This window comes from Mercenaria mercenaria, chromosome 8 (assembly GCF_021730395.1).
Source record: "Mercenaria mercenaria strain notata chromosome 8, MADL_Memer_1, whole genome shotgun sequence".
NCBI classification, from domain to species: Eukaryota; Metazoa; Mollusca; class Bivalvia; order Venerida; family Veneridae; genus Mercenaria; species Mercenaria mercenaria.
In genome coordinates this window covers 49,267,760-49,391,066 of record NC_069368.1, presented here as the reverse complement: position 1 = coordinate 49,391,066, position 123,307 = coordinate 49,267,760, and the positions used below count along the sequence as shown (strand labels likewise).

Genomic DNA, 123,307 nt, shown 5'->3' with positions numbered 1-123,307 from the left:
TAGACAGGAAAATCATCCGCGTAGTTTTCTGCATATTTGGTTGGAAAAAACAGCCTTGATTTTGTATACGCGTGTTATGTGTATAGTAGTCGCAATTTGACCGCGATGGTTGACCTTTGGCTGATTATTCACATCGATTATTTCATTGTAGAAATAAGGGAGTGCTTACGGTAGCCGTATATGTTTATATAAATTAGTTTGTATACAATGCAGTATCAAAGTACATGTATGTATACTTACATTTGATAAGTTGAAATTTTCCAATACACTAATTTATATTTACACAAATTCATAATTCTATTTTTTTCTCGTGCACCTCATGTTTTTTTTATGCAAAGAGATTAATCGTCTTAGGTACATTCCTTTTCAATAATAGGTTGTGCCTCATTTTGTATTATAATACAAAGGTCAACCATCGGGGTCAAGTTGCATCCACTATACGTCGCTTGCAAAGCACGAGCGCAGGTTTGTATTCAAATACTAACCTAGTAGTCAGGTTAGTATTTGGTTACCAACCTTTTCAGGTCGATACGCTCAATACTAACCCAAACAAAATCTTTTCTTAGTTGCCGTAAACAAATAAGGTATAAACAGAAAATGTTTGTTTCGTGTGACACCTTTCCAGATGATAAACACCGGCTAAAGTTTCTTAGCTGTTATACGAAAGAACTTTATTTACATGCAACATGGGTGAAAAGGTAATGATATGCACATTATGTACATGGCAAAAAATGCGAAACTTTCTGCCGTTTTCTTTACAGAAAGGAGTTGTATGACTGAAGTGTGAAAGCTTTACTTGAAAATTCGAACATAATAAATGTTACATTTATCACCCACTCTCGAAAACAGTCTTTTAAAGACTTGTCAAAGCAGAGTCATTGAGCATACACTATAACCACACATTTTTGGTGAAAAAATAATTTCTGTCAAACATCCGTAAAAAGTGAGTACTCTAAAAATTACTAGTGGTACAAACTTATTGCAAAAGTCTTTTGCAAAATAGTCTCGCTGACGGTTTCTCTAATTGCAACAGGCTTTGAAAGCGAAAAGCGGATGCGCAGGCTGGTCTGGATCCATGCTGGTCGCAAACGCACTATGTTGGTTTTCTCATGTCGCGGCTCATATAATCAAACCTATAGAATTATCCACGGTACTCTCCTCTACCTTCAACTTGCAAATAATAAAAGCCATGTTCCTTTCTAATTTGGCGCCTGAAAACGTCAATTTGTACTGTTAATGCTTCCTTCATTTTGATTTCGTTTGCTTAATATAGACTTCAGAGATAAGAATAGTGTCAGGAGACATCCATTAACCAAGCGGCATGTGAAATCTACAGACAGGCAGTCTCTGAGGTGCATGTGTATTATTTTCTTATTTCGTAGTGCAGTTGGTTTATAAGATATAGTTTATTTATTTATATATAGTACAAGTTAATTTGTTACGGTCAAACGATTGTACATGTATAGATTAACGTTAATGTAAATTTATATATAGAATATTAGGTTACTGTCTTCACAACTCAATTTGAAAAATTTAAGAAGAGGTTTCCTAGAGCCACCATGCTGCTGCGCCCGTCCATCTATCTGTCCTTCCACATGTGAAACTCATGAAAGGAAGAGTGGACCATAAGAGTCAATAGTGATTTAAGGTACAGTCCAGCAATAATTATTAGTATTCCTTTTTACTGAAAATTTAGAAGAATGGCGATGACCGGTTGATAACCCTTGATAGGATCGATGATTGAATTCATTTTTGAGACAGCTACATGATTTTTTTTTTCATTTTTGTTTTTGTTTTTGGGTTTAACGCCGTTTTTCAACATTATTTCAGTCATGTTACGACGGGCAGTTAATCTAACCAGTGTTCCTGGATTCTGTACCAGTACAAACCTGTTCTCCGCAAGTAACTACCAATTTCCCCACATGAGTCAGAGGTGGAGGACTAATGATTTCAGACACAATGTCGTTTATCAAATAGTCACGGAGAACATACGACCCCGCGATCCTTATACCGACGCTCTAGCTACTGAGCTAAGCGGGTGGTATACATGATTTTGAACACGGTTTTTGGTTACAATGCCCAATTCTTACTAGATTTTCGCTCCTTTTTTACTTAAGATTTGGTCGCCAGTTCGATAACTGCAAATTCAATTTTATTTCAGTTCTAGTGGACACAAGGTCCATTTTCCACTTACAATTCAGCAAAAGATGAATGTCCGTTCAGTAACTGTTTGAAGGATGAATCGTTTTAGCTCAGTTTACTGTAAGTCTACTCAGATGGCAGGTAAGTGCATGATGCACTGTCTGATAAAATTAAAATTGATAGATTTTACATATCATAACACCCATTAAATTGTCATAACATAAGTAATCATTTTCCTTTCGTGATAAATGTTTGAGAATATCTGAAGAGAAGGCTCGATCATGTTGCGTCTGATTACAATTTGCTTGTCTGTACTTGCTTCCAAAATATCAAATATCAAAGTAAATATCAAAAACGATTATCATTTCTTTAGATTTCAAACTATTTTCTAGTTTTACTTGTCTAGTTGATAAAAAGAATCGGGAAATGTTAACAATCAAACGAAATGCATGATTCAATGGGTACGTAGCTTTGGAATTTATTTGCAATATGATTGAGCCGCTCCATGAGAAAACCAAAATAGTGCATTTGCAACCAGCATGCATCCAGATCAGCCTGCGCAGGCTGGTCTGGATCTATGCTGGTCGCAAATGCACCATGTTGGTTTCTCACGGTGCGGCTCATATCTTGGTTGCAAAGACAGTTTAAAAACTTGCATTTGTAATATATATTGGCTAAACGTATGATTGCTAATAAAAAAACTTTTCACAAATGTATTGTACTTAAGATATATTCATAACATTCCTTTGACGAAGTATTTATCACATTTATGCTAAATATCTCTATATCTACTTAGACAACGAAATTGCAGTAATAATTTAGCATGCATTATGCGCTTATTGATTTAACGCAACATTAATTGATAATAAGACGTTAAATCCATTACTTGATCGAAATTAGAATCTCTACTTTTATGTTTCTTAGACAAATAAGAGCAAAAAAGGCACAGGTCACTACACTTGTTTTTATTTTATAGGGCATTTTCTTCGCCCACTGTTTAAGCAATTCTAAAATTAAGTAAAATTGAAAAAATGGAGCTACATGTACTTTATGAATCATATCATGAGTATCCTGTTTAATGATATAGGGATTTAAGGCCTTACAGGCCACTATGAATACATGGTGATATCAGTTTAACATAAGCATAAATGCCACTAACAAATCATGTTGACATTATTAATCTACCCACATTTTTTTCAAAGGTAGAAAACGTCTTTAAATCTGCAAAAGATCTGTTAAGATTTTGAAAATGTTTTGCTGTTTTAGTGACACACAAGAGTACTTAAAAATTGAATGGACACGTTGGTCCGACAGGGGAGACGGACCAACTACATTGATCCTTTATGATGGACACAAGTCGCATCTGGCATTAACACTGACACAGTTGGCCAAGGATCATAGAGTTATACTTTTTGTCCTACCACCACACCCCAGTCATTTGACCCAGCCTTTGGATGTTGGGGTCTTTGGAGCCATGAAGAAATTCTTCTATCAGGAGTGTAAGCTGTACATGCACACCAACCCAGGAGTTTTCGTTACCAGATACGAAGTTGCCAAGCTCACAAACAAGTCATTTTCAAAAGCCTTCTCTCCTATCAACATCATATCAAAAAGTCAGGAATTTATCCTTTTGATTCGGATAAAATGTCAGAGAAACAAACAGCTTCTGCTACTATCTACGATACTGACCCAGGCCATAATGTAGAACAAGATCAAGATGTCATCACATCTCCTCTTGCAGATACGTCTATAGACACAAGTACAACTGAGCAACAGTCAGGTTTACAAAGCAAAACCATTACCAAGGTCGTCCAGAGGCCAAAATAGAAATTCACCCCACCTGTAAAAGTAACTGTAAATCTCAGAAACCAATATTCAGGTACTACAGGGTCAGAGTGACAAAAAAACGACAAATGTGTGAGCAATTATTAATCAAATCAGTAAAGAAGCAAAGTAACAAAACAAACGAACATCAGCCTTCAACATGTGTTATTTCAAAGCGGGGTGCTCCACTGTCTTTAGAGGACACTAGTTCTGAGGATGACAGCAATGATGTCGAGGACCTTTGCTGTGTACGTGAAAGCCGTTTCTCTCCTACGCGGATATTTATCCTTGGCTTTCATTAAATGGAGCAAGTGTGACATATGTTAGCACTTGGTTCACCTTACTTACTGTTCAAAAGTCAGGGTTCCGAGAACGGACAGCTCTTTCAGTTGTATACACTGTCAAAATGAGTAAATTGTCAAGTACTGGGTGTGGAACGTTCCACATAATTTTACCAATATTGTTTTAATTAAACTGTTTTTTTACAAACAGACGCAGTATTCCGAAACAAAAAAAAATATAGTGGTATGTAACCTTACAATAATTCTACAACTACAGCAACAACATCTTAAAGTAGGGTTTTATTCACGATTAAACACGGCCAAAGACTTAATAGATTGATTCGAGTGTTCGCCTTAACCCTGTATATTTTTACCACAATTACAAAATCTGCTCAGTCTAAGACTCAGACCCTATTGTATTAGAAAATGTTAGTGTCCTCTTGTATTCTGAGCCCAAAAGTATTGGCTAAAGCATTTAAATATGTAATTGGATTTTTATATGCTACATGCCATTTTTACTGTCAATTATTTTTCTGCATGGAATTATTATTTTACTTGGGGTAAGTACATGCATTCTTTTTATCCCTTTCTCTAACATTACAGTACTAACTTTGTGTAAGAAGAACTAAAATGCTTTTTGATTTGTTGGTTAAAATTATCTTGGAATTTTTTTCATAAATTCACATTGTTGTGAAATGTGAACGCTTGTGAGGGACGAATCATTACTTTGGTCTTTCAAAGTCTAATTGGTCTTTCCTGCTGCAGTCTGTCGTGTTGCGACTAATTTTGTAATGGTTAAGGCAAACAGGTAACAATAAGGACATCTACAAACTATTTAGCGTAAATAATGTAACATATTACAGTGACAATATGTTTTTATTAATTAGCATGATCTATATACTTTGCAACTTTAAAAAACTGACATATACACATTATTACAAATAATCCAAATACCGGTAATGTATTTAAAGGAAACGGAATTTTTATTACACGACGGACAAGAATTGTTACATTTAGGACATTACTCACCCTTTTGTCTTAAACTTTTAACTAATATTTGTATGAGCAATGTCAGTATCAAAAGGTGTTTCTTAATATTATCATACCAAATGAAAATGTTGCTTTTTGTCAGTCCGAATATTGGTTAAAGGGATTGTTTAGAATATTGTTACAGTCAAGACGTTATTTGTTTTAAAGTAAGACCAAGCCTTAACTCCTAATACCTCATTGTCCCATTTGGTGTAGATCTAATGCCTTAAGATTGTTATAGAGAAAGTAATCAAATGCTACAGCTAGAAATCTTAATTACAGCATTCCTCATATATAGCTCTATCTTCTCAGAACATGGGAATGTCTAACGCTGAACGACAAAGGAAGTACTCAACAGAGATGCAGACCCTATTCGTAGGCAGGAATACCGGCAGAAATACTAAGCAAAATATACAGAGGATAAGCAAACAGGAACAGAGAAACTAGCAAAAGACATGACTCAACGAGAATTGAGACATACTAAAAAACAATGGGGGAAAAGCAAGAGACAGTAGAGACAAAAGAAATAGCAGTTGCAAGCAAATGCAGAATATTTGTCACTTCACCAGTAACATCAGAAATTGATGAGCAAAACACCCCTTTGAACAGAAAAATGCTGCAGAGTAAGAAAAAGAAGAATAGACATGAAGCAAAATGCTACCGAGATTACAGGTTGAAAGATAATGAGATTCAAAAACCTTTAAAGGAAACTTGAAATGTACAAGAAACGATGACAAAGGGAGAAAGGTAATGCACGAGGCAAAGATTCACCAAAAACACAGACCAGAAAACTGTGAAAAGACTTTTTCATTTTTCATGTGTTGCTAAAACAGCTGAGAGGAAGTATGAATTTGTGAATAATCTGTCAGGTCCCATCTAGAGGAAGTATAAATTTGAAATGCAGACCTTCAGATTATTTGCCATAGATGTTACAAGACATAAGAAGAAGGAGAGAACTTGCCTTTCGAAGCGAGTTTTTATAAAGGTGAAAGATTTCTTCTTACGAGATGACAACTCTAGTGAGAAAAAGCAAAGACGAGTTTTATGTTTCTGTCAGAGGTTAAGACTAAGTTAAGCTTTACACTCTTTAGTAAAATGAGGCCCTTCTGAGTATTATTTCCAACAGAATCTGACAGAAATACGCGCCTTTGTAGGATATGGGACAACATAAATCTGATGCTTATAGCTTTGTAAAGATTCAGTGTTATTTCAACGAACAAAGTTGGAGATTTGCACACAAGAGGTTTTTGCTCGCAACTATGCACAATGCATAGCATTTATTCAAGGAACTAAACTGACTAAAACAAGTGTCCACAATTTGTACAAAAAAAGAAGTGCTGTCAGTTGCAAATGATAAAAACTTTCATAGAAATATGACAAAAACATGCATTACCTACAGTTCTGAACATGCCTATTTATTCTGTTTATCAAAATCTTGGAAACAAGTGTGTGAGACAAGATCTAAGCAGGCTTATTTTGCCAGTATCAGATACAATAAAAGATCCTGTATTTATACTTAGGACATCTAACACAGAAGATTTAACAGTAGAACATTTGGTAACCAACATTTTGTGCCGTTACTGCCGATAATATTAAACGAGGAAGACAACGATGATTCCGGTGAATTCCCATGAAGAGCATGTTACAGAGGAAATGAAGAATGTAAAGAGAATGAATGTCGAGAAGCAGGTTCAAGCAAACTTAAAGCTTAGAATGATGATTTTGTGACCTTACATGTTTACAAAAATGCTACATGGGGATTTTAACTTGGCTTTGAAGACAGAAGTAATACAAAACCTGATAATGCAAGCCAAGAGCAAGAGCCTAGAAACTTTGAAGTTGAAAGTGTTCACTAAAGAGACATCAATAATAACTATTTAAACATTAAGTGTGAATCGTAGAATATGAATATTAAAGCGCAGGGAAACGCATTATCTGATGACCAGAAGATATCAGACAAAAGAGATATGCTTGATTTGACAACTGAATTAGTTAAAAAGACTGAAATGTCAGAACTACTGTCTGAAAGTTCAGATGAGGAGAATCATAGTGCAAAACTTCATACACAATATGATAGTCAAGCTGCTGAAAAAAAGAAAGGAAGAGACTTATCAGAAACAGGAGAAGCTGACACTGCTGACCAAGTTCTGACACACAATTCACAAATCCTTCATGACAAAACGTTGACAAGTGAGTTAGAATTGTGGAGCAATTAATGAAGTTATAGATAGTAAGTAGCATATGTGGGGAAACCTGAATTTTGACAGACAAAACAAAAAGCAATTGCGTAACCAAGAGCTAGAAAGAAATCATAACATACACAAAAATATTCCAGATATGTTGCAAACAGATATTCTTGAACTAAATGATTGTGCTAACAAATACGTTACCGTGCGCTACAAGAAAAAAACTATATCAAGGCATTATTGAAAAGATTGATGTCAGTTCAGTTTTTATTAATTGTATGAAGCATTTAAGAAAGAAATCTGACAACAGATTCATTTGGCCAAAGTTGGTCAAAGAAAGAAACTGATATGACATAGAAGATGTCTTAGGCTTAATCCCCAATCCAGAGATCGTCAGTGGAAGCACTAGCAGATATAAGATAGATCACAGGTGGAGGTAACGTATCTAGGATACAGTATGGGTCCATGAGCCATATACACCTAAATTACATACAATAATTTGTTTTCTGAGAAAAAATACCGAGAAGTCATTTTGAGAAAGATGACAATATTTGGATATTTCTTTTACAAAACTAAAAGCAATAAATTTCACTGAGTGTTTCGTCACAGATGTTTGTCATTACAGTAAGAGTTGTCAGTCCGGATTGTTTTTAGAAATCTTGTAAACAACTTACATATGAATATGACTTACCTTTATAGGTCTGAACATAGATGAGTGTTCTAGCCATTTAAGTCAGTATGAGCACAGAGTTCGAAAGTTTATTTACCTTTCTAAACATAGACTATTTTCTTTAACGTATTATGTATTCCACAGAAAATGTTAAGGCGACATTCAATATTCTATTAGATGTTGTTTTTCTCTAATTTTCAGAAAATTGCTTTTACCAAGAATCTGTTTTACAAGAGAGGAGAAAACATGTTACTTGCGTGATTTTTTAAAGCAAGAAGATATTGTTTCATGTTTATTTCTAGTTTTTGTTAAAACGTTCAATATACAAAGAATGAATAATTGTGTTCTTTGATTTGTCTTTCACGTGACTTGCCATATGTGCATACTGTTACAGATTTGTCTCTCACGTGACTTGCCATATATGCATACTGTTACAGATTGTCCTTACTTTAACGCTGTATTTTTTCCTCCTGTATCATCATCTGGAGTTTGAATATATTCAATGCAGGTGTATTTGAATACCAGTAAAAGTATTGCTACCAATGATAAATATTGTTCTTTTTCATACCCTTCCTTACTAGACAGGGGTGACTTGCCAGGTGTACTAAAGTTGTGGTCTAATACAAAGAATCTAAAGAAAGTTTATTTTAAGTTTGAAGAATACTTTTTGTACCCCCCCCCCCCCGACAACAAAGTTGTAAGTGTGTGTAGAGTGGGGGGGGGGTATATTTCATGTTATCTGTCTGTCTGTCCGTCCGTCCGTCTGTCCGTAGACACAATCTTGTGCGCACCATCTCTCCTCATCCCCTTGACATAATTTAATGAAACTTCACACAAGTGATCAGTAACAACAGTTGTGCATGGGACATGTTAGGTTCTTTCAACAACTAAAGTTGCAGAGTTACGGGACTTTGTTTTTTGTTAACATACTATGTACATACAGTCTGCATATGCAATCTTGTGCGCGCCTAATCTTCCGAACCCTTGCACACAATTTAATGAAACTTCACACAAGTGATCAGTACCAACCCTAGTTGTGCATGGTTCATGTTACGTTCTTTTAGATAAATAATTTGCATAGTTATGGGACTTTGTTTTTTGTTACTATACTGTATACATACAGTCTATATACATACATTCCACATAATTATGCAATCTTGTGTGGGTCAAATTGCAATGTACTGTGTCAGTGCATGCGGGGGATACATTCATCACCTTTAGTGATAGCTCTAGTTTTTAGTTTATATTTATTTACGACACTATTCTTCCTTCATGACGACTGTTATTTATATCTCACAGCTTTACGACTATAACTTTTTCAGCCGAATAATGTATCGGGAGAGACAATGTATAGACAGGTGTTGAGTACAAAGAACCATGCGTCTAGTGTATATTTCCTTGTAGTACATGTACTTTAAAACAAGAAACAGTCATATAAAATTTTCTCCGCATCATTTTTTGATCATTGTCCACCTTGAATTGTGGTAAAAATCTGTTTTATATAAGTTGTATACCTGTTAAATTAAATTACAAACATTATCATGAAAATGCTATAGTCAGTTTTTATCAAGAGATCTCAATGTGCCATACAAGAAAAGTTGGTTTGAACGTACAAATATTGAACAAATAATCAAAGAAGATATCTGCAGACAGAATTAGTGACCTGAATTTCTCAAATTTCTCAATTCTCGCCGCCAATACATTTATTGTTACAATCGCTTCAGTATTACGAGTCTACCTTGCTCTGATTATGGAAATCACACGCTTGGAAAACAATTTACATCGTAGACGACATCTAGTAACATGAAAACACTTTGGTCGAGAAATGCTTTATGCTATTTAGGCGTACAGACACTTAAAAGGAAAATGGCGCGAAAAAATGGTAGTCGCATAATGGCGGATTCAAATATTCCTCAGTTGTTTTTTTTTTTTAAAGGGGATGGGGGTTGCTCTGTAGAGCCATTTTCCCTATTTTCTTTGAAATTTTCTCCTGAAATCATATGACAGATCTATTTTTGACATGTAGGTAGCATTTTCATAATGAAATAATAACATGACAGGTTTTGTCATGGATACCTAGATCATACACCACAGCTACAATTTTGGGTCTAATTATTTAGATAATTTTGCAGTTTGTGTGTTTGACTGAAACTATTTTTCTTGCATCAAATATGACACCCACTTTTCTTTTGATTTTTATTCAGCACTGAAAATATTCTTCAAGAAAATGTAAGTTACAGACATTTAGAATGGTTTCTGGTATGTGCTACAGCCATTGGAAATGTGTCAATTTTATATAGAATAAAGAAAAACTGTTACAGCTATCTAGTATGTTGTAACCTTTAGAAGACTTTTGTCTGAAACGAAATACAATTATTTTGTAGTTTCGTGCTACGTTAGCTCGAACGAGATCTTGTTTGGTCATGTTGAAAACATGTGCGTTACTAGGACGCAACGCCTGACACTGTCAAAAAGTTGTTAAATACACATATACCGTCTCTTAGGTATATATCCTCGCGGTATGGGTTTTGGCGCTCATAATGGGTAAGGTTTTAAGACCATTGTTAAATTAACCAAGACTTTGGAGAAAAACATGTATTTGTGGTAGAATAGCAAGTCTTTGTGAATTTTCGCTTTATTTAGCAAAAGCAGTATCAGTATATTCCATGTGCAACTGTGTTTCTCTCTCTGTATAAACTGAGCAATGATTTTAGGTAGTTGCATTAAGTAAAGGACATGTTGGCGGGGCGGGGGGGGGGGGGGTGGGGGCGGGGAGGGGGAGGAAGAGAGAGAGAGAGAGAAACATGTTGTTCTTCCTCCATATCCATTGAATCTGGACCATAAAATCTTAACTTAGTTTTGAATATAGTGACAGGCAGTACAACTATACTACAACACACACACAAAAATCGATATCAAAACAAAAATCTGGATAAACACATCAGTGATTTCCATTCCCGAGTAAGTAAAATTTATAGATATTTTCGTGCTTAGATACTGTTGTATTCTGAACCGTGTGATCTAAGGTTAATGTCGTATTCGTTATGATAAACAGTTTTAGCAGTAAAGGTATTATTATGCAGCGACAAAGAACGGTCTAATCTGTGTAAAACGGTAAGTTTGGTTAATTTTTCCTGTGTCAGGAAATAGGCTAGAATCCTTGTTACTGCTCTAATTCTCAACGTGTAGAATGATATAAAGATGCATTGAACCATTTCGATAAATGACTGGTATGGACATGCACATTATAACGTACATTTAATTGTCCGTCAAACTAACGAAACTGGGACATGATTTGGAGCTTCGATACTGCTACATACTGCACCGGAACGATGGACTTGAGTCAATCTTTGGTTACCGTAAGTTTCCATGGGAGTCATTATGCGATATAGCATGAGATCAGTTTAAGAAATGTGTTCATCATGTGCGGACGAAGAACCATCAAACTTGAATTAAATCGTAACTTTTGGCTATTTCCGTCGTCACGTCAGAAAAATGGCTCAAATCCTTGTTACTGCTCACTGGCGCCAGACCAGAAAGAAAATGCCTCTGTACATGTTATACCTTACCCCTAGGTATTCTATAAGAACCGTGGTTATGAAAGGGAAAATATACTAACCCGTTTCAATCACGCATCTGTTTGAAAGCGTTAAGGAGGGCTTGAAGATGCATTGAACCATGTCGAGACATTGCTTGATTGCATGTTGTACAAATAAAAGCATAGTACTATTTTGCCGACGGACTTTCAGTATGTCGGCGGCATTGTCCAAATACGGCCTCAATACAAAAATAAAACATGATTGAGTGTTCAGTTACTTCTGATCACGTCGTTTCAATAAGGCAATTGCTTTTTTATCCATTGTGTTTCGTCATCAGCTTCATATTGACACTGAAATAGGGTTTTTCATCAAGAGACATAAAAGTGTCACAAAAGAAAAGTTCGTTTGAACGTAAAAATGTGAACATGTAATCATAAATGATATCTGCAGACAGAATTAATGGCCTGAATGTGTCAGAATAGAGCTTGTTAGAAAGTCATCCCATTGCCAATACATTTATAGTTACAATCGTTTCAATAATACGTGTCTGCGTTGTGCTGATTATGGAAATCACTGGCTTTACAAAATAATTTACATTGCAGACGACATACTAATCTATAAACCTGAAAACACTTTGGTTGAGAAATGTTTCACGCTTTCTAAGATATGAGAAGATTTTTGTCTGAAACGAAATACAATTATTTTGTTACGAGTTTCGTTCTACGTTAACTCGAACGAGATTTTGTTTGATTATCATGTTGATGTTGAAATCAAACTGCGAGACTAGGGCCTCACGCCTGACTAAACATCGGAACATGTTGAAGTACGCTTATAACATCTGTTACGTGAATATAATAATAATTTATTATTCTTAATTTTAGCAAAAAACTACTGTTTTGTCAATTTTAAACGGTGTTTTAACATGAGAGGCAACGCTGCGCTGACGTTCCCGCCCATTTCATTGACAGATAATAACGTTGATGGACAATATGTGCATTGTTAGCATTTTACACGTTTTATGCTCGAATCGTCCACAAATATTGTCAAAAATGCTGAAACATTCATGATAGTCAATTTTAACGAGTTAAACGCAAAGAAGACTCTTCTCTAACAAAGGCTACCATTGAAAAGAAACCGAATATTGTGTTGAAAATGATTGTGTGGAAACGAATCTTTTCCCCTTTTCAGTTTGGAAATGGTTGTGAATGGCGCTCCCTGTCCCCCTTTTACTGCTATTGGCGCACATGTTTAGCGTGTTGTTGCTCTTCAAACGCGCAAATATGGCGCAAATATCAGTCACAAAAGTTCAAATGCAGTTTCCTACAGCTATGAATGGACAAGTGCACATTTCAAACGTGAACAAATAGCAGTGCTCCGGCAATGAACAATGAAACAGTGCTATCAAAATACCAAGAACGACATGGAGTTTTCACCATTAACAGGGTTTATAGACACAGTTAGACAGCGTATATACCATTAAATTACGAGATGATAAATATGTTAATTTAAAAAAAATAGAAAAGGAATTACAAATATTAGTTGATATATCAATAGTGAATATCTTGAACTTGTAAAGACAATCTGCTACCTCGAAGTTAATTTCAAATTCAATAATCTAATGCTATAGATGCGATATAGATGCGATGAAATTTCCATCGGATTAAACATCACATGTGCACGTGTGATCTGACTTCATTCATAAAAAAACTTGGCGTGGTTCAAAATATCTATCGACTATCGAAATTGGAAACAAAAATTTCAAAAAGAACATGAACTTGTAACTTTAATAAATTGATTTTTCTGACAGGATGAAAGTTGAATTGACACGACTATATACTAGTATGATTTTTATGCCCCACTTCGAAGAAGGAGGGGTATATTGTTTTGCAGATGTCGGTCGGTCTGTCGGTCTGTTTGTCGGTCGGTCGGTCGGAATGTAGACCAATCCGTTTCCGGATGATAACTCAAGAACGCTTGGGCCTAGGATCATGAAAGTTGATAGGGAGGTTGGTCATCACCAGCAAATGACCCCTATTGATTTTAAGGTCTGTATGTCAAAGGACAAGGTCTCAGTGACCCTGAATAGTAAAATGGTTTCCAGACGATTACTCAAGAACGTTTAGGCCTATGGTCACAAAAGTTGATAGTGAGATTGATCATGACCAGCAGATGACCCCTATTGATTTTGAGGTCAGTATGTCAAAGATCAAGGTCACAGTGACCAGGAACAGTAAAATGGTTTCCGGGCAATAACTCAAGAACGCTTGGGCCTAATGTCAGGAAAATTGATAGTCAGATTGGCCATAACCAGCAGATGACCCTTATTGATTTTGAGGTCATTAGGTCAAAGGTCAAGGTCACATTGGCCAGGAACAGTTGAACGGTTTCTGATCTTCCTGTCCAAAACCATAGGGCCTAGGGCTTTGATATTTGGTATGTAGCAAAATCTAGTGGTCCTTTACCAAAATTGTTCAGATTATATCCCTGGGGTCAAATATGGCCCCGCCACGGAGGTCACATGGTTTATATAGACTTATATAGGAAAAAACTTTGAAAAACCTCTTGTCCAAAAGCACAAGGCCTAGGGCTTTGATATTTTGTATGTGACATCATCTAGTGGTCCTCTATAAAGATTGTTCAAATTATTCCCCTAGGGTCAAATATGGCTCCGCCCTGGGGGTCACATGGTTTACATAGACTTGTATAGGGAAAAACTTTGAAAATCTTCTTCTCCAAACATCAAAGACTATGGCTTTGATATTTTGTAACGTAGCATCATCTAGTGGTTCTCTACCAAGTTTGTTCAAATTATTCCTCTAGGGTCAAATATGGCCCCGCCCCAGGGGTCACATGGTTTATATAGACTTATATAGCGAAAAACTTAGAATCTTCATGTCCATAACCTGCAGCATTCAAATTTGGACTACATGTATCGTTTTGAGTGGCAAGATGAACGTTGACATGAGTTGACCTTGATCTTGACCTAGTGACCTACTTTCACATTTCTGTAGCTTCAGCCTTCAAATTTGGACCACATGCATAGGTTTGTGTACCAAAAAATACTTTGACCTTGTTATTGACCTAGTGACCTACTTTCACATTTTTGAAGGTACAGGCTTCAACTTTGGACCACATGCATTTTTTTTGTTCCAAAATAAAATTTGACCTTGATTTTGACCTAGTGACCTACTTTCACATTTCTCAAGCTACAGCCTTCAAATTTGAACGATAAGAATAGTTTTGTGTACTGAAATGAACTTTGATCTTGAGACTGACCTAGTGACCTATTTTCACATTTCTGAAGGTACAGGCTTCAAATTTGGACCACTTGCATAGTTTTGTGTTCCGAAATAAAATTTGACCTTGATTTTGACCTAGTGACCTTCTTTCACATTTTTTTAAGCTACAGCCTTCAAATTTTAACCACGTGCATAGTTTTGTATACTGAAATGAACTTTGATCTTGAGATTGACCTAGTGACCTACTTTCACATTTCTGAAGCTACAGGCTTCAAATTTGGACGGCATGCATATTTTTGTATTCTGAAATGAAATTTGATTTCGATTTTGACCTAGTGACCTACTTTCACATTTCTCAAGCTACAGCCTCCATATTTGAAGCACATGCATAGTTCTGTCTACTGAAATGAACTTTGACCTTGAAATTGATCTAGTGACCTACTTTCACATTTTTCAAGCCACCGCTTTCAAATTTGGACCACGTACACATTGTTTTGTACCGAAATGAAATTTGACCTTGATTTTGACCTTGAGCTAGTCTTGAAATTTGGAACATTCAAAAATGGCTCAGTGGATGGCGCCAAGATCACCCTGTAATCTCTTGTTAAGTTAATAGGTTAAAGGTGAAGGTCAGATTAAACCAGATTGATAGAACTTTTGTTTACAGTGAGCATATAATTTCTGTTCCTTGTGCAATAACTGAATGCATCAAGGGGGGCATTTCGTGTTCGACGAGCTCTTGTTTCTTAAGGTATTAGGCCCCTAATAGTAATGTTTAAAAAGTGGCATTTGCTTGGTATATTCTTACAGTTGACCGTGCTTGGCACTGTGCTGCAAATTTTTAAAAACTTTTACCATGCCTTTCTTTATAAATTTTATATAATTCAGGTATTTCCTCAAGCTCAAGTATAAACAAATTTCAAAGTGATGGCCTTTATCCAAAACGTTTGCAGAGAATTCATTAAACCATTATTTTTTATAAAAGAAACATCAAACTATTGGTAAATAATTATAAAACTTAAAATAAAACTGTCAATATCATTTTTTTCTAGAGTGCCTCAAGTAAACGGATTTAATAAGACAGAATTCTAACTTCAACATTAAAAAATTAAGGTTGAATCCTGCGGGTCTGTTTTAAATTTTGCTCACTATATTCAAATATAACCTTGGGTAGAAGTAAAACCTACCTACCTTTCTTCCACAATATGCAATCTTAAGAATGAAGGCAAAATAGAGAACTTTTACCGCATGTAACTCAGTATTTTTAAAGATGTCTAACTCTACCCCTTCTGTTTCAGTGGTAAATTCACTTTGAACAGCCAGAAATCGCTTATCAAATCAATTTCTTTCCACTTTTGTACAATAAATCAATAATAAGTCTTGAAAGAAGTAAAAACTTACTAGAAAAAAAGGAAAATAAGGAGAGAAAAATTGGTCCCAGTGGGGCTTGAACCTACCCCCCACCCCCGCCAGAAAACTTCAGTCAAAGTAGGTTTATGGTAAGAATTGAATACTCTTCAAAAAGGAGGTAGTCTATTATGGGCCTAATACCTCAAGGATATTTCTTATTTTATCTATTATGTTATTTAATAAATAAAATTCGTGAACTGTATTTTCACCGGAAGGCTAATAACAATTAAACGTTTTATGTAGCAAGCTAATGTAAAAGTGTAAGTATGGAGCGGTTTGTAGATTTGTAAGAAGTCACCACGTGGTTTATTCAAGAATTAACTGCTATTTTGTGCCCTTATACAGGTATCAACAACATTGGAACTTCTTGCAAATCCATAATCGCACAATGGGTTCTTTGATAAGTATGTGGCCTGCTTTCCATGAGTATAGGAGAAATAAAAAGTAAATCGTCGCCTCAATTCAAGAAGTGGATAACTGCATTGACTTAAAGAAGGACTTATTCACTTTTTGCGCTAAGGTGAAGAAATGTCAAATTATCGATCTTTTCAACATATAAACAATATAGCCCCCCCAAAAAGCCATGTTCAATTGTGATTAGCGCTTCAATAAAACTGGAGTTCCTGGTGTTTCTTTAAGGGACAAGGAAAGCCTGACAATAAGTTATTTTATATGAAAGCCATCCTTAAACCTTTCATAACGCTGAAAGAATTTTTAAAACCCGACCACTATTGAAAAAGAAATGGCAGTCTGAAATTTAAAAAATGCCTGATCATGGAAGCGACCATTTTAGTGTGTTCGTGTCATTTACACACTGCTTAATTCTTTATTTAGCAAGTAACCTTTTAAATAGATTAATTTCATATGTTTCTTGAGTGTAAGATGTAAAACATGAGAATTTCTTTCATTATAGCTGGAAAAAGTAGAGAAATTATTTCACAGAAATAAGTAAATACAGTTCAAATATGTATTTAGAAGTTTGATAAATTCGCCATTTTGTTTTTTGTTGCCATCTAAACAAAATGGCCGCCATTTCGATAAAATATAATTTAAATGCTCATAACTTTCTCATTCTTAAACCGATTTTGAAAATTCTTTCACTTCTTTGAATGATTTAAGAGATCCTAGTAGATGGATTTAACACGAGAAAACATTGCATTTCCCTTTAAAATATCGTTAAATCCAATGAAAAAACATTCAGCCGTGTCGACTCAATTTTGATGCCCACCGTCAGAAATGTTTGTTTTAGCAATCATCTAACATTCATTTTAAATGTTTGGTGTACAGTTTTGAAAGAATTTTAGGGCGACGAAATTTTGTTTACGTTTTTTACCAATGATATCAGATTGCAGTCTCGCTGTAATAGCCATTCTTGACATTATTACACCAAAAAGAATGCTGTTCATACGAAAATAAACATTTTTTGATTTCCGTATAAAACATGTAAATATACCCGTCTAAACGAACAAAAATAGCATTTAATCTGAAATATTCTATTTTCACAAGAATTAGCGTGAAGTTAACAGTAAAGGAGTAGCAGCAGTAATATAAAGTCATAGCAGTAACAGCAGTATCACTGTTCTAAATGTTGAAATGTTATAGCAGTAATACCAGTAGTCGGAACTATGAAATCAGATTTAGCAATCAATGCATTTAGTGCCGGCGGAAAATGTTCAAATCTGTATAAAAATATACTATGTTTTGTGTCACTGATAAAATGGAACTGCTTTTATTCACACTGCACAGGCAAAAAAGTATATGAGCCGCGCCATGAGAAAACCAACATAGTACGTTTTACGGCCAGCATGGATCCAGACCAGCCTGCGCATCCGCGTAGTCTAGTCATGATCAATACTGTTCGCTAAAGGTTTCTCTAATTGCAATAGGCTTTGAAAGCGAACAGCATGGATCCATGCTGGGTGCAAACACACTATGTTGGTTTTCTCACGGCGCGGCTCATTATGTTATTCTGCCAACGGCTTTCAATGAGCCCTCATTATAGAAAAGAACGTTTACTTTGTGCTTAGATATTGCTTTATTCTGGACTAGAGTCATGTTTTGGTTACTTTATGTCCTCGTCGTAGCCTTTACGAGTTTATGCATTATGTGCCGACAAAATATTACCAAAGTTGTTTCAAATCGTGTTTTTCTTTGTTTGTTTTTTTCTTCATTTTTTCAGGAGTCAGAAAATGGATACGAATCCTTGTTATTGGTGTAATTCAAAATGATCAGGAAAACAATTTCGATATATTTATGTCCAAGAAAAATACATACATTTTTGCCTACGGATTTTCAGGATGCAGGTGGCATAGACCAAAGAAGGCGTCATCACAAAATTAGAACACACTTTGATGCTTAGATACTGCCGTATTCTGCACCAAAACGATGGTCTCGGGCCACTTATTGGTCACCTTAGGCCGTTGTCAGAGTCGTTATGGCAAACGCTATGAAATTAGTTTTCACCAATGGCATTTTGTGCCGACGAAGAACGGCTTAATCGGTGTAAAATCGTAACTATGGTCATTTCTCATGTGTCATCAAATTACTGCAGTAAATCGCAACGTTCATGAGAATTTGAGGATGCATTGGACCAGTTTGATAGGTTACTGGTCAGAGGCTTCATATTTATATTAAAATGAGAATCTTGAGGTTGCGTACTTCCTCATTTTGGAAATATTTGGAATTTTTCATAATAAATAATACTTTCAGGATGTCCAAATACGCCCTCTTTGCGAAACTAAAACATGTTTTGATGTTCAGTTAATTCTGATCAGACATGTCTTTTAAATAAGGTAATTCCCGTTTTTGATTCATTGTGTTTCGTCGCTGGCTCCATATTTATACTGAAATGAGAACCTGGACGTTGCGTACTTCCTCATTTTGGAAATGTTTGGAAGTTTTCATAATAAATTCAGATCATAATACCGCCTCACCGAGGCGAGCTGGCATAATCTGTTTTCTCTTCCATAGGGTCTTGTTGACTGTTAGTGTATATCGATGAACAGCGATATTTAAAGATGGCCGATGTCCGTCGATAAGTACCGTATCTATTTTCAATGAATGTATAAAATTAAACACTACATTAATTAACATTATGTATTAATCATCATCAATTTGTTCTAAACTGGCGCACTGTGTGGTAGTAGTCTGCCAATGGTTGAACCCTTCGCACACTCACTTTACGCATCATACGGCTTATGAAGCAAATCTGAATAGAATGCGTGTCACCAAGGACAAAATATAAGGCACAATAATGGTATTAATTTCAACGGAAGAGGACGTGATCTCGGTCAGATTCTACAGAATAATCTTCCAGGGGAAAAACGTCTTTGTTTTGCGGGTTAATTTGTGTTATGGTGTTATCTTGTAGTAATATTGCGGGCTTCAGTTTTAATTATATCTCAACACAGAAACCTTTAATATGTCAGAATGAAATGGATTATTGGGTTACATCCGCTTTTTCTTTTCATTAATATAACGTTAATAGTGTTACACCCACAAAACGTGTCTAATGATGGTAGCTCAATATCCGTCTTTATCTGGATCAGATTAACTTCTTAAGACAGTCGTGTGCTGAACAATTCTTATTTCAGACGCAATTACGGTACATTTTATACGTATTATAGCTTCATTCATAAAACAGAGGTAAAATCCTACAGAAACTGGTCAATTAACGGTAAGGATTTTTATTCCAACACTTTATAACTTATCGGATCATTTGCTACAGTTCCGTACATGCAACAGTGATGCAATCTCAGAAAATGTCTGTAACCAGTAACGGTTATTATATTCGTTTGTGTAAATAGGAGTGAGCTTGTCGGTCGGTGTGTCTGTCCGTAGGTTTTCATAGTTTCCGGACCATAACTTATAAAAGGCTTGACAAATTTAAATGAATTTTGGTACATAGTTATGGCCCCTTTCCAACTTAAAATTTGCCAAACTCATGGTTTCCGGACAAAAACTAATGAAAGGCTTGACAGATTTAAATACAGTTTGGTACACAGATGTAACATCATAAAATACAGGTCAATTTCGACTTTGCCTACAAACAACCATTTTGACGTAGTTATGGCTCCTTTCCAAATTAAAATTTGCCAAACTTATGGTTTCCGGACTCATGAAAGGGTTGACAGATTTAAATAATGTTTGATACACAGCTGTATTGTCGAATTATAAACTCTAGTCTCCTTCACAAACACTCGTTTCAGTTTTTTCACCTTCAAGTTGCACCTTATTGTTGCCATACTTCTGTTACAAGGCCGTATTTCGGGGTATTATTCGTCACTCTTGTGACCGTTTTAGTTAGAGTTGTTGTGTTAATGTGGCAACGATGGCCAGCTTTTACTATGTACCTTGGTATGATGGGATTTGAGCCGCGCCATGAGAAAACCAACATAGTGGGTTTGCGACCAGCATGGATCCAGACTAGCCTGCGCATCCGCGCAGTCTGGTCAGGATCCATGCTGTTCGCTTTCAAAGCCTATTACAATTAGAGAAACTGTTAGTGAACAGCATGGATCCTGACCAGACTGCGCGGATGCGCAGGCTGGTCTGGATCCATGCTGGTCACAAAGCCACTATGTTGGTTTTCTCATGACACGGCTCATTTAGCATGTCTCTTAATACAGAACATCTCTCCTGTTGTTTTTATAATTTATTGTTGTGCATTTATTGACCAATAATGTTTAAATAAATTGCATTCCTGAATACAGAAAATATACGCTGATTATAAATAGAATTTACTCTCTATGACATTGCTTATAATACACTTATCTCCTGTATTCAACAGATGATTTTACCGAGATAACTTATAACTGTTTGCATTTAATATTTTTCATAAGCATCTTTTATACAACGGACGCTGCACCGTTTTCACCGATACCGCACAATAGTTCATCTTCAGGTAAATCAGTATCCCATTTTTGGAACTGTTTCTCATTCCTAAACCGTTTTTCAAACGCTTTACGCAGTGCAGCACCACTAGCATTTCCACGCCTATTAAAAATCTCTTGCCGGCCGTGTCTAAACTGCACCCCTGCTGGCGCCGTTGGCAAATATATTGGCGGGTTATTTGACCGCGTTGACAAAGGAGAGGAACCGCTAGTCATCACGGACTCGGATTCGAAAAATTCGTCGTCATCTACATCTTCGTAGTCTTGTAATGGGTCGTCATAGTCAGGGGTTGGTTCGTTTTCGATATTGCATAATTTCTGCAGCTCCATCGATTTTGAAATTATTTCTCTGATTTTGTCTTTTTCTGTGAATGTTTTGCCGCAAGAAATATCTGTGATAGACAACATGTGTAGCATTGTGCCCCATCTGTGTACAAACATTCCCAAAAACTGAACACACAAAATAGTAGCAAAGAATGCAAGGAAAATTAGACCAAGCGGCTCAAATGCAAGATCATCAGAAACTTCCCACCGTGGAATTTTGAAGAATAAGGTATCCTTAAGGTCTGCCTGTAATATCTGAAGCTGCATAGAAAGAGCAATCCAGAGGGCGCTCGACATGAAAAATCCAAACACGACATTGTTTCTCAAATTTTTCAGATCGTTCTGAACTTTCTCTTGGTGCATCTTATCCTCGTTCAGCGGGTATAGATACTTGTGAATGATTTGTTTCCAGAACACGCTTTCTTTCTCATTCAGATCCTTTATTGGACCATCTCCGCATATATCAGACTGCAGCCACCCAGGATTGTCAGCATTCTCACGCTGCAACCAGACAGGTATGTTTTGTTCATCATGCTTCACAGATTGGTCTCGTTCCTCCTTTTCTAGTTCTTTTGTTGATGGATTGATATTCGATTCTTCTTTAGACTGACCTACATCATGTCTTATATCAGATACGTGCACTGGCAATATTGTGTCTTCTTTCTTTTCTCTACTTATACGTATTTCATGGATGAGTTCCTCCAGCAAAATGTCTGTTTTTGATTTCTCAAAGTGGGACACGTCCGTCCTGATCTGTTTAAAGACTTCTCCTAGATCTTTGAAGAACGAATTCAACCCCATCAATCCAAGGAATCCCTTTTTCTTTTCTTCCCTTTTCTTTCGGTGTTCTTCAGCAATGCGTTTTTCTTCTTCTATCTGTTCTTTTGTTTTCCGTTTTGGGAGCTCACGAGTACCCCATGAAACCACGTTCATGTTACATAAGTAATACATTGTCAGCAGCAAATATCCTGTAGGAAGACAGATGAAGTAAAGAGCGCCTGGAATGACACAGAAGAATTCCTCCGGATGCATCACGGCTGAGATGAAGAATATAAGCACGAGCATTACCATGAAGACCACGTTAGGACTGGTAACCCCACCTTCTATAGCCTGTCCGACGGTGCCGACCAGTACAACTGTCATCAGTATCGCATAGACGGCACTCATTATTGATGCTATCGTCATTTGTGTATTTGGTTTCGCATAGATGCAGACGACAATAAAGAAAATGGCGGGTATCAGTGCTAAGCAATAAGATTCTAAAACCGTCAGTTTAAATACAACAACAAATGCCCCCGCTAACATAAGCAGTATTGTTGCAGGGCCTAGTATTGTCGATATCATTAGACAAAATTGATAGAGTATGTACAGCGTACTAATGTTGTCGTTTATAGTTATTGTTGCCTTCCATCCTCCTAGCAGATCTACAATGTTAGCCAGCGTGCTTGGGCCCCAGCGACGTCGCTGGTTGAAGAATTCAGAGAAGGTCTCAGGCGCATGCGTCAAAGCATCTGAGGCAGCACAATAATCAATACGATAGCCTTGCTGTAGAAGCAGGGTGCTCAACCACCGGTCTTCACCTAAAGTTAAAGTGTAAGCATTTAAATACCTCTATTATATACAATGTGATATCATGACAGAATCTGCAGAATAAACCAAGGCCAAAAAAAAAAAAAAACAACAAGAAGCGGACACAATAAACGTACCGCACCTTGTTACTGCTTAAAATTTGAAGTTACAAAATGTAGAAACATCAAACTAAAAACTTTTTAAGAATTTTAAAAATAAAACTCATTTTGTACCTTGGTCATACTGTACATAGTGGCCGGCCTCTGTTGCTCTGGTGGCGTATGTTCGAGCTACATTGTCGTCCATCAAAGCCGAACCACGGAAGAGACTGAAACATCCGGGCGCACACATGACACATCCAAACACGTGCTCAGTTGCCTTCTGAAGCCAGTGTCCAATAGCATACTCAAACTGCTGGTACCATAATAGAGGTCCTATAGATATCAAATTACACAAATAAAAATATTTATTTCTCATAGGTAAATGAGAAAGGTCTCGATTGAGGTACTCTTCTTGAAAAGTTTATTTCGAACATTGCATTTTTACAAAAAGAAAACTTAATTACTAATGTGACTAATTAGAGAATATTATTATGATCTGGCTGGAGATTATTAAATGGTTTTAAGTCAGTCTAACCGAAACAGTTTATATCATGCGAATACAGCTTCGTAAATGCCGACGGAATTAATGTTATGCTGCTTTAGTAGTGAATAAAGACCCCAGGAGCTATATTATAAAACTGCTAAGCTTTTTCTTTATCAGAAAGCATATCGACCTGTTAAACTGTTCTTGCCTAAGACGGATTTGAAGTCTTAATTTAAATGACATTCATAAAACCGATTGATGATATTTTTTAGCAAAAAAAATCTGTAAGAAAATTGTATGAATGTTTTAGCAAAATATATGGCTGAACATTATTTTATATACATGAAGGTAATGTTTTTCAACCGTATATTAAAATACTGATGTTAGACGAAAAAAAGAATATATGTAAGAACAACAAACAAGAACCTTTACGAACACATCAATATGGCCCCTAGTATCCCTGCTGACATCATTTCAGGCCGGAGCAGGTACCTAGATAGAACCTCCAGCCCTTCCCGAGGGAGCTAAATTCATTCCTCATATTGAAGAATTACACAATCACTGCAGGGTTTCGAACTCACATGGGTGAAAGGCTAGTGATCAGTAGCATTAACGGCTGGGCCACGAAGTTCCCAAATGTAGGACGAGTTATCTAGACAAGCCTTACTTTATATTGCACCTTATACAGCATGCATTAAATTTCTAAAAGACCAAATCTCTCGAGGGATAGTTCTCAGACGTAAGTCGACTTTTTAGTGGTATAGTCATGTGTATTTTGGCCGAATCGCTCACAAAGTAAGGAGTTATCCGTACATAAACTTTGGGTAGGATATACAAGGAAATCAACTATTTGCCTCCTTTTCGTAGAGAATAAAAAAATATTATCACATGTTACATACTCACCCTTAACGACATATTTGTGGAATTGACATTCAAACTTAGACTTGATTTTACCTGAGCCGATAGGGTGTATACGCCCGCATGCAGCTCCAACTTTCTTGTTGGTTTTCAGTCTGTCGATCAATAACCGTACCGCATCCGGGTGGAAGTCCACGTCGCCATCTAACGTCAAAATATAAGTGTTCTCTGCCTGAGGGGAAAATATGTACGATATACTTGCCGAGTTACTTTAAACACGAATTAAGGTGGGATAGTTTACTTCTCTTAAATTTTGCACTCCTATAGTGATGATTCAAACAAAGCTGACATAAAAAAATAACAGAAAATAAGCATTATCTTCATCATATCTCTTTAGGAAACACTCATAATAAAACACTACAAATTGAAATGAGCCACATCATGAGAAAATTAACATAATGGCTTTGCGACCAGCATGGATGAAGACCAATCTGCGCAGTCTGGTCAGGATCCATGCTGTTCGCTTTCAAAGGCTATTGCAATTGGAGAAACCGTTAGCGAACAGCATTGATCCTGACTAGACTGCGCGGATGCGGAGGCTGGTCTGGATCCATGCTGGTCGCAAAGCCACTAAGTTGGTTTTCTCATGGCGCGGATCAATAATGATTAACGCATCTTACGCAGTGGGAAATTCAGGGATAAAACGTCATAACCAATAGCGATATAGCTGAAGTAGTGAATAATGACTTCCAAATATAGATATTTATAATCGAGACAAATTACCTGGAGTAAAAGCGTGACAAACGCTTTTCGATTTTCATCGTAAAAAAGTAGTAAAAACAGCAAATACTCATGTGTTTTCGTAACATGAAGTTTGTCAGTAATTAAGTTTTAAAGCCTTCTTAAGAAATATAGCATTTATTTCAAGATATCTAAGAAAATATCTTTTTTGTTGTCGAACGATCTGGAGGCATGCCGCTTTAAGTTGTGCATTGTTCAGTATGAAATAATTACTTGTGCAGTTAATTATTGCTTTAATAACTAGGTAATGGACCCAACCACAATGGGTAGATCAGTCATGCGATAGTCCCTGTCTACACTTTAAGTAGACCTGTCTAGTACATGTATACACAAATGAGGACAGATTATATTTTACGTTGGCGCAAATTTTGCGCGAGGAGCAAATCTTGCGCATTAGGACAGGGCTTTAATTTTAATCTGTACCTGTGTGTGAACTTCATCCGTCACATAGTTAAAGATTACACTTCTGGTGAAATGTGCTGCTTTTCGACGGCGTCGTAGCTGTGCTTCCGTAAGCCTTACTCTTTTGAACTCTCCGTCGGACCGGAAGCCCTCAATCGTATCCTTGGTCAGTAGATTTTCCGGTTGAGCAAGAATCCGGTACCCCAGGAGATAGTACATGTACATCACCTGGGAAGACATGGATGTGGATCATACACAAACATACAAGCTCGAACGGATCGAAAACGCGCCAAAGCCTAATTTGATAATTCGGAGTACGGCCATAAGCAAATATTAGGAAGATATTTGTACAAGTATGGAACGTCGAAGCAGTCTTATGTCTGGACATTTCACGTTATCATATCACAGTGTGATATTAAGTTGTCAAAACTGTATTCTGTACTGTATTCAATGTTTTGTTGTTAAAGTACCCCGTGAACTTGTCTACCACGCTTGCTGTTTTATTTAAAAAGTTATGTTATCTTCTGAAACTATCGGGAACTTGTCTTCGAAGCGTGTTATTGTATTAACAAGAGCTGTCCCTATTAGTAACAAATGACCCGAAGCGAGCCCAAGAATGCTACAGTTGTCTACGCAAAATATGCCAGAATTATGTAGGTATGAAACATTTTTTGACCTTGACCTGAGAGAACCGGGTCATAAGCGCGACACCCTCTCAATATGGTTAACATATGTGCCAAGTAATTTTAAAATCCCTTGATAAATGGCAGAGTTATGGACCAGCCAAGAAAGGGACCCTGTTAACCTTCATTCTCTAAGTGTGACATTGACCTTAAAGCTAGGGGTCTGGGTCTTGCGCATGGCACATCGTCTCATTATTGTAAACATTTATGCCAAGTTATTTTAAAATCTCTTTATGGATGACAGAGTTACAGCCCGGACAAAAATTTACACGGATGGGCGCATGTACGCAAACACAGACACACATACGGACGGACAGTGCGATTTTGATATGCCTACCGCTGGGGGCATAAAAAGCTAAACAGGTTCACATTTATAAAATAACTCAGTAGACTAGATCACACCATACTTTAAAAAAGAACATGCAGGTCAACGGTTAAATTAATAAAAACGAAGGACTGATGGCAAATAGTTTTGCCTATTGACCGGTAAGTTATTTAATAAGTATTAATTAAGTGACTTCAGAAATGTTTTTTTCTCCTTTTTTTTCTTCAGATCTTGTCGTAGTTCGGCAAAAAGTAGTGTCGAATATAGACCTGTCATACAGCATACATTTTGGACCGGCGATGTATGATAATAGGCGTCATAGTACATTGTTTTTGTTTGTTTTAGGTTTAACGCCGTTTTTCAACAGTATTTCAGTCATGTAACGGCGGGTAGTTAGCCTAACCAGTGTTCCTGGATTCTGTACCAGTACAAACCTGTTCTCCGCAAGTAACTGCCAACTTCCCCACATGAATCAGAGGTGGAGGACTAATGATTGCAGACACAGTGTCATTTATCAAATAGTCACGGAGAACATACGCCTCGCCCGTATAGTACATTGTATAATGATATAGCAGTAAGTATACAAGCTAGAAAATGTTTATGGCGTGTGTATAATACCTGAGACCATCTTTTCTTGTGTCTTATTTTATGTTTATCTTTAAGATGGGTGATCAGCCGTGTACCCCCGGGCAGTTTCCATGTCAAGCGTCCTCCATAGGGTGTCGGTGTTCTTGTCGGTGGTCCCAGTGACATCTGACGTTCGTGTACGGAACTGAAAAGGTCAAATATTTATGGCATATGAACTTAAGGTTGGTCAAACACTGTAATAGTTCTTATGTTCAGTACATTTACTTTTTTGCAGACGGCAGCCGGCTCTGATCACAGTTAATGTAAACCACCCGCCAAGAAACCAATAAGCAGAACTTCTCAGCAACGATTAGTCTCACGGTTTTGTCACATTTAACCCAATAGTCACACATGCCCGTCTTTATGTTATATGAAGTCTGAAATTTGGAACTAGGGGCCTTAATCCTGGGAAGCTGTTAACTGTTAACCTCAGTGGAACACTAAGTTACAGTCTCACGACATTTTCTTACTTATTTATTTAAACTGACAGGATATGCTGTAAAAGCTTTCCAGACAAAATCTATTACCTCAATGAATCGTCTATGCACTCCATCAGGTCGGCAACAAACATGTTCGGTACTAAAAAGTCGTCGTCCGATAACTCCATGGCGTCGTCGAAAAATATATGTGCTGAAAATATACATAAAAATATATGTCTCTAACTTTTATTATCCTCCTTCAGTTCAGAATGATTTTGATTCTTTTTGTCAACAAATGTTGTACACCATTGAGCCGCAAATGAAGGAAGAAAAACGTAATTCTTCATCAGAGACCTCTCTGTATAAAAACGGTAAAAGTTGTCTCTTGGTTAAAGAACTTTTACTGTATTTATCTAGGTATTAAAACAAACAAAATAATTCGAACGTATATTTCAACTTGACTCCGTGCTGCGGATTATATACAATGAAAAATGTGTTAATGGCAATATACGTTATCATGTTAACAAGAGCTCGTAGAACACGAAATGCCCCACTTGATGCATTAGATAATTGCACAAGAAATAGAAATTATTTGGTCACTGTACACAAAAGTTCTATTGTTCTGGGTCAATGTGACCTTGACCTTTGACCTATTGACCTCAAAATCTATAGGAGTCATCTGCTGCTCATTATTAATTATTACCTCCCTATTAACTTTCACGATCCTATGCCCAAGCGTTCTCAAGTTATCGTCCGGAAACGGTTTAATTGTTCTGGGTCACTGTGACCTTGACCTCTGGTCTCAAAATCAATAGGGGTCATCTGATGGTCATGACCAACCTCGTTATCAATTTTCATGATCCTAGGCCCAAGCATTCTTGAGTTATCATCCGGAAACTGTTTATCTGTTCCGGGTCACTGTGACCTTGAACTTTGACCTACTAATCTCAAAATCACTAGGGGTCATCTGCTGGTTATGACCAACATCCCTATCAACTTTCATGATCCTAGGCCCAAATGTTCTTGAATTATCATCCGGAAACGGATTGGTCTACATACCGGCCGACAGACCGACCAACAGACCGCCCGACATCTGCAAAAGAATAAACCCCTCCTTCTTCGAAGGGGTGTGTGTGGGGGGGGGGGGGGGGGGGGGGGGGGCATAAAAATTATAAAAGCTATTTAACCTTACCTTCGAACTCGTAATAATCTGGGTCTCTTATTTTATAGAACTTCTGTGCTAGATACCTTCCACTGTGATCTATATCCAGACTGAAATGTCAGATATTAGAACAGTTAAATGTCATGTTACATAAGTAAAAAGCAATGAAATAGTAAACAGGGTTGAAATCATGGTTATAAGTTGTAAATTCATGTAACAGCGTTTTTATTGCACACATAAAAAAAGTATAAATAGACTATAACGTAAATTGGTTACAGCTACTGGTATCTTTAAAACTACGTTTTTATAACGTTTCGTCTTTGATGTTCCTAAGTTATGTTCGCTTTCTCATTTCAGTTTAATTCTCAGTTATTTTGGATTACCAGACTAGAAGAAGAGAAACGTAATTAATTAGCAAAGCCCTTCTGTTTTACTATGTAAAGGTAACATTCTAGTATATGGATAGGCACTATGCTTAAGTGAAGTCATCTAATTGTGTCCTTAAAGGGAGTAAAAAGATAAAACACTGTCAAGTTGACAATTAATATCGCTGCGCACGGCAAAATGTGTTCCAAATTATTTGAAAGGCATTACAAAGGTTAACAGATACGCTTTTTGTCGTTAATCTTATCATACACTGAACATGAACGAAAAGTCATAAAGCTGCGTTCTGTACCTCATTTAATTATGGCAAATATTTTGTGCCAAGTTGTTTAACCCTTAGCCTGCTGGCGGCAAGTGATTCTGCCTTTGCGACCAGTGCAGACCAAGATCAGCCTGCACATCCGTGCAGTCCGAGGCATGTTTGCACAAGCGGTGTCGTCAATAACTGTTTTTGTATCGTAGAACTAACTTTACAAGTGATAAATCTATGCCATGATGGAAGATCGTACCAGCAATTTTGACAGATTCAGATGGTTATAGCATAGGTTAAAAAAGACTTTCCCTTTTGGATATTCTTTGATTTAACGAACACTTAAAGAAGCATATATAATCTCTGATGAAACGAGTGAGGGGAGCCTAAAATTATGGCATGAAATTGGTCAAAATTGCTAAAAACGTTTACCTCATAATTAAGTATTTCTAGCAAATACTAAATTCCAATTAAATAAGGTCAATTTAATATAGCATGGATCAGACGCAAGATGGTCCTTGAAACAGTCAAATACATTTTATAATTGGATAGACAGAATACGAAATAATTTCGTTTGATATTAATCTCCCTTCAGTAAATTATTGTGTTTCAACCAGTATATAGAATTTGAAAATGGATTTGTATTTTTCACCTTTACGGGCAACGGCAAGGTGTTGAGTGGTGAGGGGGGGGGGGGGGGGGGGGGGGGCGAGGGGGGGAGCAAAGGGGCAGTTTGATAAGCAAACAAACGCGGTGTCCGCTCAATAACTAGAGTATTTTGTATCAGAGTGAACTAATCTTATACAAGTGTGTATCTCTATGCATGTAGGCCAAGATCGATAACCAGCAAGTTTTGACCAGTATCTACAGAGTTATAGTCCATGAATAGGTCAAAATAGACAGTGTTCACTCTATGACTTGAGTATTATTTCTTTGATGGCAACCACACTTATACAGAAGATGTATTACTATAAAATCTTGGCTGAGTTTGATAACCAGCCAGTCTGGGGCCGTATCTCTAAAATTATGGCCCTTGAATTGGTCAAAATTGCTAAAATTTACTGTTTCTGCTCGATAACTATAGAGTACTTGTTCGCAGAACTAAACATAACTAAGAGAGTGCATCCAAATAAAGTGTAGGTCAAGTTTAATAACCAGCCATTTTGGACCAGTATCTTCAGAGTTATGGTCCTTGAATCAGTCAAAATTACAAAATTTTACAATTTTTGCTTGATAAGTCAGATATTAACCAAACTAATTTTCTTTGATATCAGATCTACCAAACTGATACAGAACTTGAAGTTAGATAAATATTACCGAAATATAGATTTTAAAAGATTTGTCATTTCTGCACGTGTTTCATGCCACATTGTTGCGCATGCGTAGATCTGAGGAACAATATCGTCTGCCTTATATTGTTCTGCATCTGGGTCATAACTGTCATCATCAGTATCCGGCGTCAAGCTAGCGTCATGATCATTTCGTCGGCGGCGGAGAATGAGGGACTGGTCGGTAAAAATACCGCATCGAACAGGCGTAACAAACAGTCTAAAATAAAAACATTATTTGAGTATCAAATTATAAATTAAGCCATAAGGATAACGTTATGGGTGCTTTCTAATCAAATAGTACCTTAAAAATGAATTCGGAAGAATCGACGTTCAAGCCATTGTATAAGTGCATTCAGGTCCTTTTGAGGTCAAATTCTGAAGAAGTACGATTTTAAGTGAGAACTGCTTTAAATCAACTTTTAAGAATTTTATCCTTCCTAGCGTATACCGATATTCTCATTTAACTGCCGAGCGAAGTTCTTCTGAAATGGATTCAGATGGTATTTTGATAGAATAGGGAAATTTCATTTACATCAACAATGAGCAATTTATGGACACCAAGAAAATTTATACGTTCTTGTTTATTTTCTTTGTAATTTCACAATTTCTGGCAGGGGAATCATGCTAAACCTCAATTAACACCCTCAATTTGAGTAGTTATGGAAACCATTTCATAGAACAAAAGTTTGACTCTAGGTTGTTGTATCGACATTTGTAAATAAAGCAATATGTATGCTAGTATTTGGTTGATTAAAATATGTCTATACCTGTCAATGTTTTCCATGCGTCCGTTACCAGGAAACCAAATATGGGAGGTGATATACAGCTCGGACAACCACAGGACTCCTAACCAAGCAAGATGCAAAACCCATGTGCTACTTCCGGTCTCTACACCTATCCAAACGAAGGAACCCGTGGGAAGAAATTCGTAAATACTCTGCAGCATGACAACTGCTACAGTTAATGGTGTGGTTAGAGACAGTGGCAGTGAAAATCCTAGTAGCTGCATACATAACTTGCACGCCGTACTTCCGAAGTACGTAAGCAAGGTACTGGATATTATCTGTATATAAAGGACTCCGTATTCTTCAAAATGTTGCATTGTTTCTGGTGAGAAGTAAAACATGTTTTGTTCCAAGTTAGAACGGTTGTCCTTTCTTTCCTTTGTTGTGTCCCCAACGTAGTCGTTTTTCCCAGCTGAAGCAGTTGTTGTCTCTGTAATAAAGTTTATTATGTGTGTTTTCATCGTTGAAGAAGTGTTAAAAGAATCCCTATTAGCCTCACGTCGAGCAAGCCTTGCACCATCTGGATGAACTTGACCTTGACCTTGTATTAATGGTTCTACCTGCGCGACGCTCGAATTATTTGCTTTGGAAGAACTTGTATAACTTAGATTGAAGTTAAAACCTGGTTGTAATAAAATAGCAAATGCTACGATCCAAACTGCTTTCCAGATACTAGCAAAGATGTAGAGGCGCCCCCTTGCGTGATGCAAGTGTTTCTTCCAGTTTTTAAAATTCATTGTCTTTCCAAATATAGAAAATTCTCCTTCAACGTAATTTTCCCAGTAAGATATTGAAATGAGAAAAAGTGCTATTGGGAGTTCAAACAAAACCTCGTTCCGGAAGTATCCTTTCGCCAATTCCGGACGTGGAACAACCATTGATAAATCATCCTGCATAACACTATTTCGGATACTTAACTTTTCGGACGGCGACATCGTAATTTGAAACATTTCGAATAGTACAATGCTTCCAATTTGTATAAGAAACGCTCCAAGATTCAAAAAGAAAATAGCACATTTTCTAGCTAAGCCTGTATTGGGGTCTCTGCCTTCAAAAATAGTTTTCAGAAAAGCGGGCACAGTATAAATACTTCCTAAAACGAGTAGAGCTCTCATCATGTCTAATAGAGGCAGCACACGGAACATAAGAAGACTCAAACCAAGTGTGTGCAACAATTCAATGAAAAGGACCTGAAACGAAAGGTTATGTAGGTTATCAAAATATTTTAAAGTAGGCAAATGATTTGTTGGGGTTAAAGCTATAATATATAGGAAACAAGAAAGTTTACAATGTCAGTTGTTTAATCTTAAATACGCTTAACATTGCAAAAAGTCAGGCCTCACCAAAATGTTAACACTGTTTGCTTATATAAATGTTGTAAATGTTCATGTTCCGGTAACAGATTTTTTATAGACAATATTAAAAAAATAACATATAAGGTTGCATTTAGCGTGTTTAATCATATTGTAGAGCCTCCGTTTCTGAAAGGTGAAGGTATTTTCAACTTGCTAAATGAATATGGTAGTTATTTAAAAAGAGGGGAAGCAGTCGCACTGGCTTGTGGAAAATTGCTCTACCCTGGTGAACATAAACCACAAATAATTCTCGGAAAGCCGTCTTGAATGTTCCCTCACAGAAAAGTCAGTCCCTCGCATGACCGTATCTACCGCTGTGACAAAACAACTAACGAAAACAGACAGCTTACCGATGATAAAAGTGACAAAGACGGCCATGTTGTACTTCCGAACAAAGACTTCCCAGAATACACCAAAAACCAGATGGAATACGGGAAACATATACTTATCAGTAACATCGTCTTCACTGGCCACATAGACTCTGTTAAAGGATCCTGAAAAGCAAGCATTGTAAGTATCGTAATATACATTGTCAATAACTAGATGAAATCTAGCGTTGTAAAGTAACTTGTAGAAAATTGCTAAATATATAAACATTTCACTCATGTCAGCTTATGTGCTAATGTAACTCATTGGAACTATTTCATCCCTGACCGGGAACCGAACCGGGATGTCTTACAGCTGTGGAGGGTACTTTATCACGCCGCTGTGTAAGCTTATTTAATAGCAAGGATGTACATTTGTATAAGTGCATTCTTACACCTTACTCTACTGCTTTAAAGATGAGGTTACATGAGGAATCATATTTCAATATGAAATACAGGTGTTTTAAGCGTACATTGAAAACAAACTTGTATGTCAAAAATGTAATACAAATAGACATTACTAGAAAACAAAGGTTCATACAGAGTTTATATTTCACTTTCATTTTCTCTTATTAAAAGTTATAAACGGCCTTCCATTAATGGCCGGTATGGCAAATTTCCATGCGCAAGGACAACGTCTGTTAAAATGCACGTATCTCATATGGTGGCGTGTCGCATAGTTATTTGAAGGATGCGTACCTGGAAATGGTCCGCCTTTTCATTCAATAGATTTCAAAAAAGATTTCTGTCAGCTTCACCCAAGAATACGCAATGGAACTGTAAAGTTTAAGATTCTTAATAAAACGTTTCCAAGATAAGTACTTAATTTTACAGGTCCGCCGAGCCAGATCGATATTAACAGAAACGTGTTTTGTTCAGAAAAGTGTTCTATTACCTTAGTTATACTAGAAGTCATCATTAGAACGCAGACTTTGTTGACCACTGCAGACCCTAAAACCATGACCATTATGAAAATGTAGCAGACGACTTTGAAGATTTTGAAAACAGTCTGGAAGGCGGCGCTGTTTGAAGTCTGCTCACGTGGCATCATCTGGAACCGATCCCACCAGCGTCTTTGAAATATACAGAACAAATAATAAAACCATGTAACGCCATGTCACAATAGACGTTCTTGTAATTTTTTTTTATTGTAAATAGCGTTTAAATGTCGAAATATGGTATTTTGTAAAAATAAATACAATACTGCAATTCTAACTTTCATTTTATACAGTTTCTTTAAAAACGAATTATATTTCATTGAATCCTACCAGAAGCTCTTTGTACGCGACGACTTATATCGACAGAAATGTCTTACTCTAATGTGGAAATATTTCAAATTGTTCTGACATTTTAGGGAAAAACAGTCATTAAATGGACATACGGTCTCTGATACATATTTTAACAATTCTAATTTTAAGACATGATTAAGCCGGAACGTTAAATTCATTCATAGAAAATCAAAATGGCGAATGTATTGGTTCCTGTAAGGGTCAAATGCAGCGACTATGTCAGAAAAAAACAACATTAAAAATGAGTTTCTTCTGCGAAAGAAGGGACTGCATCCCTTTATTCCGTAAAGACTGATTGATATACTTACTGATCTAAAACCTGTCCCTCGTTGTGAACTTTTGTCTGTAAAATAATACAAAAATGAAAGAAGATATTTCCTCATTCGTGTAAATTACTGTACTTTTGACACGCGAGAATATTTCTATTTAATTGACGGCCGCCTTTTAGACGATTAAACATTACTAGTATTGTAAACTACTGTTAAAATGCGTCGTCTGGCAGATGCAGTGTTTCCTGTAAATGCTTTTGGTAACTTTAAAGTACATTTCCATATTTGCATGAGTTAACTGGTAACAGTAGTAGTATCCTGGAGGTATCTGATAATTTTTCGGAATCAGGAAAGAGTTTTTAATACAAGCTTTCAGCTTACTCTTCAATCCTATCACATTAATATACGATATACGTTTGTATGAAATGCATATTTGGAAATAAATATTTTTTAAACCAAACCAGTTTTTCGGAATATCTGTACCATAACTGTTGGTGTAGCTTCTTACCCATCAAAAAGTTAGACATTTTACCACTGAAAGTATACAGTCGACATCTTTTCCTCGACGTAATTTCAAAACGAATAATTGCTAAGCAGATATATACAGCACATCACCTGATCGCGAAATCCGGTATTGTTTGAATACGCATTGTGCTCAATCCATTCCGAGACCATGCTGGTAGAGTCTGTATGTTCCACTGGTTCTTGTGCTTGCTCCACAGGTGTATCATTCATTGTCAATCTGTCACCAGCAATCTCCATACCTTCCACACTGCCAGTCTCATTAGTCCTGTGATCGTCCACGGACATCATTCCGTCATATTCATCGTCCACAGGTTCCAGATTGAATGACGCGTTACTCGTCGCGAAGTTTTGCTCTTCTATATCACCTTCTGTCTTGCTATGATGAATGTTACATGTACTACGGTTGTATTTAATATATGAACGCTTTAAAGACCAGTTTGGGTCGCCAGATTGGTTTGCAGGTGCATGTCTTGCAGTGTGGTCATCTATCTGCAGTTCGTCTGTTTGTTTATAAGTGTCGTCTGCGCTCTCGTTGTATGATATCTCTGATGGAGTTAAAAGTTGTGGACATTTAACGTTTTGTGTAATACAAGATGAACGGTTTTCACGTATTGCGTTGGCAAGCTCTTGTAGATACGGTCCTTGCCAAGGTTGAAGTGCTACCTGAAGAAGATAATGACATTTAAACAATTCCTTAGTATCCAAAAGTTAAGTAATCGATCTAATATTAACAAGTCTCCTGACAGTTGTGTAACTATGTAAGTCAAATAGTGTTGCCGTAGGTAGTTAGGATTCGAAGTTGTTCTTTTTTCGCCTTGAATTATACCACGGTGTCCACCTTGAACATTTCGGTATATTTTTTTTCGCACTTGTCAGTATAATAAATAAATAAATAAATAATAGAAAAAGTAAAGATTAAAGACAGCGATGAATTTCCTAGTTCAAAATTAACTATGTGTATATTATACCATGCATGCAGCAGACTAAATTTGCTTTGCTTGATTTTTGCGAATTTCAGACAAAGATTTCTTTTGATAAGTGTGTGTACATAATTTATAATCAATCTACATGTGTACCTTGTTACCATCAATGAAAACACCTTCAAGGCCGGCGTCATTTAGAATATGAACAGCATTGTCCTGTGTTGGTGATACTTTGCTGTCTTTGGAAAATGATATATCACGGTACCTGCAAAAAATAGGAATATTAGAATACGGTTTCATACTGAAAATAACAGTCGTTAAAAAAAGTACCTGTTACAAGCTTTTTTTAATCATATTTTACAGCAAACTTTAATATGTGGAAGTAAACTGCATGATTCGAAATACGGTCGTACTGCTAATCTGAAGACAAAGACTCTACGCTTTTTTCTACAGTTACGAACTTTTGTTCACCGCAGAAACGGTTGTTCTCTACAGATACAAACTCTACTCTTTGTTCACTGCAGAAACAGACTCTACTTGTTGCTCATGGTATGACTACTCATTTTAAAACATAATGACAGAATTCATAGCCAAATGTTGAAAAACCTGATAAAGCAATTCTTTTAGGCGACTTCAACAGTTTCCAAGAAAAGGTCAACTTAAACACAATTAACACAATGTCAGACAACCAGAACTAATTGGATGTCCTCTAAAGGACCTCTTGTATATAATTGTCTGGATATTATTAATTATTGGGTTTTCGATCAAACCTCCACGGAAACGATTGGTCAGTGTGATAAATGTGTGTTGGGGGTAGGTGAGGAGCTAGCCAATTCCCATATTTACCATACTGGCCAAACAATATTTTGTGGAGGGCTTTCAACAAATTCAACAATTGTTTAGTTTGCTCGGCCACTAAGTTAGATCTTTCGAGACATGAAACATATACTGACCCCATACAGAAATACACCGGTCACCTTGTGCCGACTTTTAAACAGCGAAAATGTTAGAATATTGAAGAAGATATAGAAATGAATAGTATTCCAAAGCATTACAAGTATAATTTTTTTGTAAAAGGTACAGTCGACATAGTACTTGCGGTCAAAATCCCTCCCGAACATTTTCAGACAGGTAAACTATTCGACAAAAGTATCTATTAAACAAGCGGGTACCAAATTCCCCGGGCATATGACTAAATGCAATTAACCTTTGTAACAACAATCCAGCTATAGCTTTCACGGTTTATGGACTTGGAAAAGTGTTCACGATCTTAAAACAGATTTTAGTTACATTTACAGTTAAGAATGACTTTTCTCTTTACCTAACTGAAATTTATTCAGAGACCATTTCATTAAGAGCCCACTTTTTAGCAGTCCTTTGGGTGGTCTCTTAATAAAATGTCGACTGTAGTTAGCGTAGTTAGCGGCCTATTCATTATTCAATGATCCCCTCCCCCCCCCCCCCCCCCCCCCCCCCACACACACACAAAGGTGTCAAGTGCCTCCACGTTTGGAGTAATTCTTACTAGTAGCTTCGGACGAGATGTTTTAGTTCAAATGTTGACGACGGACGAATGTTATTGGACAATCCGCCTATACGTGTACCTCACACTGTAGAAAATTCAGGTGATCTTAAACCAATAACTATTAGACATATTTTATGAGAAAAATCTTGATTTTAATATAGATAATTTTCAATCTTATATTTATTTCATCGATCTATCGAACTATGACTTCCAATTACTCGTAACTGCATGACGTATACTGCAACATAGCATTCATAGCTAACAATTTTCATTTAGAATGAGTCTATTTGGGCCAATTGCAATTAGTTGATTTGTTCTAATCTTGCCAATTGCTTAATGCACAGAACACAAGGTAAACAAAGGCTATATGGTACTCGGAATCTGATTTGTTCTTTTTTTTTTCATTATTTTCAAAACGATACTGACCATGGAGAGGTGCCAGAAAAAAAAACACATTGAGCCTTTTATTAGCGTAGACAATTATATTCCATGAGTTCACCACAGAATCTCATTTGCAAACGTCTGGTCTTGCTTATCAAATGAGACAGGTCGTCCAAGATTGTCTAGCTCATAAGCTTAATGACGGTTAATCAGGCAATTTGGTTGAGCAATTGACATTTTGATAGACGTGTGCCAAACTGTAACGAAATACGCTCGGCACAGCAAATACGCTTGCCTTTCCAAATACTTTACTTATTCCGCAGGCAGGCTAGATGGTAATTTTCTAAATTTTGACTAACTAAAAGGCCAAAACTCAAAAAGTTTAACGAGAAAGACTAAATGGTGCGTATTGAATTTAGCCAATATAATATGCCCACAAACATTCTGATTAAGTTTGGTGAACATTGGAAAAGAACTGTTTATAAAAGTAATCACGTGTACACTATCAGTTGTAACAATTTTAAGTAATTCAAGGGCAATTACTCAGAAGTGGCTGGGACTATCTGACTTCTAGTTATCAAACTTGTCCGAGCTATTATACACATGAACATTTGGACCAAGTTAGGTACACATTGGATTTTGCGAGTGGACAGTCTCATTTTTTTTTGCTGTTTTGAGTATATCAAGGGCCATAACTCTTTAACCAATGGGATAATCCGTATGGTCTCCGAACTTAACCGAGATCATGATAACCATGTATGGTAAAGATGAGTAAATACTGGATAAGCTTCTCGGGTCGGAGAACAGAAACTGTTAGTTTTGGCAATTTTGAGTAGTTTAAAGGCAATAACTCGAGAAAGACTTTGAGAATTTTGCTGGCTATCGAGTTTGAACGAGATAATTTGACCATAGTTTGGTGAACACTGATAGAATCTGCTTAAGTTTTGTGGACGCCGTCCGCCCGCTGAAGCTACATACAGGTTTCATGGACGTATAAAAGCGAATGTCAAATGCCAATTTTGGTTATGTCCAAGAAATACAATATGAAAAAAAATGATATAGAATAATCGTACAGAGGCATAAATAAAACATCCATCCCCAGTGTCCAGAAATTCTGAGCAAGATTACAACAGCTTTGAAATAGAAAGAAATTACATTGTGTATACTGAAATGCTATTGAATTGTACTCGGAGTGAAAACAATTGCTAAGTGCTTTCATATCTTACCGTTGTATAAAGTCGGCTATAGCCATATGTTGAATATAGCCTGTCCTTCCATCCTCGGCGACTGCATGAGCTCCATCTTTATCTCCTGTATACTCACAATCTGACATCTACACGCCCTGTGGTATATAGTAAAAACTTGGTTTTGTTGACAATCCATATCTGCCAAAATCATAACAAATAAGGAGACATACTGATGACAGTTATCATATCTTTATATCTATATGCAAAATTTATAAAAATGGTCAAAATGATTTTATCGTTTGCAAGCGGTAATTAATTGTTACTGGAATGTAATCTGCATGATAGAGGTTATTTGTTTTTTCTGTGTAAGACCGAATGAACATGAACGTTTTTCACGAGTGAAATAGCCAGGATTTAAATTCTAAGATATGGTGTCCATGGGTGAAAGATAATTTTGATCAAACAAATTTGCCTACTTCATGTTTTAATATTTTTTTACTGCGAAAATTTTTTATAACTTCATATAAATATGATTTAAACAATTCGACAGTTTGCACTCTTGTCGCAAACGTTTGCAACTTAAAGGGATAAAATCAAACTATGTGTTTCATTTATATAATCAGGTCATTTTTAAAAAAAATATTTCTTGAAATTATAAAATGTTATTTTATAACTTGCAATATTATAATTATGATTTTGTAAAAGCAATCTGTTACAGTTTGCACTCTTTGTCAGGTCATGCTGAAGGTTTCGTGTAACTTCGGAAAAAAGCCGAACACGAGTTCTAGATGGACAAAGGCTTAAACATATGAAGCATATTTATAAGTAAATAATGATTTATCAATTTAATATCTAACCAGCAATATGGCATGAATTAATGTTTTCACACCTGTAAAATGTCAAAATCTTTATGTTAGATAACAAAAATTGTGTTACATACTCAACAGTGACATAGGTTTAACAAGTACAGTCTTCAGTTTACTGAATACGCAATTTAGTTGCTTGTTTTGGCATTGTTCTGGCATTTTGTCTGCACAATTGCACATGCGTCGTGCATTTTCAGCCGTCATTTAACTGGTACGTTAAGTTCTCGATATGTATACGTAGGATTATTTGTCAAGTCTTTGAAAGTTCAAATGGAGTTAGGCAGCCATATATTTCTCATTGTGTTGCACCTAAAGTAATGCTGTTCTAAAAAGATAATTAAACTACACTGAAAGCTTGACGTTTATTCTAATGAAATTCTTACTAAAAAGCCTCAGGAAATTAAAACAAAAGAATTGCAGACATGCGTCAGACGAAAGGAAATTAATCAAAAAGCATATAGGCTGTATAATGTACCTGCAGATTGTTTGAATGCAATTTCTATGGGTATGTTTTCACGTTTAACATATTCATGACGCAATGAAGATGTCGTTGTTATTTGCATCATTGTTAACATTATCATTATTATCTACATGTCACGTTAGTTTTGTCTAATTTTGGATGTATCCCGACAACAGTCAGTTTATGCTCATCATATTTAGATCCTTTGTTATCCTATTTCTCCTGGTATACATCAGAAGCCATAGCGACTTCCCTATGTATTGCTGTTTTAACTCTTTTAACGTTCTGTCACATCGCAACAACAACTGGACGGTGTTTTGCTTTTCTGGTGTCGTTCTTTCAGTCCGTTTCAACAACGATGTTAAGCAGTATTTTTTGTGTCGTTCTGTTACCCCACCACAAATTGGTCGATGTTTTGAAGTACTTTTCTTGTTCCGCAACGACAGAATGATGTTTTATAGTATTTTTTCTTACATTGTTCTGTCACTCCGCAGCACCGACAGCACCAGGTGTTGCTGTTTTATTTTACTCGCGATAACGACATGTCGTTGTTGATGTATATTTCTTTTTCACTCTGTCACCCGCCACGACGACAGGTCGATATTTTGCTGTATTCTCTCATTCACGCCAGAACACTTGGTTCTTCGCTGTTTTTTTTTTTTGTTTGTTTGTTATTTTGAAATTTGAAACGTCGGGTTATTTTCCGTTTTCGCTAACAAAGTTGTTTCTTAGTTTTTGTAATGTAGAAGATGTCAGGGTTGCAATTTTAGAACCAGCGTCAAAACAAAACACATAAATTGTTAATTTGATATGTTGTCTGGGCTTGTTCCTCTTCACATTGATCAGTAAATAAAAATCTCAACTTGGAAGTTTCGAAGCTTTACAAAATACCAAATGGTGTAAGACAAAGGGTTGTTAAAGACATGAAACCAATAAAACTATGTTTGTTTGTCTTAAAATTGGCAATATTTCACCTGCGCCCTCTCATACGTGTACGGAATTAGATTTCAAATTTAAGCAAAATATGGTTGAAACGTTAACAGTCTCTCATTATTATTATTACGTTGTCATTCTAGGATGTTTTCAGGACCTTGAACAGAAATACGAATATCATGCTTCATAAAACCGCATTACTTATCTTTGCTCAGTTATGTAAAAATAAGTTCTACAAAGAAGTAGTTCTGGTGAACAAAACTTGCTACAAAAACCATATAATCAAGAAAATAAAACTGGAAAAATAAAGAAAACAGATATAAACGAACATAAAAATATCGTGTTTGTTGACACCGCTTTACACCGCAGAAAAGTTGGAACTGAATGTAGATTCGTTTATTTCAATGCATTTTCATGCCTGCTCCAAGAAGATTCGTGTTTGAGAAGTTATACATATAATGTAAATATATGTACTTTGTTAGAAAAGATACATGCTAAAAAGGGACAAAAAAGGATTCTATAAGGTTCTTGAGATTGCTTCCAAATACAAATCCATACAGTAGATATTGGGAATGAATGGATGTATGATTAATTCAACTTTAGTTACATAAAAGCAAAAGGGTCGGTCTACAAGTTTTGCAAATATTCCCAGTTCTTGGGCAACTTCAAGTCATTCATTACGATACAACAAATATGCTATTATTATTTATTATTATACCAGATTTATGTTAATACAATACACATAATATTATGTGGGCCGTAAATTAATTCACAAAACTAATACTGGTCTTTGATTACTTCATAACTTTGGTTATAATAGCAAATCTGCTTCAATGAAAAACGAAACTTAAAAATGATGCACAGTTTACCTTTTACTTTTAACAATTCCTCTCAGTTACAAACCGTCTGAAACCTTTTTGCCACATTTTATAATATCCGTCACGGTGTATTTAGAAATTACGTGCAATTTTTGTTTCTGACCTTTAGAAATTTACACTTTAACAATAACTAAAAATTCCTCATTAATGTCTAGTCCAAACTTAAGCCTATGACTTGCCATATACGGCCATATAATACCTGGAGCATAATGTTCGAGCATAAAATGTTAATGATATGGGTCTAATATTCCACCATAGTGGTGACGTCCAATGACCGTGCGGCGGACGATTTGCCAGAAGCAAGGAGATGTGATATATCGCAGATAACACATACAAAAATGTACCGACAATTTGGACATTTTAGATGAAAGACCTGATAACTGCGTGTAATAATACAAACAACTTGTGATGAGTCATGATATAAATTTATATAGTTTTAAGATTTCGCAAAAACGCATATCTTTCCATGCCTTGCAATTTGTTTCAGTGTAACGAAATGTTTTTATCAAGTGAACATGAGATGCAATATGTTTACGAGTGACACGGCCACAGGTGTAGGTGTATGAGAATACAAAAGACATGCTTCTATGTCAAATAATAAAACGTTTCTTGAATTACTTGAATGTCAATAGTTAAAACTATTGACTCTCGATTATTCGGACCTCACTATAAACCGACTAGTCATTCAGTGTGTTTTTTTTTTAAGTTAGACAGTAAATAAACACAGCAGTTTCATTGAAAATTAAACGACAGCAAACTGGACACGACTGATTTTGCCTTTGCGACTAGTGTAGATCATGATCAGCCTGCACATTCGTGCAGTCTGATCAAGATCTACACTTTTCGCCATTCAGTCAGTATCTTTTTAGTAAGCACCCTCTGACCAAATTGAAAGACGGACAAGCTTATTATCGAAATCCAGCAGAATAAGTGTTAAGAGATACAATCGGGATTACTAGTGTCTTGCTTGTGTCATATGTGCTTCCCACGAAAGGACATTTTTTGTATATTTTATTTTCATATTTCATACCAGTATATATAGTGGGGCGGGAATTTCAAAAAAAGTGCAAGTGATGATACAAGCTTGAAACTTTCAGGAAATAATAACTAGACCATAGGAACTTCGAAAGTGAAGTGGGCCCTTAATTATCTCTGCTCAATCAAGATGGCCGCCATTTTCAAAATGGCCGCCTAAAATTAGTGTACAAGAATACATAAGATTGAAATAAAGCTAACTGGGGGGCCTTGTTGCTTTTATAGTTGCCAAATATGGCTTTAATTCTTTGAGAACTCCCAAAAGTAAATATTTGAATTATTTCAGGTAATGTAAACAAGATGCTGACCATTTTCAAAATGGCCGCCAGTGCTATAACTTGAAATATACATATGGTTAATGAACAAATGTGAAAATATTAATAATCATCGCGCATTGACTGAAGTATACGTATGTTGTTATACTTACAACAATACATACATTTTGTAATTAATATTATTTGGTAATAAATATATTATTTGTAATGATGATGGCAGTTTTCAAAATGACCGACCAAATGAAGTCCAAATCATAAGTAAATTTTCATCTAATCTTCATTAATCTGCTTGTTAAAGGCCTATCAATAAATTTCACTTAAATTTATTGGTAATATCAATATCATAAGCAGTTTAGACAAATGGATAATATTTATACATGTATATGCAAATATATATCTGATATCTGCATATATCTGAATGTATTTTATTTGATGTTATATTATGAAGAGGTGCAATATATTTATAAATATCTTGATTAGAAGATACCTGATTTGTGTCCATGTAAATTGTCACAATCTTGACATTGTTACTAATGAAGACTTGAACATGTAATTCTGCTATTCTGAAACATTTTACTTTAATCATTGAATTAACCTAGCAGTTACACGTGCATAGCAAAGTGCAAGTTCACCCTGAAGCAGATACAGAATCTAGAGTCTTATGTCTTTTTTGTGACAGCCACACTTCTGAAGTTCTTGACAAGATGCTGAAACTACTGACATTGAAAACCAGAACGGTTTTATTTGTCTGTTATCTAGACATTCCCAACCTCATTCCACAACATCTGGCAGAACTGATATAGCTGACATTTATTATGCCCATATATGTCCAGTTTGATATGCAGCACTACTTAATAATGTCCATATCTTCAATGATTATGGCCTCTGGTCTGTTGTATGACCTGCAATACCTGGTAAAGGAAAATTGTCAGCTTGGAACACGTGGTGCGTGTATTAAGACGCTACAAACACATTTTGTAGGTTATCCAACAGACCAGGGCCATAATCATTGAAGATATGGACGTTCTTAAAGCCATTACCATTGAAGATATAGACATTCTTAAGCAGTCTGTAGTACTTTTATATGACAGATCTAGTTCATGTGTTAATGTTAATCAGGCTAGACTTGATCTTTTTTGCCAAGAAACAAAGGCCATATGATAGAATTTCACCAACTCAAGATGCGTTGCATCAACATTCAAAGCGTGCTGCAAATCAGGCTGGACATATATGGGCACAATAAATGTCAGCTATACCAGTTCTGCCAGATGTTGTGGAATGGAGTCAGGAATGTCTAGATAACAAACAAATAAAACCATTCTACCAGTAGTTTCAGCATCTTGTCAAGAACTTCAGAAGTGTGGCTGTCAGAAAAAAAAACATGAGACTCTAGACTGTAGCTGCTTCAGGGTGAATTTAACTTGTAAGAGAACATTATGACAACAATTATGACGTCAAAATGACACATGACGTTCGATAATTACTTATTGGGTAAATGAAGTCCAACATAATATTTATTAAAATATGTCAATGAGCATGTCACAATGAAAACAATCAATCCCTTTGTGATTTACCTCTAATTTACCACGGTTCATCATTCAGATGCTTCAGTATTTAACCACTCGGGTTAACGCCCTTGTGGTTCAATTCCTACGCATCAGAACTCTGAACCGTGGTAAATAAGACGATAAACCCCTCGGAGGCCTTGATTATTTGTTAAATAAATATAATTACAAAATGTATGTATTGTTGTAAGTATAACAACATACGTATACTTCAGTCAATGCTCGATGATTATTAATATTTTGACACCTGTTCATTAACCATATGTATATTTCAAGTTATAGCACTGATGGCCATTTTGAAATGGTCACCATCTTGTTTACATTACCTGAAATAGTTCAAATATTTACTATTGGGAGTTCTCAAAGAATTACAGCAATATTAGATAAATATAAATGCAACAAGCACCCCCCCCCCCCCCCCCCCCTCCACCCCCCTCCCTGGTAGCTTTATTTCAATCTCATGTATTCTTGTTTGTTTGTTTGTTTTGGGTTTAACGCCGTTCTTCAAAAGTATTTCATACATGTAACAGCGGGTTATGTATTTTTGTAGACTAATTTTAGGCGGCCATTTTGGCATCTTGATTGAGCAGAGATAATTAAGGGCCCACTTAACTTTTAAAGTTCCTATGGTCTAGTTATTATTTCCTGAAAGTTTCATGCTTTTATTGTCATTTGCGCTATTTTTGGAATTCCCGCCCCAGTGGGGCGAAAATATGGAATCTACTGTGCACAATCACAAAAGAAACTTTGTCTGCTAAATTGAATTACAAATGGAATTGGCATATATAGGGAAGTAACTTTTTCTGAAATAACTTGCAAAGTGCATAGTATTATAAAAGGGCTACTACTTTTTAAACTTTTAAGGGTAGTAATTACTTTTTTGATACTTGCATAAATTTACTTACCTCAAAAAGAGTGGGATTTCCTTTTCAACTTGAAACAGTCAATACATACGTACATTTGCTATTTAAACATAAACTTTTAGAAAAGCTTGAAAATATAACAGGACATTAGCTCTATACTGTGACACAAAAACACTGGTAAGTTAACATTTTGTAATGTTAATGATAAAAAGGTTATCATTTAGGAAGTCGCACCTGTATTTCCTATGCCTCTCTTTCAAAACTAACCAAATTTTTGAATTGACTACCATTTTTATCTTTTTATATTTAAAACAAGCTTTTTCTAGACACTCAGTGAAATGGCGGCCATCTTGAATGAGCAGAGATAATTGAGGGCCCACTTCACTTTTGAAGTAACTATCGTCTAGTTAACAATTTCTGAAAGTTTCATGCTTGTATCATCATTTGCACTATTTTGACAGCAGATACCTTATTTCCCGCCCCACTAATATCAGTCCATGTAATATTTGACTGAGAGAAAAACTGACATATTTTATCAAGGATAACACAACAAAGATGTGCATGTCATGGTAGAGTTTATTAATACTAAAAATATGAAAGGTTATCACAGAATAAGAGGTAAACTGAACGTTTCAAGGTGAGCTCTGAGCGTGTTAAGAAAATTAGAGTCTTTACAGGTGAATAAAGGAGTAAAATGAATATAATATATAGTAGGTAATACATGCCCGAGCTTATCAAATACCCTGCCAAAGACAAACTTAGCAAGTCTATAATTTGTAAATGTGCATAATGATATTTGTCCATATATCAGGTAACTATATTTGCAATTTAAAACATACAGGTAAACAAATATATGTAACAAAAAAATATAACAAAAACAATTGGCAACAAAAACAATTGGCAACAAAAACAACTTACTGCGAAGAAAATGTGAGCAAGACATAATTACATGTATAACAATAAATTGACAAAACCATAACTTTATTTTGACAGAGTAACAGACTTGAATCATGTAGATATTACCTACTTTCAAATCAATGCTGGCTGTTTTAACTTTTAGTCTAATTCCTGGTCAAGACTACAAAATGGTACTCTGCTCGTTTGACCAAGTTATTATTGTTGTGGTTCTTTCTGCCAGACGTGTGAATAAGATGGTTCTATACTTTACTAGCACAGTTCTTATATAGATTCGGTACACAGAATAAAATAATCAGATTCACAGGGATGGCAATAGTTTGAAAATCAGTGAGAAGTATAGTACATTTATATAAGCCACTAGAATGATGCGACCAATACAACATGGAGGTATCCCCATTAGTATCGACCAGAACATATCTGATGAACTTTATAAGTATGTAAATAAGTATAATTTCCCCAGGCTGGTGCTGGATTATTCATATTGTTTTAATGATTGCACTTTTCAACAAAAGTCTCTTCTTTATGTTATACATGTATTCTGGGACGTTTGGCTTCATTCGGAGAGTATAAGTTTCATTCTAGACGGTGATAGCCTCATCAGCTGTTGACGGGAAGTTCTTGTGAAGTGTTATGTTGCGAACAGTATTGAGCAAGTGCCTTTTCGTATTTTTCTCTCGCCCATTTTGACTCTAGAAGACGTGTCGCGCGTTCCATAAACGCACTATGTGCAGGTCGGTGGCGAACACGAAAACGCTGGAATTATAAGAAAATAGGTGCTGTTTAAAACTTGTTAAGTCATTTTAAAAAGTGATTGATTATATTCGCTGATTTGAATTTCTCCCACGAATGGTCATAATCATATGACAGCAGCTAGAGGAATTTTCACAGCGTATATATTTCAGACCTTATTACATTTTAAATAATAAAAAACAAGTAGCTAGGCCGGTCTCGAAATTAACAGAGCCAAATGTACTCCTTCATGTCTGTTCTATGGAAAAAAAGCATTGTCAATGTGCCGCTTTATGCATAGCGGTCTGGTTCAAATTTTCTAGCATAACAGAATTCACCTAAATAAAAGTGATATAATGTGTCATAATGGCATTTGGTAAATCAAATGTATCTTTCCTAATGTAAAATAACGTATTGACGGAATAACAGGAAGTTGCTTTCAGCTAAATCGAGAAACAACCATACATTACTGCTAAAGTAGGTTAAACTTCTTGTATTCAGTTATTGAATTATCTGACAAAAGTACATATTGTTGCTGGAACGTTCTGGTATTCAAGGCGCTATAATTTTATGAAGACCAAATGTAACTTTCTTCATAATGACATAGCTGGTACTAGATCATCTTTGACACGTGATGTCTGACACTTAATGTAGAAAATAGTTATTATACTTACAGTATATTGTTCGTTCTTCACAGGCCATGGGCCTTTATCAAATAGTAGATGACATTCATGCAGGGGTGGAGGGGACAGAGGAGGTGCCATTTGCAAACCCCGGGTATCACGGTCCGTTGCCTTATTTACACGGTCACCGTGGACTGTAAAAGAAAAAATAATTTACATAAAATTTTGTCCTAACACTGTAGCCCATATCAATGTATCGCTTTTAGTAATGAATTGATCCTCAAGTTATTCAATGTTTAAACAATCATTGTAAAGAAGGAGCTTGAAAGCTTGAAAGCTGAAAAATTTGTATTCCTTTTTGCTGGTATATACTTTCTCTCTTTTCATGAATAGTCACCAGAACATATATTATAATAAGATAGTAAGTGATGCAGCATACGCGTATATATAAACCGTGAATACTTTAAGAATTAGCAGCAACATTTCAGTCTCAGTTTGCATTACTTTTTCGAACATTCCTCGTATCAGCCTGCATACATTACGTCAAGATATGTTTTCTACACTCAGTTTAATTTAAAGGGACTAACCCACACATTTTAGGTGAAAAATAATTTCTCTCAAAAATCCATAAAAAGTGAGTACTCTGAAAGAGACTGGTTGTACAAACTTACTTTCATAAGATTTTTGCCAGATAATAACCAATGATATTGTGCAGAAGGTAGTAAACCGTTGCAACGCTTTTGAAATAATTAATAAAATTTACATTTTTCTTGCATTTTTACCAATATCTAACTTTTATTTTCACACACTTTAGTATTTTTCAGTGTCATATGTTCACTCTATGTCAAACTTGAAATGAACATGTTGAAAAAATTCACACAAACCGTGGCCGAGTAGTTTAAACCTCAATAGGTCTTCCATACTGTGGTCCAATCATATATATAAATATAGTTATGATGGGCAAACTATTTCAGAAACTGACTGTCTGTCGAGACTAGACTTGACATTATTACTGTAAATGTTATTGCATAATTATATACTAATACTATGATGATTATTTATGCTGCATAAACATTTCCTGTTTAGTAACATATCAACAAACAGAAACATAGAAAACCAGATAATCGACAATTAATACACACGAACTACAAGACAAACATACTGTTATATCTGTACAATATTAAAAAACGTTATATTAACTATTTTAGATATATATGTATATGTATTAGAAACAATGCCTAGACTTGTGCAATTATAATCATAATGACATATTTAAGAATGTTTCTATCTCTAAATCAAAGCTATATAAGACATAACTGCACGATTTTTATAACCAATGGGTTGAAGTGGTAAATATCAAAAGAATGAACTAAAATAGAATATCAGAATGGTCTTCTGAGTTGTTGATTTTTTTTTTTTTTTTTTTTTTTTTATTTTCTGTAAATAAAACATGTTACGACAAAAGCAAAGCAACGTTGTAGTATTTGCTTCTTCCGCCAAACAAACCACACCGCAGTTGTGAAAGATGCTTGAGATAAGGGAGATAAATCTAGATGCTTAACGTTAGATTATCTGCTGGAGTTGCTTCCCATGTTTAAATGTTTAAAGCGATTTTCCGTTCGATTACGTATTCACTCGGCACTCCTCGGCTTGTGTGAATATGAAATTGCACGGAAATTGGCGAATCTTACTGAACATTTCAAGAATACAAAATGAAATAATGAAATGTTAGTAAACATCAACCTTAAATGTACATTTCTTGTGTAATAATGAAATTATTCCAAACCCCAAATGATCTAATTAATCTACATGAAAAAACGAATTTGTATAAATGCATGTTCCGGTGAAAACTAACCTTCATTAAGGAGGTACTCGTACACTGTGTAATTATAAATTAAAAATATACGTTTTTTATACAAAACTTTTTTCGCCAAGTGTCAATATGGCGTGTGTAAATATACAGGTTCTTATATTGTTTACAAAGAGACTTAATTGGTGTGACTATTTAAATTTTATTTGTAAAACAATTTGCAAAAATACACTTATTTTTAACGTAGGTTTACTGCTAAAACATTGCCATAATACAGTCTAACTCTTACTAACGTCAGTTGAAGGAAATATTGTTGCGTATTTCTGAAACTTTCATGTTTTTACACGAGTATTATTTGACAAAAACAACTTACTTATGTTAAGTCTATCTGTGTGGAACTTGATGTTGAATGGATCCTTGTCCGTCTTCTTTTCAAACTCCGGAAGACCAAGAGTTTTCAAGGGTGGATACTGTGGGATAAAACGTCAGTATTATAACAAGAGGTAAACACACATTTTAAGGTTCATTTCAAACGGACCAAACATAATACTCATGGGATCTGCCTACAGTACCGATATTTAGTAGTGGTAGACCTACAAATATTACATAATGTGATCATAATCCTGTTCTAAGTAGAATTTCAGGCGAGGAAGTTCAATGAAACTTAATAAATGTATTCATTAAAGTTATTTCCCTCAATATGGTCCTATATACACGAATATGTCTGTAATGGAAATTACGTAGTTGTAATGCATACATATGATAAACTTTATGTAATTTAAGTATGCTATAAACAATATATAGTTTTATTTAATTTACATGTTTTTATTCAGTGAATTATCGTGATATCAGAGTGAAATATATCTGGTAAATTGAGTCAATACATGAAATAAAAAAGAAAATTTGTTTGTTTTACATGTAAGATCGAAATATCTTTCACTCATGAACATCATAATTTATCTTACATTTCCGCTCGTGTTTAACACAATGTAAAACATACCCCTCTAAAATCATGTGGCGCTGGATTTACATATTGTTCCTTTTCATACATCCCTTCACGAACAAATTTCTTCTTTGCAGTAAACGGTCGGTCTATGTGAAAGTAAGTCACTAAACCTTTGTCTTCTTCTGTTTGTGGTTTTAACAGATGAGGAATCACTTTCGGGCGGTCTCTTTTAATTATCTCCCTTTGTCCAGGTATAGTACCGTATAACCAAGGTCTTTGAGACTCCCGTGAATTGCGTTTTGGGGGTTTGGGAGCGAATACTTGGGGTCTAAAATCAGGCGGAGGGCGCTTCCATATGTCTTCTTCCTTGATGGGAACATTTTTATTAAAATTTTCACTGCGAATCTGAATTAACGACTCATTGGCATCATAGTTCGTTTTTGAATGAAATCCAAAAGGGACTAATCCAGCAGACGACGAACTCCCAGTTGGACTGGGTGAAGAAAAGTCCATAAAATCTAGCTGACTCATCTGAAAAATATAAGTTAACAAATTATGTTCAATTTGTCTAATGAATCGCAAGATAAGTACAACATTTTAAGATCAGTGTTCCATAACCATTCCTTTCTATAATGCACACAGATGGTACATACAAAAAGTGACGTTCTTTTAATGAGCGGACGAGATTGTAACGTTGAAATAAATTGCCAACTGACCGCAGACTACATACATCTTTAATTATACAACTTAATTACCAATGCATGTCAACAACAGCAATGAATATTCTATCGAATATGTAAAAGTTTGCCCTCAGTGCAACTGTTACTTTTAGGAAACGTTGGCCACAGAGCTTAATAATTTACAAGATAACTTTTAAATAAACAATAATTATGGTACACCAAGGAAAGAACTTTTTATCTTTCACACTAAAAGCTGATGATATATTTTATGTCATAGTTGTCCCAAATACAACAAGTTAGCACTCTTGGTGAGGGAATAGTACAGGTATTCACTCCGTCTGTCAATCCGTTTGGCAGTCTATCAATTAGTCCGTCCCAGTTTAGTCCGGTCGATAACTTTAGCATGATCATGATGATAAATTGATTTTCAAACAACTTATAACACATAGAAACTATACCAAGATAATGTACAGCGTGCAAGATCTAAACCAATAACTTAATTTTCAATGTCTTGCATAATAGTTATGGGTTTTATGACATTTTTCTTGTCAAAGAGGTCGAAGAACTCACGTTTATAAAGATGGATATGTGCCACTTGCAAAACCAAGACTTCTACGTTTAAGGGCATTTCTATACTCACAGGTAACCTATTTCCACTTTTTTTGTGTCTGATATGCTGATACAATGTAATAACAAGTTTCAATGAGTAAAAGCTTCCATTTAGTGTCCCTTAACCAGAAGCGGAGGCTGTATGACCCGACAATAAACGTTGTTTTGAATACCTGAGCATAATTAAGCTTATGAATAAAAAATTACTTTCGACGACTGAAATTATTTTTTTAAATTATTTGTTCTGTAAATCTGCAGGAACAAAGTTGAAAAGATGTTGGAATACAGAGCGGAAACTATTGATCCCTGTCGGTTATTAATATGGTCGTTTGTGGTAATTAATATATTGGCCTACACGAGCTTTGAAGCAAAATCATTAAAAGTATTAAATCCTTGTATTGTGTAACCGTTCCTAGACATTGATAACATCTGTAAGATCACAGTCACTTTATTGACAGTTCAAACCGAACCGATCATAGTTTTAATACGCTATTTTTCTCATCAAGTGTTAAACAAAGATAAAGAAATCAAACAGCAGGTGGTGGGCTATTGAATACCAGCATATCTTCAGCCACACACTTAGAAAAATGAATGCATATCAAATAATAAAATATAAAAACTCCGTTTGTATTGCAATAAGTTTTGAATTGTCTTCGTTTGATAACATGTGAAATGTTTTATCTGTATCTGTATTAGGTATGATTTATCGCTGGGATATACGACAATATATTCAATAGAGGGGACAGCGTTAATACTTTAAGATATCTCCTCTTAAAGAATGATCCAGGAGGTAAGAATAATGAGTACCACCAGGTTGGACCAAAATAGATTGCAACGGTTGCTCTATGAAACAGACCTGCAAATTCACTGAGACCACCAAGGGGTCTGGACTTCCGGTCAGCACTCGCACCCAGGTAGACTACGGTAGGGGTAAAATAGTTTTTGTCCACATGTCTTTATATTTATATGACATGGTTTATATAATTAATGACGGTTTACTATAATTATGTTCCAATTCAACACATTGAATGCGCCCTGTAATTTTAACGCACATGTCACATTTATTGAACATGTTTTTAACTTTTGATAAAAATTGACAAGTTAATACAAATAGTCTAGTTTTATTGACATAAGTCATTTACCCGGTGTTCGAACTGATAAAATCGTTTTAAAACTGCCGGCGCAAATGGGCATTACACAGTAAATTCTGATATGAATAATTGATTGAACGCCGCCTATCAATTTAGGGGAAATATGTTTTAGGTAAAAGCAAAGATATTAACTTGATTTCTCCTTAAATAGCATATTCTTTGCTGTGGACTATATTTGAATCTGACCGGATCGCCAATTTTGCCACCAGCTGAAAAGAAAGTCGCCATGCACTTTCTACTTAACGTCTGTGTAGGAAGAATGTCACTTTGAAGAAAATAGTTAATATTTAGATCTTAAGAGCAAATAAGCATGAACTTTTGTTTTTTGAAGAACTAATAACTGACAGCGCATGTTTGTATACTGCCATTCAGTCTCATTTCTAAAACTCTGAGAAGTAATTATAAAATGAGAGCATCTTAAAATGACTCAGAATCATCTCAGATAGGTCAGTCATCAAGTTAGCAATCCAGAATTAAACTCCATTACATTAATTCATTCATTCATTTATTCATTCATTCTTTCTTGTATATATACCTAAGGTATAGATTAGACTTTGTTCTATATTTACGAGGTGTATCGATCATTTAGAACAAAAGAAAAGAACTATTAAAACTATCGAACTACTGATCTTATATGATAATATCTTATCAATTAAAGCAGTAAACTCAAATGGTTAAATTAAAAATTATTCATACCTTTAACCATTTAATTCACTCCGTTTTTAGTTTCAAAACCATATTTTGCACTTTTCGTCGTAAACTTTGAATTTTGTCGCAATTTGTATCAAAACAATCGTTGAAAGTATAGGTGTTAAAGTTAATCCTTTTATTCTCGTTATTACAATGTAAATAGTTGCTAAGTTTAAATGCGCACGCGCAAATGTTTAAATTTCCATTTGGAGTATCCGGTAGCTTTAGTTTATTCAAAGCTATTTATACTGTAATCTTTTTTAACTCCTGTGAAAAGATTATTTTTGAAAAGGTTTACTGTAGTATGAAAGACTAGGTAATTGAAGCTTTTATGTATTATCGATAGTTTGGGTTTACGCTAAAATAAAATATCGACGTGTTCTTTATAATGTTTATGTATACAAGATTTCCATTACTTAAGAAATCCTACTTTAACAAAAAATATATAAAGCTGATAGTCGTTTACATAAAATTATATCAAAATACTTCAATTTCATTACAAAACTATGAATCTGATACAAAAATATACCTACTTTTATTATATGGGTGGCCGAGTGATTAAGGTCGTTGACTTCAAACCACTTGCCCCTCATCGATGTGGGTTCGAGCCTCACTCGGGGCGTTGAATTCTTCATGTGAGGAAGCCATCCAGCTGGAAGGTCAGTGGTTCTACCCAGGTGTCCGCCCGTGATGATATAATGCACGGAGGGGCACCTGGGGTCTTCCTCCACCATCGCCATATGACCTATAATTGTGTCAGTGCGACGTTAAACCCAACAAAATAAATACATTTATTATATGGAGGTCCAAACAAGAAACGGTCGAAAGTGATCAATAATGACCTATACATTTTCAAAAACTGCATTCAAGGGGCCAAAATTTGAACTTTGTATTTTGCAGATGTGACCCTGTTGATTCAGCCAAAAGTGAAATTTCGTTGAGTTTACTAATTTTAAATAACGACTCAGTTTTGGCAGGTTTGAGAAATATCTGATGCAAAAAAGTGCCGTATCTGCCACTTCCGACTTTATCAAATTTTATATCATGTGCTACTGGATATTACTAAACTGAAAAGTAAAAATATGTAAGTTGGTGATATTACACACATCACGAAGCTCAGCTCGATAATCATTTAACAACCGGTACTGTCAATATTTAACCCTTACCCTGCTAAATTTCTATAATGAACTTGTCTATCTTTCAATTTTTCAATTTGGACAGAACCATTAACTGTTAAAAGCGATGCTTACCAAAAGGATACTGACTGAATGGCGAATAGTGCAGATCTTGATCAGACTGCATGGATGTGCAGGCTGATCATGATCCGCACGGGTCGCAAATGCAGAATAAATTATGTCCAGCATGTTAAGGGTTAAAGTAACAGCGGTGATGACTAGAACTTCTGAAAGACCCTCGGTGTTAGTTCAAGGCGGGCCATATAAAAAAAATCGTTTTTGTTTATTTTAACGGAGGCTTCGCATCGAATAATACGAAAACTTTAAAGCGCGTTTAAGTAAGTAAGTAAGTAAATATTTTATTAAAGTGACACATGCATTAACAAAATATATAAGCATATACACAAAATCAAATAAACGAAAGCACCCGGGCCAGTAGGCCTATATGTCACCTAATAGTATATAGATATGTACAAAGATACATTTACAAATATAAATAGCATTTAAATAATTCTTATGCTGAGGTATTAAATGGTATTAATATGTAATTAATCGCATTTACTCGACATATTTGTACACGCGAGGAGTATTGCACTTTCCATCACCTATCATCAAACCGAGTCAGCTAGGTTGCATTCTATGCTTCCCAAGACACGTCTTACATATGAGCCGCGCCATGAGAAAACCAACATAGCGGCTTTGCGACCAGCATGGATCCAGACCAGCCTGCGCATCCGCGCAGTCTGGTCAGGATCCATGTTGGTCGCTTTCAAATACTATTGCAATTAGAGAAACTGTTAGCGAACAGCATGGATCCTGACCAGACTGCGCGGATGCGCAGGCTGGTCTGGATCCATGCTGGTCGCAAAGCCATTATGTTGGTTTTGTCCTGACCAGACTGCGCGGATGCGCAGGCTGGTCTGGATCCATGCTGGTCGCAAAGCCACTATGTTGGTTTTCTCATGGCACGGCTCATATATATTTTACCTGAAATATTTTATGGTTCAATTTGTATACAGTCATAAGTATGGGAAGTGCTTATTTGTCTTCATATTTTACTGAAACTTGAAAGCCCTAATGTATGCACATTAATAATTTATATGTTTGAACATTCGTGTCAAACAAACTTATAAGATATGAATACTGAGTACAAAATAATGATCATTATAGTAACAACATCTATTAAGTCTTCGAAAATATTTGCATATTCACGCATTCTTTACTGAAAATCGTTTTGTTGTGTTTTGTTGTTGTTGTTGTTTTTGCAAGAAGGCAAATAGCCTTATAATCGATTACTAGTAAGTTACCACGCTTTCCTTTTTTTACAAAACCTTTTTTGGACTTTAAAGAAATATGAATGTACTTTACTGATTTCTTAGTCCTACTGCTCTAGTACTTCAAAAATGGATTAATGACGGGTGATCACAGTCAGGAATTATCTATTTAACAAATGCATGTGGGTGATATACATCCATTTAATAGATAATAAAGGAAAAGCCATTCACTCAACCCAACAAAAATCCTTAAAAATGACATAAAAAAACTGCCAAAAATTTAAAGATAAACATTACTTAATAGTTTATGATTTCTATTTTCCCTAATAAGTGCAGTGACAGGGTGTTTTACCCCTTTCACCATACAATAAAGGGCTTAAAATTAAAATCAAAGCTATTCATTGTTTCAAATTCTGTGAGAGGGTCTTCTCAAATAGGTACAAGAATATAAATGCAGCAAACTCTTTGATGCAGGTGTTTACACGTAGCTGTCAGCCGTGTCCAAAAATAAACGGGTGGGCAAGAGATTTTTCCTTAGTGGCCTGCATTTTGTGCACCCACTATTGATAACTTACTGTTTGGTAATGAACACTTAACAACGACTCAAAATATATCGGTCTTTGCTAAAGTGCAGCAATACATCCTTGCCTCCAACCGATTCTCCACGTGACCGGCGCACTGGTGCGTGCGGGTGGCCATTTGCGCGAACTGGCCACATGCAGCACATTCTTTGTACTAAGCAGCATTTCTCAACTAATTTCACAATGTTCATACTTTACTAGCTGAAAAAGTATAAAAAAAAAAGAGTTTAAACTAACAAAGAAATAGACAAACACCATACTCTTTTACACTCTGTCCTTACAACATGTTTTACTATCGAGGAAATGAATTAATATAAGTTTTAGCTGAAAACTTGTTTTCAGATCCTTTACATCATTTTGATTCTAAATGTTATTGTATATATTTATGTATATATTTATGTAAATGATATATCTAATAAATACTGTTTAAACTATATGATTAGTTTTTTTTTCTGTTCAGAACTTTAAAAAGTCTTTTCCAAATATGTTTAGGTTTATGTAGTTTCCTAAATATAATATACAAGATGCAAACCTTTGAAGAATTTTAGCAAATGAAATTTAATAAAGGGTAGTTTTGTACTCTTTGAAAATTGCAAACAACTACAGTTATGCTATAACTTGTATTTTGATACTTTATTATGTATAAATCATTAAATATACAATGTTTCATAAAAGTCAGCTTGCAATTAATGTTTTAATTCTGTCATTTAAAGGATTTTTTCCCTAATTTTCAAGATTGCTCTTATTATCTTATTATAATGATGGTTTTCTACTTTAGGTTTTGTCATATAAAGACTATGTTCTTTGCAAATTTCATATTTTTGTTTGAACAATTTCAAGATTGTTAACAAAAAAAAGTACTACGATAATCATAAATTGATTTGTTTGGCCTGAAACAAAAGATTCGTGGTATGTATCAGTTATTCCAGGTTTGAGGTTAGGCCGAAGTATGACTCTTATGGAGACTGTCAACACAAAAATATTTAATTTTCAATATTGAAATGGTGGTCAGATTCAAACATTCTAATATTGTATGATTATTTGATTTCCTTAAGATGCACATACTAATATTGACTTTTTGAGAAGGGCTAGGTTAATAACATGTGCAATAATTATAATCCGTGAAAAAATCATTCCCTTCATTCTGTCTCATAACTCTCATGAGTGTTTTGGGTAGAATGCACGTGAGATGTTAGTGAAGATAAAAAAAAATAACACTTAAAAAAATGAAAGCCAGTTCTTTTAGCGACAGTGAGGACTTGAAAAATGACAGGGTCGTTAAAGTCACGGTTTAAATAAGAATGTTTGAAATCAGACTAATTAATAGCTGAGATATGACGACCAAAGGTCGAATAGTCTAGCAATACTATGAGGTAACCTATTTCACATATTACAAGTGTACGTGTTGGTCGGAGAGAGGTGGAGGAGAAGCCTATTCAAAGTAATATGAACTAACATGGACTTGACGGAGACTGGCGCATATATGGCCTGTTGTTGAGGGGATTTTTTACAGCTAAATATATCACTATTTTTGTTACAAACCTTCTATATTCTAGTAATAGAAAGTCACACACCTAGGCTGACGGGTGATTAAGACGTGGCTTCAAAATATTCAAGGAGGGAGAGATCTACATGACGATGGTATATCATGTTAAACACGAAAAACTCGGAATCTAAAAAGATATTCTCAAGGGTGCTCAAGTAAAGAGCGTTCTGCAGTTGTGTTATACAAGTGTAGCAAGAATAGTCATTTCTAGCCTTTTCAATTCTGATTGCACGTCGCTTGACCATTTGCAGCTTGTGAAAGTATATTGACCTGTGTGTGTATGTGTGTGGTGACCAAACAGATGAGGCATATTCTAACTGAGGTATGACTAGTGTTTTGTAAGACAGTGATTTGACATATTTCATAACGGGTACTTGATTTGCTGGGTCTCTAGAATCACCTATCAGGAAAGCAGTGGCTAGGGGTCCGGTAATCGGACCTCTAGACAGCCTGTACAGGGCTGGCTAGAGGTCCGGTAATCAATATGAATACTGGAATTGTATTTACAAGGAGCAGACTAGATTTTATCTTTAAAAACGGGAGATAATTTCAAAAGGTTTTTATTTCGTATTTTTCTCGTTGTTTTAAATACATGGTAAGTCGCAGGAAACAGAAGTATTTATAATTTTTTAATCACGGGGAAAATACGATCGCAAATTCGGCAAATAATTAATAGCAATTTGTACGCCGTGATCGGAAGCTTTTATTGTTTTTCTAATTTTTCTCAGGACTGATGAATAAAAATAGTAAACTTAATGTTTTCTTCAGCATTTAAGACATGGTTTGTGCTCATGAATGGGGCGGGTGAAGAGGATAACATTTGCGTTCGCCGCATCTGAAGGAAGGTGGCCTGAATTTAGGGATTATTTTGGACTTTTGGAATGGCATGTAGGCCTATATTTGACAGGATTTACAGACGATTTTCCTTATGGGCACATGGCCAGAATCCCATGCTTAAGTCACCAAACATTCATTTGGTGCATACAAGGAGTCTGGTGAGTTCCAGTGACCTTTCAAACACAACATAATACTTTGGAAATCATTTTCTTTTACTTACTTAGACATACTTAGACGAATTCTGGAAGAAGACCCCCAGCCTCTGACGCCAGCTTTTTATTGTCTTTCTTGTATCCGGTTGTGATTTCCGCTTCATAGTTGTAAACAATTTCCTGGTTTTGCCAATATTTGTCCAATCTTCCCTCGAAAGTTACCAAAGTCTTTGCTTTTATTACACTGTCCGGTAATGAGTTCCAGATGTTGACGACTCGTTTCTCCTCTCACACGTATGTAGCTTAAACTTGGTATTTTCAATTCACATAGTCTTTCTTCGTAAGATAGATGGCTTAATCCAGGAATCACTTTGGTGGCTCTTTTTGCATGTTCTCAATTAATACTTTATCCTTTTTCTTATATTGGCACCAGACTGGATGTGCATACTCAACATGAGGTCTTATAAGTGCCGTGTACAATTTCCTGAATGTTGATATGTCCAGGTATTCAAAGGACCGCCTCATGGCACCAAGTACATTGTTTGCTTTGTTTACTTTTCAGATAGATGTTGACTAAATGATAATTTTTCATCTATAATCACTCCAACGTCTTTTTCTGCCTTGCTTTTTTTCCATATCGTTTAGTTCTGGTCTGAGTTTATAACTTCTATCATGAAGTTCTGGTTTACTTGCTATAGTCATTGTTTTGCACTTGTCAGGATGGATTCGAAGTAACCATTTGTCGGACCATTCGCACATGCTGTATATATCTTGTTGTAATAAGTCTTTGTCTAATGCCTCTGAATATCTTTGTGTCATCTGCATATAGGTATAGTTGACTGTTATTTTGTATATTTTCAGTGATGTCATTTATAAATATCACGAAAGCATCGGCCCGAGAACTGAGCCCTGAGGTATTCCACTAGTAACTGGTTGCCATTCTGATTCTACACCAATTACCTTGACTTTCTGCTGTCTATCTGATAGGAAATTTTCAATCCGGTTTATATATTTATCACCAAATTGGTAAATCTTGAGTTTATGTATGAGACGACGATGTGAAACCTTGTCGAAAGCTTTCATGTAATCGCAGTATGCGACATCGATCGATGGAGCCTCCTCTAGCTAATATTTCAGTCCACTTTTCAAGCACAGCTAGGTTGTAGCACGGTTGATCTTCCTGAGATGAAACCAAATTGTTTTTCATTAAATAACACATATTTTTCCATGTGATTCACCATTCTTTCTCTGATTATTTTTTCTAACAGTTTACACAATATACAGGTGAGACTGACAAGTCTATAATTTCCTGCATCTTTCTTATCTCCCTTTTTATGAATGGCAGTAATATTGGCTATTTTCCACTCTCTCGATAATACTCCTGTTTCTATACTGTTCTTGAATATAATGCTTATTGGCAATGCTATGGTTTCACTTAATTCTTTTAGAGTTCTAGGGCTAAGTTGATCAGGTTCTGTGGATTTATTGATAAGTAGTTCGTCTAGTTTTTTCTTTACTAATTAAACACTTATTTCAATCTCGATCATTCTCTAGTGGACAATCTTTAATCTGAATATCTGGCAGCTCATCCTGTGGATCTTGAGTAAACACTGACGAGAAGAGTTTCCCAAGAACATTTACCTTTTCACTATCAGATTCAGTTAACTCAGTTTTATTATCTCCCTTGTATAAATCTGAGATTGATGACTGTGTCTTTGAATTCGACTTAACATAAGTCCAGAACCTTTCAGGATTTTCTTTTGCCGATAAAGCAATATCTTCTTCAAATTTTCGTACCGAGTCTTTTGATAATTTCCTTACTTGAATTCTTACTCTTTTGTATTGTTCAAAAACACTTTCATCTCCATTTTGTCTATATTTTTCCATAGTCTCTCTTTCCGTCTCATCTTTGTTTTCAGTTTCCTGGATAGCTGCATCCCATGTTTTTTGCTTGGCTTATTGGCTTTCTTTCTAGGTATATATTTCTATATAGCTTCATTCATTTTCCCTATGAATAATTTCCATTGTCCTTGTACAGTTTTATCACTTAACAGTTTTTTCCAATCAAGGTTTAAGTGCTCTTTCATGCCTTGGAAATCTGCCTTAGCAAAATTCAGTTTTTCCTTTGAATATGAATTTTCTGTGTAGCCACAAAAATGAAACATAATCACTGAGTGGTCACTTTTGCCTAATGGGTTTTCAATACAAATGTCTGCTATCATTCCCTCCTCATTGCTGAATACAACGTCTAGTAACGATGGTTCCGAGTCACCTCTACCGCGTGTTGGCTCCAGTATGTATTGATACCAGAAATTGTCTCTGATACATTCCGCAAACTCAAAACTGTAGTCATCAGGACCACTCGCTGTTGACAGATCAGTCCAGTTTATATTCGGCAAGTTCAGATCACCTACTGTAACGAAATGAGAGTATTTCAAAGCATTTATCTCGTTTATCAAATCACAAAGTTTTTTACATTCCTCTGCTTTCGTGCTTGGACTACAGTATATTGATGTGAAAAGCAACTTGTCTGATTCGTTCAGGTTTATTTCTACACAAAGATATTCATCATAAACTGTCTTTAAAGTGACCTGTGTGTATTTCAGTTCAGTGCTAACATAAATCAACAGACCTCTACCTGCCCTGTAAACATGAAGTCATCGGGCCAACGACGGAAAACCGTCAAAGGATAATCGTTGTTGGGCCACTGTTGCCATAACAATGATTAGTAAGTATTGTAAATACAGCGGTTGGGCCAACGTTGAACCAACTTTAAATTTCAGTCAGAGATATCTCTGCATTGGCCCAGTACTGATTTTCAGGGAAAGACTTACCCGGAGAAAACATCGTTGGCCCAACGTTGGCCCATTAGAAGTAATAATATAATAATTATATATTTTACAGGTCACTGTTTTATCACAAGCCCCTAAAGGTAATCACGTTGTATAGGTGTAACATGCAGTATTTAATTAATAAATAAATACTTTTCTGCACCAGTTCGACAGTTTGGACTAAATAAAACTTAATACTTATCTGCAGCCGTAATGATATTTTGAACTATTTCAAATCTACTATCTGAAGCATCTAATTTTTGAGAAAAAAAATATTGAAGAAAAAAACTGCTATAACAAATATCTAATTTTATAAAATCATAAAATGTTTACAATAAATCTGTTGAGTATTCCAGAACATGAACTCTCGTTAACCCGAGTTATGTAAGGAATCCCAAAAAATGTGGTTAATTTTAATCCCTATGCGAGATTTCTAGCTGCTTAGGCATGTGAAGTAAAGGAAACTATTACACATGTTAACAAAAACGTGGTCTACTAGCTATAAACTGTCAGTAGAAGTTTTTGAATATTTTTTGATAAAGTTGTTGATTCTTATAGAGAATTTCTTTTTATAGCTCGTATGCATGTAGTATCTATGTGACTTGAACATATGTTGAATACTTTTATCTAAATCTGGCGGATGGCACTAGTGTTGAGTATTTAATTCTGTAAATAAAATAACTCATATTCTCGTTAATTTTAACATAATTTTCTCGGTTAAATACAGACAAAAATAAATTTCATACAGTTTATGTCCAGAGGTTTATGTGCATCTGTATAATTATTCTTATCAATATGACGTAGATGGTTTATTCAACATTATGATTTTCATTTTTTACAGGATGCTGTTCAAGAGAGTAATAATTGAGCACCTATATAGCACTGTGGGGCACAGGAAAAAAGAAACGAATGAAAGCTGCAACTTCAGTGAGAAAAGAAAACAATCAGACAGAACTTGGATATATAATGAGTTGAAATACAGACAGTAATTCATTTTAATAGGATTTAATCAGTTCAGTGACTGAAAAAAGAAAAACAGATTTATAAATGGCTGGAATAAATATTTGACGTACATGTTGTAGTGATGAAATATTCGGTTATATTTCTTCAGGAAACTTGCAAACAAACTTTAAATAAATGTTAGATTTCTTCTTGTTAAATGTTCAGTGAGAAAAGAAAACAATCAGACAGAACTTGGATATATAATGAGTTGAAATACAGACAGTAATTCATTTTAATAGGATTTAATCAGTTCAGTGACTGAAAAAAGAAAAATAGATTTATAAATGGCTGGAATAAATATTTGACGTACATGTTGTAGTGATGAAATATTCGGTTATATTTCTTCAGGAAACTTGCAAACAAACTTTAAATAAATGTTAGATTTCTTCTTGTTAAATGTTAAACAAAATCACAATTATTTGAAAATAAAATGTGTACTAAATAATTTTAGTTTTAGTCTATATTTTTTTCAAATTCGTAATCGTTGGGATAGCGTTGGCATCCTTCTTTCGGCCAACAAAGAAATAGAGTTGGCCCAACGTAGGACCAACCATGATAGACGAAAAAATGTTGTTGGCCCAATGGAGGGCCAACGATAAGTGTAGGATACCAGTAGTTGGCCCAATGGAGGGCCAACGATAAGTGTAGGATACCAGTCGTTGGGCCAACGGTGTACCAACCGTTGGGCCAACGTTGCGCCAATTAGCAAATTGGCGTTGGGCCAACGTTGGAAATCTTCGTTGGGACAACGAAGAGTCTGCAGTTGGCCCAACGTTGGGCCAACGCATGTTTGCTATCTGGGTGGTGACTCTTTGCTAAGATTTTTGTATACTGTCTCATATCCATCCAAATTATATTCAAAAATTATTCTTTCATACCTAAAGTTCTTTGGCTTTACCTCTTGCAGCGCAACTATCTTTTGTTCTACAGTAGACAGCAACATCACATGTAGAGAATGTACGTGATTCAGAGCTTTAAAATGTGTTAAGGCCCTATTGAACTACTGTGTTTGTTTGTAAGCTCATTTATATTCGCTGCCGGTAACAAATATAGACGTCTCATTCAGAATAGATGGATAGTTATTTTATTTGCAGAATAGTACAAACTACTGAAGACTCTAAAATTCCAAAAGCTCTATGCCTGTTCATTTGTAAACCGATTCACGGTACGTTAGTTAACGGTTTTTAGACAGACTTCTAAGAACGGTAACTCCAGCGACACAAGCAAAGCGATGAATATTTCAGTTTTTGAGCAGTATCTATTGAAATTTCAAAGCATTAATATAGAATTTGCATAGCTATATTATACAAAATAAAAAGCGCAAACACTCTACTTCCATCGTCACGTTTTACTGAGTCTGATGTAGTTTATCACGTAATTTCGCGACACCAAAATTTGGATTTTGATCACATTTTTTGCCGCTTGGGTCTTATTCATGTTGTTCTTTGTTGTTAAATATTCTCTGTTAATGTGCAAACATGAAAAAATAACTATTTATTGGTATTAAAATTTTAACAGTGTAAAGAGATCCAGTATAATAGTGTGGATACTTTCCGAGACTGCAGTGGCTAGTAGTGAACCGTCACAAGTGCAGTAGTCCAAATAATTGATAGGACGTTTCGGGACAGCCAGATAACTTTTGACTGTCGCTGTCCCATCACGTCCAAACTTAATCTGCATATTTCTGTTAGGAAATCCCCAATAGAAATCTGTTGGGAACATTTTCTAATGATTACATCTCTGATATTGTCTTTCTTTTCAGATTAGATACAGATTGATAGGAGGATGTTTGGTCAGCTTGTGATTGGGCCCCCAGGTTCGGGGAAAACTACTTATTGTGCTGGAATGGTCCAGTTCCTATCAGGTTTTGGACGTCAGGTATCAATACTTATATCTGGTGTATTAAACTAAATGCACTTTGTAACATTAGTTTTAAAGGAGACTGGGCTTCAGACACAATTTTTTCAAAAATGTCAAAAATGTTTTGCTGTATGAAGAGCATACCTTAATTTGATAAGGCTAATACTTGAGTAACAAGACATAGTAAAGATATATATCCAGTTGTTTAATTGTCTTAAAATCGATACAGGTTATGAATTTATAAAGGCCTTTTAGTAACTTGTAACCTGTGCATACATGTGATAAGTTCAGAATCCCAAAACTGGAGGTTTGCCATTTTTCAGCTGGAGTTGGGGACTCAAAACTGGAGGTTTTTTCTCGACATAAATTAAGCACGCGGACACATAACTTAGAGACAAAATCCAACACTTTTGGCCACACGATAATGTATATAAGTCTATAACAGAAGAAACAATCCTCATACCTCTTGATTTGAATTTTGACAGAGTTATGCCACTTTTTAACTTACATCTTTTTGTTAAAGTTTTATATAATGTCTAATATCTCTGTTACATTCAAAGCTATTGACTGTTATGCCCCTTTTACTGGCAAAGCTTTAAATCAGAGTCAATCACTGAGAAAAGTCGAGCATGCTGTCTAACATAAGCTCCCTCTTGTTCTAACTTTAAATTTTCTTAACAGATTAAATCTGTAGAAACAAAGTCTCAATTTAGGCCTGAAATGGTGGTGCATTAACAATATTCCACTCGAGGACTGAAAAAAACGAAGCTCTAAACACAACTAATAAATTGTGTAAATTCCTTACCCCACCCACTTTCGTATGAAAATACTGATGATTTTGACATGACAAATAGAAAAAAGAAATGCATCAACATGTATTTACCCTTACCAAAATAATGTAGATTGATGTTTTCAAATAAATGAGTGTGTGTTTTAATCCAATTTCAATGAAATAAGTACGACTTTAGCAGCAAATTCATTTGGTAAACATTAGAAGTAAATGGCGTAACTGAATAAGGGGAAATAACACTCCTGTTCTAAAAATAGTAATGGGTTGGTTTTTCCAACAAATATTTATGTGATTTTATTACCGAATAAAACTTTTCTTTGAATAATCAAAATTCATTTCAGTTGGGAATTATTTCTAAAGACTTGGAGTATTTTGCTTCAAATTGGTAAAATATGGAGCCTAATTGGCACTGAGAATGGGCCGATATTCGGCCCCGTGAGACAGGTGGAAAAGGCCCTGCTTGTCTAATCCCTTATCAAAACAAACAATTAATAATTCACCTGTGAAAAACAACTCTTTCCTCCAGCTACATGTGTGTCAAACATGTATAATACACAACAGTCGGTGACACTTTGATTTACTGTGTAAACATGTTTGGCACTCTTTCGTAATTATCAACCCCATCATAATAGTGATTTTTTATTTATTTTTTTATTTTTTTTGAAAAGCGGGAGAAATAAGGTTTTGGTCGTGAGACGGAAGGCAAGTGAAAAAATCGGGATTTTGACCCTCCCGCACGGGAGATCACATGTATGAACCTGTGTAAATGTTGAGTTCTCCTTAATCTGGGGCAAGAGGGTGTGGACAGTAGCATGCATTTCCACATTTTCATTTTTGTCATGTAGATCTGTAGAGTTTTCACTTTTGTTATTCCCACTTAGCCTGGGAAGCCGTTGATAATATTTGTGCTTTGTTAGAAGAAATAATACATAATATCTATGCATTGATCCGACTTAATTTGCGCTAATTAGTGTTAATCGGCATTCATTGAGTTTCTGATATTATCAACGCCTGGGGAAATCTGAAGGAGTTTCCATGTCAGTGCTGATTATCGATTTTCTATAATTAGCCTAATTAACATATGATCATATTTGCGCTTGTTTGAAAGGAAAACGAGGCAATTCTGCTGAAAACTTGGCAATTTTCGTAGATCACTAGGTCTGCATTTATATAACATCTTGATGGCTATGAGGCAAACTTAAGTTTGCTGACATATTTAAAAGTTATTACAACTTGCTGTGGGAGGTAAAAACTGGTATTTGTCTATGGCCCGGAAATGTTCGGAACCCTTCGGAAGTATACGATTCCGATCCGTCTTTTCCTTGAGAATTCCGTTTCTATTTTTAGTCATGGATTATTGCTTTCAGAAGTTATCGTTCTTTATCAGACACCCACATATTTCTTGTGTAAAAGAGGTGGCGCTGCGGTCGGAAAACAGGTTTCCCCAGGCTGTCAATTTGCAGGTAGAAAAAAAGTTAGAAATTGTCAGGCTGAAATTCCCAGGCTAATTCCCACTCTGCAATAATTAGGATACGCTATGAAGTTTCTGTTCTGCAATTAATAGATCTTCGATGATTTTCAGTGCAGAATTAGTAGTTCTCGACTCTCCCATGGCTGGTCCTTAGTGCATTTCAGAGGTTATTAGATTGATCAATACCTAAGGAGTAGATTTAACCCAAACTAGAATAATTCTAAAGTTAAATTAGATTAAATTTTACATTTATACTTTATATAGAAGGAAATCAACCCTGTTTTTAGCTCACCTGTCACAAAGTGACAAGGTGAGCTTTTGTGATCACGCGGTGTCCGTCGTCCGTCCGTCCGTCCGTAAACTTTTGCTTGTGACCACTCTAGAGGTCACATTTTTCATGGGATCTCTATGAAAGTTGGTCAGAATGTTCATCTTGATGATATCTAGGTCAAGTTTGAAACTGGGTCACGTGCCATCAAAAACTAGGTCAGTAGGTCTAAAAATAGAAAAACCTTGTGACCTCTCTAGAGACCATATATTTCACAAGATCTTCATGAAACTTGGTCAGAATGTTCAGCTTGATGATATCTAGGTCAGGTTCGAAACTGGGTCACATGCCATCAAAAACTAGGTCAGTAGGTCTAAAAATAGAAAAACCTTGTGACCTCTCTAGAGGCCATATATTTCACAAGATCTTCATGAAAATTGGTCAGAATGTTCACCTTGATAATATCTACGTCAAGTTCAAAACTGGGTCACATGCCATCAAAAACTAGGTCAGTAAGTCAAATAATAGAAAAACCTTGTGACCTCTCTAGAGGCCATATTTTTCATGGGATCTGTATGAAAGTTGGTCTGAATGTTCATCTTGATGATATCTAGGTTAAGTTCGAAAGTGGGTCACGTGCGGTCAAAAACTAGGTCAGTAGGTCAAATAATAGAAAAACCTTGTGACCTCTCTAGAGGCCATATTTTTCATGGGATCTGTATAAAAATTGGTCTGAATGTTCATCTTGATGATATCTAGGTCAAATTTAAAAGTGGGTCACGTGCCATCAAAAACTAGGTCAGTAGGTCAAATAATAGGAAAACCTTGTGACCTCTCTAAAGGCCATATTTTTCATGGGATCTGTATGAAAATTGGTCTGAATGTTCATCTTGATGATATCTAGGTCAAGTTCAAAACAGGGTCATGTGCGGTCAAAAACTAGGTCATTAGGTCTAAAAATAGAAAAACCTTGTGACCTCTCTAGAGACCATACTTGTGAATGGATCTCCATAAATATTTGTCAGAATGTTCACCTTGATGATATCTAGGTCAAGTTTGAAACTGGGTCACGTGCCGTAAAAAACTAGGTCAGTAGGTCAAATAATAAAAAAACCTTGTGACCTCTCTAGAGGCCATACTTTTCATGGGATCTGTATGAAAGTTGGTCTGAATGTTCATCTTGATGATATCTAGGTCAAGTTTGAAACTGGGTCAACTGCGGTCAAAAACTAGGTCAGTAGGTCTAAAATTATTAAAATCTTTTGACCTCTCTAGAGACCATATTTTTCAATGGATCTTCATGAAAATTGGTCAGAATTTTTATCTTGATAATATCTAGGTCAAGATCAAAACTGGGTCACATGAGCTCAAAAACTAGGTCACTATGTCAAATAATAGAAAAAACGACGTCATACTCAAAACTGGGTCATGTGGAAAGAGGTGAGCGATTCAGGACCATCATGGTCCTCTTGTTTCAAAAATATGAACTTAAAATACAGAAAGGTTAAACTGTCACAAATGATATGAGCCGCGCCATGAGAAAACCAACATAGTGTGTTTGCGACCAGCATGGATCCAGACCAGCCTGCGCATCTGCGCAGTCTGGTCAGGATCCATGCTGTTCACTTTCAGATCATATTGCAATTAGAGAAACTGTTAGCGAACAGCATGGATCCTGACCAGACTGCGCGGATGCGCAGGCTGGTCTGGATCCATGCTGGTCGCAAACCGACTACGTTGGTTTTCTCATGGCACGGCTCATATATTATTTCAGTTGATGATAATTGAGCAGATCAGACCACTTGACCTTTAAGGCATATCATTTTCATGACAAGTTTTGAATTCACTATTAATATTTTATGATCACTAAAATTGAAATTTAATAACTATGAGCAGACATCTTTTTTATTATCATTTCTTTTGAGAATAATTGTAACACAGGACTGGTTTGAAGCATACACATTTTCTAGTATACTGCTGCTCCCCAACATTTGTTTACTTTTCAGGTTTCTGACTTTGATTGTTGTAATGATACAAATGATAAATGTATTTCAGGTAGCTGTTGTGAATCTTGACCCGGCCAATGAGATTTTACCATACAAAGCAGATATAGACATATCAGATCTGATTACCATCTCTGATGTGATGGACACCTTAAAACTCGGTCCAAATGGTGGCCTTGTGTATTGTATGGAGTATCTGGAGAAAAATATAGACTGGCTAAAGGTATGTTTTTTCAGCAGGCAACATTCTGTACGTTTTATTTTGTAACAATTGATGCAGGTCCTTGTTGAATTTAAGTTGAAGCAGGAGAAGAGATGAATATGATAAGGTTCTTGTCAAGTCTTTTGAAACCACCCCTCGGGTGAATTTTTGGTTTTAGTTTTTTACGCCACATGTACCTTGGTTTATCATATACAATATACCAAACTATTCATAATAAGTAAAAGACACTTTCAAGACAGGTTATATTTTATTGAACAACACATTTTGTCCTATATCACACTGTTCTTTGAGTGGTCATGGTCTACTTTGTAGAAGATATCAAGCTTCTTTTTCAAAAGTATTCTGTCATTACTTTTATGATTATTATGTGATGTCAAGTAGAGATGTCAAAATGACCAAAAACTGCAATATTTCAAAAAATATTTCAGTTAATCAGTTTTCATTTCCCGGAGTACCTTGGTAAATATGTTAGACACACAACAGAAACAAATTTAGAGAAAAAAATATGTTTGAAAAAGAAGTTTGATATTTTCTACAAAATAGAATGTGGACAATCGAAGTACATGTGTTGTAAGACAAAATACATGTTACCGAACAAGGTGACCTTTACAGAAAGTATTAACTCTACCCCTTCTGAACAATGCTTTACATATATATATGTTATGAATATTACAGGTCTGTCAAGTATGATTTCCAAAATGAAAATTTACCGTAGGGGTGGTCTCAGATGTGTTTACATGATCCTTAAGGTTCAGCGGTTTTTGTGAAATAAAAGCAACATCAGTTTCATACTTTTTTGCTGAATATTCTGTTAGAATTAAGAAATCTTTGAGTGTAACTCGATATCAAGTGTGGCTTTAATATTACATTGTCGTTACCGGAGGAACACCCAGCTTTGATAAATGGGTGTACCTCGTTGGAATTTGGGGTCCTCGGGATTCCGGAATACTGTTAGTGTCAAGCCCTGCCACTGTCAATTGCTGGAAAAGTTGCCATATGACCAAAATTGTTTCGATGTTACTTTAAAACCAGAAAAACAAACAAGGTTTATTTTCATGTCTTATTTTGTAGAAAGAACTTGAGAAGGTTGAAGGCAAATACCTGTTGATAGATTGTCCAGGCCAGGTAGAGCTTTATACACACAACAATGCAGTGAGGAATATTGTATCAGAGCTGATGAAGATGGATGTCAGACTGGTATCTGTACATCTGGTAGATTCTCACTATTGCAGGTAGGTTCACTAAGTCATTTCAGACTAGAATGATATTTGGCAGATTTTATAAGGCATGAATATCGGGCTAGATCTAGTTTCCTTTATATTTTTTTGTAAATAATTATATTTTTATGTGATATATAATTTGATTTATACCACAGTTCAAAGTTCAGATATGCAAGTATTGACTATGAGTGCTTGTGCCCAAGTGGTTTATTACTGATTAATCATGGTAGATAGTTTATGGTATACCGGCAGATAAGCCACAAGAAGGCCTTGATTATTTTTATTGTGACATGCCCACCTGGATATGCCTTCAAAACTTGGAAGTAAACATATGACACCATCCAGAAAAAACATGAGGTCGTAATAGTCTCTTGCTGTTCATCCTATAAAATCTATTGTCTCTTGATAGCAGAATTTACTTGGGGTATTTTCCTGCTTTGTTAAAACTAAAGAGAGTTCAGAATATGCTTTTCAAGGGCTGATAGAATTATATTGATTGAAGATCTTATAATAATTTGATTGTTTTAAAATGTATTTTTTCAAGTCCATGTCTTACACATAGGCTTATGTGCCAAAATTTTATTTATTTTTGTTGAGTTTAACGTCGCACTGACACAGTTTTAGGTCATATGGCGACTTTCCAGCTTTTATGGTGGAGGAAGACCCCAGGTGCCCCTCTGTGCATTATTTCATCACGAGCGGGCACCTGGGTAGAACCACCGACCTTCCATGAGCCAGTTGGATGGCGTCCTCACATGAAGAATTCAAGTGAGGCTCGAACCGACATCGATGAGGGGCAAGTGATTTGAAGTCAGCAGCCTTAACCACTCGGCCATGGAGGCCCTTTGTGTGCCAAAAATCTTATCAGGTGTGCTTTAAGTTGAAACAGAAACAAAAACAAAACAATGCACATAGATGGTGGGTCATGATTAAGTTGTTGTCAATTCTTAAACAATGCAGGATAGTGTTAATTTGCTAATGTGGGGAATATGACCAAAAATAAACCAAGTAAATGTAAAGTTCTATAACGGGGTCAAGGTCAAGATGGCGGCTGTGGAAAAATATTTTGTTTACTTCACAATTTTTGCAATTTATGCAGTGAAGTGCAGTTGCTGAATTATTGATGCCTGTGTTATTTATATTTCACTATGTGTCTCAGTTATTATATAAAAGTGTAAGTTAGACTGATGTTTCATTGCATATTCTGTAATGACAGATTCTGAAATGGAAACCATACAATTATCATTTTCATGAAGATTTTTGTAGCAAGCAAAAAGCATACATTTCCAGTTTTACTTCACAACTACAACAAACTAATAGAAATAACTGAAGTGTTATAGTATTATTCTTACTGCATGATCAAGAGAATAAAATGGTCTGTGGGTTTTGTTCTAAACCCATGAAACATCGATGGGATATGGGATTAGCAATGTTTTTCAGAATCATTTAAGTTACAGTAGGTTCCTAGAGTGACAGTTGTGTGCCTGCTTACCCAGATCTGCAGTCTAGAATGTATTATATGATTGCACTAGCTGAAATAATTGTTATGTGCATTGATCTCTGCTGGTGTCCAAAATATATCAGGTTGTTGTTTTGGGTAACACACATTATAAAGCTATAGAAATGTTTTATATTTTCAGTGATGCATCAAAGTTTATATCTGTATTGTTGACATCACTGTCTACCATGCTACAGATGGCGCTACCCCATGTTAATGTATTGTCCAAGTGTGATCTCATAGAGAAATATGGCAAGCTGGCTTTCAACATTGACTTCTACACAGAGGTTCTAGACTTGTCATATATACTGGATGAATTAAAGGTAACAAAATATGTATACTCTTCTTTTTATACCCCCGAAGGGAGGCATATTAGTTTTCAACTATCCGTCCGTTTATTCATTAGTTTGTTCATTCGTCACAATGTTAACTTTTTGCATGAAGGCACTTTACTTGCGAACCACTGCACCCAGGACCTTCAAACTTCACATGCTGATAGAACTTATTGAGTACACGACCCCTACTGACTTTGGGGTCACCAGGTCAAAGGTCAAGGTCACCAGGTCAAAGGTCAAGGTCACCAGGTCAAAGGTCAAGGTGCTGCGGGGGCATTTGTCACCATTAGTGACAGCTCTTGTTAAAAAATACTTTAGGTATCTGAATGACTTTGTAATTCTTAAGATTAAGCTAAAATTCTGCAGTTATTTCATTTGTATTTTCATAGAGACTATGAGATAATCCTGAACAAAATGTCACAAAGTTTCCATTTAGAAAAATCTACTTTTCAAACTTATGCATTGCTTCATAAAATCAGGCTTTTTAGCTCACCTGAGCTTTTTTGGGGTCAGTAGGTAATGGCAATGTCATTAGGGCAATACGGCATTGACCTTAAGACTTGCATTTCAGTATTTTATTCAGCTTGTTCAGTAAATTCAAAATGAATAGACACTGGTATTATAGCCTCTGTTTATAAGTTGAGAACCTGTTTGATGTTTGTAGGAAGATCAAGATTTCCACAAGTACAAGAAGTTGAATGCTGCACTGGTTGATATTGTTCAAGATTACAGTCTAGTTTCTTTTGTTCCTCTTGTTGTGGAGGTTAGTAGTTTTTTCACTTTAAAAATATGTCTGTCAGATTTTGGGCATGTTATGAAATTTGTTTGAAACTTTCAAAATAGAATATATACAGTTATTGAAACAACCAGAGATTTGAGTATTTCAGCAGGAAGTAGGAAGTACCTCTATGCCCACACAATTAAAAATTTAAGTAAGAGGCCCAAACCCATTTAAACGCAAAGGTCACAAAGAACTAAAAGAATTTTACATCATTTTTGTGCCTGGTTTATAGCTTTTATATGAATAAATTGAACTTAGAGCACAAAAATTTTGTGTCCTTTTTAGCTCATTTGATTTTTTGGGGGAAAAAACGATGAGTTATTGTCATCACTTGATTGGTTGGTTAAGTTTTATATTTATGTCAGCTTTTCTCCTAAACTATCAAAGCTAATGCTTTAAAACTTGAAAACACTTGTTCACCATCAAAAGCTGACTCTGTATAGCAAGAAACATAACTTCATCCTGCTTGGTCTAGTTCTTTAAAAAGCAACCACTACACCAGCTTCAACCAAAATTTGTTCCATAATCATAGTTCTTCTTGTCTCAAATGGCTGGTTTGATTTTAAAATAATTGGTCAGCCATAATTCTTGGATGACCCTTTACGAAAATCATTCACATCATTATGTAGTTTTAATGTTACTTTAAATAAAATGACTGCCAGCAGGCGGGGTTATTTTTTCCAATATGGCTATATGGAATATTTTGAGAATCTTCTCTTAAACTACTAGCTCAGTTTCAAAATAAATCGAAATTTCTACAAGCCCTTTTGACCTGTTAAAAGACATTGCTGCCTTGGGGTAGGGCTAGGGCTAGTTTTTCATATATGGCTAGATGGAAACTTCTAAAAATCTTCTCATATGAAACTGCTAGCCAAAGTTCAAACATTTTCATTAATTTTAACTTTTAGTTACATGGCTTTTAAACAGTTGAGCATTGCTGTCCTCTAGCAACTCTTGTATTTATTCGTTCATGTTGAAAAGAAATAACTATTTGAATAGAAAACATGAATAGTGAAAACAGAAGTTCATGTAAGGGAACAAACATACAGTTTATATATCATATAAACTGGATGAGTTGTCTTTCTTCTGTCCTGTGAATTAAGATACAAAAGAACTGGGTTGGGAGTAAAAGAGACAATCTAAGACAGAAAATCATTAACGGTTTTCAAAGAGTGTCCAGTTTAGTCTCTTATTGTAAATGATTCAGCCATACACATGTAATAATAAAAAAAGACATACCAGCATCCTTATGATGAGCAGTTTATTTCAGGGATATACTTAAATTGGGGAGATGAAATTAATGTAAGTACACAAGAAACATAGAAATGGATAAGTGGTGTTCCAAATAAGATTTAAACTGCCAGTTCTTCCTTAATTTTTTAGTTCATTTCTAAGAAAAGCTGTGCCTGCTTTAGATAATTTCCTCAATTTGCAGAAAAACTTGTTAGAGATTGAAAATGTTCACTAATGAATTGAAGCACACGCATTTCTTGGGTTTTTTGTAATTGAAAAATTAAGCCATGTGCGTTTTATCTAATTAGATAAATCAAATAATGTGATTTATTCATTTGCTGACTTAAGTGTATCTGTCAACAAAATGAAGTTTTAATGAATTATTTCAGCAGTAAAATTTAAATGTAATCAATGAAATGCATTTTCTAACACAGCCCTAATGTCTTCCTTTTAAACAAAAACTACTTAAAGTGTGATACATGTATTATTATGCAATAAAATTACTATTTATACCTAATAAGTCACTCATCATAAAGACAGTCATGCTGAAAATAAATAGTACACAAAAAATATATGTTAGAATCAAAATGATAAAGATGTATCTGTCGTTGAATAAAATTATTGTTTGACATTATGTATGATTATATCATTTAGGCTGCACCCTTTTCTGTCATATAACTCCAGAATTTCTGAAGTACTTAAATTAGTCACCTACTGATCTGTCAGTAGGTTACATGAAGAGATCCTTGGAAAAGTTTAAAAGTACATAATATATATGGAGATATGCACTTCCTTTTATTTTGTTGCTGTGGCAAAACTTGTGGTTGCTTTGGCTACATATAGTAAAAAAAATATGACAAAAAGTGGCAAAGATTGGTCTGGAGTAACTTTAAGAGTGCAAGATATCTCTGTCCTGAAACTTCCAACAGAGATAACGTGGAGAATATACACATATTTTCTTTTGTTGTTGTGTCAAAAAATGTGTTTGCAGCATATGCAATGAATAGTCCAAAAATATGACAAAAATAGATTCTGTGATAACGTTAAAAGTACAAAATATTTTTTCATGAATCTAGCACTCATAGATAGCAGTATGGAGAATTTGCATGTCCTTTTATGTTGTTTGTTATGACAAAAAATGGTTGCTATGCCAACAAATAGTCTAAAAATATGCCCAAGAAGTGGCAATTTTCCAAGGTAAATTTCAAATAACTACTGGGAACACTTATTGCTAGGCAGTAGTCTTTGCTTCCAGTTCCTGTGCTTATGTTGAGGCAGATCCCATTCATGTGTAAAAGGGGTAGTGTTGATTAAAAAAACCTTTATACAGCTTATAGATAAAAAAATGTATTATCAGAATGTTGTGTGCATATACTACATGTTCAAGCACCGAACACTAACTAGTTTGAAACAAATGCCTTCTTAGTGCTAAATTTACTCAACTAGCCAAGCCATTCCTTTTTAGAGATTTGAAAAACTCCATTTTATAGACAGACTATTACTTTATGTTGAATTTTTAAATGTTTTGTTTATGATTGCAGGACAAGGAGAGTATGTTACGTGTGATGCAGGTGGTTGACAAAGCTAATGGTTACGTGTTTGGTGACCTGGAAGAGAGAAACTTACAGCAGCTACTTTCCTGTGCTGCTGGGGCAGACTTTGAATATGAAAAGATTCAAAATATTAGAGAAAAATATATGGACACAGAAGAGAAGCTAAGTGATGACAGTGGTGCTGAACGTGATTCTGGTGAAAAGATTGATGTGGATAATGGGTGAAAATTATTGACAAAATCACAGAATGACAGAATATTGAAAATAGGTGTATGTTATATACATCAAACGTGGTTTCATTATAGAGAAGATGAACTCGAGAACTGATGAAACAGAAAAGCAATACTTACCCCCACTTGGGGTAATTAAAGTACATAAATGCACGTGTAGTAGTGCCAGAAATAAATACTGTAACCCTAGAAACGTTTGCAAACAGTATATTTCGCGTCTTTATGACAATAGGCAATTTAGCGGCAACAAAGATTTGCAAAATCGGATACAAAATACATGAAGACTTAATAGCTGAAGTACGTAACAAACAGTAGCAGGCAAAATTAAAGGTATGACTGGGCAGATAACTGGTCACTTATCATTAGCTTATTTATTAAACTACCACGCTGTGTGATTGTGAACGAAAACCTGACTGACTTTCTGATAGTTACTTTTACATAATGCCACCATTTTGATTTTCAGCTGTCAATCAAAATTAACTACTGCTGTTGATATTCTTTTATCAAAACCATGTGGGTTTTAATTAATAAACATGTAAATGATATATGTAAATGAAATTATTATACATCATGATAAAACTGTTTTTAGTAATTATACATACATGTACATCTGTATATTGGGGAGGAGCTTTGCAGCTGACTATCAATAAAAGCTACAAACTTTTGTATTTTCACGGTAGCTGGTAGTTTCGCGACTACAAAATTTTGCAGAGACACAACGATCGCAAATTTAAAGTCGCTAACTTTTAAAACTTTGATTTGGTTTTAAAGAATAATATTTGAAAGATTATGATACTGTCTGAGTTCAAGGTGTAGTTACCACAGTCAAATGAAATTAAAATATTTTGCTGTGTTTTTAACATAGTAAAAGTTGAGTACCCCTGTCGTGTGGAGATATTATCGGCTCATAAGTGTTACTGCAACCTGTCCAAAAGTGCATCAGAGTACTCAATACTCAAAATTTGAGCTCTCAACAATTAATGAAATCAAGAAGTAAATTTCAACACATTCTTACATTTGATTTAAACCATTAAGCTGTGCTTTATTGCAGAAAGTGGTCAGCAGAATTACTGACAAAAAGAAAATGATGCATATTTTATAACAAACCATTTAAATAGATCTACCTAAGATTTTGATTACCAGCATGTAACATTGGCAGGAAAACCCTTATTATAATTCTAGAGGCCACATTTTCTACCAGTCCTGTTCTTCGTAAATATTTTTAAGAAAGAAACTGGGTCTCTTTAGATTTGAAACTGGGTCACTTGGTAGCAAAATTGATTTTTTTTTTACATTCTAGAAGCCACATTCTGTACTTTATTGACCTAAACCTTTGATAGAGTGATTGTGGTTATCAAAACTGGATTATCTAAGTCAAAAACTAGGCTACTAGGTTATATCATAAAAAAACCTTGATAACTTTCTAGAACTTGTCTACATAAATGTTTATTAAAGTCTGTCCCAATCCATCGGTTAACATCAACTCAGACACACGGTGACAAAACTACTGAAGCAGTCCGTAAGGTACATTGTATTAGTAGCATTAAGTAAACTACAAAAAAGTCACCCTCAAGAATTTCGAGGATGGTACTCTTTAAGTACTCGAATTGCTAAATGAATGCCATATGTATTTTTCCAACGGCAGCTTACCAGTGTAGAAATTCGACAGCCATTGGCGCTTACTCTCTTAAAAGGAGGAGAACATGAAAGTTCATGTGAAATACTTGGGGAGCAACTCAAAACATTATTATTTTAAAAATGAATAATTATCGTTTTGTCTTGAAAGACAACAGCTCAATTATTTATAAAAGTTTCAAATGCAAGGAAGGAAAATTCATGTAAACTGTATGCTGTATCTCAAATTGTCCAATTTACAAATTAATCACTTTCCCATTTATTTTTGCACCGTCAAGTTGGAATACAACTTCATTTTTGTTCTATGTGTATGATTGAACATTTTTTAGAATATTTTTTTTCAATGAAATGTAGGAAAAGTTTGAAGATGGGTAATTTGAGGATTAAAAGCTAGGTCGTTAAGTCAAAGCATAGAACTCAGGAGATAATCCTTTCTAAAGTTTACCAGATTGTTTGAAATCTAGGTCAAGTTAGAATTGAGTTACATAAGGTCAGAAAGTAGGCCACTGGGTCCAATAAATGACAAACCTTATTAGTCTTCTAGAGGCCACATTAATACCTGAACTTCATAAAGGTTTGGTAAAATATTTGTTCAGATGAAATCTAGGACAAGTTTGAAACTTGATGACCTAGGGTAAAAAGTAGGTCACTAGGTCAAGTTATTAAAAAATATTGTCAAACAGTTTATATTCTAGAAGCCACATATTGTACCTTAACTTCATGAAATTTTATTGGTACTTCTGTTTTTGTCCAGAGGAAGTTCAAATCTCAGTTAGCTAGTCATAAACTTTGTCACTAGACTAAGTATAGATAATTGAAAAACTTTGTTAATGTTGTACCTGGTAGAAAGAAAGCATAATTATTAGAATATTTGTTGTTATAAAATGTAGGTCAGATTAGATACTAGGTCAGAGTCGGCGTCGGCATCACACCTTGGTTAAGATTTTGCATGCAAGTACATACAGCCATCAATTAATGGCTTATAGCTTTGAAACTTATTTTTTCTTTTTCTAGGTCAATTACCAACCTCTCTGGGTCAAGTCCCATAACTCTGACATGTATTTTGAGCAAATAATGCCCCCTTTTGGATTTAGAAAATTCTGGTTAAAGTTTTACATGCAAGTTACTATCTCTAAAACTAATGCAGATATTGATTTGAAACTTCACATGTGTCTTCGGGGTTATAAAACTAGTTGATAGCAGCAAGTCCCATAACTCTGACTTTCATTTTGGCCAAATTATGTCCCCTTTTGGACTTAGAAAATTCTGGTTTAAGTTTTGCGTGCAAGTACATACAGCTACAGTCTAACCTGTACTAACGGTCACCTCCGATCAACGGTCACCTCCGTTCAGCGGCCATTTTATGACGCCCCCGACGGATTTTCCTCTATTTTATCACTTTATTCAGCGGCCACCTGCCGTCCGCGGCCAGCGGCCACCGAAATTGCCTCCCGACCGCCGTATTTGACCCCTTTCAGCGGCCATTTTTCTTCCAAAACCAATTATTTTTAGGCAATAATCGCCGAAGATACCCGATTTTGAGAAGCACGTGGTTGCTAAGTTTCGCGTGACTTCACCATAAGAACGTCAAAATGACAAGAGGTTCTCAATTAAAACGGATAACCAAAGGTGTAATCCCCTTTTGTTATGATCAAATGGCCATGCAGTAGGCCCTAATTATCGGTAATTAACGTGTCACCTCGTGTCGTTGTTCACAGTTTGACCTCGGTTAAAGATAATACTCGATAACTAATCAGTAGCATAATATTTGTGATTTTTTATACTTTTGTCATCAAAATACTATTAAATTTATACGACATTGTGTTTGAAAAAAAAAATAAACCACTCTATCTTTTACGAAACGTAACGGCAATCTTAGATTTAGCGTAGACAATAAGCGCCGAGAGTAGCTTCCCTTACCAAAATGGCGAAAATTGTAAACAAACTTGTTTTGAAGTTGGAAAATTGTCTATAACAATTTTTGTAGTAAAAAACCACGCCTGAGTTTTAGATTGCTAAGAATACCATTCGTATTGCGAAGGCAAATGCACGTCATTGTATCCTGGTAAAATAATAATAGAAAACCCAAAAAGAAATGGGCCTTAAGGCTATAGACTGGTGAGAAGTCTGAAAAATACATATACTGGCTGCACCTCCGATCAGCGGTCACCTGGCTTAAGCGGCCAAATTGTCTGCTTCCCTTGGCTGGCTGCTTAAGACAGGTTAGACTGTATTTCTAAAAGGCATATAGATTTGAAACTTTTTTTTCTTTTTCTAGATCAATTACCAACCTCACTGGGTCAAGACCCATAACTCTGACATGTATTTTGAGCAAATTATGCCCCCTTTTAGACTAAGAAAATTTTGGTTTAAGTTTTACATGCAAGTTACTATCTCCAAAACTAATGCAGATATTGATTTGAAACTTCACATGTGTCTTCGGGGTTATAAATCTAGTTGATAGCAGCAAGTCCCATAACTCTGACCTTCATTTTGGCCAAATTAGGCCCCCTTTTGGACTTAGAAAATTCTGGTTAAAGTTTTGAGTGCAAGTACATACAGCTATTTCTAAAAGGCATATAGATTTGAAACTTATTTTTTCTTTTTCTAGATCAATTACCAGCCTCTCACTGGGTCAAGTCCCATAACTCTGACATGTTTTTTGAGCAAATTATGCCCCCTTTTAGACTTAGAAAATTTTGGTTTAAGTTTTACATGCAAGTTATTATCTCCAAAACTAATGCAGAAATTGATTTGAAAATTTCACATGTGTCTTCGGGGTTATAAAACTAGTTGATAGCAGCAAGTCCCATAATTCTGACCTTCATTTTTGCCAAATTATGTCCCCTTTTGGACTTAGCAAATTCTGGTTAAAGTTTTGCGTGCAAGTACATACAGCTATTACTTAAAGGCATATAGATTTGAAACTAATTTTTAACTCGACTATTCGAAGAATAAGTAGAGCTATCCTACTCACCACGGCGTCGGTGTCGGCGGCACACCTTGGTTAAGTTTTTCGTACCAGTCCACATTTTGACAAAGTCTTTTGAGATAAAGCTTTGAAACTTTCAACACTTGTTTACCATCATCATGGCCAGTTATAGGCAAGAGCACATAACTCCATCAAGGATTTTGGCTGAATTATGGCCCCTTTTGACTTAGAAATCATGGTTAAGTTTTTCGTACCAGTTCATATTTTGACAAAGTCTTTTAAGATAAAGCTTTGAAACTTTGAACACTTGTTTACCATCACCATGGCCAGTTGTAGGCAAGAGTACATAACTCCATCAAGGATTTTGGCAGAATTATGGCCCTTTTCGACTTAGAAATCATGGTTAATATTTCGTACCAGTTCATATTTTGACAAAGTCTTTTGAGATAAAGCTTTGAAACTTTCAGCACCTGTTTACCATCACCATGTCCAGTTATAGGCAAGAGTACATTACTCCATCAAGGATTTTGGCTGAATTATGACCCCTTTTGACTTAGAAATCTTGGTTAAGTTTTTCGTACCAGTTCATATTTTTTGTAAAGTGTTTGACATATGGCTTTGAAACTTTTATCACTTGTTTAGTATAATAGTCTCTATCTGTAGGAAAGAGAACATAACTCTGTCATCTATTTTGGCTGAATTATGGCCCTTTTTGGACTTTGAAATTGGTTTTGTTTTCATACAAATCCATGTTTTGTCAAAACTATTTGACATATGGCTTTTAAACTTTGAACACTTGTTTATCATTATGATTTCCATCTGTAGGCAAGAGTACATAACTATTTTGACTGAATTATGGCCCTTTTTGGACTTTGAAATTGGCTCATATATTGCCATTTAGTGCAAGACTTATCGAAATCAAAGTAATACAGGAACATTGTTTGTCTAATCTATTTATTTCTTTTGTCTGAATTTCCGTGGAAATATTTTGACCCCATTCTTCAATCAATTCTTCGAATAGTCGAGCGCGCTGTCATCAGACAGCTCTTGTTTCTTTTTCTAGATCAATTACTAACCTCACTGGATCAAGTCCCATAACTCTGGCATGTATTTTGGGCAAATTATGCCCCCTTTTGGACTTTGAAAATTCTGGTTAAAGTTTTACGTGCAAGTTTCTATCTCCAAAACTAATGCAGATATTGAATTGAAACTTCACATGTGCCTTCGGGGTTATAAAACTAGTTGATAGCAGCAAGTCCCATAACTGATACGCATTTTGGTCAAATTATTCCCCCTTTTGAACTTAAAACTCTTTTGATATTTAACCTTTTTGGGTAATATTTTCCTGATTCTGGGACAATATTTCGAATAGTCGAGCTTGGCTGTCCTATGGACAGCTCTTGTATTATGGATTGTAGACAGGATATATTTGCAAAATCATCCTTGTTTTTGTTAAGAAAACATATATTTAATTTTGACATGTCTGTATAAAATCAATGCTGTTAAATATGTTATTGCAAATTCAGGTATGAATGTCTTTACATCTGTTGGACTTAAACTTGCTGACACAGAAATGTAGAAAGGAGCCATTATCAATGTACTCTTTGTGAAAGGAATATCATAGAAGATATGTACCATTTTGTTTGATTATACCTAGTGTGAAGTGTATTGAAATGCAAATTAATTAAATTTCTTGATATTTAATTCCTAAATATCACTGTAAACAATAAAAATTGATCAAATTTGTTGAACTGTTAAATACATTTAATATCAATATGTTAATTTAACATAAAGGAACTAGATTGTATTAAACACAGGCAAAATGAAACAAACTACAAAACTTGCACAAAATAACTGTATAAACATGTTTGACTAGCTTAGATAATATCAGTATTCTGAGAAAGTATGTATCCTCTCTTGTTGCATGCATAATAATTATTATTGTCTAAAATATGTATGTTATTATGAATTGCATTCATGTGCATGCATGAATATTGTTAAATTGAAACAGACTGTTTTATTAAAGTCTTTATATGTAAAAATCTTCTGTGTTCTGTTATGTTCTGTTATCACAGTTTATACCTTTGTCATAGTATATGAGCTGTGTTTATTTTTGTATTAACTAGAGGATGCTTTTCAATAAATCTTATTCAACTCTAATTAGACTCTACATATTTACACCAGAGTTACTTCCCTTGAATTAAATCTGCCACTCTAATGCCATTTCTCCATGATTTTATTTGAATGTTTTTATATGCGCCCAAAGGGACGTATTATGTTATACCCCTGGTGTCCGTCAGTCCGTCCATGTCTGTTAGCAATTTTGTGTCTGCTCTGTAACTCTTGAACCCCTTGAAGGATTTCAAAGAAACTTGACACAAACGTTTATCATATTGGGACGACGTGCAGGGCGCATGTTCGGGATGACTTGCTTTAAGGTCAAGGTTACACTTAGGGGTCAAAGGTCATACAAGTGTGTTTCGTGTCCTCTGTAACTCTTGAACCCCTTGAAGGATTTCAAAGAAACTTGACACAATGTTTACCATATCGGGATGACGTGCAGAGCGCATGTTCTGGATGGCTCGCTTCAAGGTCAAAGTCACACTTACGGGTCACAAGTCATATGAGTGTGTTTCGTGTCTGCTCTGTAACTATTGACCCCCTTGAAGGATTTCAAAGAAACTTGGCACAAATGTTTACCATATCGGGACGACGTGCAGAGTGCATGTTCTGGATGGCTCGCTTCAAGGTCAAGGTAACAGGTGTCAAAAGTCATATGAGTGTGTTTCGTGTCTGTTCTGTAACTATTGACCCCCTTGAAGGATTTCAAAGAAACTTGGCACAAATGTTTACCACATCGGGACGACGTGCAGAGTGCATGTTCTGGATGGCTCGCTTCAAGGTCAAGGTAACATTTAGGTGTCAAAAGTCATATGAGTGTGTTTCGTGTCTGCTCTGTAACTATTGACCCCCTTGAAGGATTTCAAAGAAACTTGGCACAAATGTTTACCACATCGGGACGACGTGCAGAGTGCATGTTCTGGATGGCTCGCTTCAAGGTCAAGGTAACATTTAGGGGTCAATAGTCATATGAGTGTGTTTCGTGTCTGCTCTGTAACTCTTGAACTGATTGAAGGATTTTAAAGAAACTTGGCACAAATGTTCAACACATCGAGACGACGTGGAGAGCGCATGTTCTGGATGTCTCGCTTCAAGTTCAAGGTCACACTTAGAGGTCAAAGGTCAGCGCACTATAACTCTTGAATCCATTGAAAGATTTCGAAGAAACTTGACACAAATGTTCACCACATCGAGACGTGTGCAGAGCGCATGTTCGGGATGGCTAGCTACAAGGTCAAGGTCACATTTAGGAGTCAAAGGTCATACCTTCGGGTGTATATTGCTCCACATTGCGGTACTCTTGTTATATACTAGCAAACAAATCACAGCAGATGTTGTCTAATATGTCCGTTTTATAGAACATTTATAGCCCTTGAAATGATTCTAAAATGAAAAAAAGTTTCAACTACAAGTCTGTTCATTATTCTCATTTCTTTTTCCAAATCAGTACTAGTAGTTTTTAATTGGCTGGGAAATAGCTTTTGTACATAATGCCGTTGTACAAAAAGAGTGATGTGATCCTGATCTTTCTTCTAACTGCAGACCAGTTCGTTAATACTTCGTGGGTTGTGTTTGAAAAGAAATGAAAAAAGTTACATTATCTAGATTTCTTAAATAGTAATAATTGTTTATACCAGTAACAGTCAGGTTTCATTCTTTGCTATTCAACTGTTTAGTACCACTTAACAGACGTATAGCATTAGATATGTTAATCATTAGAAGAATTAAAAATTCTACATGCAGATATTTGTGCTACATCAAAAACTTTCGGGAGAGTTTGGTACAATGAATCGTTATTTAAGTTGCTGCAATATGGAGCCAATGACATTTTATACCTGGTCCAGAGTTTTGTTATTTTTCTTGCATCCAGAAGTCAGAAAGGTTTTTGTTTGGTTGCTCGTACTCTGATGTTTGATATGCAAATACAGGCGTCCTTTAAGGGTCAGTGTTAGATTTCCTTGTATTCTTAATTTACATAAATTATGTAGCGTAAAACCTGAGAAAGATAACAGAACGGACCAACAGTGGTTGTTAACATTTAGTTCCAACAAGATCTGTTTTCGTGGACTTAACACCACATACGTCTTGGTCTAACATTTAGTGATGATGGCACTTTCAAATACAACGAAGTCTGCTTCAAAATTAGAATTAAACAAGAAAACCTTAAATCAAATTTGCTTTTCATACTAGTATATGCAACCTGTATTGGAATGCTATAAGAAATATGTGTGCCTTATACTGATACCAGTTTGAAGCTGCAAAGTTAACTGAGACTGTTTTACCGAAGGGTTATTGAAAGAAGTAGGACGGGTATCATTTTCAGACCGACGTTTGAACAAATTCATAAAGGAAACTTTGAATACGATTCACCAGACTATCCTAATACTCTTTTTTCCAAATCGGGTTTCAGAAACCACTCACTATAACCTAAACGATATCAATAATTGTGTTACAGTTGCAAGTCCAAAAGAAAACGTTTCCAAATTATTTCTGCCATGGTATTTCTTGCTTGGAATAACTCAGAAAGTCTAGAGTAATCATCTTTTCCTTGTAACATGCTAGACATAGAAACATCTGTCGTAATATGAATTGTGATCATTTTATGAATCATTTGAATGATTCGTCTGTATGCGAATGCAACTGCAATCGATTCACAGATCAGAGCACCAGCGAATTAAAGCCACCGAATGACATTATGGGAGAAGACTAGATTCTATCTGAAATTCAACGAAGCGGAAAAGTTTACAAAGTGGAATGAAAGGTTCATATATAACATTTAGGTTAACACCAAATTAAATGAATGTGATCATAGGCTGATTTAAGCAGATAGAGATATGCCATCACATCGCATTTTTTATCACTAAAATTTATTTATCATTGTATTTTGTTTTGTAAAAAATATGAATCTACGTCATTTGTATTATACTATAATTATAATTGCTCGTGATGGTGTAACGTAAATTTTGTTTTCTATCGACTGACATTCTGTTATGCTCTAATGTTGTAAGAGCCTGTTGCCGACCTGTTTGACCTTTGATAACTTCTGTTGAAATTGTTGCTTGCACAAACTTTATATCAGAGTGTAATAAAATATGATTTTGACAAATAAAACCAACGTTTACTGTACGCCTCATTAAATATGTATGACTAAATCTCTTTATTTCGTCTATCTATAGTATCCACAAAAGGGTTGTAGTCATAAAATTAGCACGAAGTCTGCTACAATGTATTTGCAGTAAAACCAGACACAAAGGATATTTATTTTTGTCCTTGTAAGGTGGAACCATCTGTCATGTAGTGAACACAATATTCGCAATTGCACCTACGCAAAAATCTTCTGTTCACGAACATACAGGTTAGGACAAATCACTTGCATAATCAAATTGTTGTTGGTTAAAAAGGTTAAACTAAGTGCTAAATTAATGCATTGAAAAAATATTGGTATAACTGTTCCCAACAGTATGTTTTGTAGGGACACGTACATGACATGACATGGGATGCGGGACTTCGAAAAATGTTTGGCTCGATTCTCTGTTTGAAAGATCAACTTTCTCACCAAGTATTAACATGTGGCATGGCGCAAGTCTGAAGAATTTATTCGTCATTTTATTTGTAGTTATATACGTGTAGTACGACCATATCTACTGCCCCATCTTATGATTTGAAATTTATGCTGTCGGAATAGAAATCTGTATATACTCTAACATTAGTTTGTGATATTGTATCGTTACATTGTTTTTGAGTTGATTGACAATTTGTACCTTTGCCTGCCTTCCATCACAAACGTGTTTATAGCTTACGGAAATTCTGGATTATCTAATGTCATATAATTATTTAGTTATTTGCCCTGTAAACAATGTTTGAATGTTTCATCCAATTACACAGTGAATGTGTCAGTTTAAGATCAATGCCATACGTTATAAATTGTCTAGAAGGCAGAATGGCATTACTTTTAATCCGTAGAAGGCATTTTTCGTTACCTGACAAATAAAAGTGAATGGTTGTGAAGTACGTAACTTTCAGGGACGTCAGCTCAAGATCTATGTCTTACGATGAGATCTAAAGTCAAACAAACAATATTATGTGTATCGTAATGATATAGCTCCGTGTGCTACGACTAACGTTGTACGTAGTTCTAAACAACCGTCCAGGTGAGTTTTGTTTTCAAAAGCAATTAAGTACTAATCCCTAATGATAACGTGATTCCCGCCGAAACGCGAGGACGAGTCTAATTCATGATAACTGATGAAATAACCATTTATAATACTTGCACATTACTTGACAAGCAAATATTAGTATTTCTTTCATTTCAAATATCCAGTAAAAGTATATGGCAACATAGCTCAGTGGGATAAAATGCAGACAATAATTGGGTGTAAGTAGATCGTTTTGTGGGTTCGAATCCTCATGAGGGTTTGTTTTTTGTTTTGTTTTTTCAGATTTTTGTTTTTGTTTTTCCTATTCGTTTTCATTTTTGCTTCCGTATTTTTGTTTCTTTCTTTGATGGTTTATTGTCGAGCACGCTTGCGGTGAGCTCGATATAGTCGCCACTTTCAGTGTATGTGCGTGCGTGCGTCTGTCAGATTTTGTCCGGACCATAACTTTGACATGCATGGACCAATCTTGTTTAGAGTTCGCATTAATATTTAACTCAATGAGAAGGCATGTCATGCGCAAACTCCATGTTCCTATCTCAAAGGTCAAATTGAAGTTTGTCCGGAGCATTTCTCCTTCAGGCATGGTAGGATTTTGATGTAACTTGGCATGAATGTTCACCATTATAAGACGGAGTGTCATGCGTAAGAAGCAGGTCCTTAGGTCAAAGGTCAAGGTTGCACTTAGAGGTCAAATGTGCTGGTGGGCTCGACATTCTGCCTGTGGGCATACTTGTATTTGTATATATGTCTTTATATAACACACTAGTAAGTTCATTATTTGCATGGCTACGTGCATGCATTTAATCAATATCATCTTTGTAGTGTAATAAACTCAAAAACTATTCTGATCTGCAATATCGCCTTTAGATACCTCTCTGTCGTGTTGTCACAGAGCTCATGAAGGAATCTTAATTTTTATGCAAAAGTGAAATAAAATTTAAAAAGAAATAAATGTTGATGCTGAGTTTCGAACCCACACGGCAAAAGACCTGTTGAATATGGACTGTATGCTTTACCACTGAGCTAATTCGTAACTGGTACAAAACCTGGAAATATTTAGATTGTAACATTTTAGGAAAATGTTGAATTCCCTATGTTCCATTTTAATCTATTTATAGTCATGTTTGTAAATATCAAGTTATCGTTGGGGCATACTAATAAACTTTGATAATGTGGCAGTTGACCTCAACACAATCAACACTGTTTATTTTCCAATACAGGTAAATCCAATATTTGCTTTACAATAGATCTATGACGGATTATCTTTGAACACCCCTGGACTTATTGGACTCAACTGCCACATTATCAAAATTTATTAGTAGTAGTGTAATTGAGGTGGCTTTATTATGGTATTTAATGACGTAGTAAGTAAAGAAAATGTATTTGTGAAATCATTAATATTCGTGGTGGACCAATTTTCGTGGATTTGAGTCAATCCACGAAATTTAATCCGGACGAACAAGTAAATTCCCACTATTTTTATATGTTCAAAAGTTGAAATCCACGAATTTATATCCCCACGAAATTGCCGTTTTGACCAAAAGCACGAAATTTCATGCCCACGAAATTAAATAATTTTACAGTATATAGACATTACATGAGTATCTTTTCGTATTGAATTTATGAAACGAGCTGAATAAAATGCCAGGCTCTGTCGTGCATTTTATTAATTTTATTCAACTCGTTTCATAAATTCAATGTGAAAAGATCCAAATTTAATATTCTTTTGATCAATGTAAGATTTTCCAGCCAGGCCCTTCCCCAGCCGCATAAGGCGCCGCGCTACCGCGGCGCTTAAAACACGAAATACAGCTTCCCGCAGCGCTTAAATATCCCGCGCGGTGCCTCAATTATTAGCGCGGCGTCTTAAATCAGTAAGCGATTTCATCCCCGTGAGATACCTCGTGTGTAGTGTATATGTAATTTCCCTGTTGACATGCCTCGACGATTTTTTTGATCAGCAAATTACGTCACAGCGAGTGCACACAGGTAATGAGAATCAATGAAGTGTTAAAACTAATTGATAAATAGTATGGATCCTGTGAAATGTCAAAAAGGGGTGCGTAAGCGGCCAGCTGATTACCAAGCACGTGAAAAGTGCCCTAGATTTCTTTGTGCAAAATTTAAATTAGACCGTTGTTTAGTATAATAACAAGTATATATATATCAATGCAGTTTGATTCTACTGTGATTTAAACTAGAAAATGCACAAATTTTAATAAATATCGAAAGTAAAAGTACGTTTAGAATGTCCGTTCACGAGTCTTATTACTCCCGATGTCGTATGCAATTTTTCCTTATTCCTTCAAAAAAAGCTGACAGTCAGTGTATTTTTTAAGGATTAGAAACATCAAAATTTGAGGAACTATCTCTGGTTTACCCTAGTAGGTCATGTAACTGAGTAAAAACTACTTTCAGACAACATTCCGAAAGTGTACCGGTATCCGGATAGTATATTTTGGATATGCGTTTTAGTAAACTTTAACCTGACTGTAATAGTACTTTTCTGTTAATGAAATATTGATGAAAGAACTGATCGATACAACATGACTTGTGATAATTATTAGTTTACAATGTGACCTAAAACAGGCCTTTAACTATGTTGTTTACAACATGATCTTGGTTTCAAGATTAAGCTAATATATTAAGGCCCTCCACTATTTCATATTCATATGAATAAGTTGACATTCTTGGTGACATTTTTTAAGAGAAAGGCTTGAATGGTTAAACCTAAACTATAAAGTAAGTAAAAATCCTTTGTAAACTTTGTTACTGGTTTTGGGAAGATTTACCGCTTAAATTTATTCTGTGACATTTCCTTTAAGTGTGCAATAAAGATAAATGGAATACATATTAACTATAGACATCTAGAAATGCAACTACTGCTATGATAACTTTCAGGTCGAAAAGAGCACACTGCCCCTTTCGGACAGCACTCTGTCCCATTTTGGCAGCGCCCTGCCCTTTTTGAGCTCTAGAAATAACATTATATGATATATTGATGGTTATATCATTATGTGAAAATGTAGAAGTAATGAAATACATGTTGTTGTGTTTTTTTGCATATGGTATACTTAAAAAAGCACCATTTGGGTTCGATTTTTTAAAAATCAAACACGAGAGGGGGTACCCCTCCCAAACCCACCCCTTATCCCGCCACACAAACTTTACCCCAGCGCCTTAAAAAATTTCTGGGGAACGGCCTGCCAGCCGAACATCAAAGTTTCTTCTTTCGTATTCCCTATTATAAACTACGTCAATTTGACCAACGGGTCTATACCTAAACAACGTCAACGTCAAAGATTTATTACGCTTAGTGTAATACCGAATTTATGTAATGGCTTTATTTCACTCCCACGACGTCAAACATTTGTGTAAGTTTTACAATCTAGTAATGAGACACTAACTGCTTATCTCGAAATCTCGAGATACTTACTTGAAATTTCTAGTTATTATCTCTAACTCGTACAATGGCATTTGGGTTTAAGTTGGTTCTTCTGTCAGTTATTTGAGTATTCCTGGACGTGCAGAAGTGAAACTGTAAATAAAATCCTTTTGGGCTTTTGTGGCCGATTGATTCAGGTTGCTGACTTCAAATCAAATCACATACACCTCACTGTAGAATTCCTTAAAGCATCCTGTTAGCTTTTGGAAGGTCAGCAGTTCTACCCATGTGCCTGCCCATGTCTGAAATTATGCACGAAGGGGCACCTGGGGTCTTTCTCAACCATGAAAAACTGGAAAGTTACCAATAATCTATAAATGTGTGGGTGTGATGTTCAACTCAACCAAACAAAAACCACCATAGATAAACTATAATTTGATATTCTGTGCTCAGCTGATGACTTCCGCTGTCATGAGGTCAAAGGCCAAGTTCACCACATACTTAGTAACTGGGGTACCTCAGATAGGTTAGATCATACTGTGAAATAATTTTACCCCCACAAACGGTCTGTCCGTCTGTGGGTGGGTGGGTCGGTCGGTCCTTTCTAACCAAAAATTTCGAGTTTCGAGTTAGTAAGTCAAAATTTCGAGTTATGTTAGTTGAAATATCGAGATAGTAAGTCGAAATTTCGAGTAAGTATCTCGAAATTTCGAGTTAATAAATAAAACGCACCTGGCTCTAATGCTCTTCTGTAAAATAAAGGGGCCAATCGTCTTTATTTCAAATAAATTGATGTTGTTGGTCATGGAATGAACGTGTTATATACAATGTTTGTTTTACATTCTGGTATCTGGAACAGAGCAAATATTTACATCTTTGTCAGCTCATGACTTTAACTTGTTTGCAAAGGCTCAAAGAGCTACATGCTGTGATATAAATTGATTAGAAAGAAAAGCTTTGGAATTGACAATGTTTGATAAAAAAATCTCTTATCTGTCTTTAAAAAATAGAGAAATATTTTGGAAGTGAAGTATTAGATAACTACATATATAAACAACTATTTGTTTCATTATTTGGACCAGTTTGGTTATATGTCTCAATCGTGACATTTTAGAAAACAAATGTAGACCAGAAACTGTTATTAGTGAAATTGGGGCGCTATATCAGTCTTAGATACCGAACTTTATCCTTTTAATCTTAGTACACTTCAGCTTTCTACTGTTTTTTGATTCTTGTATCAAGTGCCTCATTTGGTATACAGTAGTAAATATATCAGGAAAATTTGCAAAGACTTCCTGCAATGTTAAAAAAACCCGAAATAACCGCGAGATATTTGCAGAATGTCCTAATGACAGAAATCAGAGCATTGTTCAATTACTGTTAGTTGACTATGGCTAAATAATTGAAGATATTCTAATTTAAGGAAAGACAATAGATATTGGAAAAGTAATTTAAGTAGGAGCATATACCTTTCAGCTCATTTAAGTTTTATAAGCAGACTCTCTCTCTCCCTCTCTCTCTCTCTATATATATATATATATAACCATAGATTAACTCTAAGGATATTGTTGCCAACTAAGAACGTTTAAGAAAAGCAATAAGGCGTGGCGCTAAAATTTATTAAAAGTGGAATACAATTTACACAGTCTGATGTAAAGTTAAAGACTGTGACTCAATGCAGACTTGGAGCGCCGGTATAAATGACAGACACCGGTACATACCGGATTAACTAAATTTGAACGAAAATATGTTAAATGTACATATTTTGTAACCATGGTGATACAAACCCTAACCTTTAGTCAGTGTTTTATGCATATTTTACACTAAATGCATGCGGACATGCAAAAATATGCATAATTTTGCCGTGCGCTACAATTGGTAATTACTTTCGGGCATGCGCAGAAGACCGCTCCAAGTCTGCAATGAGTTACATCGAAAGTGAAATATGGCAAACATACTTCAGATATTCTAATATACTAACTTGGCCTTCGTGATCGTTAAGGTCGTTGGATTCGAATCTTTTGCTCATGGATTCGAATCTTTTGCTCACGACCACAGTAGGTTCAGTTTCCCGCTTGGTGTATAGAATTCTTTTTTTAAAAAAGGCATTTAGGTGGCTTACTGAAGGTCGATGGTTCTACGCAGGTGTCGACCCATGCCAGAAACAAGTGACTGAAGACGCACTAGTGGTCCTTTTCAATTTTGAAAAGCTGGATAGTTGCAATATTAGATGTAACTGTCTCGGTTCGACGTTACTCTCTTCAAAATAGATAAATGCATTGAAACATAACTTTTTAACTTGTGCTTCCGGTGTTAATTATTATACAGCCACGTGTTACCAGGAACTGACGAGAGCTATGACAGATCATTTTAAGGAATATTGTAACTAGAGCAGTATTTGATATTTCTTAGGTATCTCTCCGGAATAGTGCAATGAATTCGTAAAAATCATTTCATAAATTGGTTGCTCCTTAATTTGGGCACCAAAGGATGTCAAATTAATTGCAATTTAGATGAGAAACTTTTAAGACATTCTTTTTCAAAGCGTTGTTTGGTAACAATTACGAAGAAACATTATCCAAATATTGAGCAAGTAATAGACATTAAAATCAAATTATCCGGAGGGGAGAGTTGAAGCCAGTCCATGATGGAAATCAATGAACAACGAAAACAAAGCTCTAATTAGGAAGCTTGTTATTAAATGAAGACAAACATTCAGCACGAGATCGGCTACACTAAACACTGGATGAATGATAATTCAGTGATATCGCTGTAAACTGGAACGCTCTCTTAGACTATATTAATTCCTAAAATGATGAGATGTTATCATCTTCTTACTGGAATTGTAACAGTCTATCAGACTTTATGACAAAATCATAATCTCATAAAACTTGAAATTCAAAGAAAATTCATCGATAAAGTTGGTGTATAGATCTAAGTTCTCTTTCAAAGGCTGAAAAGGATGCAGGCTGTGTGCGAAGATATATAGAATAAAACATTTAGGCGTGGTACTTTTCAGTTACGTAAGACCATAACAAGGAGAGACTACCCTGCAATGTTCACCTCTTAGATTTCTTGACTGCCTCTGGCAGTGAGCTGAAGTCGAAGACGAATCTTTGAAGGGATACACTAAATTTGAAGTCTGTACACAGACGGTATACCATATTCCAGCGCGATTGTCATTGAAACCCGAGGAAACTCTCTCTTACAGCATTAAATCAATTGGGCATATTCTGTTTATTCGTCAGTTTGTAATTCTTATTTATCATATTGTAAATGTATATCAACATGCCATAACACAGCAACAGCTCATAAAAAAGACTGACTTTTGTGGTGAAACAGCACTGGCAAATCAATGGCAGCACAAGACAGCACAAATAGGCCAGAGTTTTTTTTTTATATTTTTGTTACTCGGATTCTGGGCAGAAAAATGTTGACAGGAGGAGGAAAAAAAAACAACAAAAAAAGGCAGTAAAATTTACTAAAACAACAGATGATAAGTGATCACTTCAAATGTGTTGCCTGAAAGGATTTTAACACTACTTTAATACGCATTTAACCTGTAATACAAAGAAAATTACCATTCTGTGTTTAACTTTTTTATTATCTTGAACATAAAATTGATGATTTCAAAAACTTTAACAAAATCACTCTTACGGCATGGTTACTATTTGCCCTTGGTCATAACATCTACGGCGAGTATTAAATTGATGATTGAATAGCAAACCATCTGTCATTTTCAATGCTCTGATCGGCTGGTTTCATTTTTAGCATGTACATACTTTTTTTTTTTAATTCACAAACTTTTCTGACCAAGATCTTTATTTAATACATTTTTAATATTTATTTGTTGCGTTTTAAGTCACACTGACACAAGTTTATAGGTCATAATTATGGTGACTTTCCAGATTTAAATGGTGCAGGAAGACCCCAGTTAACCCTCCGGGCATCATCTCAGGCAAGAATGGGCATCCGGGTAGAACGGCCTACCTTCCGTCAGCCAGCTGTTTCACATGATGACCCGAAGGGGGCTCCATCCCACAGTGGTTAGGGGCAAGTGATTCAAAGTCGGGCCAGTCTTTATTTTATATTCGATGGTAAGAAAATGACTGAAAGCATAAGTAGCCAGATAGGTCCCTGAAGGGGATTTATATTCAATGGAATATATAGATAAATACCTCCAATCAGGCAACTTGTAATATGTCTTCATAAGCATATCACAGGGTTTTTTCCCCTTCATAACAGGGTGACCTTCCCTCAGAAAATATCTTTTAAATTATGCAGTTTTCCCCCAAAAACTGACTTTACATCAGGTTTTTTTATTCCCCTTTGCCAAAATACCGAGTTATTTTTGCCCCAAATCACAGGCCTGGGCCCCTTTCCCTCCTGGTAAAAAACAAACAAACAAAAAAACAACCCCAAAATCTGAAACGGATGACTCCTTTGTTTGGCAGCACTTTCTTGCTCCTATACCTCATCTCCATGTAATATATAACTACCAAAGGCATGTCAAATTCACATTCAATGTTGCCGTTGTTATTTAAGTCGGGTAAATCTATGTTTTTCTAGCATTTTGAGACACCGTTACTGACCGTAACCGTTTCGTTACCTAAATTTTGCTAAGTTTTTTTCTAGCTTTCATCTTCTTGGCCTTTACAGAACTTGTTTTTCGTTGTCTATATACTAGATTACAAACCAAATATTCCGCTTTTCCATCGCGCATAAATCGTTCAAAGACAATCCTAAATTTCACATAAGTTTTTGTTTACCGATTAACTCATTGCAGACTTGGAGCTGTCTTCTGCGCATGCCCGAAAGTGATTATCAGTTGTAGCGCACGGCAAAAATATGCATATTTTTGCATGTCCGCATGCATTTAGTGTACAATATGCATAAAATACTGACTAAAGGTTAGGGTTAGTATCACCATGGTTACAAAATATATACAATTAAGATATTTTCGTTTAAATTTAGTACATCCGGAATGTACCGGAGTCTGTAATTTATACCGGCGCTCCAAGTCTGCATTGAGGCATACAGACATTAAACCCTAGGGCTCAGTATAAAAGGACAGACTCCGCCTCCAAAATGTCAATGGTGGCAAATTCAAACACAGTGCAGACAACAGAGATTTTTTGTGTATTTTTTCAAAATAACTAAAAAGATACTGAATGAACTAATTTTATTTTAACACCACATGAAGAAACTTAAACACTCTTTTATTACATCCATAAATTGTGTATAAACATGATCTTGCTAAAAAGTTATTTGAAGCCAAAAAATAAAGGAAACACTGAAAATGACAGTTAAAATTTGAAATTTAACCTTTGAACTTGGTCATGTGATAAAATCCATGCAGTCAGTGGAAAATGTAAACACAAAAGTTTATCTCAGGTCAAGAACTGATAAACACAGGTAGCTCTCACAGATGGTAGCATCAGTGTTTATGTAATCAGCAATAAATCTAGGATGATAAGCTAGCAGTAGAATTGCACACACTTTATGGAATGCACTGTTTATGACTAGTTGTAAAAATACTTTCTGGTCAGTTTGATTTACTCTATATAATATTACTGTAAATTTGATTTTCTTTCCAGTAGTAAAACCTCAGTCAAACATACTTGTTCAAGTTCTATCAGACTATATATCACCACCATTTATGTCCCATGTAAGGCTGACCAACCGGATTCGGGTATGCATTTCTGACTTTATTCAGGATACATTGTGGCATTATTTCTCTCAGTGTCCACACATCTTCTCCTTCATTTGCATGTAAGAGATTTTGTTTTTTCCTCAAATACCTTGGATGAGTCCAAGCCCTCTTCTGTCCATCATTTTCCAAAATTTTTTATATTTTTCTTTTCGTAATGCTGAATTTCTTTGATGTGGAGGAACTGGATTACCTAACCATAAGTGTTGTACTGATGTAACACATGGGCTACAAAAGCAAAATTCACACATATTATCCTGCTCACTGTCACTGCTTCCACTAAAATTGTCATTATTGTCCTGATTATTCCCATTATTTCCATCTCCACTAGAGGTGTTGTTTTCTGGAATGCCAGAGGCTGATGCCTGTACATTTATGTCCACAGGTTCTGTCACAAATATTTTATTATCTCCAACAATACAATCTTCAAAGTCCCATTCATAATGTCCAAATAAAGCTTTTATTGTATTGTACTGCAATTCTGTTAGATTAAATGTAAAACACTGCTTATTCTCTGCCATGCTTCATGTAAGTCCAATAAAGTAGAAGCTCCAGAAAATTAGAAATTGGCGGGTAATTCTTGACCACAACAGATCAATGATATGAGCCGCGCCATGAGAAAACCAACATAGTGGCTTTACAAGCAGCATGGATCCAGACCAGCCTGCGCATTCGTGCAGTCTGGTCAGGATCCATGCTGTTTGCTTACAGTTTCTCTAATTGCAATAAGCTTTGAAAGCAAACAGCATGGATCCTGACCAGACTGCGCGGATGCGCAGGCTGGCCTGGATCCATGCTGGTTCGCAAAGCCACTATGTTGGTTTTCTCATGACGCGGCTCATATAACAAGCAATTTCTAGGTCAAAATGTATTCAATTCATGGGGTTATAAAGTTGTCCTCATTAGTGATCAAACATGTTTTTGTAATCTTCAACAAATGTATCTATGAAAGGATGAAACAAGATGAAACAAATATCAAGTAGGTGTTACTTTCTTCTGATATATTTTGGATTCTTATTGAGAAACAAATTGGAGTAATTATCAATTTATTATGGATAATTGTGTAAAGACAATGATTGGTAAGATGAGATTTGTTTGCTGGTGGGTGTGGTTTACATTTATTTTAGAGAGAACTTGGAAGGATACAGAGCCTGATAGTATTTTCAAGTTTTAAATCAGAGCATTAATTTGGAAGTGAAATGTGACTTTTATAAGAGAAATATCAATTATAATTTGGATAATTAATGACTGAAGAATATTGCGAAACAATCAAAACTCTGGATATAATTCATAAACCAGCATAAAAGAAAATTAATCTACTCGCATTTGAAGTTCTAAAGCTAAAACTGCTATGGCAAGTAACCAAGATGACAGTAGTGTCGTGCGTTTGAAAGACAAAGAGCGGCAAACGTTAAAACGAGAAAAATTAAAGCGTAATTGCGGGGAGAGTATGAAAGAAAAAAATAAGAAGAGAAAATCACAAGAAAAACGGCTAGTTCCAGGATCAATAAGATTCTACGTTGAGAATGATGAAGAAAAAATCAAATTTCTTAATAAACTTGACAGAGCAAAACTGTGCATGAGTGACAAAATTTCAAGTGTTAACAACTATACAGTTCTGAACAATGTTCTCGACAAATTTCTTGAAAGTAATGGAGTTACAAGTAACATAGAACAGGAACCAGGACATAGCCATGACACAGAGACAGACATATTTAACAAATATCTGCATTGTCAAAGGGAAGACACATTCGAACAAATGTCACTCTGTACAGATTCTGCAATACAAAATATTGTGCAAGGAATACAGTCACATGATACAACATGTAAAGAGTGTCTTCAGCAATACGAGACCCAGTCCTTTGGACATGTGAGGAAATTTACATTCAGGTGTTCAGAAGGACATGAAATTAAATTCGACACATCCCCACACATAGAAGGGGGGAAATTTCTTGCTAATGTGAGAATGATTCATGGTGTCAATGCATCAGGGCTGAGGTATGTTCAGTATGAACGCTTTTGCAATGCAGCTGGTGTTGGGACATGTTCAGAAACCATGTTCAGTGATATTCATGATATCTATTGTCAAGCAACCAAAATATGTGCTGAAAACTCTATACAGAATGCACTCCATGAGGAAATAGGACAATCTGTGGCAAATGTTGAAGACCCATCACAGTTTGAAGGAATCGACATAATAACTGATGCACGACACGGAACTAGAAAAAACAGTGCATTTTCAGACATAATAACTTTAGGGGGCATCACTCATAAGGTGCTTTCTGCAGAAACTGTGTCTAAGAAGGATGAGCAAATTAGCCAACGACATGAGCTTGTTGGTGTAAAACGTATGTATAAAACATTTGAAAGTAAAAATGTGAAAGTGAGGATCCACGGCCATGACAGAAATTCTTCTGTTAATAAGTATTTGTCATCTGATCAGAAAGGTGTGAAAAATGCAAACGATACATGGCATGCTGCAAAAGGCATTGCAAAAGCTTTGAAAGCTATTACATCTGGACCAAAGAAGAAAATGGGAATAACTTGGCATGAGCAATTGTCCGACAAGGGTGCAGTGATAAAAACGGCAGCATACTATGCAATGAAGAATTGTGAAAGGTCACCAACTAGGCTTCGAGAGTTGCTGGACAATATTCCAGAGCATTATAAAGGCAATCACACAAAATGTGCAACAAATGCTAGATGCCAACTGGAAGGTGATAACTATGAATGCAGCAAGTGCACCATTCAAGACCCCATTGCTATTGACTTACTAACCAAAACGATAAGAAAGTTGCAGATATACAGAACACCGGAAGATTATATAAATTGCATTGACACTCACTATGTTGAATCATTCAACAATGCAGCTTTAATATACCATGATAAGAGAATAACATTTGGAGAAAAAGAATACAAAAGAAGAACATTTATGTCTGTCTTGGACTGGAATGAAAATGTAGATAGAGAATGCTCATCTGTAATTTTATTTGAGGATGTACGCAATCCAAGAAGACGTACAGGACACAAAAATTTAAAACCTAAAACATACATATTTGTCAGTGCTATATGGGAGAAAGTTATGGATTTGTTTTATTTAACTTGAAACATTACTAGTGATAAGAATCATATGAAATAGTAACAGTGATAAGTACAGTGAAATAGTAACAGTGATAAGTACAGTGAAATAGTAACAGTGATAAGTACAATGAAATAGTAACAGTGATTAGTAGAATGAAATAGCAACGTGATAAGTACAATTAAAAAGTAACAATGATAAGTACAATGAAATAGTAAACATTGATCAGTACAATGAAATATTAACAGTGATAAGTATAATGAAAAACTAGTGACAGCCATAATTTACCATATTACATGTAAATACACAAAAATATTTATATCTCTGTTAATGACTTATGAATATTTCTAGATAAAATCTAAACAAGAAACACTTAAAAAAGATGCTTTAATGTGAATATGAAACAATTTACTGATTTTTGCATTTATTTCTATAATCTTTAAAATGCTAACACTTTTTTCATGTAAATTCTAATGTCTCTTAAAATTTAGTAAACCTCTTGTAAAATAAAATCTGCACAAAATGCAAAAATTGTATAACAGGATTGTTTATTTATAGAGTAATGTTAGAACCACCTGAAGTTTCCTGTTGATATTTCTAACTGTTATAAACTGATAGTAAATACTGTAGTAAAACTGACCTTCTCTGCAGATGTTTACAAATCGCTGACCCTTATTCACCTTGTAAAACCTCATTTATAACTGATAAGCCCCTCCTACAAAATCGGGTGTAGGCCCTACACCAGACTGGCCTTTAAATAGAAAAATGGCGCGAAAAAAAATGGTATCGCATAATGGCGGATACAAATAGTCCTCAGTTTTTTTTGCTCTGTAGAGCTAATTTCCTTATTTTCTTTGCATTTTTGTTTTGGTAAAATCACATGACAGATCTATGCTTGACATGTAGGTAGCACTTTGATAATGAAATAACAACATGACCAAATTTTTCATAGAAACTTAGATCATACACCACCAGTATAATTTGGGGTCTCATTTTTTAGCTGATTTTGCAGTTTGTGTGTTTGCAGAAATTATTTTTCTTGCATCAAACATGACCCCCACTTTTCTTTTGATTTTTATTTAGCACTGACACTGTTCTTCAAGAAAATGTAGGTTACAGACAATTAAAATGGGTCCTGATGTGTGCTGCGGTCATTGGAAATAGGTCAATTTTATAGCGAGCTCGAAGAGCAGGCCCGAAGGGCCTGCTCGAGAATCGAGCTTTACGGTAACGCAAGTATACTTGCACACTTGGTGATGGATTTGAAAAGTTTCGTCGGAAGTTTTTAAAAAGCGCACCCTAACGGATAGGTGCTCACAGGAAGTACGTCTTTCCGGAGTGAATACAGAACTTCATTCAATTGCTAAAAAATATTCATCACTCAACAATAATGAAAGAATGATTTCCAGTTGTTTGAAAAAAATATTGCTTTCATTTAAAAGATCAAGCATCGGCCAGAAAATGGAAAAAAAAAATGTCATTAATAAGCAAAAAGAAACGGGAACGCGGTAATGACGTCACCGTGACACCGGCTTCCCATAAATTTTGCAACGTATGATATTCACTGTTACAGGTATAGTGACACTAAATGTAGACTTTTTCATAGGCTGAACACCACTAAATCCTGCTGTTCTTTATTTCATATAAAATCCACTCACTTCATAACGGTGTTTCGACATTTTCTAGCATATCAGATTTTCAGACACTTATATTCCCATAAAGACCTAGATCGCTACTTTAGAAAAACAAAAAGAAAAGGGGGTGTTAACTTTTATATAAGAAAACTACAGTTCGTTAAATAAAACCCGCTGAATTTACTACTTTTCGCTTCTTTCAATTTCTCTTTTCGTGACATTAAATTCTTACGCCGCCAATTTTATCTAGCATGCGATAGGAATATGCCGATTTCATTAGAATGCAAAGTGATACATACTAAAACGCGGTAGGGTAAAAGTAAGCACGTTGCTGCCGAGAAAATGCACTAGGAAAGGAAAAAAGATTAGTACTATTTATATTTGGACTACTTGTGACTAGACCTGCGGAGGCTTACATTCTATTTGGTAGTGATCAGCCTTTCAAGTGAATAGGTTCTCCTGAATTCTTGTGACTAGTGAATAGTTTCTTTGTGACAAATAAATGATGCATAATATTTTTAGCTAAATCCGATTTCTTTGAGCTCGCTTTGAGGCTTTGCCTTATTTCATATTATAGAATAAAGAACAATTATTTAGTGTGTTATAACCTTGAGTCACAGTCTTTGTTTACGTACTGGAGACGCTTCCATTAGAGCGGAAATTGCGCCTATATGACACCGACGGATAATGCGCTGACGAATATCGACGTTGTCGTCGTCAGAATGCAGTAAAACATCGATCGTCGCCCGAAAATAATTTTGAAATTTCAATTTTTTTTTTCGAAAATGACGGAAAATAGGGTCTGAGTAACGAAAAATCAACGAACTCTGGCCTTAGTGTGTCGTACCAGCGCAAATAAATGTTCTACTTCTTCGAATATCATTCTTCATGTTTGTTAAATCGCGAATTCTCTGAAAATAAAGCAGTTTCTCTGTTTACTTAAATGACAACGAATTCCCCCTAGCAAAATGGTAGCTCATGTCTGAATTACATTCCCCAGTGTATTGCATCTTGTCTGTTAACACATGCATTTTATTGTAAAGAGACATCGTTATAATACTAATAACTTCCAAATAATCTATTCAGTAATGTGATGTAATAGTAATGTGAATGTAATATGATTAGTAGAGATTTATTATTATTATTATGGAATGATCAATAATGTTTTATTACATCAAGTAACAAAGAAGATATAAATCACTTTTGAAATTACTAATGATGTCTAAATAAAATGAATCACTCACTTACAATGAAAGGATGAGATCACTCACTTACAATGAAAGGATGAGATTTAATGATCTCTATAAAATCAAATATAAGAAGCGTATTGCGTAATGTAGCGAAATGTCATCCTGTACCAAATTATGGTATAAAAGGAAATATTAATAATCAGCCGTCCCTTATTGCTTTCTTTTACGACAATCTATCTTGTCCATATGTAATGTAACTACGCATGTCCACAATTTAACAGGATATGCTGCTACAGTTTGACGCAGTGCAAGTGGTTAATTTCATTTTGGTATTATTTAGCTACGAGCAGACATGCAAATTCATGCAAATACTATCGGGAAACAAAACATTGAGGTACGTGTTAATGAATCCACGTGTAAGTCGACTTAGCACACATATACATAAATATAAACACTAACAAAATTCGGAGGTAAAAAAAAACAAACAAAAAAACGTGTATAAAAAGGTATTCAGCAGACCGGTACCGCTTTAGTCAGGGCCAAAACCACCAATAGGGAGTTAAAACTTACTTACTGGTACCAAAGCTCACTCTTTAAGCCCCACTATAAGACATTTAAAAGAAATTGTCCTCCGGGTTAATCCCTTTTATACGCATTGGTAACAACCCGCGTACTGTAAAATGTACTAACGCATTTTTTTTACTTGCATTCCTTCTCAATTCAACTTATAATGATATTACCATGATTACATAAGATTAAATATCAATAAGTTTGACAAAGAAACGTCAACCAGAGTTTTTAAAAACATTGTATTTGGGAAACTTTTCCGTTTGAAGACAGGTAGTTTTAATTTTGACACGTATAGATGTAGGAACAATTTTGTGAAGCATTATTAAAATATAACACGATGACAGTTGTTATTTCGGAGTTATTTTGTTTAATTATACATATAGAGTACCTCTGTAAAAATACCGTTTGGAGGTGTTATAATAACCGTCAATTTTGTTTTGAACTTTGTTTGGTTTAACGTTACATTGACACGGTTATAAGTCATTTGTAGACTTTCCAGCTCTTAATGATGGAGTCAGTCCCCCTCCGGGCAAAATTGCAGGCGTCTATGTAGAACGACCGGTCCCAAACCCACACCGGGGAGTTGCAAGTGGTTTGAGGTCAGCGAACCAGTTAGTACTGTAATGTTAAATCTTGATATGATATTGTTCTTTAGTTTCAGAATGTTTTGTCCAGTATGTCTGGATCACCAGATGATTCAGAAAAAAGTTTTTAAAAGATCTATATAATTATTATGGTAAAAATATTTTAACAGCAGGTGCGTTTCTCTCTGAAAAAATAAATAAATGAATGTATGATTTTTCAGACACATGTGTTCTTGGAAACAATAACCGTTCCAATAGTAGGAACAATGAATCGATTAAATGTCATCAGGTAACTCTATAATGTTGTTATACAGGTGTGACTGTTACATCTTTATTATTGTGGCTATAATGACAGTTTGTAATTTCAGAGATTTAATTGAACTCATAAATGTTAAAAAGTTACAAATAATGCAATTAAAACACGATTACATTCCACTGCCTACAGTAAAGGGATATGTACGACATGCAGAATTCATGATTTGTATTTTATTCAGGAAAAATGGTTAGTACAACTCCCAAAAATAAACAAAAGAAAAAGTTCTCTGCTAGTTATACTGGCATCAATAGCATGCACATACCTTCGATTTAAATTGTTTTCTTACTTAATTTCTACAGTGTCTTAAAATTAACTTTGCTACCTGTTAAACGTAATCTGCACATTGTGTATAAAACCAATGCGTACGGTATTGTTGTATTTTATAAAAACTAGATTTTATCCACATTGTGACGGTAAACTGAGTCTATTCTCAAAGCAGTGTTCATACAAAGGAAGTTTACAAATGCATACTTTTTCTTGGTATAGTTAAATGCACACTGAGAACCTGGGTTGTAAATTGTATTTACACTTTGTTCAAAAGCATACAAATACTTCAACAACGACCGCTAATTAAGTAAAATAAATAAAAGTATTTAAATAAAGTACATTTACGACGTCACTAACATTTTTGAAATAAACGAATAGATACATACACGTTTTTATTGATTGATGTTTCAAATTTATGTTTCTTGCACTAAAGGTTTTCAAAGAAACTTGGCACAAATATTCACCACATCAAGACGACGTGCAGAGTGCATGTTTTGGGTGACTCGCTTCAAGGTCAAGGTCATACTTAGGAGTCAAAGGTCATATGACTTTGTTTCGTGTGTATATTGCTCTGCATTGCGGTGCTCTTATTTTTATTTGGCAGATCCCTTTTTTGTTCACTTACAATAATTTGTTTTGAATTAATTCCTTTTATGTTACAATAAATAGCTTATTTTGTAACTTTTTTATTATTGGCCGCAGGAAAAAAACCGAGACCATTTTCTGTGATTCAACATGGATGATACCTCCATTTTTAGGTGTATTTTGACATGTCTGACATGGTAAGGATGTTTGTGTGTGGACTTAAAATGTTTTTGGAATTTCTTCCCTTTGTTGTTCCTGTCCTTTGGGCTTCAACATTCAAGTTCTTTAAATTTGCTCCCATCCTCTGATATAACCCTTCGGTCACTCAGGGGTCAAAGGTCATCCCTTCGGGCGTATACTGCTCCGCATTGCGGTGCTCTTGTTTATAATTTGGTGAAATTACTAAATATAATGTTTGTTGTTCCGTTCCAAAATTGTTTATATTTTGGTGAAATTACTAAATATAATGTTTGTTGTTCCGTTCCAAAAGTGATAACATTGCTTTGGCCAATACCTATTCTTATTTAGTATTACCATTGCCGACAAATTATTTTTCTGCGAAATTTTGCGTTCTTTTCTACTTTTGCTTATATGATTGTTTTCTTACTCGAACTGCATTCATTTTGAGTTATGTGTTATTGTATCCCCGTTTTCTTTTGATCCAGCCTAAACTGTACGCATTGAAATTTAAAGCTTAAAGATTCACAGCAGTAAGAAGTTCTTGCCAGAAAATGGATAAAGCAAACGAGTGAGAACAGTTAAATGAGTATGTAATTAGGCAGTAAGTTATCTATTTGCAAATGTCAAGGGATGTTTTTCCAGTGTCTTGCTTCTAAAGTTTACTAGGGTATTAAACGTGGGTCTTCACTGAAAGTATTGTTTTAGCATTGTGATTAAACATCTGTATCAGGAATAATTACGACAATTTTAGTTTTTTATGAATTAAGTAGATATTCAGAAAAAAGCCACATCAGACAAGTAAAGCGGATGAGAAAAAGCTTTCTAGTTTATATGCCCACATTGCATGCCCTGTAAGCCAGTACCCTCATTCGGAGTATCAGTCACTAGTGTACAATAAAATAACCAAAAACAAAATGGCTTCCGTCACTGAAATAGCTGATAAATGAAAACAGACTCTTGTCCGATGGATCAGTCTGCATAAACTGATTTTCAGTCCATAGAAAAAAAATACAAAAGAAGTAAAACCCAGTATTAAAAAAAGCTGAGTCTCTTGCGTAAACCCTAGGTCGATATCTCAAAGGTCAATGTTACACTTGCGGCCAAAGATCAAATATCACGCCAGACTTGTCCCGCATTGCCAATTGTCATCAATAGTACAGTAACGTCACATATATTTAATACCTTTTTAAATTTTAAGTTAATTTTAACTAAATCCAGATATTATCAAATTTCATTCCTTTTAAACAATATTAACTGTGTGACCGATAGTCGACATTAGGAAAAAACGTTTATTTGGTCATGGATGTGCTTAGAGTTGCAAAAAAGATGAGACAGATCAACATTCTAGGTACCGTTCCTTCCGTGCACACCTCAATTATATTGTGGCGTGTAAAAATGATAAAGATTTGTTTAATTTTTGTAATACTAAAAGAAACAGAATTATTATGGTAGCGTCATAATTTTGAAAACAGCATCTCTGGCATTTTATCAACTATCATTAATAAGTTAGTAGTAGCAGGCTTGTGAACATACACGAAGAAAGCTATCAAAATGAATTAAATGTCTTTCATTGATAATTCAGAATAGTTAGCCAAGCAAAATGATAGCAGGCTCATTTTGATCTAGTCCGTTCATGAGCGGTGATGTACAGTGCAACATCCCCGCGCCCCCAGCACCGGCTTTGAGTGAACTTTATTTTGCATAGATATAGAATAAACACCATAATCCAAAATGACCAGAAAATATAACAACACTGAATCCAAGTACAGGTTCCAAGCTGTTTGCTACTCTGACAATATTTCTTCCAATTTTCGAGCAAATTGAATGAACTTAACAATTTTAGCAGACGACATTTCCAGCAGACGACAATTTACCTAGCATGCTAAAGGTTAATTATTGTAAGGCAATGTGTTTAAGTTACCTCTGGTTTGTAAATTGAAAGTTAGAGAGACAATGTTCATATTATCACATTCGTTTAGCTAGACAACATAAATCGTACACACTTTGATGTCTAGATACCCCTTGTCTTCTATACCACATAATCAGCACAAATACTCCTACATCAAAGTGTTATTAAAATATGATAAAATTTAATAATGTTTTATTAAAAACCCTATTTTTATTAGAATGGCGTACAGTTGATATAGCAGTATGTGTAAACAGCAAGCCAAGATGTGAAAGGAAAACTAGGAATGCATTTGTTTTCATGTTAAGAGAGCAGCAGTTTACTGATACCATTTCAGACATGTGTGCATAATATGAAACACATCTTTTCATTGCAAGAAACGTTTTTTATTTAATATTTGGGTGATAAATTTATACAAAATCCAAAATGCTTCTTCCACTGATAATGATGAAGACGCTCCAGAAATTGAGAAACAGCCAGTTGTTACTAGAAAATGAACATACGAATACGTTTGTCTTCTTTTAAAATATCGACGTTTTTATTTGTTATTTAAAGGTATAGTTATTGCTAATGATGTTCATAGCACAGTGAACTAACTTCGAAATATACTTCTTCGTAAATCGGATGCTCCCAAGGGCAAAATTGAGACAAATGGATGTCTAATTAAGAGCCATTTATATAAGAAACCTCAAGAAATCCCATTTCCAAGTCTTAGAGTTGTTTTATAATCGTTGCCCAGCTACAGAATCCAAAATAAACTTAAACGTTTGATTAATTTGACGGGAAATAAGCTAGCCTATGATGGAATTTAATAAACGGTGAAAAAATCCCTCTAATCAGGAAGAAAAAAAAACACATTAATACAAGCTAATCAGCTCAAGATGAGCTACGCTTTTCGCCGAATAAAAAGAAACTTGAGTAATATTGCTTTCATCTGAAACACTCTATACTAATTCTTTTAAATTTTGTTTTATCGTGTAAGCAAACCTGAAGTACAAAGGGTCGTGTATAAAATTCTATAGTGACGATATAATTTGCAAATCAAGAACATAGTTGCTACAGTTTATTCTGCTAGAACTAGAAATAAGTTGCAGTTTGAGTAATGGTCTTTTCCTTCAATAGAAAATCCCAACTGCCATTGTGTCTGTGGAATACCTCGTTTTTAAATGCAACAGATTAAAAAATTAAAGGCTTCTGCTATTCCGTAGCACTTGCACTTTCCATCTTACTATTCCTGAAAACCTTCTTATCGGTGCAGTTAACTTGAGGGATGTAGAATAAAATTATGAAATGAATTGTATGTACGCATACGGATCAGTTTCAAGCAGCAATGTTTGAGTTAGGCACTTGGTGTTCTTACTCCAGACAAGTTGTTGAGTACATTGGTGTAATTATACCTCAGATTTACCTTAATTTTATGTTTTACTTTATTAATATGTTATTTCTGCGCTAATATTAGAGCCCTTCTCAGCGGGGATTTTATTTACATTGTGTTATCTAACTTGTTGAAAATAGGGTAAGTGCGAGGTTGACATGCCCTAAACGCGTTTACACCCCCACCCACTCCCACCCGCGCAGTTTCCTTTATATAGGTTACTGACCGTTCCAAGGCGGTGCCCCTATTTTCAACTGGTTTTCTGTCTGTCTTGTGTTGTCTGTTGCGTGTGTTTTCTTGTTTGTTGTAAGCGTGTTTTCCTCCTCCTCACTCCCCCTATTGCCCCCCCCCCCTCCCCCCGCCTTTCTCCTTGCATTTGCGCTATTTTTGGCATCCCCTACGCCTTTACTTTGAGTTAGTTTTCGTGGCTCCCCTTTATTTTGGCTGCCGGAATCCTAAGGCTGTATACGATTGTTTTTCCGGCTTATTATGGGTGCGTTTGTGTGCTTGTGAGTCTAAAACGGTGCCCTACTGTTTTTTTTGTATCTTACTTATTCGTGTGTCTATGTTATTTAGTTGGGTATGGTTATGTGTTTATCTTTGGTACATGGGTGTCTGCGGTATTATGGCTTACGTTGTAGTGTGACTGTTATTAAGGAATGTAGCATTCCCTTTGTATATTCATCCTTGTTCTACTTTCCCCTTCAAATCCCCCTCCCTACTTTACCCCTTACCACTCCCTCACCCTCTATCTCTATTTGGCATAGGTTAATATGTAATTGTTAGATGTTTGAAGCAAACCGTCTGTAATATTTGTCCATTACAGCTCTTTTTTTTTGTTGAGGGCCTACTTTGCAAATGTGAGGCTTTGTTTTTAGTGCTCTGTGCTTCCGAGAAATCTATTATCTTTTGTACCTTTTAGCTTTTGTTTAACTTAGATTCTATCACACACATTTTGCAAAGTGTGGGGAACTGGTTTTGATGTTGGCAGAACTTAAATTTGGACTCAGTTGCTGTTCTTCTTGTCCACATATGATTAAGTCCCAGCTAGAGTACGTTTTAACTCAATGGCTAAACTGTATAGACTACCAGGCGAACTAACGTCCATTTTGGCAAAATCATAATCTAGACAATACCTGCAGTTGGAAAATTATCCATAGGGATAAAGTTTGTATAATATTACATAGATGCTACAAAATTTGCTAATTGCTGTAATGATTATCATGGATTCCAACCGGATTATTGCATATTTTTGTAATGAATTATAAATATAATTATACTTGCGTTCAACCTGATTTGTTTTAATGTATAATTGTTCATACGACCGTACATGTTTAATCAATTGTATTTCAAAGTTTTGCAAGTTACTAAACAAATTCTAAATCAGACCTAATTATGCTTTGATCTTCATATGATCCAATACAGCCATTTTTAAAGATGTCATAGTTAAAAGCATCTTTCGGATTACATTTTATCTGCAAACAGCGCTGCATTCTCATAGACAAGTTTCAATAGGAGGCCGGGAAAAAGAAACAAGAGGATTTAGAACGTTAAAAGCACAACAAGGAGTTCAGTCTGGTGAGATTAAAAAGGACAACTGGAAAATTAATGTAAATGATGATATACAGTTCATGAATCTTAGAACGATCAAACTAACTTAAATATATTTATCTCAATCCATTTTAAAGCAGAGCACAAGAAACATAATTTACATATCTCCATCTGTGAACTTGAACTTGTACCTAGTGACCACCTGGATTGTGCGCTATGCACATCGTCCATCGTGAGGCTAACAGCTGTTGTTAGTTTTATGAAAACTGGTGCTAGGGGGTGTGAGAGGTGCTGCATATTTCTTTACCTCTGATGAACAGACTCAGTTAAACAGTGTCTGCTACTATTTAGCTTGGTTGCATTCTATGCTTCCAAAGAATCTTCTAACAGATATCGTTTTGACTACTATGTTATCCCTTTTTACATTTAAAACTAAATATTAACATTCACTATGAATTTAGTATGGAAGAAATTTTTTTTTTGGTATAAACAACTTTGCTGTAATAATATCAAGGACGGCTCTTTCCACAAGATTTCAAGCGCAATCTGACGTCATTAACCAAATAACATGAACAAATTCTAAATTTTAATGATATTTCAAATACAATCCAGGAATTGTATTTTTGTCAGAAGGCTAATTACAGTTGGAAAAGAGGGTGAACTATCTAGACGTTGAAAAGATCGATACCCTGACATTTATTTTGACTTTCTGATAGTCATGACAATCTATTTTTGTAGCAAGCTACTGTTAAAAATATAAATAAAAGAATTAAATGCTATTTTTGCGCGTTAACACGGGTATAAACCACATTGAGACTTCTTGCTGTTCATCAAAGAATCTTTTGGATTTGCTTGAAGTCTAAATGTAGCTTATTTCCTTATAAAAACGCAAAAAATAGCCTTTAAAATTCTTAATTATATCTCTAAATAATGTGTACATTAGTCCTGCACCAATCTCGCTTGAAGGTGTTTGTTTTACACTTCAATTTCCTACTTTGATTTCCGGTACAGAGCAAATATTTGTGTTTGTGTGTGGTCTTGAATACATTTTGTTTCCAGAAACTGACATACATGCTGTCATCATATAATCTAGACGAGAACATTTCTAGGGAAGTAACAATATTTGTTAAAATGTCTCTCAAGCGACTCTAAAATTATTTGTTTAACCCTTGATCAGGTTGTCTACTGCATTAGTTTTCTAATGTTTTCATTAAAATCGAAATATAAATTGCATACAAATGCAACTTTTGCGGCACCCTTTCCCCAGACAGACGATCCAAAAATATTATTTATTGCACTTTCAAGGTTTCCAGTGTTTTGATGTAGATCGGCATTTTACCGCCCTAGTAAACACCTAAATCATATTGTTGCGTGAGGCGAATCCCACAATAATAACACACAGATGTAGCAGCTGTCCCGTAAAATAATAATGATTGCATGAAAAGGAATTCTATGTTTTATGTTCTCTGTACATTTACTTCTCAAGTAATTGTTTCAAATTCTGTAGATTTTATCTTTGTGTACGGAAGTCTGCCATCCATTGCAAAGTCTTATAGGGCCCTGCATCAGATTAAGACATTAGTCGATTTTTACAAACTGTCTTACATAGTTTGCCATGCAGAACCTCTGAGTCGGACACACTGCTCAAGAAGGAACACCGTTCAGCTATAGATAGCACGCCATACCATGTTTAGTTATTTCCAACAATTAGTAAAATCTGTAAAAAAAGATCCATTGGAAGCATAGAATGCAACCAAGCAGAATAATAGCAGACTCGGTTTGATTGAGCCTGTTCATAAGAGGTAATGAAATGTGCAACACCTCTCACGCCCCCTAGCACCGGCTTAAGCGGAACTCTATTACACATCTGTTGAATAGATTCCATGTTCCAAAAGAACCAGAAAATATAACAACACTGAATCCAAGTACGGGGAGACCTTATACTGCCGCCACACGGCACTTAAAGATTGTTTAAAGATTGGTGTTGTGAATGTGACTTTTAGCCATATTGGATAAAGTGATACGCAAAATCACACGCTTACTCCCATGAAGGTTTATCAATAACCCTTAAAATGGTCAGAATGTTTGAGATAGTCTAGATGGTCTAGATCGTGCAATGAGAACCTACAATTTCAAAGAAACGGTTTTGTGCGGTTAACAAATTGTTCTTCCATTCATATTACTCCATATGCGACGACATTCAAATTAAGATTTTAGAGACATTACCAATTATGTAGAAACAATCATCAAGAATGGTTTTACTTTTGTAACACTAAAACTACAGTATTACTGTGGTAGCGTTGTGAATTTACAAATCCATCTCTGACATTTTATTAGCTTTTAATGGTGAGGAAGAACCCTGGTGCACTCCTCTGCATTATTTCATCACGGGTGGTCCATGGTTGGAACCAACGACCTTCCGTAAGCCAGCTGGATAGTTTTCCCACATGAAGAAACCTACGCAACAAGTCAGGCTCGAACCCCAATCGGTGAAGGGCAAGTGATGCGAAGTCACTTAACCACTCGGCCACGGAGGCCCCTCATAAATAAGTTAGCACTGGACGATTGGTGAAGACACATTAAGAAAGCATTGAATTTTTTTTATGTCGTTGTTACATGAAAAGTTTAAAACATAATCATAGCAGTATTAAAAACTCCTTTGTGTGCGGACCGAAGACACCGCAATGATATGTTTTGACAATGTAAAAACCACCCACGTATTTGCTGTGATATACTCTAGTATGAAAAAGCAACCCACGTACTTGCTGTGATATACTCTAATACGTTATGTCATACAAATTTAAAAATGTCTGGAAAACTTTTATAAATTGGTCTTTTGCACGTTAAAAGCATTGTCTTTGTTTTATAAATCTTTGTTGTTGGTAATAAAATAGGCGTCTCCTATACAACTTTAATGTTATTCAGTCCTACACCACTCTTCCTCAGACTGTCTTAAAAGATGATGTTATAAACTTGGCAGTATGTGCATTAAGCTTTCATTGCATTATCGTGAATCAAGCACTTTAATTTTCATAAATTATTAAACAGATATTGGGAAAATTGGCTTGCTAAGTTTACCTATTTATAAGTTTTTAATGATGTCTAACTGGCAATAAGCAGGGTATATTTCTAGCTTAGTTATTGTAAGGCAATGTGTTTAAGTTTCTTCTGGTTTGTTTATTAAAAGATTCTTTAAGTTATTTAACGAGAGACAATGACTATTGGATTGTTCACCATTCGTTTAGTTAGGCAACGTTAATCTTTCGCCTCATTAAACATTTATGTCTAGATACTCCCAAGTCGTATATACCACAGAATTAGCACAAATTCTGCTATATAAAAGTTTTATTGGAAATAAGCAAATACCATGTGTTACAACATAAACACTTAAAATGACAAACAAAACCATATGCAATTTACATAACGTTCGAATTATTCCTGTTAACAGCAAGGTAAAACTTGGAAGGATAAGTAGAAATGGATTGGCTTTCATTCGAAGTGCAGATCCGTCAGAGAGTAGCTTTCCGCTAATACCAGTTCCTTCATGTGTACCTAATTTGAATTACAGCTAATGCTGTTTTCATGTGTTCCAATGCACTACCTCCATTTATTTCAATTAAGCCGTTAAAATAATTGAGATGTGTAACCAGGAACTGAACTAACTTACGGATCTGGGGGGTCTTATTATGAAATACCGACGTACTATATTGCCAATTTCAAGCGGTATTAGTAATTACTAAAACATGTCTATAGATATGTGTATTGACTTCCAAATATAGTTCTTCATAAATTGGTTGCTCCTAGGGGCACCATTAGGACAAATGCATGTCAAATTGATAGCATTTTTATATGAGAAACTTCAAGAAATCCTCTTCAAGATAATTACGAACAAACGTTGCCCAACTACGGAATACAAAAATAAACATTAAAATCTAATTAATTTGGGGGAGAAAGAAGCCAGCCCATGACAGAAATCAATAATCGGTGAAAAAAGCTCTAAAACATTGATACAAGTGAATCAGCGCAAGATTGGCTACTGGATAAATGAATCTTGAGTGGCATTGCTGTCATCTGGAACTCTAATAGTAATGATTCTCTAAAGATGATCTGATATTATCATGTATTACATGCACTACTAATATAAAATTTCGTATGAAGATGTTTAAACAGTTATATAGTTTTGTTTGAAGGTAATATGCGCCACCTACCGAGTTTCAACGGATTGTTACGAAATTTTCACTAATTAAAGTTGACGATTTTTTCGATAGACTAGTATTTTTTCAGTTCTCTCTTTTTCTCCATTTTGCAGCTGTAAATCTTCAAACATGACCACTATCGTCATTTTATCAACAGAGCGCAAAATGACGCACTCGACAGGGTTTAAGTAGCGTTTTTATATACAATAAAAATACGGCAAAAATTCCTTATTTTCAAGTTTGTGTTAAAATTATCTCTCCAATGATGTATAATTTGTCAAGTTTATGTGACATCACATCGGACGCAAACAATTTATGAACGCCAAGCACGTAAAACTGACGTCGAGCTTCACTAAAAATATTGCGTAAAAACGCCTATTTTAAAAAAAACAACAACTGCCAAATAGTTTTTTTAATGAATTTGAACAATCGTACAAAATTTCAGTCGCTCTCAAATCCTTAAAAGAAAAATGGGGATCACTTTTTCAGATTTCGCTCTATAAACCGTGGCGCTTCCCCTACCCCCAGTAAAAATTTACGTTTTATACTTAATGTGTAAATTTCCTTTAATTTAAATTCAGTTTCTGTTTCTTTTGGTGGATATAATGATATTAAATCGCAGTAATGATAAAGCGAAGATATGATTTCATGGAATTCATGAAATAAATGAATGAGTTTGAGAAAATGATCCCCTATACATGACACAGAAACACAAGCAGTCCTTTTATTGACAACAGGAAATGAGTATCGATAAAGTGCACTCTAGCCGAAAGTCGTATTCACTGGGCTTCCGCTGCTTTTTATTTATAGTTACAGATTCAGTTGTTAAACACACTTAATTAAGATTAAGGACATTAACAATATTTGTCGAAATGCTAAACCATTAGCAGAAAATGCGTAAACATAATGCTTCTAACATGAACTTTACACGATTTTTTTAGATGACTTTAATGCAGTAAAATTGTACGTATTGGGTCTTGAACTTCTGCTTTATTATGTGGGTTTTATACAATTGTATTTTAAGAAGCACACTATGAAATTATTTCCCGAATTTTATCGTTTTGATTGCATATTATAGAATCTGTTTTTCTACACTTCTTCGTAATTTTAACTCTACATTATGTGTACATCATCGTAAACTAGTCAATTGTTATCGTATAGCATCAATTCGTAATAAAATTGAGATTATAATAGACGCGTCACATACCAGATCACATTACATTAAGTCCTGCACCCATCTCGGCAAGACGTGTTTGTTTTACACTTTAATTTCCTACTTTGATTTCCTGATCAAACCAAATATTTACTTTGTGTGAGGCCAATGAATTCACCTTGTTTGCAGAAGCTGGCATTAGATACACGCTGTCATCTTATCAATACGATGAGAACATATCTATGGAAGTAAAAAATGTTTGTTAAAATGACAAACTTTGGCGTCAGTGTTTTCTTAGGACAATAAAATATTTATAATGCACGTGCTAGTCTGGTGGTTTGTCCAGCCTATGCACTTTATTATACTTTTTCTATTTTCTATTTGTTTACTGCAAAACGGAAGGTTAGATTAGTAAACTCTGGATTCTTCGATCAAAATGATAATTAGTAACACATGTCATCTTTTCAAAAGGTGTTCCTTGAAAGTTTATTTTCTATATTAATAATTCCTGGTTGGAGAACCAAACACTTAATTTCGGTATAAAGTAATAAAAATTGAGGAAAAATTTAAACAGAATGACATTAGCATTGATTCAATATTTACCAAATTACCATGAGGCGTTTTTAAGATTATCATTTTATATAGATCCTTTGGAAGAAACAAATAAAGCCACCAAGCAAAAAATAACATACTAAACTTGACCGAGTATGTTTATAAGACGTAATGAGTTTTGCAACACATCACACTCAGGGTATCTCTGGCTTAAGCGGAGTTCTATAGAGATGCATTCTTGTTAAATGGCTCAAGTTGTTTTGCAAGTTCCTTTGGTAGGTATTTAAACGTCTTCCGCAGCCTAAATTATATGAACAAACAATTATCACAGTGTTAACAATAATGTTGAAATGTGTTAAGGTATTGATCTTGAAATGCCTGAAATGACGGGGTTATTAATTGGGGCACCTTAAATTTTCTCGTTGCAGAGGTTTTGCTTCTTGTAGTATAATATAGCAATGCTGCGAAACAGACATTGTTTACATTCGTCCCCCGAGTTACAAAACGTACTTGTCTGCTGGGGTCTCATAGTTCATGAGTATGTTACAAATGTTTACAATAAAAAAGTGGAAAACCACAGGTCGTACAACACGACAAACAAATCAAATAAACTTTGGCTACAGAATCCCTCGACAGAACACACAATCGTCTGTGTAAGTTTCGAATACATATAGGCCAATATCTCCACTTACCCTTACTCCCCAGTCTTTCTTGTTCTTTCCGTTTTGACTTCATCACAACGGCTTATCATCAAGGGGGTTGAGCATCACCGACCAGGTACCGGAGCCCCTTCGTCGGCTTGAAATGAGACGTCACCATCTGTTTCAGAATTTATTCTTCCTGAACTAATGCTGGACATGTCCACTCTCATTTAACTTACATCCTATCTCGAATCCTGCATTGTAGGAATCTGTACATGTCTAACACGCTTGTTTTCTGCTGGGCATTAATTTTAGCAGCAGTGCACTCTTCATGTGTTCACCCTTGCTTATTTCTTCTTTGATACCCTAACTGGAACTGTCCAGTTCCTTCTTCACACCACATATATAACATCTTCTGCAGCCTTTTCCATATTGTTCTGAACATTTTTCTTATCACAAGTAACTGGTTCTAGCAGATTATTTTTGTTCTTTCCATACTTTGGCCAGTTTGCACGCAATAAATCTCCTGCACATTCAAAAAATCATCGTTTTAACATCTTCTTCTCGTGTTTCTTCCTTGTACTCTCCAATTATCCTGAAAATATTATATATGAACATCAGTAATGTTTTCAGTGGGTTTTTACATTGCAAATGTTAAAAATTGATCTGCACAAGGTTCACAGGTAAGGATTACAAATAACATGAACAGTAAACGTTTTAAAGACAGTGACGGGAGCACAGGAAACAGGTATGGTTACGGTTAGAAACCATCAAGACAGATACACTGACGAATTCTCATTAACTTGCAACAGAAAGTGTACAGGGTTTCGGTCACAGGTATATGGGTTAAGGGTACAGGGTTACGTGTAACAAGATTACGGGTCACAGATACTGTATTTGGGTAAGGGGTACTGAGTTACGGGTCACAGTAAAAATGGAAAAGACAACGTGGTTACGGACCGCAGGTATAAGGGAATGGGTCACAGGCATAAGTGTTAGCGGTACAAGGTTACGGGTCACAGGTATAAGGGTTCATAAAAGATGTATGATTAGATACCCATATGCCGTCTATTCAAGAGTATATCCAAATAATTAGCATTTAGACTGCTAAAACTAATATTTTGTGTTATTGAAACGGTTCAAGAAAAGCAAACGCTGTTGTTTTCTTTTAAAGATAACTTACCATTTATTTAGCATATAATGCGAAGATAATAGTAGTAAGGTAAATGTGTAAAAATAGCAATACATTTATTATTGTCATTTTCAATTCCATGTATACCATGCAGATCCTTAAGAGAGTAGCTTACCACAAACAACATTTCAGACATGCATGCATGATCTCAAAAATATTTTAATTGCAATTAAGCTTACTATTGCCAAATAAACTTTCTTCCACTGAAACATATACATGGTAAATTCTAATACAGATGCTACCGGTTCGGACACTTGTTAAAATGAACTGAACAGTTTATTACTTTTGCTCTTTTACTGATCGGACATATCACTTCGCATTTCATATCGTTACTGGAGCAGTAATTACTATTGAGACAATCAGATATCGTAGATCCTCTGTTGGTGAGTTGTTTGAAAGTAATTACGAAGAAACAAATTACGAAATACAAAATAGACATTAATATCTAATTAACTGTGGGGGACAGATATCAGTCTGTGATTCCAATAAATGAATGGCGAAAAAGTTCTAATTTGTAAGCTTGTTAAATGAACAATAACATCGGTACAAGCGAATTAGTGCGACATCGTCTACGCTAAACACTGGATGAAAGGCGAATGAGTGATATAGCTGTAATCTATAACGTTCTATATTTATTCTCTAAAAGTCACTTACTTTATCTAAATTAAAGCTCAAACTAGGCAATGACAACCTTTTAACAGAATTTAAGACGTGTGATTGTCTAAAAACTTCATTGTGACGTACAAGAAACTTGATGTAAGCAAGTTTAGAAAAATCGAATTTTAACTGTCATACCCGGTATTTAAAATTACATATTTACAATTCATAACATAAATTATATAAGATTTCATTAATTGATATAAAACTTTGAAGTTATAAAATGCACTGACACGTTGGGTCCAGCCACCTCCCCTCATCCGCCGGTAATACCTGTGGACTTTTAAAACGAACTGAGCGCAGGTCATAAAACATGATAAAAAGAAGAATGTTGACATGGACGTCGTCTTAGTTGTCGCATAAGTTCTCTCACTTGTGACCGTAACCAGCGTTTACGTTGTTTGTAGCCAGGTTATCATGCTGACTTTGAAACAGTTTTTTCCATCTGATACTTCAAACAAAAATGATGGTCGACACGGTGCTGGACTAGCTAAGATCAAGTTATCAGTATTATCAACAATTGCTTTTTTGTCGACTGTGTCCTGTGAAATTGTTTTACAATATTTTTATAACTGATTGCAAGACAAGATATGTCGTTGGATCATTATCAAAGCCATTGGCTATTGCTGTAACGAGTAACACGAAAGATGCAGATTTTAAGTGTTTGCTACCAGATCATACGATATTTAGGCCCGAAACCATCCCGTTAAGATGTGTTTGTTTTGCACTTCAATTTCCTACTTTGGCTTCCTGAGCAGAACAAATATTTACATTTGTGTGAGGTCATGATTTTTCCTGTGCGTTGAATCTGGCATTAGATACATGCTGTCATCATATAAAGTAGATGAGGACAAATCTCATGAAATCAAAAATGTTGGTAAATTATCCTTTATCCAACTCGGAAACCAATTTACTAAAGTCTGGTGGCCGTAAAGATCTGTTCCCCAAAGTTATCCAGAAATGCTGTAAAAATTTTGATACATCATATAGGCGTTTTATCTGCAGTTTTCACTGAATCCTGATACATTTGTATATCGAGGGGTGAATGCGAAAAAGTGCTTCTTTATTTATATGCACTTAGAACTCTTTCGCATTCACCCCTCGATATGTAATATTATTCTATACCTATTTTATCTATCCAATCGCGAACGTTCATTTGCAACACGTGACCGTACAATATATTACGGTATTTGGATGCACGTGCGTACAAAAATCCTGTATTTTCTGTATTTGGACGCACGCGCGTACAAAAAATCCTGTATTTTCTGTATTTGGACGGTTCAACAGTCCCATGTTAAACATACGATAAAGCCCGAAACGCGTGAAAATGTTCCGAATGTAAATCGGATGAAGTAGGCGCTCTATGTACAGGGTTTGAGTATGCGTCTTGAAATCTGGATTTAATTTGAGTTTTTTGTTTGTTTACAACACACAAAAACGATTCAAGGGATAACAATGCTATCTGATTTAGATATTAAAACGTTCGTTAATAATAAAAAACTTAAAAATACAGTAAAAAGGATCATCAGATGTTGGAATATTTGAAAAGTCGCTTAAAGAAGCCGTTTCGGACGAAACCTAGAAATTGGTATCAGCCCTGACTGCTTGAATAGCTACCTCAGCAGTTTTTATTTAACGGTTAAGAAACAAAATAGAGAAGATTATGAATGGCAACGGACGGGCGGTCAGCATCCAAAACATGTCTGCTCTATAATTCAGTTTTGGTCGGATCTTCACCAAACTTGCTGACAATGTACATCTCGACCAATTTCGATAACCAGCCAAATTGTACCAGGATCTCTTTGATTATAGTCCTTGAATTACTCGAAAAACGGGGAATTTAGCCTTGTCCGCTCTTTTAAGCCGAACAATTTTCATCCGATCTCCACCAAACTTGCTGACAATGTTTGTTGGCATATAATATCTCAGCCAAGTATTATAACCCAAATCGCCAAATTGCTGTTGTAGGGAGGTTGCACCAGAAACTTTTTTTAATGATGATACGCAAAAAAACAACATTCAATGAATTACGTATATTATGTATGAAGTGAAATAAATATAGAATAAAAAGATTATTTAAGGTCTAACATTGTTCTGTATAATATATATTTGCACTCATACCAAGCTGGGAAAAACTAGAAAAGGCAGGAATACAATATTCAGTGAAACATTTTTAATTTAAACTATTATTATAGTAAGATAAATAGATATAGAATAAAAAGGTTAATTAACATTGTACTGTACAATACGAGATATATTTTGACTCGTACCCAGCTGAGAAAACCATATTGAACTCGCCTAGCGGCTCGTCCAATATGGTTTTCTCAGCTGGGTACTCGTCCAAATATATCTCCGTATTGTACAGAACAATGTTAAATAACCTAATACTATCAAAACTGTGATGTGGATGTGTCCTACGTCTGAAGGATAATAATTTTAAATTAATGATCAAATATAATGTCGAACGTGCCAGTTTAAAGATGGTTTGTCCCTGTCAGTGTATATACTTGATCTTCTCGCTGCTTTGTATCATAGATTATGACTTGCATGATTCATTTATATTTATTAAGTATGTAAAATCTGTATAAAATGGTTCAAAGTCAGTCTGTTTATATAACACCTTCCTAATTCAGTAAAAGTAACGACCTAGGACCCGTCATTGGTTAACGGTATTGTTTAATCAAAGTAAAAATGCTGGGCACATGTGATACAAATTATCTATTTGAGAAATGAAGTTATTGTTCTGTGATATTTGTATCAAATTCTTTATTTTGAAGGACATAATAAGAGAGTAAAATAAAACTTTAAAGAAGGGTAAATTTATTTAACGTATGTAATAAAAAGAAAATGTGTCGGACTTATATGCAAGATAAAAAATCTTTTACTCATGAACATCATATCTTACATTTTCACTCGTGGCTATGCCATTCATGAAAACATTGCATCTAATCTTCACTCATGAAATATACTTCAAACTTACAATGAAACAAACAAATGAGCCGTGCCATGGGAAAACCAACATAGTGGGTGTGCGACCAGCATGGATCCAGACCAGCCTGCGCATCCGCGCAGTCTGGTCAGGCTCCATGCTGTTCGCTTTTAAAGCCTATTGGAATTGGAGAAACTGTTTGCGAACAGCATGGATCCTGACCAGACTGCGCGGATGCGCAGGCTGGTCTGGATCCATGCTGGTCGCAAAGCCACTATGTTGGTTTTCTCATGACACGGCTCAAATCTCATCTATATCAGTTATTATTTACTGCGGACCACGGTCAGTCCAAAATTATTACCAGACGTTTATTAGCTGTCATTTCCGTATAAGTTTGAACTTTTGGTGATAAATGGTATTTTAATTTGACTTAAATGCGAATTGTGTGTTCTATAAATAAAAATTGTCTACGTGAGTCAAAAACAGTATTATTGTATATTAATAGGTTTATTTATCCTTTCCTTTCATTTCAGAAAGATGTTTTTAGTTATACTCGACCATCAGGTGATAAAGAAGATGTTTTCTACTTTATATGACAATACAACATTGCAGTCAGCAGGTGGTGTTCTCCCGGTAAAAAAATGTATTACTAAGTGTAATAAATTAGACACATGTGTTCCTGGAAACAACAATGCTTGGATTTCTTACCCGCAGGATCAGTCTATTAACTGTTATCAAATTACTTTAATATACACTTATGATATTACAATAATGTAATACAGGTGCGCTGGTAAGATTTTAATGGTTGTGGATATAATGACAGTTTGTGATCAAAGAAACGTAATTGATATCATTAGGGTTACATATAATACTATTAAACACACTTATTGAATTACAGTGCTTATGAAGACATTACTGCGAAATATTTCAGATAGCATCAGGATCACACTCTTTAAATGTCGAAGAAGGGGAGGTTTAAGATGGACGTCGTCGTTGCAAAAATTCTTTCACTCGTGATTGTAACCAGCGTTTCGGTCATTGTTGGTATGTTACCATGCAGACTTGTGAAGCACTTTAGTAGGACCATGTGTAAATCTAAACGCATGTTTGATGATATAGTATCTGGTGTTAAATGTTTCTCTGGAGGAGTTTTCTTAGGAGCATGTTTTCTTCATTTGATACCCCAAACGCGGAAGAAAGTAGATATTGTGTTGGACCAGCTACGACCAATTTCACAATATCCCGTAGCAGAACTGCTGATCATGGCTGGATTTTTCACGGTTGTGTTCTCTGAACATGTTATTCGGTATCTGTATTATCGTTTACACGAAGGAACTTGTTCCGCGTATTTTGATCATGATAGTTATAGCTTTGATGAAG

The 123,307-nt window shown here is 35.3% G+C and overlaps 4 protein-coding genes across 5 annotated transcripts in view; 2 read left to right on the top strand and 2 right to left on the bottom strand.

Moving 5' to 3' along the window:
- Window positions 1-21,084: 21,084 nt before the first annotated feature.
- Window positions 21,085-39,682, bottom strand: LOC123565361 (chitin synthase chs-2-like). The gene is made up of 16 exons (XM_045359227.2): window positions 39,576-39,682; window positions 36,597-36,708; window positions 35,611-36,183; window positions 35,035-35,069; window positions 34,333-34,510; window positions 33,423-33,566; window positions 31,700-32,907; window positions 30,919-31,149; window positions 28,998-29,077; window positions 27,914-28,016; window positions 27,378-27,531; window positions 25,773-25,979; window positions 24,645-24,780; window positions 23,339-23,539; window positions 22,050-23,116; window positions 21,085-22,004 (listed from the first exon to the last, which is right to left on the bottom strand). The coding sequence occupies exons 1-16, from the start codon at window positions 39,680-39,682 to the stop codon at window positions 21,168-21,170; spliced, it is 5,373 nt and encodes a 1,790-aa protein (XP_045215162.2). The 3' UTR covers window positions 21,085-21,167.
- A 7,287-nt stretch (window positions 39,683-46,969) lies between these two features.
- LOC123566382 (uncharacterized) lies at window positions 46,970-54,762 on the bottom strand. Of its 2 annotated transcripts, XM_045360410.2 has the most exons (6): window positions 54,574-54,762; window positions 51,492-51,968; window positions 50,865-50,961; window positions 50,537-50,560; window positions 48,733-48,875; window positions 46,970-48,082 (listed from the first exon to the last, which is right to left on the bottom strand). In XM_045360410.2, the coding sequence occupies exons 2-6, from the start codon at window positions 51,966-51,968 to the stop codon at window positions 47,927-47,929; spliced, it is 897 nt and encodes a 298-aa protein (XP_045216345.2). In that variant the 5' UTR covers window positions 54,574-54,762; the 3' UTR covers window positions 46,970-47,926. The 2 variants fall into 2 exon arrangements, with proteins under 2 accessions (XP_045216345.2, XP_045216346.2); XM_045360411.2 differs by lacking the exon at window positions 50,537-50,560 and having other exon boundaries at window positions 54,574-54,758.
- A 10,394-nt stretch (window positions 54,763-65,156) lies between these two features.
- LOC123566384 (GPN-loop GTPase 2-like) lies at window positions 65,157-84,041 on the top strand. The gene is made up of 7 exons (XM_045360412.2): window positions 65,157-65,219; window positions 65,728-65,843; window positions 70,410-70,580; window positions 71,652-71,812; window positions 73,441-73,621; window positions 74,298-74,396; window positions 77,189-84,041. The coding sequence occupies exons 2-7, from the start codon at window positions 65,751-65,753 to the stop codon at window positions 77,423-77,425; spliced, it is 942 nt and encodes a 313-aa protein (XP_045216347.1). The 5' UTR covers window positions 65,157-65,219; window positions 65,728-65,750; the 3' UTR covers window positions 77,426-84,041.
- A 38,773-nt stretch (window positions 84,042-122,814) lies between these two features.
- LOC123565362 (zinc transporter ZIP1-like) overlaps window positions 122,815-123,307 on the top strand; it is a 1,266-nt gene continuing 773 nt past the window's right edge. The window contains exon 1 of the mRNA XM_045359228.2: window positions 122,815-123,307. This exon is cut by the window's right edge and continues 773 nt beyond it. Coding sequence (XP_045215163.2) covers window positions 122,884-123,307 — 424 coding nt within the window. The 5' untranslated portion in view covers window positions 122,815-122,883.

Coding starts and splice junctions, on each gene's coding strand:
- LOC123566382 (XM_045360410.2), bottom strand. CDS start 51,968: ATGAGTCAGCTAGATTTTATGGACTTTTCTTCACCCAGTCCAACTGGG. Junction 50,962..51,491: donor CGCCACATGATTTTAGAGGG/GTATGTTTTACA, acceptor TTTATCCCACAG/TATCCACCCTTGAAAACTCT. Junction 50,561..50,864: donor CACAGATAGACTTAACATAA/GTAAGTTGTTTT, acceptor ATAATTACACAG/TGTACGAGTACCTCCTTAAT.
- LOC123566384 (XM_045360412.2), top strand. CDS start 65,751: ATGTTTGGTCAGCTTGTGATTGGGCCCCCAGGTTCGGGGAAAACTACT. Junction 71,813..73,440: donor GTAGATTCTCACTATTGCAG/GTAGGTTCACTA, acceptor TTATATTTTCAG/TGATGCATCAAAGTTTATAT. Junction 73,622..74,297: donor ATATACTGGATGAATTAAAG/GTAACAAAATAT, acceptor TGATGTTTGTAG/GAAGATCAAGATTTCCACAA.
- LOC123565361 (XM_045359227.2), bottom strand. CDS start 39,682: ATGTCAGATTGTGAGTATACAGGAGATAAAGATGGAGCTCATGCAGTC. Junction 32,908..33,422: donor CTTTGTCACTTTTATCATCG/GTAAGCTGTCTG, acceptor CTTTCGTTTCAG/GTCCTTTTCATTGAATTGTT. Junction 31,150..31,699: donor CGCATGGAAAACATTGACAG/GTATAGACATAT, acceptor TTTTTATTTTAG/ACTGTTTGTTACGCCTGTTC.